At 32.2% G+C, this 120,565-nt stretch overlaps 12 protein-coding genes and 1 pseudogene across 28 annotated transcripts; 7 read left to right on the top strand and 6 right to left on the bottom strand.

Moving 5' to 3' along the window:
- Positions 1-330: 330 nt before the first annotated feature.
- LOC123890635 (uncharacterized WD repeat-containing protein C2A9.03-like) lies at positions 331-4,831 on the bottom strand. The gene is made up of 9 exons (XM_045940275.1): positions 4,579-4,831; positions 4,191-4,358; positions 3,591-3,677; positions 3,309-3,443; positions 2,893-3,003; positions 2,123-2,214; positions 1,945-2,050; positions 1,383-1,469; positions 331-947 (listed from the first exon to the last, which is right to left on the bottom strand). The coding sequence occupies exons 1-9, from the start codon at positions 4,705-4,707 to the stop codon at positions 534-536; spliced, it is 1,329 nt and encodes a 442-aa protein (XP_045796231.1). The 5' UTR covers positions 4,708-4,831; the 3' UTR covers positions 331-533.
- A 2,754-nt stretch (positions 4,832-7,585) lies between these two features.
- On the bottom strand, positions 7,586-18,531 carry LOC123889902 (fanconi-associated nuclease 1 homolog). 3 transcript variants are annotated; one of them, XM_045939413.1, is made up of 14 exons: positions 18,267-18,530; positions 17,777-18,183; positions 17,568-17,672; positions 16,805-17,060; positions 16,653-16,715; positions 15,790-15,864; positions 15,537-15,658; positions 12,688-12,755; positions 12,510-12,597; positions 12,278-12,418; positions 11,987-12,207; positions 9,768-10,041; positions 9,455-9,682; positions 7,586-8,930 (listed from the first exon to the last, which is right to left on the bottom strand). In XM_045939413.1, exons 1-14 carry the CDS (start codon positions 18,487-18,489, stop codon positions 8,481-8,483), a joined length of 2,721 nt encoding a protein of 906 aa, XP_045795369.1. In that variant the 5' UTR covers positions 18,490-18,530; the 3' UTR covers positions 7,586-8,480. The 3 variants fall into 3 exon arrangements, with proteins under 3 accessions (XP_045795369.1, XP_045795370.1, XP_045795371.1); XM_045939414.1 differs by having other exon boundaries at positions 7,586-8,915; XM_045939415.1 differs by lacking the exon at positions 7,586-8,930 and having other exon boundaries at positions 9,526-9,682; positions 9,793-10,041; positions 18,267-18,531.
- Positions 18,532-21,147: 2,616 nt separating this feature from the next.
- Positions 21,148-30,209, bottom strand: LOC123889230. 2 transcript variants are annotated; one of them, XM_045938468.1, is made up of 14 exons: positions 29,952-30,209; positions 29,667-29,740; positions 27,455-27,532; positions 26,474-26,549; positions 26,204-26,265; positions 25,460-25,558; positions 23,390-23,479; positions 23,236-23,310; positions 23,112-23,144; positions 22,764-22,844; positions 22,565-22,621; positions 22,264-22,326; positions 22,106-22,174; positions 21,148-21,704 (listed from the first exon to the last, which is right to left on the bottom strand). In XM_045938468.1, exons 1-14 carry the CDS (start codon positions 29,992-29,994, stop codon positions 21,507-21,509), a joined length of 1,098 nt encoding a protein of 365 aa, XP_045794424.1. In that variant the 5' UTR covers positions 29,995-30,209; the 3' UTR covers positions 21,148-21,506. The 2 variants fall into 2 exon arrangements, with proteins under 2 accessions (XP_045794424.1, XP_045794425.1); XM_045938469.1 differs by having other exon boundaries at positions 22,152-22,174.
- Positions 30,210-35,435: 5,226 nt separating this feature from the next.
- Positions 35,436-45,153, top strand: LOC123888815 (sphingosine-1-phosphate lyase). The gene is made up of 15 exons (XM_045938004.1): positions 35,436-35,874; positions 36,055-36,100; positions 37,034-37,185; positions 37,319-37,378; positions 39,458-39,682; positions 39,764-39,905; positions 40,075-40,125; positions 40,231-40,322; positions 40,779-40,905; positions 42,646-42,661; positions 43,192-43,299; positions 43,377-43,431; positions 43,527-43,673; positions 43,782-43,860; positions 44,688-45,153. The coding sequence occupies exons 1-15, from the start codon at positions 35,672-35,674 to the stop codon at positions 44,808-44,810; spliced, it is 1,626 nt and encodes a 541-aa protein (XP_045793960.1). The 5' UTR covers positions 35,436-35,671; the 3' UTR covers positions 44,811-45,153.
- A 4,323-nt stretch (positions 45,154-49,476) lies between these two features.
- On the top strand, positions 49,477-53,731 carry LOC123889710 (protein LAZY 1-like). Its single transcript, XM_045939172.1, has 5 exons — positions 49,477-49,525; positions 49,629-49,698; positions 50,623-51,458; positions 52,276-52,465; positions 53,552-53,731. Exons 1-5 carry the CDS (start codon positions 49,520-49,522, stop codon positions 53,569-53,571), a joined length of 1,122 nt encoding a protein of 373 aa, XP_045795128.1. The 5' UTR covers positions 49,477-49,519; the 3' UTR covers positions 53,572-53,731.
- Positions 53,732-56,797: 3,066 nt separating this feature from the next.
- LOC123893299 lies at positions 56,798-59,617 on the top strand. The gene is made up of 4 exons (XM_045943237.1): positions 56,798-57,681; positions 57,921-58,161; positions 58,897-59,014; positions 59,102-59,617. Exons 1-4 carry the CDS (start codon positions 56,804-56,806, stop codon positions 59,191-59,193), a joined length of 1,329 nt encoding a protein of 442 aa, XP_045799193.1. The 5' UTR covers positions 56,798-56,803; the 3' UTR covers positions 59,194-59,617.
- Positions 59,618-60,853: 1,236 nt separating this feature from the next.
- On the top strand, positions 60,854-62,936 carry LOC123893298 (60S acidic ribosomal protein P0-like). Its single transcript, XM_045943236.1, has 2 exons — positions 60,854-61,003; positions 62,043-62,936. The coding sequence occupies exon 2, from the start codon at positions 62,061-62,063 to the stop codon at positions 62,625-62,627; it is 567 nt and encodes a 188-aa protein (XP_045799192.1). The 5' UTR covers positions 60,854-61,003; positions 62,043-62,060; the 3' UTR covers positions 62,628-62,936.
- A 2,447-nt stretch (positions 62,937-65,383) lies between these two features.
- Positions 65,384-71,606, top strand: LOC123893296 (glucose-6-phosphate 1-dehydrogenase, chloroplastic). Its single transcript, XM_045943235.1, has 10 exons — positions 65,384-65,870; positions 66,986-67,218; positions 67,324-67,418; positions 67,530-67,644; positions 68,791-68,999; positions 69,521-69,670; positions 69,756-69,876; positions 70,069-70,298; positions 70,570-70,770; positions 70,973-71,606. The coding sequence occupies exons 1-10, from the start codon at positions 65,708-65,710 to the stop codon at positions 71,226-71,228; spliced, it is 1,773 nt and encodes a 590-aa protein (XP_045799191.1). The 5' UTR covers positions 65,384-65,707; the 3' UTR covers positions 71,229-71,606.
- A 12,772-nt stretch (positions 71,607-84,378) lies between these two features.
- On the top strand, positions 84,379-87,668 carry LOC123890248 (ACT domain-containing protein ACR4-like). Its single transcript, XM_045939812.1, has 7 exons — positions 84,379-84,715; positions 84,809-84,854; positions 84,954-85,068; positions 85,187-85,254; positions 85,870-86,472; positions 86,750-86,854; positions 87,079-87,668. Exons 1-7 carry the CDS (start codon positions 84,642-84,644, stop codon positions 87,421-87,423), a joined length of 1,356 nt encoding a protein of 451 aa, XP_045795768.1. The 5' UTR covers positions 84,379-84,641; the 3' UTR covers positions 87,424-87,668.
- Positions 87,669-89,319: 1,651 nt separating this feature from the next.
- LOC123890229 lies at positions 89,320-94,241 on the bottom strand. Of its 14 annotated transcripts, none has more exons than XR_006802785.1 (9): positions 93,931-94,236; positions 93,475-93,565; positions 92,320-92,346; positions 92,026-92,243; positions 91,590-91,856; positions 91,409-91,499; positions 90,507-90,976; positions 90,177-90,358; positions 89,320-89,906 (listed from the first exon to the last, which is right to left on the bottom strand). XR_006802785.1 is itself a non-coding variant. In XM_045939793.1 (5 exons), the coding sequence occupies exons 2-4, from the start codon at positions 93,545-93,547 to the stop codon at positions 90,207-90,209; spliced, it is 315 nt and encodes a 104-aa protein (XP_045795749.1). In that variant the 5' UTR covers positions 93,548-93,565; positions 93,931-94,225; the 3' UTR covers positions 89,320-89,906; positions 90,177-90,206. The 14 variants fall into 14 exon arrangements, 2 of the variants coding, with proteins under 2 accessions (XP_045795749.1, XP_045795748.1); XR_006802786.1 differs by having other exon boundaries at positions 91,594-91,856; XR_006802793.1 differs by having other exon boundaries at positions 90,181-90,976; positions 93,931-94,241.
- Positions 94,242-95,360: 1,119 nt separating this feature from the next.
- Positions 95,361-99,165, top strand: LOC123892433. The gene is made up of 10 exons (XM_045942215.1): positions 95,361-95,593; positions 95,724-95,792; positions 96,298-96,377; positions 96,895-96,994; positions 97,230-97,283; positions 97,489-97,566; positions 97,820-97,917; positions 97,987-98,044; positions 98,453-98,574; positions 98,668-99,165. The coding sequence occupies exons 1-10, from the start codon at positions 95,408-95,410 to the stop codon at positions 98,837-98,839; spliced, it is 1,017 nt and encodes a 338-aa protein (XP_045798171.1). The 5' UTR covers positions 95,361-95,407; the 3' UTR covers positions 98,840-99,165.
- A 53-nt stretch (positions 99,166-99,218) lies between these two features.
- On the bottom strand, positions 99,219-102,360 carry LOC123892432 (annotated as a pseudogene).
- A 1,085-nt stretch (positions 102,361-103,445) lies between these two features.
- LOC123891536 (BAG family molecular chaperone regulator 6-like) lies at positions 103,446-104,776 on the bottom strand. Its single transcript, XM_045941418.1, has one exon. It carries the CDS (start codon positions 104,655-104,657, stop codon positions 103,575-103,577), a length of 1,083 nt encoding a protein of 360 aa, XP_045797374.1. The 5' UTR covers positions 104,658-104,776; the 3' UTR covers positions 103,446-103,574.
- Positions 104,777-120,565: the final 15,789 nt, after the last annotated feature.

The raw sequence follows: 120,565 nt of genomic DNA, 5'->3' as shown, positions 1-120,565 counted from the left end.
AGATCCGGTGTCTACGCATTGTTCGTATTTCTTTTTAAATTAAAACTAAAGTTGTTAAAAATAAATGAAGGGCTGTGATTCATATCCCACTGTTGATATTTAAATATCATTTAAATAATATAGGAATAGTTTGTGAATATATTCTAGCTTATTCTAAGTAGTTAAATACAAAGGAAGGAGTTCAACATAAATAATCCTATCACCCCATTTATCTTCCAAAGAAATATTCAAAGAAAAACAATAAGTATACACCAACAGCATAAAAAATACATTTATTTATTCAATCATAGTTCTCTGTTTTTCTATAATATAAAACATTTAAAGAAATAATAAAACATCAAAACCAATAAATATCCATTTTTTTCTGGTGACATTTACATCAAAAGTTTAGAAATACAAGATGTGGTCTAATTTATGACCTACACAAAAAATACTACAAAAAGCAAAGGGTCAAGTAAATGTAAGTATCTATAATCCCACATTGCTCTAAAAGTACCATCAATCCAAAAGTAAGGGGGTGCAAAAATCAAAGATCAAAAGTATGAATCTAGATATTGATATGAGTGCTTCCTATTATATTGTAGTAAGCTAGCATAAGTCCTGTCCCATATTCCAATATACATACATTCATCATCAGGACTTACAGAAACTCCTGAAATTTCACCGAAGAAATCGACCTCTTGACTCTTTTCGTAATTTGTCTTTGTATTATAAACATGGACAAAATCTGCTGGTTCAGCAACGACCATAAACTGACCATCCGAAGAAAACCGAATTGATCGGCTTGCTCCAAGGTTGTTCTTGAGAATGGCGATTGGAGATGACACGTTTCTAGCGTCCCATACTCTACATGTCTTGTCTTGGTTCCCGGTTGCAAACGTGTTTCCGCCAGGATGCCATGCAGATGCAAATGAGTAATCTTGGTGACCACTCAGAGTGGCGACCGTCTACAATACCAAAACAAATCTCAAGCAAATGAGTGCCATGTAGAATGTTTTTTAGCCTATTTGGATTTGCTTATTTGAACTTATCTACTGACATAAACAATTGTGAGAATCTTTTAGAGAGTTTACAAAAACAGCTTACGGGCATGTCCATAAGTTGTTTTAAGCTTGTTTTCATAAGCTCTCTAGGGTAACTTATGAAAACATCTTATAACTTATATGAAAACAGTTGGACTTTATTTTATCTTTTGTTATAGAAATAGAACATACATAAGCACTTATGCTGTAAACACTTAATTAAGTTGTTTATCCAAGCAGGGTCTCTATCTCTCACAACTCGTGTGCATTCACTTAATTAAGTTCTATGAAACCTTTTCTTACTTCACGTTCTCTCCTAAAGACACTGACCAATAAACGTATGAGAGAGGAACCATGTACCTTCCCATTTAGAGGATCCACTAGCAGTCCATCTAAGTTATCTCCCACAACAGTCATTAGTTTACGGTCGGGACTGATCGACGTGTGCTGCATCAAGAGAATATACTTTAGAATCAAGGAACTATTTTTAAACATTCAAGCAAAATATCCGATCAAAACGGTATTTTATTGGATTCAACTACCAGTAAGAAACATTTAGGAAAAATAATTGAAGTTCATGGAAACTGTAAATGCAAATGACCGTGCCAGCATGAATTAAGAAAATTAGTTTATGAAAATCCAATAGTATGTAAAATATGAAAGATAACAGAAACTAATGAAATTCAATCCCATTCGGTTTTTAATTGATTCGCTATATTTCTTTCTAATCAAGATTCTTCTGGTATTGTTTTGATTTTCATGTTAATCTTATTTCCGTTTCTTCATTCATTCCCTTAAAAGAAAAGGTTTTCTCTAGATAAGACAGTTGAGAAATTCGAAGCTCCTTCAAGGTCGAGTCATTTTGTTTGTTCAGAAATACTAAATAATTAACACCAACATGTTGCGCTAAAAAAGTACTTACATTCACCGGCCAAGGGAATTGTAGGTGACTCAAAAGCTGAAACTTTTCTATGTCATATTCTCTAACACCAGAATCGTTATTTGCAGCTATAAAATGAGTCGCACCACTGCAAAAGTTTCCATGTCAGACATCATTCCAAGAACTGAGACAAATAAAGCCATTAATAAAAGAAAAATACCTCAGGCTTTCATAAATTTCAATTGAATTTGTTATAGCATTATCATCATGTGTGGTCCGCGTACAAAAGCTAACTCCCTTCTTATCCAAACGCTGCATTCAATATTAGATATTATAAGCAGCATTCAATAGTATTCTGCACGAAGATTTTCTCCTAACATTCAATGCTACCTCACGAAAATCAAACCTCGGCAATCTATAACAGAAATTCAACATGAAATAAAAATCTCAACATAAAATGTGCCTCATTTTAGTACTGGTGGAGGTAATATAGAAGTCGAGATCCCACAAAGCAGTCTTCATAAGGCTTAGGTAATCCACAGTCCACACCTCTCGAGTTTGGGATGGAGTTAGACCTGAAGCCGAAATTCTTAGATGGCACGAAAGGTTATTGTAGATCTGACGGGTGGAATAAAATAATTTTTTTATTAGAAAAAAGTGCAACGACTGTTCCTCCCTTCGTCTGTTGCCTACATCTGTGTAACAGCATACTCACTTCCTCCGTTGCCGAATAAAAAAAATATTTGGACTGTTAAATTTTAATTTGATGGTTATGATTGTTTATTCTCATTTCTCACGATAATCAAGTGTTCTCGTCAGAACCGGTCCCATAAAGATATATGCCCATTGCTCGCACACCCCATAAGCAGATATGGAATAGACAAACAGCAATCTTTCACGAATAAATAAAATAATCTCATCATTTGATCAAGTATCAGAAGACCAAAGAAACACGCACGTCCTAATACACAAATCATGTGGACTACTTACCTTACAAGTGAGCTCTCCTTGGAAGCCACCAGCAACAAGAAAATTATCATTGACAGCCAATGTGCTAATCTGCGTCTGTGAAAATCCTTCCAACAGATTTCCTGCACATCTCTGTAAAATCAAGCAAAGATAAGTCTTCATATGATTCCGACAAAGAAATTCTAGACTTCTAAATAAGTCTTGCATCATCAAGGTCGTCAATCGCAGAAAATAATGTTTTGTTCAAATTCTGCTGTGCTATAGCACAATAGCCGCTATTTGACAACACTTTGTATTCAATTGTGTATCGCAGAACAATATCGATTTGTTAAAATTCAGCTACACTAGTGCTATAGCTGCTATTTAACAACATTGGCATCAATTCAGCATGCAAAATCAAATAGGTTCTACTCCTCTAAGAGACTCGACTGCATTACCTCAGTAGGAGCTACATGCCCAGCAAAATTTATTATCTCGGACAAGTTTCCACTTAATGACGACCAATGCATAATTGAGTAGTTCGAGACAAGGTATACGTCATGTTTTGAAGTAGCCCATACTAAGTTCCTCAACTGCATCCCCAAAAAAAAACACGTCATCAGGACTGAAAGTTAAGTAAAGAACCATGCAAACCTATTTTCTAAGATCGTAAACTATTTGAAAAAGAAAAATAACTGTCGTCTCTAATAATAGTATCAGAGAACAAAAAATCAACAAACCTGAAAATGAAGGATGGTAGGCTTAACCATCCTTGTATTATAGAAGAATTCGTAGTATTTGTCACCCTTGTCAACTTGTTTGCAATCCTGAAACACCAAACAAAAAATCATTAACTTTTGAGTATCAAAATATTTGTCAAACAATTTCTGATGCTACTTAATTCCCTACCTCCAACAACCTAACCAATGTTAGGTCAATTACAAATCGCAGAAAATAGCATCTTGCTCACACTACAACACTATAGTGCCGCAATAGAAGCCACTACTCATCTCAAATATAAGTAAAATTTGGTCAAATAAAGTTGATGTATTTGGACCAAAGCTCTTGTGACCAAATTTAGCTTATATTTGAGACCTGAGGGAGTATTTGGCAACACGCCAACATTTTACACGAAATAGCATATCGGAGAACAATAACGGTTTCCTAAAATTCTGCTACACCAACAGCACTATAGCACCACAAGAGGGTCAAATCAACAACACTTTGAACTAAATAACATATCATGAAACAATAACCGATTCATTCGATTATCCTATGCTTTATCACTACTTTACCTCAAACAAGGCAAAAAGGAAAAAAAGACAAAACAAAAAGAAAACCTTGTTGAAAGTCTCTCCAGTTGTTAGAATGTTCTCAAAATTCCTATATTGTTCAAGCCTTGTTAATCTGTAACTTTCTCTTGTGATATTCAACATCTCCCATGGAATACCTTGAATGTCCTTACCCTTCCTTGCTTGGGCAGCTGATGTATCAGTTACCTTAGTAAGCTGTTCCAATAAAAAATCATTAAACAAATCAAAAAACACAAACAATTTACCCTAACTTCAATGAATTACATAAATAAAACAACCTCAAAAAAACATCATCAGACAAAACAAAACAAAAAACAGACAATTTTTCCTATGTTCAATTAATTAAATACATAAATAAAACAAATTGAATAAAAATTAACAGAAATTAATCAAGTAAGAGAAAAGGAAAAAGAACCATCTCATAATCATCAAGAGCAGCATCTTCATCAACAGCAACATCAAAATCCTCTTCTTGTTCATCTAATTCTTCAAAGAATTCATCTTCGTCCATATGATCAAATGGGTCAGAGTGAAGATAGGACATGAGGGTTTGTGTGAATGAATTGAAAGCTCAATTTCGAAACTTGTGTTGATTTTGAGTGTGGTTTTTGGAACAAACAGCAAAGGTAAAGAAAACAACAAAACAACTCACACTCTCTTCTCCACCGGCATAATCATAATAAATTAAATTAAATTAATTTTTTATTATTATATTTTAGGAAAGTAAATAAAGATAAACTCAACTAACAATATCGATATTATTAGGTAAAATATCTTCACCCGAGTTTTAATTTGGTTTGTGTATGATTCTTACATATGTATTGAAATTTTACATCATTAAAGCACTAGGTTTGATATGGTGAGAAGTTTGAGTAGTACGCTATAGGTCATCAGTTCAATTTCAGCTCATTGTAAACCAATTTTTTTTAAAGCATCTGTATATATAAATTAAATTCATTAAAAAAAATTTGAAACAAAATTCATTAAATATTTATAATTTTTTTTGGTCAAATTTATAAATATATTTTAACATTTATCAAAAAAATGTAAAGATATTTTAAAAAGATTTAATTTAAATTCATCAACAGTGGAAAAAAAAATTACACAATCACGTAGAGGTATAAAAAAATTAATCTATAAAAGGGACATCATAGTATTTTTTTTATTTTGAAAGAAGGCCATCATAGTATATTTTAATTGGAATAATGCATAAAAAGTTTTACACTTGTATAGAAATTAATCTCCAATATTCACGTGGGTATAACTGTAGAGACTAATTTCTTGAGTTTTGTAAAATTTAAATAAGTGATAAATTCTCCTTAAAAATTTTAACATTGTTACATGTCTGATATTGAACTCGGATATGGGTTAAGTTATAAAAGACACATGTCGCGTCTTATCATCTAATTATTCTTGAATTCAATAGATGAAATACTAATAAATAGACTATTTAAAAAAATTAATTAATCTCGAATAAATAAATGGCAACTAATTTGTGCTTTAGAAAATATAATATTTATTATTTAAGATCCTCTAAGGCCCACAAAATAATATCACAACGTGTAGTTATTATCCCATCTTGTTTTGTTTTTAATAAAATAATCTCATATCATTCCTTTGGCTCAATCAAACTTTGTCTAGATTACCGAAGTAACGTTGGTTTGACTACAACTAAACATACTCAAATACACTATTTTATCTCGCATTCGGGTCGATAAATATGGACAAAAATAGTGTATTTCTCGTGAGTTTAGTTTAGTTGGTTGGGACATTTACACTATGTGTTTCATTCGTATCATGATGTTTAAAAAATTTGAGAACGTAAGTCAGCCTATAAGTCATTAGAAATTTTTTATATCTAAACTTCATATTAAAAACTAAAAAAAAATTACATTGGAAGAAAAAATTGTATCTTAATTCGTTATTTCGTTATTAATTGAAAGAAGTATTAGTATTTGCATAAAAAGAAAAATAAATAAATGGTATTTGGACTATTGGTCCAAGTACAAATAAAAACTAAGTTTGTATATTTAGAGTGAATCCGGCATAAGATTTTCCTGTTGAATGCTCAAATATTCTAGCATTTGTAATTAGTTTTTGGTGTTGTTGTTAACTTAATGGAAAGATCGAAATTCGCTAACATTTGCTCAACATTTGGATTGGTACCTGCCTTGTGGTCTTAAATCCTAAATCAAGTTGAGAATATTCATAGCTCGCTTACTATGTTTCACAAGATTAGCGATATAATTTGTATAATAGTTAACTGAACTAAATTGTCCGTTGAAACTCTAAAAATGAACATGGATGGTGTTTATTCTTTTTCCAATGGTTCTTTGACATGTGGAGGTATCCTCTCATTTATTTAAACATTTTTCTCAATTTGTATAATTATTATTTATTTTTTTTGCGCAAGTCATTTAAATTCTCATGATATCCCCATATAAGAAACATATAACATGAAATGGGAATGTACTGTCAAAAAAATAAAATGAAATGGGAATGTAAAAGAATTAATGAAAGGGATTATGGTGGCACGTGAGATGTAGTGCCCAAAGAAAGATGATGATGATGATGATAATCTCATCTCGTGTAGGGTTGAGTACTATCTCGATGTTTACGACATCTACATGCATTCTTGTTTTTGCCATCATATCACCTTCCATTGAAGACCACTACCCAACCCAAAACATTATGTCAATATCCCCACTAACAAGTGATCAAATTAAAAAATAAAAAAAATAATATCGTCAAAAAATAAATAAAAAATAATAATAAGACAACACATAAACTTATCTTCTATAAGATGCATCATGCACTTCAACTCTTATTCTTAAGAGTAACGATTTCAGTGGTGTACTTTTTTTTATCGGTGAGATATGTTTTGATTCTTTTTATTTCTTTGAAGAGCAAAATTATATGTATAATATAAGAGGGAAAAAGAATAAGAGGTACTCTACTCACACAAATAGGAGAAGTACAGAGCAACTTTGAGGGAAGCCAGCTCCTCATCTGACTTTGTTTGAAGGTCGGTGTCGAGGAATGGCATGGTCTCCGGGAGAAAGAAAACCAAAGGAGCGAACGAATGTACTACACCAACCAAACCCAAAAACAATCGGAACAAAGGCATTTTCAATGTTCACTCTAATTCTATAGTATTTTCAGATTTGTTAAACCTTTTACAAAACATGCAATTCTTAAGGGAAAATATTTTCCTTTTTTTTTTGGTACAAAATATTTTCCCATTTTTAAGTACAGACATTGAGGGACCATTTTCAAGTTCTTGAGGGAAAATCATGTCATTTTTAAGTACAGACATGCCACATTCAACGGTTCAAAGTTTCCAATCAGTTAACAGCAAAAAGAAAAAACAAATTAATAAGCTTTAAATCTAACCTACTTCCATTTTAAAATTGAACAAGACATTGAGGTATGTTTGCTTACAGTAACATAACATATTAAAAATTGGATTAAACTAGCAACATCTCCAGGTCATTGTTTAATAAGTTTATCCAGTTTAACACGACCAGAGGTTGAATCTAACAGAAAAGACGAATCTCCCACAAAATGGCAAACCAAGGTTCAAATACTAATAGAGAATATTCACATTTAGTGTCTAACACCCTATAAATAGAATTATCTCCGGTGGAGAGAACCTATGAGAAACAACAACCCACAATTTACATGACAGCCCAACTCACTTAATAAACCAAAGCCTTGATTGTAATTTTGGAGACTTGTTGTGAAATGACTGAATGAGGCAAAAAAGTAAAAATAAAGAATAAGACTTTTAGCATGAAGATTTGCTTCAGAATCTGCCAATTCATGCATAACAGGAGAATGGAATCCAAAGCAAATATCCCAGAACCCCTGCATTTACTTCAATATGTGGGAGTAATATATTTTGATTTGAGTCTCCTAAGGTGGTAGTCTAGTGGTACATGTTGGAACACTGAAGGAGTATTAAGAACGAGGTCCAGAACTCAATCCCTGCTCCTAACAACCTCCCCTTCTCCGGCCCCTTACAAATTAATCGCCAACATTTACCTATTCAATGTATAAACATTGATCTGAGCTTCAGTACTTTGTCGGTTCATTGACTTCCTCATATTCCTTTGGCGGATCTTAATTTCTATCCAGAACAGTTCACATTTGGACCAGAGCACTAAGCACTTCCTATTCTCTCCAAGAATAATGCTTGTAAATTGATAGTGAAATTTTGCAAAGTGAACGCTACTCATGATGAAATATTTCTGGGAGCTGTAATCTTCGATGTGCTTCTAGTGTAATTTTAAGCAGCATGTAATGATTTGTGTTGATCTACAAAGGTTTCACTTTACAAACCTCGACTATGAATCCACAATCCATAAGCATCAGTAGCCATGCTCTCTGCTGTTCCGAGAGTCGATCCCTGGGACCTTTCACTTCAACAAGCTTAGCTTCACCACTATATTCTCCGCAGAAACGCCATAGCAGCAAATCAGGCATTCCACTAGACCAACTCCGATAGTCTTCACAAAGAAGCTTGCAGAAAGATGCCAAACAAGATCCCCCAACACAAGTAACAGCAGCACGAAGCTCATCTAAAGAATGGCGGTCCCAGTTAACTCCTCTACAAGATGTCCCATTATGTGTTTCCCATGACTTAATAAGAAACTCCTCAGCCATGCCGTCACAAATTTGCTGCAGATGGGATTCTATGGTACTCTTTCTTGCCGTAAAAAAGCTATTGGTACCCAAATCCAAAGGAGCATTCTGTAAATTCAAAGGCTGATAATAAGTGTTCATAATCAAATACTCCCTCCGGTCCTAATTATAAGAGAAGATTCACTTTTTAGATACATTAAAAGTTTAATGTATCTAGTCAAGATACATCAAACTTTGAATGTATCTAAAAAGTGAATTTTTCCTTATAATTAGGACTAGAGGGAGTAGAAACTAAACGTTGGTAAATATATGTTGGAATTAAGATTAGTATTGAGAGTTGTAGAAATTCGATTCATAGTCATGTATCTTAGAGAATATCTTACACGCACTTAGGAAGTACCGAAGTAGCAATGTTATTAATTGCCTTTTAAATGTAAATTGTAAAATGTGTAGTATAAATAGAATTTCAGCTTAGTTGAAATCATGCAAGCACATTCAAAAAATATTCTGCCTTCCTATTTTTCTAAGAAATTGAGAAGTATTTATTCCAATACTATAACAAATCATACAGGAAATATGAAAATGCAGCAAGAAGTTGAGACTTGAAAAAACATTGGAAGGTTAATTACTCATTAAATAAAATGTACCTGAAATCTAGTATAGAAGACATTAGGCACATCAGCATATATTGCATCCCACATAAGAAGCCCAAAAATAGTTAACCATATGCCGCTCTCTGTATGAACACCTTGCCATCCCTCCTCGGCATAATAATGCAAAGCAAGCTCTTCCACTCCACATTGCATCCCTTCTTCATTGTAAAACCTGTTTTTGGCTCCCAATTCAGAATTCAAAGGTCTCCCTTGAACACAAACCTGAAACAAGACCTGCTGTGAGAAGGCCATAATGTAAAAGGAAATCTACAATGACAATTCACTAGAACCGTAAGGAAGCAATTACCTCAGGGATCTTACGCAGTACAGACCTAGAAAAGCTAGGAACTTTCCACCGTCTTGGTGGTTTTCCTAAGCGAAGAACCCGTCTTTGCAATGCCATTTTTGAACCAGCTCGTACCCATGGATCCATTAATCCATTTTCAGCCACTTGAAGGCTCTCATCAATGTAACCCAGATGCTCCAGGTCAACTGATAATCTCAGTGTCCAATATCCTCTTTTTACATCACAAGTGTAAACATTTTGCAGCCACTTAAGTAAGTCAACTGCATCACTGTACCTGAGAAACAGAAGTTGCTTATCTTCATCATCTCTAGTGCACAACAAAAAAAAAAATGCAATGATAGCACCATGTCTAGTAAGCAGAGATATATGGTCCTTTTATCTCTACTTAATGGAAACCAAGGGCACTATGAACCCAAATGATGCACTGCTGCATCAGCATATCATATGAATGAAATAGCCCAACTAATAATTCTAAAAACTGAACCATATGCAATGGTATTCGACATCCATTAGAAGAAGTATAAGAGGATGCTTGTTTAACATCAAGTTATCAAGTTGGACAAAATCCTTTGGGCAGTACTGTAGTATTATGTGAAGCTATTGCCTTGCATTGATAAACATTGACAAATAAATAAACTAATGAGTTCAAAGGATGAAAGGTAGAAACGGTACTTGTATCACTGAGGTAGTCATTTGTTGTGCAGAACTGAACTCAATAATCCAATGACCATGGATGGCAATAGGCAAGGAATGCTTTTATTTAGCTAGGAAAGGGTGACTATGACAGCCAATGAGTGGTAGATACGCCGAGTTTTATGACAAGTGTGGTGGTAGAAGATGATGTGCCCTAAGAGGCCTAAAACCGGGCACATCTACTACTCACTTGCTGTCATAGCAACAGTCTGAACAATACGCTTGACCTTCGGTAATAAAGGGCAACAGCCAATACTGAATACTCCCTCTAGTCCTTATTATAAGAAAAAAATTGTTTTTTAGGTTCATTGAATGATGGATGTATCTAGTTTATATCATAGATCAAATACATCAATCATTCAATGAACCTAAAAAGTAAACTTTTTCTTATAATAAAGACTAGAGGTAATAATAGTGAATGCTTCCAGCTGGGATTGTGGTGAATGGTAATGACTGACTTGTTATGAGAGACCAGTTAGAATAGTTCTGTTTTTGATAAATCGACCTGACTAGTCTCAACTCATTTATAACATACAACAGAACAAGTATGTCAGCCGTCAGTGACTTAGCCACTATCACAGGTTCACAATAGTTTAATTATAACTATTTTTTTAAAATATAGTGATTTTTATATTTGAATTTCTTAGAATTGAGTATTGGGCCTAACTCATCCTTACAAAACCGGCTTGTAAGGTGAGGATTGCCTCTAGTATAGAAACACTTAGTCAGGCCATATCGCAACCGATGTGGGACTTCTTAACACCCCCGCTCGCGCCAAGCGCTATGGGCTTGAGGCGCTGATATGAATGGTGGAGGGCCCGATCAGAAACCTGATTGCAGGCGGCCCGACGAAGTGGCCCGGCGAATCGTGGATAGGCTCTAATACCATCTTAGAATTGAGTATTGGGCCTAACTCATCCTTACAAAACCGGCTTGTAAGGTGAGGATTGCCTCTAGTGTATAAACACTTAGTCAGGCCATATCGCAACCGATGTGGGACTTCTTAACAGAATTGAACAAAAATCACATCCGCATTGCATAAAATCTATAAAAAAAAATCACAATGTTAAAAGTACCTTTTTCTTTAAAAGCTTTAAACATTTATCAACATGTCCTTAATCTCTTCATTCTAAATTATTGGATTTCAACTAGCAGTATATGTGAAGCAACAAATGTATAGGAGATAAATATCGCTGCCATATCACAGCTAAATAAGAACATTATAGTGCTGGTATGGTCATTTGTGAAAGAACCAAAGGAGCTATAAACCTGATAAAACATGTCCATCTCTTTTCTCAATTGTACTTCCGAGGTCAATCCGTATCAAGTGAACGGCCGAGAAATAATGCATGATATATGTTTCGATTGTAATTTTGTTTCCCCTTCAATTTCGAGTTATCTTTTACTAAATATGGGCTTTAATTATACCATATTACACATGGTCCAAATCTTTCTGCTACAACTTTTTAAGACTTTATTCTTACAAATGTGAAAGAGTTTGTATATTAAACCACAAACCTCCATACCTGCGCTCTTGCTCAAGAAAGGAAATCCCTAATGTGATCACTTTGGAGTATACCCATGGTGCTGTAAATAAGTGATGGAATGTAGATACTGATTCAGAAGTCGAGTACTGGAGGGGCAACACAGTGGATACACGGGATTTAGCAATTTGTATGCACCTCAATACTACATCAGTTTTGTTTGCATCAAGAGCTTCATCAATAATTTGTGCCACTTCAATGGCCTGAAAAACAGAAGTTATACATCGAAGAAGAAACAGAAGGCCACAAGTATCTCAGAAATTAGACATCTACCTCTTCGTATGCAAGAAGATTTGTGCGATTTGAGAATATTGGTTCCAATATTGTGCAGATATAAGTTGGATATTTGATTTTTCCTATATCAACTAATAGAAAGGACGATAGATCCTGCTCTCCATTTAAGAAGAAAAGTCTCTATAAAAGAAAAATCATTTAGATCAGAACTAAATATATTACCCAACTTCACTTAATTCTGCAAACATTAGAAGCTAAACAAGTCATTCACCTCGATACGCCAGATAAGAGATTCAGCTTTTGAAGAAATCTTGATACATAAACCAGTTCTATCCAAAATCATAGTTGATAGGTGTGTCCTGCATACAGCAGCAAGAACCAAGTGTCAAATAAAACATTAATTGACTCCTTAAATTGTAAAACTAAAAACACAACTAAAATTTTGATACCATAGTCCGGCATTTGTAGAAAGAATAGATGAAATGAGATCTTGCTTCTTCATCCCGTGACCACAACTCTAAAACAAAAAAAAAAAACAAAAAAATAGAATAATGATAAATTTTATAGCTGCCTCATAAATAAGAGAATTGACAGGGAAAAAAGAGAGGAAATAACATGTACAAAATGAATAACATCTGACTTATGACTACTCTATTAGTATTTATATAGAGAAACACAGTATTATGTTCAATTGTTTGACCCGTATCTGTCCACATAGTATGTCTCTCACTATGTAGTCATCAGAAGCCATTCATCAATGTAGGAGCATTAACTATGGATACAACCAAATTTAGAAGGACCCCTCCGAAATGCTCCCCTCTTGTAATATGACAGACCTACATGCTCAGACTACAGTCCTATACAATGATATAATAAAAGTAAGGGTAAATAGTGTCATACCCCCCTGCAAAATAGGCGAGTTTTGCGTTACCCCGTGCAAAATATTTTTTTGAGATTACCCCCCTGCAATGTCAAGATTCCTTGCGTTACCCCCCTGGCTCAACAAGTGGGCATATGACATGGAAGAATCTTGACGTGGCATGACACGTGAAAATTAATTTATTTTTTATTTATTTTTAATTGCCAACTCATTAATTAATGTGGGTTTTTAATTAAAAAAATGAAAAAAAACTTAAAAGTTGTTATATTTTTATGAACTTACTTAAAAGAAAGTTTTTTTTTTTTTTTTACTAAAAGTTGTTATTATATATATATATAAAAAATTCTTATATATATATATATATATATAATAACTAATAATAGAGTAACAAAAAAAAAACGAAGATGAAAAAAAAAACTAATAATAATAATAGTAACCAAAAAACTAATAATAATAATAATAATAATAATAATAATAGAGTAACCAAAAAAAAAAAAAAACTGCAATCACATAGTAACGCAAGAACAATCGCTTTGCCCTAACCCCAAATTGAAATTGAAAACGAAGAAAAATCGCTGCATATGAACGGAACGAAAAAAAAAAGTTTCTTTAAATAAAAAAATTTCTTTAAAAAATAAATTCTTTAAAAAAAGTTTTTTTTTTAAAAAAAAAAGTTTCTTTAAAAAAAAAAGATTTCTTTAAAAAAAAAGTTACCGTAAAAAAAAAGTTCCTTTAAAAAAGTTTTTTTCATTTTTTTTAATTAAAAAATAAATAATTACTGAGTTGGCAATTAAAAATAAATAAAAAATAAATTAATTTCCACGTGTCATGCCACGTCAAGATTCGTCCATGTCATATGCCCACTTGTTGAGCCAGGGGGGTAACGCAAGGAATCTTGACATTGCAGGGGGGTAATCTCAAAAAAATATTTTGCAGGGGGGTAACGCAAAACTCGCCTATTTTGCAGGGGGGTATGACACTATTTACCCTAAAAGTAATAATCAAAATAAAAAGATGAACAAATGTATTAGGAAAGGCATGTAATATCTGAAATATTGACACAATTTGCAAAAGTAGAGCAAGGACGAAAAAGAAGTAAGGAAACATGAACAGCATAGATCAAGTTGAGATTTGGATAGACCTATATGAAAGTTCCTTCTCCTTTCAGTGTTTATTAGAAAACCTATTCAGAAGAGAAAGTATTTAAGTATAAGCTTAAGGACAATACAAATTAAAATGGCAGGGGGGAAGAAAATAGGATAATTAGCTTAAATGCATACAATGTTCTACCATTATACTGTACCAAATCCAAAAAAAAAAACACGTGTTAGACGAATAAAAGTATAAAACAACTCATGAGCCACCATCTACTGGTGTACGCTTTTAGAAGAGTTACTATTTGCCATGGTAAAAAAGCCTTAATAAAAAGGCCATAAAGATTTGAACCCTTGGTTCCTTGACATTCTTCCAAATAAGTTGAACTTTAACACACACCACAGTAGAAATGAGCCTGCACAGTCCATGCTTCAAGGCCAAAGGCTCATCTATGACGTTGTGTGTTAGTCTGTTATTTTAGATATAAAACAATCAAGTGCATTCACCTAAGAGGCTCTTCTGAGAGTTAGTCTTTGACATTGACACCATACTAATTAGTAGTTAAGAACATCTAACATAGTGTCGAGCTCCTCATTTATTTAAAACCTTAAAAGACTGGCTACAAATTTGTTATATTCCAAAGTAGCCAAGCACACACAATGTTATTCAAATGTAGTATAAAAATTAATATTCCACAACATCTTGCAATGCAAGCTTTACTACTTATAAGTCAAATACAAACTACAATTAGATTATTCATCATAGGCACACCGACACAAATCAAATCATCCATCCAAAATGGAAAACATATATATTGAAATATTTCTTTAAAAAAAAAAAGCAAGCAAGCAAGCAATAACCTGATTTTTTTCTTAGGAAAAAAAATTGTAACACAATTGTAAGGCACTGATCATCTGCTAACTTCATTCATTTTTCAACTTCAGTATAGATGAAGAATATAAAAAGGTAGTGACAATGAGGGTGGTGAATTTTTGCATGCTGCTATTTCCTTTTTGGATGTAAGCAGCTGGGCAAAGGTGCCTTGCCTCTCTGAAGGAGCTAGGTTTGGGATTAAAAGCAGAAAGCTCTTGCAATCTTTCTTTATCATAAATAATGCCATAACTGCCATATTTTTCCTCAGTCAACAGTGTATCAAAATAAGGGATATTAATAATAGCCAGATTATGAACTCGCAAAGCATGCAACTCATACACAAAGTAAGATCAAGTGCATACTACAGGAGAATTTTTTCATTCACATAACCAATGAAATCCATTCACAACAAAGATTGACATGAGAATAAATTCTGATCTAAATTCGAACCTTTTTAAGCAAGAAAGACCAAATCTCACGCAACTCAGAGACAGTGAGCACATCCAATATATCATTCATGTCACTCTCACAAAGTTGATTTCCATTTTCAACAGAGCATATGTATTCTTTCTCTGCAATACAATCATCCCAAAAGTTACAGATCATAGAAGTGGCAATAAGAAGTTTTACCAGTAGGAGAAAACCAATTATATTTGCGGGGGAAGATAAAAATAAACCTTACTATTTATTTATGTTAAATTACCAGCAAGTTCCAAGACAGCTTTTTGAGTATCCAATATTTCAGGATACGATATACTAGACATGCGAAACCAAGGTCCTTCACAAGAGCACAATACAAAAAAGTATGTCAACACCAAAATACAAAGCAATTTAAAAAAGATTATTAATGACATCAAGAAACCAAAAAGATATTATATCATAACTCTCGGTGCACTATGGTTTCTACCTGGATATAAAGTTCTTAAACCCACTACTTATGGCTTGGTATCAGCATTTTCATCTCTTGGACCACAATCTCTCCAAGAACTTCATTTCATTTCTATAGAAAAGCTCAGCAATATTGATATTACTAATTGATATGTTGCTAATTTCCGGAAATCATAAAGCATAATATTCTTAATTTCTTATTTTACGCTATCCACAAGACCACAACAACTCTAATTCACATTATCAATGGCGCACAAAGTTTTACAGTAGTGTAGTGTCGTTGTGTAAGATGTCTTTTGGTGATTCGGCATAAAGCAGAGGCTAGTTCTATGATGCACAAGTGAGATAAATCTTGCACCATGCAAAAGTTAATTTCCACCATTGAATCAATAAATCCCATCATCAGATCAAATGATATATCAATGGACTTATAGATCCAAATTTAAAATAAAAAATAAATAAATAAAATAAATAAATAAATAAATAAATAAAAAAAAACACTTGTGCATGGAGCAAGACTATTGTACTTGTGCACATTAGACAAAGCCCAAAGCAGAATGCTTGTAGTTTTTATATGTTAGCATATTTAAGAAGTCTCTGACCAAACTCAACGCTATTCTATTGATGGAGTTCATTTACTTCAAATAAAAAATGACAAGTTTCAAATATTCAAATAACCTTTTCTAGTGTACAGCCGAACAAAGAGCCTCTGACTGTCATTTGAGAGTGAAGTGAATGACTCTGTTAATGGATGAGACATTGTTTAAATTATCTGATAAAAAAAAAGTTGAAAGAAATAAAAGTGACAACTGTTATGTTAAAATGAGTACCCATATAGGTTTTTTCATCTTCTGTTAGAAGGTGACAGTTATTTCTTAACACCTCTTGTAGCATAATACAAAAATTTAGCTGGTACTTTACGGATGAAGGATTCTTGATAGCAGATTCAACAGCATGCTGAGCATTCTTCCATAAGCTTTTAAAAGTCTCATCTTCATACTTGATTTCACCATCTGGTGTTCTGTGGCACATAATCTGAATTGGAACAGCATCAAGAGATTGTTTCGGAATAGAAGTGACATGTCCCTGGGACAAATCCAAAGAACAAAATAATGAGGACTTGAATCAAGTAGCTTAATGCCTTAATCCATATTTTCTAGAGTAATAGTAGGGATCAAGTAATTTATTCAGTAATCAGTATAAATCACTAGCAAAACCTTTTCCTATTGAAACCTGATAGTTGAATCTTTAATTTTCTTCAAAACCTGTCAAACCTAAAACACTTCCTTTAAAGTACCCACAAATCTAACCCTAAAAGGTAAAACTTTTCCTGTTGCCTGCAAATCTCCTGTACTCTCGTATGAACCAAATGAAACTTCGATCAACAATTATCAATGCTTAATTTATTTACCAATTAAATTTTCTAAACTGCATCAATCACACAATGCACAACGTAAATCCCAAGTGCTTTCTATATCAATAATAACCCATTCTATTCAATACAAGTAACAATGACAAAGCAAAGGAGTATTGCTAAACAAATGGTACACAAATACAGAGAACAAATCACACTCAGGACAAACATTATAATACCTGAAATACAACGCCATAGTTGTCAATTAAAGGAGATAGATACTGAGCCAGCTCACGAGGGAGATAACCTAGAAATTTAGAACACCCAGAATCTGCAGAAACAACCTGAAACAACCAAGAGGGGCAATTAATTTCTTAAAGTTCCACATACAAAATTTTTAAATAACTTCTAGTAACATTTTTCGCAAGTAACACTAAAAAACAAAAACCTTGATGGCATTTGGATCCTTAACATTCTGTGAGTCTCTCAAAAGAGAAACTGCGTCTCCAACACACACTTCCTCTTTATCACCATATCTCCGACCCACAATCAAAGTCTCAAGCTTTACTCCAAAAATACCACATTTATCATCAATAACATCATGGTGATTAATATCAATATGGTTGGAATTGGAATCAGAGGCCAAGGACGAAGATTCAGTTGCAACAATTGCAGAATCATTTTCAGCGAACTGAAAATTTTCTTCATGTTCAGTGAACTGAAAATTTTCTTGACGCGTGGAATCCAAGGAGTGTGAAGGCGCGTGGGTGAAGTTTAACTGAAGTAGGGTTCGTTGTGTGAGTTTTCGTTTTGTTCCACTACTACTACTACGTTTAGGTTCAGCAAGACACAAATCTGAAAACAGAAATTGAAATTAAATTGAAATTGAAATGAAATTGAAGTGAAACTTTAAATGAAAATTGAAGAGAAATGGTTACCGAGATGAGAGTTGATGCGGTGGTTATCGGAGGGAAGAGTAAGGGAACAAACAGGGCAGATAACGACGTCGTTTTGGGGGTTGTGAACGGCTGTAGTAGGTTCGGGTTGATGGATAGGGTTAGGGTTAGGAATGGGATCGGAGAGAATAGAATGACGATTGGGAAGAAAACGACGACGTTTTCCGATCAATCGAATCAAACTTTCTCTGCCGCTTAGTACCATTGTGGAATGCACAACAAATGAAACCCTTCATTTTCCCGCCACCTTCCCCCTTTATATACAAAAAAAATATATAAATTTAATTTTTATTTTTTTAATTAAAAATTGAAACAAGGAACAGAACTACATTTATAGATTTTCATAGGTCAATAGGGAGATTGCATATAATATATAATATGCATCGAGTTTGAACTTTGGTGTTTTTATTTATTCATTTTAAAATGTGAAATTTTAGCCATATAACTATTTGATCAAAAATTTGTTATTTAATTATATAATATAAATTATTATGTATTTTTTGTACGCAGTTATAGAAACTAAATTTCTGAACTAAATAAAAAAAATACATAAGTTTTGCCAAAACAATACACCAATATATTTGACTATAAGAATAATTTGTTAGGTGTGGAGGCAGTGACGGATCCATAACTTTTCAATAGTGGGGGCAATATTTATATATAAATTTATAATTTTTCTTAAATTTATTAGAAGATATGTTGAACTCATAAGCTCTTTATCACTTCAATCCTTATAATATTCCTTCCACAAGTCATCAAACCATCTTATACTTCAATATAATTTATTAAAATTAAAAGCATAATATATCAATTTTAACGTAAAAAATAAGAAAGCTCAAAAAGTTTATTAACTAGAACTTCTATAATTTTTCACTAATTAAAATAACAAATAAATAAATTCAACGTGGGTAAAAAATATTATGCATGTTTTTATTTAAAAAGGATATGAAACTAAGAGAAAAGAACAAACTAGGATAACCAAGTTATTGGGCTCAAGTGGTTAATGAGTTTCACTAAGCCAATATCAAGCATTGGTATTGGCTTGAGACTAGAGGTGGGAATAGACTAGGCCGAGCTAGGCTTTGCCAAGCCTGAGCCTGACCTGTCAAAAAATCGAAGGTCTGAGCCTGGCCTGTGGCCTATCATAGGCTTAAATTCTAGGCCTGAGCCTGGCCTTTTGAAAGTCTGATGTGGCCTGTTAGCCTGTTTAAAAGCCTATTTCATATGAACATATTTAAATAAATAATTATATTTATTTTGAAATATACTTATGAACTAATAAAATAATGTTCCATTTGATATTTTAGAGATTTTGACTATATATGTCATCATATTTCAATTCTAGTTTATAATAATACATTTATATATGTTAAAAACTAATGTAGATTAATAAACTTAAATTACTTAAAAAGTTAATAGATTTATAATTTAATCAAAGTATAAATTTTAATATATAAATAATAATCGTAATAAAAATATTATTCATGTTAACTTAAATAGGCCGGCCTAGTAGGCCTCAAAGGCTTTTTTAATGGCCTGCGGCCTGGCCTTTTTAGCTAATAGGCTTATAAAAAAGCATTGGCCTGCTATATTTAAAGAAATAGGCTGGCCTAGCCTGGCCTGAGCCTATGTAGGCTAGGCCTTAAGGCCATGTAGGCCGGCCTGGCCTGTTCCCACCTCTACTTGAGACCCGAGAGTGTGCTCCTCTTCAGGTCTGAGGTTCGATTTTCTCTAGGGCCAATTTGGGTGGGCTAATTTAGCTTCTTAAAAAAAATGAGTTTCACCAAAAACAACGGATTTCGGAAGAACCCGGATTCGATTTCTGGATGGAACAATTTATTGGTCAGACTTTACTTATCTCGCGGCCGAACTCTACACTACTAGGACCTCTTTCCCCTAAGAACCAGGGTTATAAACCAAAAACAAGAACAAACTAGGATACCATGAGAGTGATATGGTGGGGGCACCTTCCTTCAAAGAAAGAAAAATGAGATTATATGTATCACACTGTATTTATGGTTATATTGAGCAAGATAAAATTGAAGTGGGGGCTCATGCCCACACAATGGGCAACGTAGGTCCGTCCATGTGTGGAGGCATAACGAGAGAGGATCCTCTCAATTAACTTTAGGATAAATTTTGTTTTGAGTCATTGATTTGTGAGGAAAGATAAATGAAAAAGAGGAAAAAGATGAATTAAAAGATAGAGATCGAAAAAATTTAGAAAATTGAGGAAAATAAAATGGAGAGAATTCATATCGGAGGGATGACTATCACAATTGCTAACCTCAAGATACAAATATGAAAATTTGGTGATTTGCTCGTAGGTGTGTGGTCATTGGTCAACTTGAAAATTATGGTTTTAACCTAAGATACAAATGGAAACTTTTTTACAAAATAGAACTTAATAAGATCCAATAAAAACTAATCATTTTTTCCATATCATATTACAGAGAAGGGTAAAATACATAATTGTTATTGAATCAATATAAAGCTCGATGCATATGCTATTTTCTCAAATAAATAATTATTTGGTGGAGAATTTCAACACAACCATACTCACTATAAAACTTCTTGTTTGTTTCAAATTTACCACAAACATTCTTGAAAAAATGAGGTTAGAAATATAACATTCTCATATTTGGTACAAATTTATAAAGATTGTTTTCAGTTATTATTTATTTCCACGAATAAAATTTACACACAACTTCTCAGCTTCTTATTCCCATATTCCTCTTGTTTTTCCTATTTTTATTTTATATAATTTAAAACTAAATATATTTTTTAAAAAAGTTTGCTAGGAATATTAAGAATTTAGCCAAACACATTTGTGAGAAAGCTAATACCCCTCAATCCAATAATATCAACGCCAAAACATCAAACATGTAAAATTCTTAACAAGTTTTTGTGTTTCATTCTAAAAATAATAATATGGAGACTAAAGTGTTCAAACAATTAAACTATTCTTGCCTTCCCAATATTTAAATATCGGAGAAACTCTTATTTTAGTAATAACCTAAGAAAACCGAGAAACACAGCATCTCTGCAAAATTCACTGCTCAGTCGTTTCTCTAATAAGACTGGCTTTGGCATAGTTGTAACGAATGGTGCATACAATCTCTTAACAGACACCGCTTATCGGTGACACCATCCGCCCAAAAATATCCAATCATCTATAATTTAATGGAAACCAACGAAAAAAAAATAGGTCTGGTACTGTTATCAACTACTTGGACGAGTTTCTTGTATTATCGCATTGGTCGCACTACGAGTTCTCAGCAACGGCGCATACATGCTTGACAAATTCATCCCAAAAAAGCCACCAGAACTAGATCCATTGTTCACGTTTCCTGTAGTAGGAGTTCTCGTTGAATTCACACGACTAAAGGAAGAAGTTCTCTCAAACACTGGACTAATCTCCTAAAAAGACAGAAGGCAATTTATTAATTGATTGTTAAAAATATATGACTAAAAGATGATAGGCCCTGATATATTAAACAAGGCAGTATAGTCAACAAAACCAAAATTGAGATTGGAACTGGAAAGAAAATTTAAACCAAATGTAAATGGTTTTTTCTTGAAAAATGGACAATAATAAAAATATAATTGGGTTTGGAATTTTGTGAAGAGAATATTTCATTCCAACAATGATAAATATAAACAACCTTGTCAACCAAAAATAGATAATCTATCAAGGAATAGACCATTTTCTAGCCGTCAAATAACACATCTAGAGGAGATAGCAAGTCATAAAATACTATTCTCTTTAAAGACCACTTCAGTAAATTAGCTGAATAAATTAAATCAGAAATATTGTAAACCTGAACAGATTCAACAGTGTTTGAAGGAGACGGTGGATCAGCTGACCTAGTTGGAGGCACAGATTCAGCCTGATAAAGAGAACGAATGGTAGAAGTTAGGAACTAATAATCGGAGCATGATGGAAAGGATGCAGCAAAAGCTTTCAATTGAAAGTTACCCTTGATATTGGTGTAATAGAAGGCTGCTCAAGATATAGCCTGGAAGGACCTGACTGCACAGCCTATATAATTAAGATATAACATAAGAATAAGTTCCAAAAATGGAGAGAAATGAAGTATAAAGTCAAACTTATGGAATGTGTAATAAATATTTGGCTTATAATCAACTACAAAATCTTAATATACTGTTAAACTTAAAAAATTCCTATTAATTTACAATAAACAATACTATAATGTCTAATGAGGAATAAAGTTTTCTAAAAGGGCACAATAATATGCATGCAAAAGGAAAAAGCTTACCTTGGAAGATGGTGAAACTGGTGGTAGCTCCTCAATGGCTGGCATGGATGAAGGTCCCTATATAATTTAAAAATATATTAATAATAAAATAGAAAACAAATAGAAAGAACATCATAAAAAAGAAAAGATCTGGTATTCGAATTATAAAGCCAAGCCAGACCAAACAAAAATCCATTTGTATCATTCTGAGGAGTTGTACCTGAATATTCTGAGGAGGCGTGCCTGTCTCCAAAATCTCGATAAATCGACGCACTCCCCCCACCTTATTATTTGTGTCATTCTGAGCAGAGAGAAAAAGTAAATTATTGGTATAATTTATAAACTACTCCCTCCGGTCCTAAATATAAGAGAACATCCACTTTTTAGATACATTGAGAATTCAATGTATCTAGCCTATAATATATAGACTAAATACATTAGATTCTCAATGAATCTAAAAAGTAGACATTCTCTTATATTTAGGACCGGAGTGAGTATATTACACCCCTCAAATAACAAAAATGATTATAATTAAATAATGTAAGGATTAAAATTTGATTGAATATACCTGTTTCTCTTCTATTTCATTGATTTTATCTTGCTGAAAAAGCAAAGCAGTAAGCAGTCAAGCTAAAGTTGGATATCCAGCAAATTTTTCAAAGAAATAACTCGAATTCTTGCAAATGACTTACAAGTAGTTCAATTATAGGCCGAAAACCTTTGAGATCTACATCTATTAATTTTGTTTTGCTTTGTATTGCATCGATCTGTAACAGAAGTTATTTTATTGTTGAACAACAAAGAAGCCAAAAAAAAAAAAAAACCAATCCTAACATTTTTACTCACATCTGCTTGGGTGTTTACTGCATCGACTGCAATAGCATCTATGATTTTTTCTGCACCAGTTACTTTTGCAGACAACTTCGTCTTGGCTTCCTGAAATCCTCACAGATAAGTAAATCGTAATTCCTTAAGCAGCAGCTTTGTTCTCAAAGTCTTGAAAAAGTAAAAAATAAAAGTAAACTGAACAGAATGCAGAGATAAAAAGCTCTGTGACAGCTCTTGTCAATTGTATATCATGATCTAAATGAAAATGTGAGTTAAGCACTACAATTTTCATGTAAATGAGATAAGATTATACAGAAGCTTGAAAGATAAATCAAGATGGATGGTCAATTGAATGTATTCATAAAAAAGCTAATCAATTAAGTTAACTGGTTTTTCTTCCTGTATTTCAAATTAGAGTTCAATTGAATAGACTATTACAAACTTTGCTCAAAAAAGAATTCATATTGTCATTGATAAAAGTCCCATTATGACAAATTCATCTTGTGTGCCAATGCAAGATAAACGTATCTTCTCAAAGAAGGCAGGCATGTGCCAATGCAGATTTCCAATGTTTCAGGAGAACCATTGTCGATTCATTTTTCTCATCAATCTTTTTGTAATTCATGACTTCACAATGTAAAATGAAGAAAAAAAGAAATCGACCTACTCAACTTTTTATATTGAAAGTGATTGGTTTTCCTATTCCAACAAGACTATTATTCCGTACCATTATGGACCAAATAGCGGCACGAGCAGCCAACTCCAAAACCAGGATATTCTAATATTACTTTTTATTTATGAAATGATTAATTACTATATGAATACTAAATATGAATACTAAATGTTATATTAAATTATTTATTTCAAGCAATTTATATTGTTATATATAACATAGAAATTACTTAACTTTCTATTTCATTTATTAGATTCGTTACAGTATTTTATAAACCAAATAATATACATATTTCTAGTTTTTTTAATAATAATAATTATTATTATTATTTTATTCATATACATATAAACTTGTTTAATTTTTTTCCATCACATTAGAGATTAGAAACAAAAGAAAGAGAGCAAATGATTAAAACGATAAACTTGTCAGCCTTTTCCACAAGTAGGTAGAAAAGTAGAATTCAGATTCTGGGAATCCCGCATTCACAAAGTCAGACTAATGAGAGCCGTCCGATTCATCCAACTGTTCACAACCGTTCTACTTCAGTTCCCAGTTATGCTTATAATGGTGTTGCCACACTTTGTGAAAACCCACATTCAAATACAAGATTTGGAGCCAGAACACAGCTTCTGTTTTGTGGCTTTCGTCCATTTTGCTTTTGTCTATTTCCTCTTAAGCCTATCTTCATATGTTTAGTATGTAAACTTTTACTTTTTGAGTGTATGTTTAGTATGTATAATACAACAACCACCGGGCCTTATCCCACTAAGAGGGATTGGCTACATGGATCAAATGATCCCATAAGGTTCTATCATATACCATATTTCTATCCACCTCATTAGTCTCTAGATCTTTCTTCATAGTTAGCAGCATGGTGGTGGCTATGTTTTGTGTGTCATGTGGGTAAAAGGAAAGTGTACATTGACCTCATTAACAAGAGGAAATTTGGGTTGAGGAAGATAGATAAGATAAAGAGATGTTGCTAGGATTGCAGGGGCAAAGGAGTTTGACAAACAACGGGGGAGAATGGTGCTGTAAGGATTTTCTTTTATGTTTTTTAATTTCATTGGATTATTTCAAAAGGGTTTGTCTAACATGTGCAATATTGCACATGTTAAAGCAACCAAAAATAGTAACTTACTATTTTGAACTTCTTAACCATTTGCACATGATAGATATTAATATTTTAGTATTTGAAATGGGTTTATGACTTGGCCCAAACATGAACTCTTATTGGATGCAAGTGGAAAGCTACTTTATGCAGACAATGTAAAACCCATCAAACTCCTTGATATATCTATTATCTATATATCCTAGCTAATAAAAAGCTATCATTTAAGGGCATCAAGAAGACAAAATGTGACCTTTATTACAATCTATGAAAAACAAATTATACAACAACAAAATAAAATTACCTCAATTGATCCATAAACCTTCCCTAGCTGATTACCTATGTCTGTACAAGCATCATTTAAACTACGCCTTGTTGCAAACCTCAGATCTGGAAACCATCCCTGTAAATATACAAAGGCAATTAAACTAAATCATCTTCATAGAGAGAGGGGACAAGCATTCAAGAATTTATTATCAGAATAGATAATAGAGGTAACATGCACTATTATGCCAATAATTTTATTGATTTTCCAACATAGTTCAAAGAGTTGTTTTTTTAGTCTATAAGGTTTTTCCACAAAGAAATTCCTTGATTGGTGCCAACTAAATAGCATCCGATTTCAAGCAATAAAAAAATTATTATGCTCCAAATAACATTGGAAATACTGGCAGCAACATGAGTTGAGCTTAAAATAAATTGAATTGGACAATTTTTTTTTTGAAGAAGCTAAATTAGGAATTGGACAATTAGTAAAGGCTAAACTTGGAAAAGAATGGTCAATGTAGTTTGGCTAGTTATATTGAATATTAGACAAATTTGTCCAATCAGATAGAAAACACAAGGCGAACAGCCACATATCCCATTTGAACAAATCTTAAACATTCAAATACAACATTGATCATGTGATATATAGCACATAGCGGAATTAAAAGCACCAACATTTGAAATCAAAATCAAATTTTGGCCACACAAACTTCCTACAAGGATGCATGGCTACAGCATACTGTAACTCAAATCAACAATTCATAGAAGAGAAAGGCACTACCTTCCACCAAAGGCATCCACATCCTACCCCAATAATGACCACTGTTACATATTTTCTTCCGTCTGTACATTGTCAAAGCATGTCAGAAAATGGGAAAAAGATGAGACAGAAAATTTTGTTAGCTTAGACAAAAATATGGACACAATCATGTAAACAACAATTGAAGCCAATGATTGCAACGTCAGTAAAGCAACATGTTAGCAGTGATTGAATTCCTGAAGAATAATAGAAGGGCCCTATAATGTGAGAAGGGGAGTAGATAAGCATAACCTGTTCCACTTCCATTTAAAATAGTGATTCCGCCATCTCTAACCAAATCTTTTATTTCATCCCGGAGGTTATTAACCTGTAGATCGCAAGTTATATGCAGCACTTTCAATTAGCCTATATTACAACTTGTATCGACTAATAGTAACCAAATAAAACTTTAAACTTTCAGCATCAACTATGAATATGGTCATGCTTTTATTCCATTCATTGAAAGTGAGAAAAAAGATGCAGCAAATATCTGGAGAACTATAGATCATAACAAACATTCCTCATCTGCCCATATGTATCAAGTTTAAGATGCTATAACATACTTTAAGTATAATAAAGGAAGAAGAGTATGGCTCACAATTATAATATTTCCATTTCCATTATGCCCAAGTAAATTTACAACCCCTCTAACTCTTAAGGTAAGATTAATAGTTTTTCCATCTCATGCATTTAGCATTCTATATCAGGGAGTCATGTTCCCAAAGCAGCAGTCAGGGCATAGGCTCTAACTTCAAATAATTTATCTAAACAGAAATAAGATTCCACCACATTCCTGCTACCCAGTCCCAACTTCTTCAATAACAAGTGCTAGAGTATAGTATAACATCTTATAAGATCAAATTCCTGGTGTCAATTCAACTGGTAATAAATCATACCACACTAGCAGCTTACAGTCCTAAAGGATGCAAGCTGATAGTAGCATGTCTGCTACCAAAAAAACAAACAAGACGTGTATCTGCTTTTCAGAACAACATTCACACTGTGATCCTTTCCTAAGAGTAAAATGGTCATTAGTGTCACTTTAATTAATTAAAATATTACCCTTCCCCCAAAAAAATTAATGTATACAATGTCAACAATATATAGGCATATGCTCCAAACACAAGTCACATTTAAAATTTTCTTAATGATGTAGGACAGTTTGCGCAAGACTCGACTTAACAATACTAAGAATTTTTCATAATTAAAATCAAACCTAAACATCATACAGACCTGAGCAAGCAAATTATCATTATGTGGCTTTGGAACAGTTGAAGTAGAATCATTGCTTTGAAGTTGCTTAAAAACAACCTGGCCAAAGAAAGAGTCCAAAATCAGTCAGAGCCTGCAACATTAATTATCAACAATATATTACTGCCCTCCATACTCACCATATGGAGCAAATTCGGATCTAACAACAAATAAATAATGACAATGCTCAAAATACTGTCAAACTTTAGGTTTTTGACACGTGGCATAAATTGAAGGGATGTTTTTTAACTTCTCAATAACATGCAACAACCAACAGTGAAAGCTGGAATCAGATGCCTCGGGCATGAATCAGACGACATTGTTGGGTTCTATCAAAGATTCAAAACAACATAGTCTTAGAAAACTATTTATAACAGTGTCTTTTTCAATTTGAAATAGTTTCTCTCAAAATAATATTTTAATAAGATTTCATCTAGTTTTAATTAAAATATCTACCATAGGTTGCATTTGATCCATTTTTCTCAGTGACCAAACCCACCCTAGGCAAGGTCAAAAATCTTCTCTGGCCTCCCTAATAGATGCTACTCCAAATTTTTCCATAATACCTTTAGTTCATATTATTACACTATAACTCATCCACCTCCAATTTTTCATAATACCTTTAGTTCATATTATTACAATATAACTCATCCACCTCAGCACTCTAAACTTTCCTTTGATTTTGATAAAAACTTTACAGTCACAAATTATACCTAGAGGATTTATGCGTTTAGTCTACATAGTTTGAATCCTACTTGTGCCAACACCATCAATCTCCATATATCCAAACATTGTAAGCTCCACCTAAAAAAGCAACCTGGGGTTACAGAGCTCTTGCCATGGGATGTTCCATTAAATGGTTGGACATCCCATTGAGTCATTCGCCTCACTCCTACTAACCAAATACCTTGGAATGCACAGTATAAATGAGTAAATTTAAAGTTTGGGTTTGGCTTGTTTAAAAAATAGAGTATATTACACCCTCCTCCCCCGAGAGAAGCTTGGATTACACTCTCTCTAATGCTAAAATATACATTCCCCTCTTATGAGAAGTAAATATATAGAGTAAACCATACTCGTGTCTCCTAAGAAATGCTTCAATTACATTCTTCTCCCTTAAGAAATAAATATGCAGTACACTTTAATCCATTTTTTCTATTTTTGGTTATCATTAACATATAGTTTTAAAGGGGAGGGCCGGAGGGGAGCGTAATTTACTTAAAAAAATACAAAGTTTGAGCCTTTGACACTTGTTTATGGCTTGATTATTCTGGTCCATTTTATTAATTAACTATTTAGTAGTCGGCTATATACCAGAACTAGAATATGAAAGTAGAAATAAATATTATATTTGGTATTTAATACTTTTTTCGTGGTATATACTTATATGATATATCCCCTACCCACACTTCAGATTAGAACTTATGTTGTCCTTGTACCCGTGCTCTCACCGACACCTGTATACATTCAACATAGCTACTGACTGGACTTCTTCAGACTTGACTTCTATTATATTTTAATCAGCAACTTAATACACATTGTTTTCAACTAGATTCCTTCAGAATTTAACGTCTATTATTTTAATCAACATCTTAATCACACTGTAGATTTCTTTGAAGTTTCAAGTTCAATTATTTTAGTCAGCATCTTAATCACACTGCTTTGAACAGCAAAAAGAGAGTAACAGAATTCCATGTACGAAAAAACAGGACATATTCCTATGGCTACACCACATTGTCGAACCAAACCAAAGAGATAAAATTGCATGAAAAAAAAAGAAGAAAAACCACGTCTTTCATCTACCAATCTGCACCATCAGCATAATAAATTGACACACGCATCCTTACTATGTAGTGCACCCTTCACTGTGTAGCACTGACACTTCAAATTGAAGGTGTGTCCGATACCAGTATTGGTTCTAACACCAAATCAACACTACACATTCAATCACTTTAATTTTTTAAAATTATTACCGGCATCTACATCTATAAACAACAACACTTCTAAATTCTAATAATTGAAAGTGTGTTAGATACCAACACGACAATGACACAATTCATGTTCTCAAATTATCGCCAGTGTCAACATGTCAGAGCACCGTGTCTGCTTCATAGGTATCTACGTGTCAGTGTTGTGTTAGTGTTTGTGCTTCATATATCCTTCCTTCCCCCAAAAGTTTACAAAAAAAACTAACCTTGAAACCACTAGATACAATCCCAGAAAAATCCGGCAATCGACCTTCTTTAGCCATAACTGAACCAACAACACCTAAAAAAAAAAACATATTTTCAATAAATCATTACAATTTTCATATCATCAAAATATTCCAAAATATAATTCACAATAATCAATAACCTAGATTTCAATTTTTTTCTCTAATTCATACACCACCACAAACAATCAAAAAGAAAAACAACGATTAACATCGATTTCACGAAAAGGGAAGAAAAATCGAAGGGGAAGAAGAGTGTGTATGTACCTGCACCAAGGAGAATGGTGAGTCTCGCGAGTGAGAGAACCATGGTGTGTGACCAGTGAACCTCAGAAGCTAGAGGAACACTCTATATTGTAAAGGAATTTCCGTTAAAACGGTGGCGTTTTAGGGTTCGGCGATGATGGATTGTGTTTTTGCGGTAGTTAGTGTGAATTGATGAAGAAGATAACGACAATGAAGAAACCCTTAGAGGCTAGCTTCGCTAGTCAATTTTTCGTGTTTTACGCTGGTTAATTTGTTAATTAATTAAATTAAAAAAAAATAATAGTAGGATATTAATAGTATATTCTTGCTGAGTTTGTGAAAAATAAATGGCTCCGTAAAAAGTGGTTTTTTTATTTGATGAAAAAATAAATTATATGCATAAATTATACTTTTTTTTTTTTAAACACATAAATCTTTTATATTATAACCTTCTATACACAAGCAAACCCTAAACCCTAATTTGTTTTCACTGTTTTTCCTCTATTTTATCTTGCAATTTTTATTAAACAATAATACAATTTTGTCTTGACTAGGATTCAAACTCGCAACCCTTCAATGCAATGCAATATTTCCAACCACTATGGCAAGTATATCAATTGTAATTAAAATTATGTGCAATCATTAATAAGCACCATCAATTTTAAAAGTATATCGTATCTTTTATATTATAAGCTTGTATACACAAGCAAACCTTAAACCCTAATTTGTTTATATTTCCAATCACTATAGTAAGTATACCGATTGTAATTAAAATTATGTGTAATAATTAATAAGTACCATCAATTTTAAAAGTATGTCATATAAAAATTATTGTTGACTATATTATTCATCACGAAATATTTTTATGTATTTCGTGATAATGATGAAACTCAAAGCAATATCTTCTTAATTTTTTTTAGTGGATCTCGATGACACATCATTTATAAGCAACACACTTATTTTGCTTTAATAATGCAATGATCCTTAAAATGAGTTTTTAGAATGACCTACATGTCATACTTTAACGTGCTTAATATTTACACTGTTTAATTAAAATATTAATTGAATGATTTATTTCATACAAATTTTGAGTAGTATTTGTGTAGCAATTTTATGCCAAGAGATAGTGTACATGTACGTGTGTCATTTATATAAGGGATGAGTAATTAAGAATAATAAAGGACATGCAAGGTCCACATATATAAGGGATATCAAGCTCCAATGGTGAAAATAAATAAGAGATGTCACATAGATGCTAAGAGACGCACGAGGGCCTAGCATCGGAGGGGAGAAGTTATTATACATAAGTGTAATCCTTATGCATGGTACATAAGTCAATAATATCTATTAGATTGAGCATCCACATGTAATAATCCTAGCCAATCTCAACTCACACACTCACACCTAATCTCACACCCCCCAAATTTCTCACGTACCCCCCAAATTACTCGCGCACCCCCCAAATTTCTCGTGCACCCCCCCCCCCCCCCAAATTTCTCGTGCACCCCCAAATTTCTAGCGCACCCCCCAAAATTTTTCACGCACCCCCAGATGACTTGTGCGCCCAATTTTTTTTTAACCCCCCATATTTCAAGCCTAAATCATTTTGCTGTGGAAATGGTTTCAAAAATATACACTCCAAAACCATTAAGTGCATAAGATGGTTTTGAAGTACAACCTATAATTAGAATCATAATTGTTTTTTTTGGTACAATTATAATCATTATTTAAAACCAGTTAAATGGTTTCAGATAGTTATACACTAAAACCATTTGTATTGTAAAATGGTTTTATGTGTGTTTTTATGGTTCAAAAATTCTGGAAACCATTATGCTGGTTAAATGGTTTCAGATAGTTATACACTGAAACCATTTGTATTGTAAAATGGTTTTATGTGTGTTTTTATGGTTTTAAAAATTCTGGAAACCATTATGTTGGTTAAATGGTTTCAGATAGTTATACACTGAAACCATTTGTATTGTAAAATGGTTTTATGTGTGTTTATATGGTTTTAAAAATTCTGGAAACCATTATGTTGGTTAAATGGTTTCAAATCACAATTATTGTTTGTATTCTAATTATAGGGTTGTACTCTAAAACCATCTTATACACTTAATGGTTTTGGAGTGCATATCTCTGAAACCATTCCCACAACAAAATGGTTTAGGCTAGAAATGTGGAGGGGACCAAAAAAATAAAATTGGGGGGCAAAAGTCATATTGGGGGTGTGCGAGAAATTTTGGGGGTGCATGAGAAATATGGGGGTGCATGAGAAATTTGGGGGTGCACAAGTAATTTGGGGGGTGCATGAGAAATTTGGGGTGTGCTAGTAATTTGGGGGGTGCACAAGTAATTTGGGGGGTGCACTAAGTAACTTATGCATGGTGCATAAGGATAGCTTATGTATAATAACCAATCCCGCATCGGAGATGCCATAAAGGAATGTGTTGGCAAAGTGATAAAACTAAGATTAATCTATGAAAATAAAATATCGGTTTAAAAAGAGAAAAAGAAAAGAAAAAAAAAAGATAAAAGACGAATTTGTTACAAGTAAATAAAATAAACTACCTTTAGGATAAGTTTGCCTATTTTGTGGGTTATAAAAGAAAAAAAAAAGAAAAAAAAAAAAAAAAAAAATTGGCCGTGACGATAAGCCTTAAGCAACACTCATATTCTTGGTTAGGTGAGGCGGCATCTGTTCTTTGTTGTAACTTGTAAGGTGGGGAAAGTCCCTTTTCTTTATTTGGGTCTTCCTATTGGGGGTGATCCGAGGCGTTTAGGTTTTTGGGAACCAGTTTTGGATCATTTAAAGAATCGTTTATCGGGATGGAGGAGTTGTTTCCTTTCTTTTGGTGGTCGTCTAGTTCTACTTAAATCTGTTTTAACCTCTCTGTCTGTCTATGCTCTTTCCTTCTTTAAAGCTCCCTCAGGTACTATCTCTGCTATTGAATCTATTTTGATTAATTTCTTTTGGGGGGAAGTGAGGATTCTAGAAAAATATCTTGGATTAACTGGAAAACTATTTGCTTACGCAAGGAGTATGGGGTTTGGGGGTTAGGCAGTTGAGGGAGTTTAACATAGCCTTGTTAGGCAAGTGGTGTTGGAGGTTGCTAGTGGATAGGGAGGGCTTGTGGTTTCGTGTGTTGGCAGGTCGTTATGGGGTTGAGAGAGGCAGACTGTGTGAGGGTGGAGCGCGTGGGTCTACGTGGTGGAGGGAGTTGGCGCGTATTTGGGATGGAGGAGGTGAGGTCGGGGGAGGGTGGTTCAGAGAGCATGTTTCGAGAAAGGTGGGGGAAGGGTCTGATACTTTTTCTGGACTGATCCCTGGGTGGATGGGATCTCGTTGCGGGAGCGGTTTGAGCGGTTGTTTGACCTGGCAGAAAACAAATCGGCGTCTTGTGGCTGAGATGTTTATGCAGGGTTGGGAGGCTGGAGGGGAGGCGTGGGTGTGGCGGCGTCGGTTGTGGGCGTGGGAGGAGGAGTTGCTGGGAGAGTGTCAGTCTTTACTTTTTACCCTCTCTTTGCAGGATCATGTCCCATATAGGTGGCAGTGGCAGTCTGGCTTGGACGATGTTTATACTGTTCGTGGTGCATATCAGCTTTTGACGACACATGATGCGGTTACTTTGGATGCTGCGTCAGGCCTCATTTGGCACCGCCGGGTTCCATTGAAAGTTTCCATCTGTGCCTTGCGACTCTTGCGGGATAGGTTACCTACCAAAGCAAACCTGGTTACCCGAGGGATTTTGTCTGTGGCGGATCACCATTGTGTTTCTGGTTGCGGAGAGGTTGAGTCAGCTCGGCACTTGTTCCTTTCTTGCAGCACTTTTGGTGCCCTTTGGCCTCTTGTTAGTTCCTAGATTGGCTCTTCTCCGGTGACTGCTCAGACTCATTCAGATCATTTTGTCCAGTTTACAGATTCAGCAGGTAGTCTTCGAGCACGACGTTCTTTCTTGCAGCTCATATGACTTGCTGTTGTGTGGGTTGTGTGGACCGAAAGAAACCACAGATTATTCAGAGGTTCAGCAAATTCAGTGCATCACATGTTGGACAAGATCAAGACTTTTTCCTACAGGTGGTTGAAAGCGACAAGTAGTACTCTAGCTTTGAATTGCCATAGTTGGTGGTCTAGTCCTATGCTTTGTTTGAGCCTTGTTTAGTTTCTTTTGGTTCTTGTATCTTGACTCTTTGTGACCTTACTTTGTCTTTCCTAGCACGTCTTGTGCTGAGTAGATTAATTGTCTATTTTTATTTATATATATATATATATATATATATATATATATGTCTCATTTTGGCTTGTTTAAAAAAAAAAAAGTAAGCAGAGCTCATCCAGAGGATCAAGAACCATCAATACGCATAAAATTAGTGTAGCAAAAAATATTTCTCACACCTTTTATCCCAACAAGTATGGATCCTATGCATAAAACCAAACCAAAATTTCAAGCATGAAGGATATTTGAGTATCCAATATTCCCAATAAAACCTTCATCAGTGTATCTAGTATTTATTCCGTCCCAAAATACAAGACATAGTTGACAACTACACGTACGCCAATGCACAATTTTAATCACTAATAGTTTTAATTGTTTATTTGTAAAAATTATAAAAAGTTCATATTTGAAAATACTCATCAAAATAAATCAAACAATATCTCATATGCTAATGTTTACATTTATATGTTATTAAAAAAATGCTGCCAAATTAATTCAAAAAAAAAAAATACTGCCAAAACAAGATAGATGAATATTATTATCAAATGGATTTTCACATTCTAAAACTCTATCCGAGAGTTATCAATATTTATCAAATCTATTCCTGTCTAACGGAACCCTCGTGGCTCAAATGACAAAGACATTGTTGAGAAAAAGATGGCCATTTAGTCAAAGTAAATCTTATATATTGGAACGGATGAAGTATTCTAATACAGATAACCCCCTATATCATGGATAATACTTGAAAAATATTTAAAATTCAATGATGACATGTGTTTGTTGTTTATTTTAATAAAATGATGACATGCATCGTTGTTTACAAATCTAAGTTAACGATCATTTTCATATTTAACTGATGTCAATTATGTCATTATTTTAACAATAAAGACAAAAATAACCATAATTTTAAAGAATATTATTGACAATCGTTAAAACTTCTAATAATTATAAAAAAAATTCTAAACAGCGTCCCCTAAAGACAAATTAAGCATACTAATAAAGAATTTTGATTTTAAAAATTTGTGTATTCAATACTTTAACGATATAAAAACTTCTTTTTAAATTCTACCAAAAAAAAAAAACTTCTTTTAACAAACTTTATCATTAATTTTCTTTTATAATATCATGACCCATAATTTTAAACACCGATGCACCGCAAAGTACAAACAATTTGTGAAGGTGTTCCACCGTAACACTAAAAAAAATAAGCAAGTACTGTATATTTAGAAAGAGTCTGGTTTAGTTAGCCAATTAGCTCACGACTAAACAGTCTGCACATGAAAGAAGAAGCAGAAAGCAAAAACCACACGTGACTACGACACTCTACGAAACAACTTGTACGCAACGTGATTATCATTGTACGCAACGTTACAAACGTGATTATCATAATAATTCATAATCCATTAAACTAGTACTCTTCTTATAAATCGCTTATTTTCTTAATCAATCAACGTGTATTCATATTCATCTATCCATTCATTTTCTTCCTTTTTTCTTTCTTCTTCTCCATTGCTCTCTCCGCGCGCCATGGATTCTTCTGTGTTGACTTCTCACTTCAACAACTTCCGAACCGCCGCAAACTCTTTTCTTTCTCAATACGAACCTCTCACTCTGGTTCTAGTTCCTCTCTTCTCTCTCTTTCTCGCAAACGTGATTCGTTCGTTTTTCAGTGTTATTCATGATAAAGGACTTAAGGCTACTGTACTAGGGTTCTTCATGAGCTTCATCAAGTAATAGTCAAAATCATCACATGCATTATATAATTTATGATTAATTGATAATGAGAAATATTAGTTGTGATAATTAGTGATTACTCTTCTGTCAAAAAAAATTAGTGATTACTCTTAATTATGTGTTTTGTTAATGAAATTTAGTTTAATTTGAGATCTGTGTTTTTATTGGTTTTACAGATTGATTCCTGGTGTGAAGAGTTATATAGATGCTGAAAAACAGAAGGTTAGTAGCAGTGGAGTAGTAATTCTATTGAATCACGTGCTTTCTTTTTTTGGTTTACTTTAATCGAACTGTTATTGGAATCTATGAAGCACATACGGATACCGAATATGACTCAGGCATTGACGCGTCGGCACTAATAATAATTTGGGAAAATGACATAATTCAATGTAATCCTATCCTACATGTCGCTATGTTATAAGTGTCGGACACCGACGCGTGCCTGATACCGTGACACGCCTAGTCTGAGGAGTGTATGTGCTTCATAGATTGGAATTGAATTTGATTCTTGGAGATATAGTAATGCATATTACATGTTTGTTTATAGATATCAGATTAGTTGTTAGTTCAGTTATTTAAATATTATAATGTTGTATGCAAATTTTGGTTACAAGTGTTTGGCAACGAGGTAGTATTGAACTGGATGATTGTGGAGTTGGAGCTTTTGGAAGTGATGTGTAATTAATGGCAACGCATCTTTGTGTGATCCTATCCTACCTTTTAGACATTTCATCTTAGTGTGTGTCCATGTGGTTGATATTCATTGCACTTGTACTTTTAAAGTTGATGGGTTTTTTTTCATATGAAGCTTGCCAACAACTTTACCTTTATCATTTGGGTCAGTCTAGTGTTGTGGTAAGAAAATGAGGTATGGGAGTGAAATTTTTTGAGTATGATTTGTTGGTAATATTGTATTGAAGAAACCAGGTGGGTAATTGAGTTAAGATTTGTGGGGTTCATTTTGTGGCATTGTTTCTGTTACTTAAGTGGTAGATGAATACTTGGATTAGAAATGTCATTTGTTTTAACTGGGTTACATTATTAGTATTTGTTAATAACTGGGCATGCTTGTTGTTTTAAAAGTTTACTGTTTTCTTTAGGTCATAGATTGTGGATGGTGACTGATTTTGTTATTAATCTGGTCATTGAATACAGGTTGTGGATAAGTTACAGTCTGATGGTAAATCTAAAAGAGATGGTTGGAAGACAGAGTTGCCAAGCACAGGGTTGGGGACATCTGTCCTTGAGAAAATGAGTGAGGAGAAAAGAAAAGATGCAGTTTGGCAAGGCAAATGCTCTGGTACAGTGTATGTTAGTAATTTGTGCAACATTAAATGTTAAATTCTGTTCATTTGTGTTTGGGATGCTTTTACAGTATTTATTTGGGGGGGTCCATTTGGTAGGGCTGATGACCTTTTTCTTTTAAATTATTTCTTGCAGCTACATTGGAGGAAGTGAGTCTAGTGCACATTTTTCTGTCATAAATGAGGCCTGCTCAATGTTAGTAAGACCTGAAGATTTTTCAGTTGACTTTTATATTTCATTCAATGTGTTTTTTTTATATACCGACGAACAATTATGATAAGAACCCAAATTAAAGAGAAGAAGAAATTGTATTACTAATTGAAAAAAGTAACTACTAGTACTACAGAAGATGAACCCCTGTAATCCCATATTAAAAGCTCCTCAGAGAAGAGGGAATTCTCTCTCTGCCCAAACCATAAGATATCTAACTGAATAATACTCAATGATCCCTCCTCTTTGTTTTCTCTCCATTATACACTGCAAACTTCCCTGCTCAGCCCCTTTATTGGTCTTTGTCCCAACCCAATAATATCCTATGTTTCTAACAAATTATGTTATTTAGGTTTGTAATATGCACTTAGTTAAATTTTTGTTAGTCATTGGAAAGGAGAAAACAAAAATTTCTTCCTTTTCTCTTCCACGAGACAACAACTCAGGGAACACATTCCTTCTTCTCCATTAAACCTCCAACTTCACATGTATCCAAGCTCCTTCGCCCATCCCCAAAATCGGATTCTGAGCTGATTACCTCCCCACTCTGTCGAAAATCATCATCAAAGAGGAAGGGAGAGCTCGTTTCATCTCAAGATCCAAAGATCAAATCCATCTACAACACTCAAATGAAGAGATGAATTCCTTAGTTAGGCTCCGATTTTAATTAGAAAGAATTGAATTAGTGTATAGAAAAGGAATGCTCAGGCTTGTATGAACTAGGTATAAAGAAAACCCCAATTTTATTGTTGTAGGTGAATTAGTATAGTTGTTGAAACAAAAGTTAAGACTTAGTTGTTATTGGAGCTGAAATCTTATGTTACCCAAACTGATTGTTGTTATTAGTATAGTTGTTGGAATTTTGATATTGGAACTTTGATGTGGATGATGATGAAATTAGCATTATGTTCTCAAGTGAAGTTTGTTGTTGTGATAACAGGTAGTGAAACTGTGCTAAGTAGTTTAGAATGCAACTCTGTAGTTTTGGACTGAGCTGTTAGTAGAAAGAATCGTAAATTTCAGGTTTGAACTATAGCCAAGAATGCAACGCGTTCAGCCCAGGTGTGATGTGGCTGCCTCAGGCACGTTGTGCGTGGGGCAGAGTAGGTCCCGGTTCTGAATCTTCAGTATTCAGTCATTTTGGAGAGTTTTAAGTTAGTTTAGTGAGAGTTAAATACAAGTAATTCATAGGAATTTCCCTTAATTTGATCAATGTTATGAGAAGTGCTTTATGCAAACAATTGCTAAATTTTACTGAATGTATTTATTACAATTGGGCAAGGTAAGTTAAAGTAAATATGTGAGGTAAGAGCCAGGTAAAAGTGGGTAAGTGGGACGCTGCTTGCGACTATATGCCAATTTATTTTTGTTAGTTTAGTGATTTTGAAACCGAGTATAATTTCATTATACCTCTACTTCAGAGTACCTACCCAAGCTTGTTTGCTTTTGGAGCTGGAGTCATTCCAATGTTAAGCAGAATTATTAGATTATGCATTTTGCCTTTACACTAATCTGGTTTCTGACATAGTCTGCCTGCCCTGAGCGTTAGAGGAACTAGAAAGTGTTTTCCTTGTTGTTTGAACTTGTAAATGTTCAATGCACCTGTGGTTATGACTTCCAATTAGAAATGAAGTTGACATCTTGTTGCTACTGAGATGGTGTTCGGAACATGAATAGACCAAAACTAGACAATCGGTTCTATCATGTACTCTTTGAGTTCACCTTTTAACTGGAACCAAAAGATACCAGTTTTTTTTACCTTCTCTTCCATATTGTTCTACTTTCAATATGCACCAATGGTAGAATAAAACTCATGTTTTGTTCCGCCTTCAGCTAACTTGTTTATAAAATGAGTCTTGACTGTTTCTAGATTGTTAATATTCATAATCTGGATTAGTTATAATGTTTGTGTCTTTTGGAACTGTATCAAAATTAGGCTTTGACATCAAACTCGTTAATGATGTTGAGGCATTCAAATAACTGACAGTGTAAAGAATTTGACATCCTAAGGTCATTCCATGCTTAGGCATTTGCATCCATCAATTAATATTAACAAAATTTCAGGTTTGCACATACCAATCCCTTGCATTTGGATGTATTCCAGAGTGTTGTACGCTTTGAGGCAGAAGTGGTTGCAATGACAGCGGCTCTTCTTGGAAGTAAAGAAAAGACATCTGGAGGACAAATTTGTGGCAATATGACATCAGGTGGGACTGAAAGTATATTATTAGCCGTTAAATCATCTCGCGACTACATGAAATCCAAGAAAGGAATTACAAGACCCGAAATGTATGGTACTAATAATTCAGTATTATATTGTTGGTACTATTATCTTTTTGATATATTTTAAAACTAATTTTTCGATTATAGGATAATCCCTGAGTCTGGTCACTCAGCATATGACAAAGCTGCACATTATTTTAACATAAAACTATGGCGTGTTCCGGTTAACAAAAATTTTCAAGCCGATGTGAAAGCAATTCGACGTCATATTAACAAAAATACCGTTTTGGTATGAAGTTACCCAATCATGCTATTTTATTATATTATATTTTTTTCATTTAATAGAATATATTTAAAAAGATTCAAAGTTCATGGTATTGGATTTTATAAGGTATGCAAACTCCTAATAACTTAAATTCTTACTATCAAGTGAAATTGACTATCATGTGATTATGCAGATTGTTGGATCTTCTCCTGGGTTTCCTCATGGGATAATAGACCCCATCGAAGTATGTTTTTTCAATTTTTTTCTGTCTACTGTTCGAAAAGTTGTATGAATTCAACTGACTTGCTGAACTACCATAATATAGATAATTTGGCAATTTCTCCTGTAGGAACTTGGTCAACTAGCATCAAGCTTTGGCATTTGTTTTCATGTGGACCTTTGCCTTGGTGGCTTTGTATTACCTTTTGCTCGTGAGCTTGGGTGGGTATAGCTGGCATAACTTATTTTATATTAGTGAACTATTCTTTGAAACTGTAGTCAATTTTGTTATACTTCTGCCTTTGATTTTTTCCCTGTCATTATTTTAGGTTACATCCTTTCATACTAAAATTTGACCTGTGGAGCTAATTCTATTAATCTGTTAGGATTTTTCTTCTCCATCTGATAACATATTCTAACTTAGTTCTCAATTATCTGAACATCTTTCCAAGCATTACAGAAGCTACAACTATTTCACAAATACATGGTTTTTAAAATAAAAATCTATCTGTGTAGATCTTATTCTTCGTTTGGGATTATGATTATGCATAATTATGTTTTGATGGATGATATTTCTTTAACCGAGGCACTGTCACATTGTACATGATACATAGCTCTTAACCTTTCATTAAATGCCATTACCCGTTTAAACAATTCATGTTTATGTTTTTTTACTAGGTACCACATTCCACCTTATGATTTTTCTGTTAAAGGGGTTACTTCAATATCAGCAGATGTGCATAAATATGGGTTAGCTCCCAAAGGAACAAGTGTAGTTCTATATAGGAACCATGAAATCAGAAAGGTAAATCATTAGTTTGCCCAAAAAGTCTTCAATTAATATCTGAAACCCACATTTTGTTATATAACTTTTTTGAGCTACATTTTTTAACATCTAACCGAATATGATGCCTTTTAATCTTCAAAAAGTATGCTTCCTTTCTTTTATATCCACTTTTTCCCGTTTCCTTTGATTAATATGCATCAGCTCTGAAAATATCAATTGAAACTTCTTTTATTCCATTACCAAAATTTCGACTTTCTATTTCATAACTTGATGTCTTACGGAGAAAGTGATTTTTGACAGATATGTGCTTCATTCTTAGAATATGAATTTTCATTTCTCTAGGCTTTTCGACACATTGAGAGTAAGATAAATATCCTAGGCCACACAAACAAGTGGACATAGTTCAAGAGTTCTCTGTCGCTTATTCTTGCATTAGGACATCATCACTGGAGATAAGAACTTTTATTTTCTGATTATAATTATAGAAACAGGAGATAGAAGAGGAACTGAGGAATTATATGCTGTTGCAAGTGAATGGTTGCCAAATCGCAGTTTGAATTGTATAGTGTTAGGAAACCAAATAAGTAAATAAAATCATATTGGTAAGTCTCAGATATAATAGACTGAAAGTACACTGGAAAACTGTACCATTCAGCCTTGTATAATACTATAATTAACTACAATGACATATGATAAATAGCAAGATAAATAAATATATGATAAATAGTAAGATTATCATGAATCATAAATATATCGAATTGTAAAATTAGAAGATACTATGATGAATAGCTTGAAATATACCATATAAATGACATGATGTTTGAATGCAATAATATTAAACTGGGAATTGGAAGTAGTTAAAGCTTCTGGCATTTGATAGTTTCCCCAAATGTGTATACTGTATACCATGAAAAATTAGTTTAAAAAGAGTATTCCATCCTTATTTGTATTTTTAATGTGGGTTCATCATCCTCTACTTCGCTGCAGTTTTTTATGAATTGTCTAAATGTTTTGATAAAAGTCAAGTGATTAAAATTTTGTGGCTGTGCTGATTACATAGTCCTTTGGTGCATTTGGTTGGAGCAAGACTATAATGGTCTCGTATTTAAGTTTTTTTCTCTTGGCCTCCTCAACTTGTGGGATAAGAATATGCTTATAGCTTCTCTATGGGGTATTAATCTAGGCTGTTTTCTCCAATTGGTGCTATTTCTAATAAATGGAGAAACTAGATTTTTATTTTCTATTTTCATTCTTGGGTTAAATATGTTTTTTGGTTCCTATAAAATGGGGACCTTCTATGTTTAGTCCTTAATTTTTTTATTATATTTTGACTTCCTATAAATTTTTTCTCGCACATAGTTTTAGTCCATATTGAAACTAAATCTGTTAATTATCATTAAACTCTTAAATTTTTGAATGATTTTTAAATATTTTCATAATATCATATAAAGTTCATGAACTAAAATTTGGAATTTTTTAACATGAGATGAATTAAATACAATTTTTTTAAACAGTAAAAGTTCAAGATAAAAAAAATTGAGGACTAAAAAACTGAGTGCAAAATAATTTTCCAGGGACTAAAAACATAATAAAAATTAAGGACTAAACTTAGAATGTCATCATTTTGTCGGACCAAAAACACATTTAACCCTTCATTCTTCTTTTCATCTTGCCTTTTTCTGTTATTGGAAAATTGGTTGTTGACTTACTTGCAGCTGATTACTAATGTATTTTCTTTGTGGCTTCTGGACTCTACAGCATCAATTTGTTGCAGGTAGGACTACATTTTATTTCTGATAAATATATCTTGGATAATTTTCTATTGCACTTATATGTTAAGGTGGGACATATCATGTGAAGCATGAGAGTTGAGAGGATCTAATCTTGTTCATACATTCATAAATGGATAGTCAAGATTAGTTTAATTGAAATCTAGTAATGATAATTGCTTTACGGTTTGGTTGTATGATCAAGATTAATTCTTCTCTTGAGAGCGTGCCTAACTTGATATGTGCCATTGATGGGATTCACCATTTATTTTTTGATTTTTAATTAATTCTAATAGTATATAATAAGATACCCTGTTTTGATCGTAGTGCACTATGTATGTATCCTTTGATAATTCAATTAATCTCCAATCCTTTATGCAAATAGAATTACTAAAATGAAATAATACATCAATTAACTAGATAGATCGCTCCAATAGAACTTCATATAACCAATTAGTTCTAGGAGTGTATGTGTACTTGTCTGTTATTGTGATTAATTCTGGTGCCGTTTTCTGTGACCGCACATTTGACACAGTTACTGAGTGGTCCGGTGGGTTGTATGTATCTCCAACCATAGCTGGAAGCAGACCTGGAAGCCTTATTGCTGGTGCATGGGCAGCAATGATGTCTCTAGGGAAAGCAGGTACCTGTCCAGAACCTCTCCAATGCGGTTCTAATGTATGACGTAAAGGCTAATTAATGGTCCAATTCATTATACAGGTTACTTGGAAAATACTAAAGCAATTATGGACGGATCAAAAAGACTACAAAAAGGGTACAGATGCTGTGTCTCTTTCTGTAATATGTATCTATCTCTTGTGTTGTGCGTTGTATAGATTTTTTTTAATGTAATGGTTATGTTATATGCAGCATAGAGGAGATTCCTGAGTTATTTATCATTGGAAAACCCGATATGACAATCGTGGCTTTTGGATCAAATGTTCTTGATATATTTGAAGTCAATGATATCATGTCATCCAAAGGTTGGCATTTGAATGCATTGCAGAGACCCAACAGGTTAGACTGGGGAGTAGCACACTTTCTTATTTAGAACTCTGACCAATTCAGGACTATGGCTTACTTTTAATAAACTGAATTTCTTTTTGTTCCTTGTGCATGAATCAGCATCCATATCTGTGTGACACTACAACATGTACCAGTAATTGATGACTTTATAAAGGATTTAAAGGAATCTGTGAATACTGTAAGTTGTTTACTTAAATAGAATCCTAGTTATAATTGGTTTATTATTATAGGCAAATGTTACTGTTTGGGAATTTGGAAGGGAGGGGAGGATAGGGCTTTGGAGGGAGGAGTGGAGAGGAAAAGAGAGAGAAACCTTCCACTTTGAGATTTTTTCTAAATGATGAAGAAATGTTTATGATTAATATAGCTTAATTTTGACATTATTATAATAACATAAAAAGGATTTGATTTTTTTTATCATAACACTTTGTTGAGAGATATCGAGTGTAAGTTAAAACTGGTGCTGGATCACAGACGCGGAGAGTCTCCCACTTGAGGGGATATGAATATGTTGAGTTAAAGTTCCAGATTGGATGAAAAAGTTGAGGTTAAACATATATAAGTGAGATAACCCACAAACCTAATGCTTTAAAGTTTTGGGCGAAGATGTGATATCCAACTCACTTGTGTGATTGCTTTTAATCCAGTATGTCGATCCAAGTCCAACCTAGTGAGGCTCCCCTCATGGTCCAACACACAAATAAAACCCTGTTCATCATATTAGGACCCCTGTCTTCCTAAACTCCCAAATAAAACCTTGGTGATTACGTCAGTTATCAGGGCTCAAACCTAGTTTGTTTGTTTTGTTTTTGAAAACTGTGGATACTGCTTAAAACTGGTATCTCTTAGTTCACCAACCAAGTTATCTACTTGGGACTTAGTTATAATTGGGTTATTTGTTACGTGACAGTTGATGTTAGATTTCATGACTTGATACAAGCTACTAGTACTAGTATTCTTAATTTGATTTGTATCTTGTGTTTAACAATTTTTGATCAATTTCAGGTGAAAGAAAATCCAGGTCCAATAAGTGGAGGTCTAGCACCTATATATGGAGCCGCCGGGAAGATGCCAGATAGAGGAATGGTCCAGGAATTGCTGGTCGATTTCATGGATGGCACCTGCTAGTGACTTGTGAGTGGCTTTCATAAAACTGTGACGTGTTATTTTATTCTTCTGCCTATGGGAACATGTACTGTACTAGGCCCCTACCAAATAATAATGTACGATTTCACATGCATTCTTTTTTTTGATAGAACGGTTTCACGTGCATTCTTTCATATTCATAAGAGAAAGAATAATCCAAGAACTATAATTTATATTGAATACGTATATGAAAAATAAAGTCAGTTTGTATGTGTGGTCTGTGCTGTGTGTAGTCAGTGTGTATCAAAGAGGCCCTATCATATCTGGTCTTATATGTACTTTTTCAATTATTAAAAAATATATGAATGGTAGAGATTAATTGTCATTTTTTTTGCTTTTTATTTTACAAATCTTATTTTTGTATTATAATTTGATGGCTATTTGTAAGGTTAATATTGGCAATTTTTTATTAGAATCTGCTGCAGAATCATTTTGGCAGGAATTTTTTTTATTGCAGCTTTAAGAACAGTTTCTTTTTTAATATAAAATAAAGTATCATGTGTGCTTTCTTCATTGGGTCAATCATGCATGTCGCGATTTACGCTACCTCGATCGATCCCTTGAAACTATACCGAGCGAAAAATAGAGAATATGATTCGTACATCATGTAGTCTTTTTGAAGTTTCATTTTGGTGATCCGAACTCATTTCAGCCGATCAAAACTGAACACTTTTCTCGTATCACTGTAGCTGAGAAGAGTATTTAGTTGCCTCTTCAAAACACTGAGTGTAACCTTACGTTATCATGGATCCTAATCAAATTTGGTTTGGTTTGTCTCAATTATAGTTTTTCTTAAGCAAAATCAGAGTGCAAAGGTATTATATAGTGGAAATGTTATCCCAATGTTGGCACCACCTATAATTTGCAGCATCACAATAATTATAATTATAAATAAAAATAGATAAAGAGACTTGGTCAGTACCCAATGTTACAAATCAAATGACTGACAACATCCGTCTTATTAAAAATCTTAATATTAATAAAATCTCAAAGGATAAAACTCGATTAAGAAAAAAAGAGTGCATATTGAAATAACAAGTAAAGTGAAACCAATGTAAAAATACATTAGAAAAACAATATCAAAGATGAAAGACGGAATGAAGTTTCACCAAATCATACCACTGATCTGGAAACTATGATTAACCAATTTATATGCACAACTATTGTCTTCTCAAAAGATATGAGAGACTCGAAAGCGAAATATTTGAATAATATTGATATAATTAGACCAACAGTTCTACAACCTCTAAGGAACCAAGAGAGGTTACTAAAAACCCGAATATTTAAAGAGGAATCACATAGATTACTAAAAGTTTGAATAGTTAAAGACGAGTCACATTCAAACTAAAATTTTGTCGAATTTTTATGAGAAGCAAATTCAATAGCACACATAACACCCATAATCTCAACTTGAAAAACATCAGCAATTCCAAGAGCTCTAAAAAACCACCAAATAAATTTCAACTATGATCTCTAAAAATTTCACCACAAAATAAGAACTTAGGACAACCTCTAATTACTCTATCAATATTACATTTCACCTATGATGTTAAAGAACAATAAAACCAATTCACTTGAATTATTTTCCCAGTTGAAAGAAGGTGACATTTGACATCTCTGTCAAACTACTATAATTTCCCTTGGAAATAATTAGTAACCAGTCCTATTTGTGATAATCATGCCAATAATAACCATGCATGTTGGCAAAACGTGTCAAAGGCATGCATTACTATTTAGAACAGTTGAGATTGGGAATGTACTTTCACTAATTATCTTGATAATAGTATAAGTACTGGATTTGGAACATCTTATGTATGGCAACATTCCTAATTAACAAATGATGTTACTCATTGTGGACCCTGTTAGTGCCACAATATGTTAATGTTACTGTACCTAAATCAGCTTGGGCGACATGGTCCTATTGCATTTCCACTTTCCACTTTTCTAGATACACTTGCTTACGAATGAATCACTCAAGTCAAATTAAAACATTTTCAAAAAGGCAACAAATAATGAGATCAATTGTTGTGATACACTCCTACAGTGTAAAACTTTGGTTTAAATATGGTTTTAATTTATGCAACTATACCATTTTTTTAAGTTTCTGTAAAAGAAAATTTACATTAACTTACGAAAATAAGGATATTGTACTTATAGTTTTGTTGATGACTAACGACATATATAACATACCATAGTCCTTTTTAGATGAGGAAGGGGTAGCATTGCATGGCCTACAATTTGGAGAAGTTCATGAATATATCATGGTTACTATTTGAGAGAAAATTTATAGTAGAAATTGTTGTCAACTCAAGTACGTGTTGTGTTCCAACTTGTTTATCGAGTAGAAGTTGTTGCCAACTTGTTTACCAAAGCAAACTGGCACCTACTATGAAGTATCAACTATCCCTCGTGCAAAAAGAATGTGCTAAAATATGGATGACATTTTTTAAATTAATTAAATGGTTTTTGAAGATTATTACATCACCTGATACGAGTCTAACAAAATTGACTTTTAAGGAGCTGACCGCATCCGCTTATAAAGATATGTGTGACTTGTGATGTATGATGATAGACACGCGTGCAACGTCGATGCTAATTAACAATATCAGATTATTTGGGAATAATTTGAGATAAAGATTACAAGTGACAAACTCTAGTTTCTTGAAAGCCACTAGGATTGGTCTAGTGGTGAGGAGTTTGAGTGGTATGTTGTAGGTCCTGGGTTCAATCCCTAACTCATTGTAAACCAAAAAAACTCTAGTTTCTTGACTTTCTCAAATGCAAGATCGACCATGGTGGTGTGGTGGTGTTCAATCAAAGAGATGAGTGCAACATCATCCAAATATGGCTTTTGTTTCCTCTATTGATTTAGATTTAGTTAGGTAGTTTAATGGTTAGGATTTCATTTTTTAAAGGTGAACAAGCGGAATGTCTGAAGTTCAAACTCATACATATAAAATATGATAACCCTACCAACTAAGCTAAGCTCACAAGTACCTACCGCTATTGATTCAGATTTATAGACCTAAAGGGAAAGCAAACAATTTCTTCAATATCATACAAGACTTATTTCTTTCACTTATGTAGAATTTATTATAAACATATACACATATATGTAGCATGTTTTAAAGAATTTATTTTCTTTTTACTTTTTAGTTTCCACTTGCATCAAGGGCAAGTTGGATTGGATCTTGGATTTACGACCATTCCAACTTCCTCTATTTGAAAGAACAAACATACATGACAATAAAAACAACTATTTCACACAGTGTATGGATATTTATGAGTCTAAAATAATGGAAACTGCTTTTTTGACGCAAACCATGTTATGGACATGATACTATGCTATATATACCTGTCCCCGAATCTGCAATTTTAAATAAAATATTCATATTAGAGTTCATATTCGCGTGAATAACAACATTTGTATTAATGTCCATGCCTTATGAGTATTTAAGTACACAAACTCATATTTGTTATCTGCATTTCTGTTAAGAATATATTTTTCAATAATAAAATATCATATCGTTAAATTTCAATAATAAAAATATAATGTGTTGGGAACTCCGTGTGTGTGATTGAATTTTGCAGAGAGCTTTGATAGAGAGATTATTTCCTTATCATGAACAAGAAGAAACTCACACGTCTAATATACAGTACGTAATAGTTATTTTTGCCCCATAATTGGCATCCAACTAAATTCTTATTGGCCCCCACCAATGATGTGGGTTAACCCCTCAAAATCATAAGGAAAAATTGTTAATCACTATTCAAAGAAAGCACGAGAAACAACATGTTTTCTACCATACAAAATGTAGAACCTAGTTGGTTCGATTGGTGCTGTATTTGGTAAAGATGATTACTATTCGATCCTCGTAACTATGATTAAGAGATGATTGAACTATTTGATGCTAGAATTGACCCCCAAACCAATGAACTGAATATTGGTGATGAAAATAAAAATAAAAATGTAGAACCTGGATTTGCTACAATAACATCTACAAATAGTTTCTTGTTGTAGTCAATTTCGTCCGTTTTTTATAACAGCAAATATATTATTATTAATAATTATATCTTTATACAAGACGGACAGAAACCCATAAAAAAAAACTATAAAACAAAGGCATTTATAATCAGACATTTAAATTTATGATTAACCGTTGATTTAAAATTAAACAGTTTAAATTTATTACAATGTCTTGCCGTAACATCAAGAAATTCAATTTGCAAAATGTGACTTGCTTTTTATATAACAAAATGTGACCTTAAGTTGAGATAGATAATTATCAACATACTATATACCTAATAATTAATATGCACGATGAAATACAAACCATATATATTATCAAAAAAGAAAAGAAAAGAAAAGAATTACAAACCATATATAATTATTGGAGCAAGTGATCAATTTAAACAATATGATATCATCATAATAAAATTATACTTGTAAGCTTTACTTTATATTAATTACTCAACCCTAGCACATGATCTTATTAGAATGTTTATTAGGACCCTACTTGACTTAATGTTGAAATATAACAGCAAACAATATTTGTAAGTATCTCTATGTTTTTTTACATTTGTTCTTATTAATTTCATGTGAGTTCTTTATATTATATAAACTATCTCAATTTCATTCATTAGCCTTATCTTCTAAAGTTAGGCAATCAAAGCTTCTTGAATATCAAAAAATGAAGGTAAGATATATTTCATACAAATTCAAGCCATGAAGAACCAAAATCATTTATGTAACATTCTCTTATAAAGTTATAAGTTGGTTTATGCATTTCTTTGTTGCAGTTACTTGGTTGGATGCATAGGAAATTTCGTCAGAATAGTGATACAGAACCATTCAAAGATTCGGTCATTGGTAAGTCAGTCACATGCTTTTAGCAAGCTATATATACATTTTTTTATATGAAAAATAATAAAAGTGTTTGCTAAGTGGATTGTTCGGAGTACGGATCTCGAACTTTAATTTCTGCATATATAATATGATGTTTTTACTATCTGAATTAAGCTCATGACACTTCAATATCCACTTTCTATGAAGCAAGTTATGTACATATTTATGTATACATTGGCTACATACTTAAGTCTTAAATAATTGTTTTAACTAAACGTCCATAACATAAATATATAAGTTCTAATATAATTTTTTTTTTACCATGATATTGGTACGAAACTTTCATCGTTTTTAGCAATAACTAATCTTCGTTGGTGAATCTGTAAAGCACACAAGGTGTATTCTCCTCTCCCAATCGAAATTTACGGAAATAAGCTTCAATTTTTGTACGTGTCATAAATTATTTATATAAGTTCTTCTACATAGTATCAAAAGTACTTATTTAAAGGTATCCCCAAGAAGACTATGCAATTAATTACCTAACAACAACCAATGAATAAATTATGAACAAAATTTGATGTATTGGTCAAAATAAATTAACATAAAGAAGTACACACTAGATTAATTCAACACAACAACTTTTCAAAAATACACTCATGGTAGTATTACTCTCTTCCAAATAAGAGGATAGTACACTATATCACCATAGGCTACAACTCTTAAGGCTTTTGACTTCATACATAATTTTTACGTACATTTAAATTTATTGTGTAACTCACTTTAATTCGATTTTTATGATGGTATTACATGTTTGACCGAAGCCTCTAAAATCATGACAATATGTTCATTAGGACGCATCCTCCCACGGACAAATCACATGGGGCTACAAAAGACATTATTTTATCTTAAATTCATTCTTAACCAAAATCAATTTTTATTTCGTTTCAGGAAATTCTTGCAATTGTCTATCAGGCCAACCATCACTCGACGATGAACAAAAACCAAATCTTGGAATCAAATTCACCAAACAAACACAAAAAACTTCCAACAATTTCAGAAAATCATTTGCAGGTCTAGAATCAACAAGAGAAGAAGAATTCGACATAGAATCACAAGATGATTCTATGTTTGATCTCTTCCCTGGTTTCTTAGCAATTGGAACACTTGGATCAGACCAAACCATTTCATCAAATCCATCAACACCAACATTTCCAAACAATGTCTCAGTTGAAACCATTACTGAAAATGAAGATGAAGTAACTGAAAATGATTTAAAACTCATCAATGATGAGTTAGAGAAAGTTCTTGTAGCTGAAACAAAAGATGATGTTATAAGCTATGATTCATCAAGCAGAAATAGCCACGTCAGCACTGGTAGAAGTAGCCACGTCAGCATAATAACAATCAGTGGAAAAATAAATGAAGGAACAGAATCATATGCAAATAATGCTGTTTGTCCTTTACAAGGTTATTTGTTTGGAACAGCTTTTGAAATGTCTGAAACAAATGTTACAAGTGTTACTAAGAAAGAACATAGGACTTCACTTGGTGAATTGTTTCAGAGAAGTAAAATTGCTGATTCTCAAGAGAATAATTTTGGAGTGAAATTTGAAAAGGAATTTGATAAAAGAAGTGAAAGGGATGGTGAGAAATATTCTACTATGAATTTGATGAAGGAAAAGGTGAAAAAAAGAATGTTTCATTCTTGTTCTAAGAATTCTGGTTCTATGAATGGTGGTGGAAGTGTTGATTCTGCTTCAGCAGCTGAGACAAAACTCAATAAGGTGAATATAGTGATTTTTAAGGACCAATCTGCAAAATTTTAAAAATTATAAGCTAGTTTGCAAATTTTGAAACACATACTCGGCAAAAAAAAATTATAGGGCCACTTTAAAATTCATATTTTATACGGTAAGAGAATGAATTTTTAATATATTTTTTTGTTAAATATATTTTTCGTCCTTACAAAATCACGCTTTTTTAAGTTTAATTACTATTAAATTTTAGATTAAATTGCACTTTTTGTCCCATAACTTTAAAAAAATTGCAATTTTCACTCCCTAGTCCTGACCAAGTCAACGTACATGTGATAATTGACTCACAAATCACGTCAGCATCTCTTGCCACGAGGACAATGACTTGCATGACACATCAACATATGTGGCAAGTCATGCCGGTGTGACATGTGCGTCATTGTCCATGTGGCAAAACATGTTGATGTGACATGTGAGTGACTTGTCACATGTGTGTTGGCTTGGTCAAAATTAGTGGGGTTCATCCTTTTGTAAAATGGGCTAAAGTTAGGGGGTCAAAATCGCAAATTTGTGAAAGTTAGGAGACAAAAAAATGCTATTTTGAAAGTTAAGGGGTAAAAATAAAAAATTTGTGAAAGTTAAAGGATCAAAAGTGCACTTTAAATTTTAATTGTAATTTTAGTCGTCGATAATATTGAAGTTGTCCATATTTAATATTTTTCTTAATAAAAAATGGGTACTTTTTAGACTCTCAAAATTATAGTCCCTATAAAATGCAAATCTTGCAAAATGATAAAAAAAAAAAAGGGACCATAATTGCAATTAACTTAAATAATATTGTTTGTAGATTCTCCATATGTTCCGGAAAAAAGTCCATCCAGAAAATTCAACAATTGGACAGAAATCTGGTAAACATCGAAAGAATGAGAACAAGAAGAAAATAATGAATGATGGAGTTCACAACAAAGGCTACCTTGTTCATCCAGAACAAGATTCATCTTCTTACAGGGAGCATTGGATCAAAACAGATGCAGATTGTAAGTTTTCATTCATTTTTCATATATAGTAACATTGGATGTTCACATTGTTGGAAATTCAACTCTGAGTGGTAGAATTCTATAATATTAGTTGAAAATATTTTGGTTAAAAAATCATACTAAACAAACTATAATTTATAATTATTCGGGTGAATCCGAGTTCAATTTTCTTGTAAGAATAATTTTTGACAAAATTTCACATATCTCACGGTCGTTCAGTATATTTAAATCATAAAATAAAAAAAATAAAGAATTATACCAACAATAAATATTGTCACAAAAAGAAGAAGAGAATCACATGTGGTGTTACAAGTATAGTATACAAACTTTGAAAATGATGAATCCTAATTAATTTATTTTTTTCAAAGAAAAAAAAAGAGAGTGCCACTTTATAAGTTTTTGATGAATATTTTGACACAACTCACATACATGCCAAGTGAGATAGTCCTGTTGGGAATAGGCTTGTAAAGTGTGCTTAGAGTTAGTATTGTGTAGCTCGCTTGTGTAGCAAGCAGCAGTTATGCAGGCGCGCGCAAGGCTGGCCTGACCTGTTATTGGGCTTGACTTGGCTTGTCCAAGTAACTAGCCTAAACACTTGTATTGTAACTAAACCTATATAAGGCATTGCCAATAATGAATAAACTAGATATTCCACTTTGCAATTAACAAGTCCATGATCAGTTCTACTCACTTAGCATATCAAGTGGGTCATGCAACACTGTTCCATAAAACAATGACGTGTTGCATTATCCACTTGATTAACTACAGTGTCAGATTGTAGTGTATGATTTTAATCTATCTCTCATGTTTTCTTTTTGTCTCCCACTCATATACTCAAATCTATTAAAATACACTAAACGTCCTTATTGTAAAATGGAACAATAATCTAGTTAGTATTATTTTGACATGACTAATTAAATAGACCATAGCCAATTGATTTGGTTAGCTAATGATTTGATTAGGTTAGTTGCATAGCAAATTACTATTTCTTCTTGTATATACCACTTTGAGACTGGAGCCCATATTTGATTTTGATTACAAATATAATTTGTTTGTTTCTCACTTGGTTTTTTCCATGCATTGCAGATTTAGTTCTAGAGCTTTGAAAAGAAAAGAAGAAATTGGGTTGTTTTAAGTTGTTATCCTTTATTAATAATATGTAATGTCATGTTTGTACTTTTATATTGTGATCATATTATTGATCATCACTGTTTGTGACACATACCAAACTATATGATATAATATGAAGCTGTTTGGGTTGATAAATATGGAATAATTGAGGTTGTCATCTCCTATGTCTTCTCAAAGTGTGAGTGCCTAAGATTATGAAATGTATAGGTTTATCTAGTAATAGTTGTAATAATAGCAATAAATTAGATATTAAGTCATTAAAGTTGGTCTAGTGATCTAGTGAACGATTTGAATGATATACGTAAGATTCTGGTTCCAATTATATGCTCTATTGTAAAAAAAGAGAGTAATAAATTAGATTTTGAGTCGACAATATAAAAAATAATTGATTTAAAGGAGTACACACATGTATGATGTAGATGTTGGTGTAGCCATGTCTTCATCATGTGGTGCATTTTTTTTAGTACAAGAGTCACAAATACCACTTAAAAAGTTCATCAGTATAAAAGGGAGTTATGAGTTCGAACACGAGTAATTATGAAAAATACTTAACTCTCATTTTTATAAAAGATAAATCACTTTTTAAATTCATTAAATAATTGATGTATTTGGTCTATAATATAGACCAAATATGCATTAATTATTAAATGAATATAAAAAATGACTTATCTCTTGTTAAAAAAAAGAACAAAGGTAATAGTATCATTGTTAGATGGGCTAAGAAAATATAAAAAAAAATATAAACTAAACTGATCTAAAGGCTATTTAGTTCAAAAGATGGGGGATGGATGATTTTAATGGATGGAATATGGGAGATTTAAATGAGAAAAAAAGTGTATAAATTTATCGTAATATCAAATAAAATAATTTTAAAGTCGAAATGTTAATACATTTTCTCTTCTAAAGTAATAATCAATGCAAAAAATTTACTTATTAATCACAACGTCGTGCAAATAAAACATATAATGTGCAAAACATAAAGGAGAATTGAATAAATCTTGCATATTTAATCACTTCTCTGAATCCATATAAAATTAACTTTCATATTTTCTTCTATTTCGATTAATACGAAAGATAACATCTATACGAAACACAAATTTAGACATTAATATTAGACATGACACGTGTCTTACATTATAACATACATAATGTGAGGAGTGTTCATATTTGATAGCTTAAGAGAGGGTTCAAAAGTTGAGTAGCTTATTGTTGCTAAAAGATCTTTCAATCTATTAACAATGAAAATAGAATGTATAGATGCAAAAACCTGAAAATAGAAAATAGAGGAATGCTAGGATCAAATATAACTATGAATTACCAAAAATAGAGAAGGGTTCAAAAGTTAAATATATTATTGGAGAGATTGAAGTTTAACTTTTAAATATTTTTTATTTCTACACATTTTTTATGCAACTTACGCATTTTCGATTTTTCTTATTTCTTAAAAATATGGGAACTTAGCCTAACAATTATGTTGAGCAGAAAATGACATAATTGGACCATAAGAATTAAGAATCATAACAACCCAAATGTTTTTCTAACCACCCATAATTGTGTCACCATAGAGAAACAATATATACTATAAAACATGTTGATGTCGTTGCATATAACTTATAGTTAGAGGTCAAGATGTGAGTTGCTGGCAAAGGAGGTGGATCCACGATTATTCTTCTTTTCTTTTAGCCACTTAACTTATTTTAATTTACCCACCTTTTTATTATTATTATTGAAAATACAGTATCCTTCACTTGCAATTCAATATGTTAATTTCTCGAGTTTGTGAAACTCTGATATATGACAAACACTCCCTAATGAGTTTGATTTATAAAAAATAAATAAATAAGAGATTTAACATGATAACTTTTGTTATATTGTGGTTGATTTTAAAATTATTATTTAGACTAGATAAATTGAGGATCAATGTTATGAATAAAAATTAATTAATTTTTTGTATCGCAAGATAACTTGTTGTTCTTTGTACAAGTTATCTAAATTAACATTTTCTTCCACCACCAAATATCGTAGAAGATAAAATTTATTTAATACCTTAAAATATTTGTCATGTGTTGTTCTGTCATATATTATTTTGTGTGGTACTCATCTTTTGCAAATCAAAACCAACCGCTACATGCTCAAAATAAGGATCAATTTCAAGACTTTAATTAAATTAAAAGAGATTCACTCCAACTTATATAAACGGTCTTTTAAGTTAACTCACCTTATTTAGAGTTAGCTAGAACATTATTTATCTCTTATAAATTTTCTAAGTTTGGGATTGGTAAAAGAAATATCATATTCTTGTTAAAATTTCATATTTTTAATGTATTTTCACAACTAAACACTACTGTCATCTTTGTATTGTTGGACCACCATTCCAAAGCAGCATATACCCTTCGTATATTTTCTATACCCATTCACCAACCACGTTGGTTGGTAGTTAATATCAATTTTTATTTTGGTCCATGAAAATATATAAATCATTCTACAATTTCTCTCTTATTTTTGGACAAAAATATAAGATTTGTCTTATAAAAACATACTAGAATCTGTACATTAATTTAATACGAGTAATTTATATGAATATAGAAATGATATATTATAAGCCTCATGCTAAACAGTATTCCGAGTACACTTGTTAAGCATACAAAAAAAAAAGTTAAAGCTCAAAAGAAGATTTTTTATGTTTTTAATGTGTTAAATGCACAAGTTTCAAAACAAAACTTTCATATTAGTATGTTTAATTAGTGTCATAAGACACTGTTTAATATTTTTCATATTATAATCTACTAATAACATAAAAAAATAGTTAAATATTAAATATATCTAAATTTAATTTTGTATTATTGACTTTATTTTTAGCCTGTCAAAACAAAAAGTATTGACCTATTTTCTTAAAAACATTTTTTTAGAGGACTTTAACGAATTTGTCAAATATACTTAAAATATAATGTAGTAAAGTACTCCGTTGTAGAATTAGGTGGTAATTAAGGTGCATGCATGATTCATGTACATTAGTAGTAATTTTTTTTTATGGTACAATGTACATTAGTAATTTTTATACAATAAGAAAAATAATATACACAATTAATGTATAATCATTAAAGTTATAAAAAATAATAAATTTATGTCCTAAAAAAATAAAATAAAATATTGAATGTTTCTTAGTTGTAGTACGAAAAAACAGAACATTGTTGTGTGTGAAATGCAATGTCACAAATAATACCGTTAGACGTTAACGTTCGGATTTATTTATTTATCCACGTGTCTCATTCTCCCGCTCCGTCCATCTATCCGTTAACCCTACTCTCTCTCTCTCTCTCTCTGCAACTTCTTCTTCCTCCATTGAAACAAACCGAAAAATTCTTTCTTTCATTTCTAAATAAACAACAAAACAAGGAGAAAATAGTAAATACACAACATTCATTCATTTTCATTTTTCATTTTTCTCACACAATGGGAAAGTTACTATGTGATTCAACAACCGCCGCTGAACCATTTCAAGGTTCACCATCAGCAGCTCTTCCTTGGATTGATTCCAAATCTCCCACACAAATCGACTCCATCGGAACCACCGTAGATCTCGTCGTTCCGACTAATCTTTCCAACGGCGCATTCACCGCCGGCGGAGACGGATGGGAAGATGTTATTGGATTAGAAGAGCTTCAGAGACGTCATCTTCAGAGACTTCACGCTAAGGGTGTTCTATGGAAGCCACCGGAGATGGAAGATTCATCTTCGTCGGAATCAGATCTCAGATCTGTTGTTTTTCGACTTTCTCACGGCGGCGAGGTTTCTTCCGATGGAAACTGTCTTTTCACTGCGTCAAGAAAGGCGATGGCTGTTGAGGATATTGATGCACGGCAATTGAGGCGGAGGACGGTGGCGAGATTCTTGGTTGATTATGGATCTGTGAGTTTTGAAGAAGGTGAAGCGATTGATGATGCAATTCGGCATATGTATTCACCGGATCTGAGATTTGGTTGGGGGATTCATGTTGTTCAGGAGGTGAAGTTGTTGGCGAAGAAAGAGGATCGGTTTTCTCTTGATTCTGCCATTGATGAACTCGTTCACCTCGGCATGCAAAGGTATTGCATTTTTGCTTGCTTCTTGGATCTAATCTTGAATCGAATTGAATAGCTCATAGATTCATTGATCAATTTTGCATAATTTAGAGTTTGTTCATTTTCTAGGGTTTCAGAATTGTTGAGAAATTAGGTCTTGAATTTTAAATTGTTTGTTAGATCTGCATTTCATTGTAAAGAATGAGTATGAAATTTTGCGTTTTGTTTAAGATCTGTGTTTTTTTTTTTTTTTCTGATTGAAGAGAAATGGCGGCGGAGTCTATATACAAAGAAAGATGTATTCCTGTGAATGATGGTCAAACTTGGGCTAAATATATGTTGATCTCTGGTTCTCCTGATGATGAATATGATATCATCACTTTGCAATATACTGAGGAGGGTTTGTTATCTGTAGATGAGAATAGAGAGGGTCGTGCTGCGGCTTTCGGGGATGATATTGCAATTGAGTGTCTTGCTACGGAGTTCAAGCGAGAGATCTACGTGGTAAGAAATGCAGAAAGTTTCATTCTTTCATTTCATTTTGGTGCAAGTTACTGAATTATGCGAATGAAATCAGTTTGTTTTTAATCTTTTCATTACATAGCAGAAAAAAGTTCAGTTCAATTATATTCTTGAAATTAATTTGGAAGATTTATGGGATCAGGGAAGCCAGCTACTATATGAATCACTCCATGATAGCTTCTGATTGTTAAATTGATTGAATAGTGTGATGCAAGTTCTGACCTTCTGGTGCAGATATACTTGTATAATACATTAATCAAGTATAATACTGTGTGTTGGAATGATGAACATCTATCATGTGAATATCAATATTTGTGGCTGGCTAGCTGAATCTCATACTTCTCCTACGTGTTTGATTAAGATCTGAGATAGTTGCTTGTCGAGACTTTGTAATATATTTGTGGCTGGCTAGCTGAATCTCATACTTCTCCTACGTGTTTGATTAAGATCTGAGATAGTTGCTTGTCAAGACTTTGTAATGAGGAATTCTTGTGTGATGATCCAAGTTTATTGTTTTCTCATTCTGGATATGGGCATATGTTGCGAGTTTTTTACAGTTACATGTAACATGATGAATGTTTGATTATATGGTCCATAATCTTTAAAATATTGCATATTCAAAATTTGTCTCTGAGTGCTGTTTGATCTGTGTGTCCATATTTGTGAGTAATGGTCTCTTATCATGCTTACATCTGCGTTTTTTTCCATCATTTTAAGGTGCAAGCGCATGGTTCAGATGCCATGGTTGATGAAGAAAATTGTGTCTTTTTCCTTCCGCATCGTCCAAGGAGTGAAATTGCAGATCTTCCTTTCTTTCTTTTCATGAAAGGAACAGGTAACGGAGAAAAAAAAGACTTTTTTGCACCCTCTATTAAAGTTTGAAATGTTTGAGTGAACTGTCTAAGCAATTTTCCACATTCAGGTTGGTGCGGTGCTGGAGCTGACCACTATGAGCCCTTGATCGCTTATCCTTCTGCCGTTGTTTCCCAAGAAAAGGTTGCTGTGGTACTGTGAGTTTGAGGCTTCTCAGCCTGCAATTTTGTGGAGTAGAGATCGTGTAGAATTAGAGTTTCTTTGAGCCTATTTATGGCCACTCTAGAAATGTTTGGCCGCCAACAATCTGGTTCTCCCAAAGACTAGATTCCGTCCCAAAGAGAATCTTATTGTGTTGCATTTCTTTTGTTACTGACATTTAGAATCAATCATCTTTGACTCTCTTGACATTTGACAAGCAGGTTTTGCCTGCAGTTTGCGCGCTGCCTTTTAGAGAGTGTTGTAATAGATTTCACCGGCTTCTGTTTTGTTGTTCCTATTATTGAGTTGATTAGAGAGATTTTTTGTGCTGTTTAGGTAGTGTGTTGTTCAAATTCAAATTGAAGAGTTCTTGTACCTCAGTGAATTTCGTCACAGTAATGAAGTGGCTCATTTTCTTGGTCTATATGTTCATGTTTCATTGCTGCATTTCAAAACCCGATCTTATTCAGCTTCGTAACTGGTAAATGCAAGATGCCGATTCATTGTTGGTAAATCTTTATGCTGTTTCAGGAAGAAAGCTCTGAAATGCACTTGGCAAGAAACTCTATCAACAAGGTACCACTGTCTGATTTAAACCGGACAAGAATCACATCCAGTCATCGAAACTTACCTGGATTTTGTCAAAAAAAGCATCCAGTCATGTACACCAACACCACCACCACCACTACGTAGTAGATTCAATATTAGCAAACCATCAACATTCAACACTACATTCACCTCCGATCTCACTTTAACACTAGATTTCATTAACTCAATTGATACATAAGTATGCAATGGTAGCCTTTTATAGCTACACAATACTAAATGTTTAAGTAAATACCGGAAAATTATAAAACGAAATAACCCTTTTTTATTTAAACAAAAAAAAGTAATTTATGAATTCTGCAGGAGAAAATAAAATAAGATCAATAATAAAAGAAAAATAACTAACACTACTACTGACATTTTTAAAAATTGGTTTTCAACCTACATATTCAGGCATGTTTGTTACGAATTATAAATAAATGATTTTTCAATAATTTATAGATGATTTTTTAGTTTTTTTTTTTTTTTTACTAAAAACGACATTCATTCAAATCAATAGAATATATCGAATAATACATCGCTAAAACCTGAAAAGGATGAATATGTGAACAAACTCACATCACCGATGTTAATATCATACAACGGAGAAATGCCTACAAATGTGACAAAGTCTACAAATATGACGAAATTGAAATGCTCAGAATACATATGTCTCCAAGTCTGCAACATTGACGACGCCAAAATCATTGATTGAATATGCACCGAGTCAAATCTAATCTGTCAATCTAAACCGATGGCCAATACAACGTCGCATTATGACGACGATATGAAAAAAACTAATATATGTGAAAATCACTTATTTAAATTAAAAGAAAAAAAAAACAACTTAGAGGGGATGATTTTGAGTCAAAAATTGACCCCAAAACTAAGGTTTTTTAGAAAGAAAGAAAAGAAATAGATGATTTTTTCGATATTTTTAAAATAAAACATAATTTGTCAAAAAAAAAACATAATTTATTTTGTTTGCTTACAAAAAGAAAATATTTTTTTTAAAAAAAATTCTCAATATTTACGGTTCAAATTTTCTCATTGTGGACCGGTTTGGACCGGGTCGATGCACGAGCCCGACCCATTTATAATATAGATCTTCCAAAACCTCCCAAGTTCTGTTCTTTCGCCTTTATTCTCTTCGCTTTCTTCCATTTCGATTCACCTCATCTCCACGCTTCAACAAGCATCATCTCTCAAAACATTGCTCTAACCTGTAAGAAATATATTTCCTTTACGAATTTTTTTTTTTGTTAACAGTATCTTTAACCATGAATTAGAATTGATCCATATATTGTTGCTGTTATGAAGATTGATTTTTTGTGCATTTCAATTTTTTCAACTCAAGTAAGTTAATTTGAGCGTTGTTATATTTTTATTTCAATTGTTTGTGGGCACTATGTGTTTGACAAAATGTCACAGTGGTTTTTTGTTTATTCAAAATCTTAGTTCATGAAATTATCTTTTAATTATTGTTTTAGTAATAGTATTAGGGAATGTTTGGATTCGCTTATTTTTGAGTTTATGAAAAATAGGTTTTTATTGTTAATCCATAAGTTTTCACTAACGAAAATTATATCTTCATAAGTTGTTTTTCATAAACTACAAGCTTATAATAATACATGAAAACTTTTATTTGCTTAAGTTTTTTATATAAGCTCAAAAATAAGTCAATCTAGACGGGCCCATAGTTCTTTTGATACTGTGCTATTAGTTTTTGACAATCATACTGTGCTATTAGTTAAGTTACTCATCTATGCCATTCTAAGTTTTCTATCATTTTAATTAATTAGTAGTTGTCTATTTTAATTTTGTTCCTTCTTTTGGTTATGAGATATTATATTATAGTTTCAAGATTGAATGTGGGTTTTCTCAAGTGTTGGTATGATGTCTTAGAATTTTGGGTTTGGCCTAACTCAACTTCACAAAACCGGGTTGTAAGGTGGGAATTTCCCCCTGCTTATATACATATTTTTAGGCCATCTTTCATCCAATGTGGGACTCTTAACAATATTATTTTTTAAATGATTACTGCTGTTGTTTTCTTTTGTATGCATTATTAATGTAAATGACGTGGTTATTAGAAAATGGTTCATTAGTGAACTAGTAGTGATGTATGAGTAGATGTAATAACCATGATGTTTTATTCCTATCCAAGTGTATTAAGTACTGTGCTTTTTTATTCCTAACCAAACCATGATATTTTCAATTTGGATATTATTTTAATCCGTAACTAACTGGTTTGATCGGTTCAGAGGTTTGAATTGGGAACAATGGCTGGGAAGGTGGCGAAGGCAGCTTACGATGCGAAGATGGGGAAGCTTCTTCGAGAGTACACACAAGTTTTGGTTGTTTCGGCAGACAATGTTGGGTCGAACCAGCTTCAGGGTATAAGGAGGGCACTGCATGAAGATTCAGTGGTAGTGATGGGGAAGAACTCGTTGATGAAACGCTCTATTATCCAGGAAGCGGAGAAAACTGGAAACAACAATGCTTTCCTTAATCTTGTTCCTCTCCTTGTGGGGAATGTTGCGTTGATTTTTACAAAAGGTGACTTGAGGGATGTTAGCGAAAAGATTGCCAAGCTCAAAGTCGTTAATCCTATTCTCATGTGCCCTAAGTACAGGTCATATGACTCATACAAAACTTGTTCTTATATGCAATCCGGACAGTTGCCATTGGGACTCACATGTTGTAACCAACAATGTTCAGAAGCTTCCGAGCCTTTTCTTGTAAGCTCAAAATTCTCGCCTCCCCAGCATTGTTACTTGATGAGATCGAGACAGTTCTTGTTGACAAGTATATGGTCTCCTTTTCTCCTTTTGGCTGGTAATTTGTGATGCTGATAGAGGATTTTGATTTTGATCCCATGATTTTTAATTTCATTAAGGGATACCTTTCATGGGATTGATCTTTTCCCCTGGCTCTCTTTCCTGTCAAACATTTTATAGTTCAATTCTTCTTTTGTAGGAAATGATGGAGAATGGAAATGATGTTATTTAAGAATTCTATTATTAGGACTTCTAGTTTACTCAGAAATGGTATCCTATGTTTTAATAATGTTCTAATTTGATCTGTATGCTATGCCACTTGAAATCTGTTTATGATTTTGGTTTTGATAAAAGAAATTTTAAGTTACAATTTTTTAATGGTAATGCAACAGATGGAATGATGGGTACATAGGTAAGAGAGCTGATTTCAGTATTTAACCCTGAATTTAGTGCTTTGGAATATTTTATTGAGGCTAGGAACAATTTTAAGTATCTTGGAAATTAGTTTGATGATCTGTAACTGTGTTGTGTTTTTCTTTTACTAGATTTTAGAGTGTTTAATGGTTTAAACAATAAGGACTGTATACAGATAGATAATTAGTTACCAGTTGATGATAGTGCTTGAATTCAAAATTAGTATTTAAAATGTGAATCCATGTGATTCTTGATTGTGATTTGTAGAGTATTTAGGAGATGAAGAAAGTGACGAGTTGTATTTATGTTACCTGAAAATTTAGATGAGTATCATTTTAAATTCATAGAATCATAGTTTTCAAAGGTGAGTTTATTGAAATTTAAGGAGTACTATAGTTATTTTTAGAAGATTATATATGCGCTACATACACTTGATGGATGGAAGCAGATACTAAGGCTTAAAATCATGGCGGACTTGGAGTTTGTATTGCTAGACATCAAAACACTGACTTGCCGGGCAAGCTTATTTGGGATCTTTTGCATTTCAGGTACATTACAAGAGGGTTTCATGCTAGAAATAGGAGATTGGAATACAATTTTTAGTTCAAACCTTAGTTGATTAAGGAACCTATATGCAATATTATCACCTTTAATGATAACCATGATTTGAACTTGGTTGATTTTAGGAACCTATATGCAATATTATCACCTTCAATGATATCCATGACTTGAAGTATAGGATTAAAGACTTATATGATTGGTGCTTGGAACTTACAGCATTGTATAATGCTTTACCTATTGATCAACAGAATTTAATCACTAGCATAGATTTGTGTCTGTTTAATGATTAGGAAGACTCCTGGTTCTGGAAGTCTAGTTCATTAGGAACTTGCACTACTCAAGTTCCTTTGGCAAATAGGACACCTAGCTCTTTCCTTTGGAGGACACTTCACTTCATTGCTTATTTTCTTGCCCTAATGTTATGATTGTGTGGGAATTTTAGTGTTGACCTAATCTTAATTTCACAGTCTCTGGATTAAATCATCTGATGTCTTGGACAAATTTGGCTTCTGACTATTATGGCATACATTTTTGTTGAGAGTTTGGTTATAGGATAGATTGCTATTCAGTCAGATTCACTCAATATCTTTAAATTGGTCCAAAGTTTTGATATTTCTCTTCATTTCTATTCTATGGTGATGAAATTCACATTATCATGCAATTCTTGAATCAAACTTAAGGAATTTCAGCTTCTCCATTCTTTTCGTGAGGCTAACTAACTCTTGTGCTGACATGCTAATAAGTTTGGAACTCACTCTAACAACTTAAATGTGCTGCTATACGTGATGGAGGAGGTTGCAAATTGATTGCGTTTCGTGATGGTTTCTCTTCCGACCCTTCAAATTTCTCTTCTCAACAAGAATTGGATATAGGGGTCAGTCAACAAGGCCCAACCTAAAATCCTAAGGCTGTCTATGTTTCATTTACTCGCAAGATTTGACTTGAACTAACCTAAAATCCTAATTTTAATTTTGATGTTATAATTTTGTTTCATTTATCATTTGAAACAACCCAGTCTCCTTTTAAATAGCCATGTTTTAATTTATTTATTGTTTGTAGATGAAGTAACAAGTGCTACTCAAACTCACATATACAAATTCAGATGAACATAATCAATCTAGAATTATCGACATTGCCTATTTAGATAGGCCTTACGGAAGTAGAAACATCAGGTTTGTTTGAACATAGAGACAGGTAGTGTGTAAAGCATCTTCTTATTAAATTGCAGGGGTCATTCCACTCTCTATCTAATTGGTTAAGGCAAACCTTCTTTTTGTAAGAAAAAATGTTAGTAATTTTTTTTATATAATTGTAACTTGAGTATTCAAAAATCAATCTAAATAAACCATATTTAATCAGATCAAATCAAATTTATTTAAATAAGTCGTCCAAATCAAACCAACCGTATGTAATACAACTGATAGACATTGTGCCACTTATGAAATATTGCACTAGAAGAGTTAATCGTACGTCTCGATGAGTATTTTCCGTGCAAATGAAGAAGTTAGAAAATCAAGCTTCCACATTGACGTGATTTCGTGTACGTCTCGATAAATATGTGCCGCACAAATAGAAAAACTAGGAAAAATCAACCTTCCACATTAACACGGTTTTGTACCACGGCTTCGCAAAACACAACCTCATTCCAAATACATAATGATTTGGTCCGCAAATCGTCTCGTGAATACTATGCTACTTTGCTCATTTTGTATATGAAAGTATTCCGTAATATGTATAAAAAAAAAAAAAAAGATAAATTCTTTAGTAAACTTAAAATTTAGTCGGTACAAATACCACCTAACAAAATTATTTTGTCATATATAACCAACTAAACTCTGGAATACCAAAAAAACCTTATAAATTTGTGCAGTAGTTAAGATGCTACGTACACTTAAAAACAAAAATAAGATTTTTTGAAGCAAAAAGTGAAAGAAAATGAAACCCAATAAATAAAAAGAAGAATCAAATAGCGTATTGTCCTTCAACACTCAGACAAGACAACCAGAGAGCAGCCCTTCGGAGATCTCAAGGGTCTTGTTCTTCTTCGACCCTCGTTTTCTCCGAACACTTTCTCTTTCCCTTATTAACCCAACCCAACAACCTTTTACTCACTCTTTCTCTCTCACCACCAACCAAAACCCTCTTTCTTCATCAATCAATCAATCGCTGTTATCATGGCTACTCTTTATTCAACTAATTGTCGTTCATTTCCATCTTCTTCTATGTCTTCCAATCAATCTGTTGGTTTTGCTAATCGATTTTTTGTTAACAATGTTTCTTTTAAATCTCAAACCCATTTGTTACAACAGATTTCAGTTCATACCCAACAACAAGATGGTTAGTGTCTTTTGTTTTTCTAATTATGTTTTCTAATACCCTTTTGTTTATTTCGTATAAATTTTGAATCTTTTATGCTTTTGTAGTATATTTGTTGTGAATTTGATTTTGCTATTTCAAAGTGCGATGTTTAGTTTAGAGGGTGATAAATGAAATACTTCATTAGAAAAATCAGCTCTTGATATGTTATCATGCGTGTTACGGCCCTTTACATCTTGAATTTAGTTTAATTACTATCCACCTGTGAAGCACGGACACTAGTTTCGTAGCCAGGACCGGGGTTCAAAAAATAGGTGAAGTGAATCTGGTTTGGGTCCTTTGGGCCGGTGGTGCAATAAAATAAAATTCAAGGGGTTGGAAATGCAAAATATATAGAGGTATATGTGCATTTTTTAAGTTCAGGGTGTTCAATATACTCTAGCTCGGCTGTGGCCATTGACTGACACACAAAGTTGGACACCTGACACAACATTGACACTTACATGTCAACATCGGTAGTAATTTGAGAAAATGGTGTTATTGAATGCAATCAGATGTGTCTGTATCATGTTGGTGTTAAATTTGAAGTGTCGGTTGTATATAACTATGTACCAATATATAGAAAAGATTTATGCAACATTCGATCATATATATATCAACAACATGTAGATACTTGTTGGCCCCTGTTTATTTGCTCTGCTATTTTATGCCAGGAGTTTTATGTGTTGTAAGGTGTAATCCTTGCTCCATGGATTATGTGGTGTACTTATTGTAATCCTTTCTGTGCCTCATAGTAGTCCTTGTGCTATGCTTTTGCCTAATAAAATTTTTAGCCGTTAAAAAAAATTGTAGATATTTGTGCAGATATTTTGGGAAGTAATATTTTGACATGGCAGCATAGTAAATATGATTGGATGTTGGTTTAATTTCTTTTGTAATGTCAGGGAATAATTATTAAACTCGCATTTTGCCCTATCCATTTTATCATAATAATAATAATAATATGTTGACATGAAATTCGGTTGTACAGTGTGAAAGTTTTTGGTTTGTGTTAGAGAATTGAAGATTTATGTTTATGTCATGGTATTTTGTTGAAAATTCCCTAGTCTCAATATGGAGATGGCATGTGAATGCAGGTGCAATTGCATCCAGTGTAATCCCTGTTGAAAGCAACAATATTGGCAAGCGATTGAGTCCTGAATTGTTGTCGGTTACATCCTCCACAGAGTCTCAAGGTGAAGCTAGTTTTGAAAAGGATGCGAATGGGTGCACTGTTAGTATAACAGTTGTCGGAGCTTCTGGAGACCTTGCCAAGAAGAAGATATTTCCGGCACTCTTTGCACTTTACTATGAGGGTTGTCTACCTGAGGTTGGATGTTAATAGATAGTTGTGTCTTTTTTAATTGCATATTTTGGAAATTTTGGTTACGTATATGTGGTTGGGATATTGAACTATTTCTTTACTTTATGGTAGCACTTCACCATTTGTGGTTATGCTCGAAGTAAGATGACTGATGCCGAACTGAGAAATATGGTTAGCAAGACTCTCACCTGCAGAATTGATAAGAAGTAAATATATGTCCAACATGTTCTCTTTGGTTTTTACCTTACTTGCAATGCGTAATGTATGATCGAGCAGTTCCTTGACGATATTGTTTAATTTATGTTGTGGAATATCAGAGAAAACTGCAGTGAAAAGATGGATCAATTTCTTAAAAGATGTTTCTATCATTCTGGTCAATACGATTCTCCAGAAAACTTTGCAGCACTAGACAAGAAGCTGAAGGAACATGAGGTAATTGGATAAAACAATATCTTATACGATTTAATCAACAACTCAATGTGGTTCCAATGTCTGCATGAATTTCTATTTATAATAAGAGAGTAAGCTTCCTGGTAGCGAATAAACTTTCATCCATATTAGATGGTCTTTGCAGATTATCATTCCTGCTACATGAAGTGATTGTGCTCACTTGATCGATATATAAATCGAAAAAGTAGTCTAGTCAAGAATCTAATATTAAACAGAACGACAAATGTTGGTTCTATGAACTTTTATAGATTCACTTAAAGTCTTAAACAATTTTCTGACTGGATAGTGACCTCCCTGTAACATGAATTTCCTTGAGGCTTGAGCATTGTGCTGTTATTTCTACATTCATAATTGAAACTTCCAGGGTCCGGTTTGGATAAACAACTTAATTAAGCGCTTATAGCATAAGTTCTATCATATAAGTGCTTATGTTTATGCTATTTCTATAACAAAAGATAAAATAAAGCCAAATTGTTTTCATACAAGATATACACTGGTTTCATAGGCTATTCTGGAGAACATATGAAATATGCTTATAACAACTTATAAACATGTCATCAACTGTTTCCATCTACTACCAAAAGCACCAAATAAGGTTCTATGTTTGTATCATACGCATGTTGGACACTGACATGTGTCAAACCCCGGGACATGCATAATTGGCCATGTATCCGTGCTTCAGAGAGAGATATAAGGTTCTACTGTCACAGTATTTCCCTAATGTAAAAGAATAAAATTTCTCCATCGAAAGCTAAGGCTTCTAGATATTGAGAAATGAGAATAGATGAAGAGAATGAAGGAATAAAAGTTGGAGAATAAAGAAAACATGGAATGAATAATTAGAACATTATGTTCATGTTGCAATTTGAGGAAATTTATACTTTAAATATTTAATGATTGTATATCGTAATCACATGATTGTAGTCTTTCTTCCTCTGCTCCCCATTGTGCATGTTTTTCATATTGTAGGTAGTTTCTGTGTTTTTGCGTTGGTTAGCATCAATCTCAATATATGAAGGATGGATAGAAACATAATATTTTGTTTTTCATTGTGTCGTTTTATTAAAATATTTGAAGTTTTAATCTGATTTTAACAGATTTTGTGTGAACACAAAATTGCTTCTGTAGGATGGGAGAACTTCTAATCGCCTATTTTATCTTTCAATTCCTCCTAATATATTCATAGATGCTGTAAAATGTGCAAGCTTGTCAGCATCGTCTGGTAACGGTGGTTGGACTAGAGTCATTGTTGAAAAGCCTTTTGGTCGTGATTCAGAATCCTCAGCCGCTTTAACAAGATCGTTCAAGCAGTATCTAACCGAGGATCAAATTTTCAGGTTTTCTAACTAAACTATGACCCTGTTTGTATAAATTAAACGTTTAGGGGCTCATCATTTAAATGCTTATGTATAAAATAAAGTAAAACTATTTTTATATAAACTATACGCTATTTTTATATGCTATTGTGGAGAGATTATGAAAATAAGCTGCTGAAAACAACTTATAGACATGTCATAGATTGTTTCCATAAACTCTTCCAAACAGTTTCACAAGTACTTATGCTAGCAGATAAGCTTAATTAAGGGCCTGTTTGGATTAGCTTATTTTTTAAGCAAAACAGCTTATGCAAATAAATAATTTTTTATGTATTATTATAAGTTTGTCAAGGTAGTTTATGAAAAAATAGCTTATAAAAATACATTTTTTGTTAGTGAGAACTTATAAATTAACATAAATACATTTTTTATGCATAAATTGTTTTGCATAAGCTCAAAAATAAGTCGCTCCAACATTCCTTAATGATCTTCAAATTTTAAGGATTGCGAGTGCTTTATTTAAAATGGAAATTATTGTACAGGATTGATCACTATCTTGGAAAAGAGCTTGTGGAAAATCTTTCTGTTCTCCGATTCTCAAATCTCATTTTTGAACCATTATGGTCAAGACAATACATAAGAAATGTACAGCTGATATTCTCAGAAGATTTTGGCACTGAAGGACGTGGCGGGTAACCTTTCTTCCTTTACATCATTCACATTTCCTTACCTTAAAACGGTGATTCTCATATATTTTCATATTTGTACTCCATGTAGGTACTTTGACAATTATGGTATAATTAGAGATATTATGCAGAATCATCTACTTCAAATACTAGCCCTCTTTGCGATGGAAACACCTGTTAGTTTGGATGCGGAGGACATTAGAAATGAAAAGGTATCATATGGTTATATACTCTCTTTTTTTGTCGGCAACTATTAGTTATAAGTTATTAGTATGTTATGTTAGGAGTCAGAGTTTGAACCGCATGGACCTCCTTCTCATAGTCCTTTAGGTGTTCCCGCCCAAGTTCAATTGTTTTTAAAATTTGTGATTTTTAGTGACATTCAATTGCTTAATGGATGTCAGGTCAAGGTTCTTCGATCAATGAGACCGATTAAACTTGAGGATGTAGTTTTAGGCCAATATAAGAACCACACAAGAGGAGATGTTGTATATCCAGCCTACGTTGATGACAAAACTGTACCAAAGGACAGCTTAACCCCAACATTTGCTGCAGCTGCCCTCTTCATTGATAACGCAAGATGGGATGGGGTACCTTTTCTGATGAAGGCTGGGAAAGCATTACACAACAAAAGGTAAGTGAAGGGAATACGTTTTCCATAATATTGTCAATTGTAGATCGCGAAAAATAGCCGTTTATTGAAATTCTGCTATACTACAGTGCTATAGCGCTTATATAGCTACTATTTGACAACACTTAGCACAAGAATAATAGCGATTGTTCAAATTTCGCTACACTATAGTGCTGCTATAGGCTACAGCCGCTACTTGACAAAACGGGTGTTGCATATTTTGTGTTGTTGAACGCCACCTTCCTACTAAACTTCTATTTTGTTTTGTATTCAGAGCTGAGATACGGGTACAGTTCAGGCATGTGCCGGGAAATCTGTACAAACGGAATTTCGGGGCAGATCTTGATCAGGCTACAAATGAACTTGTCATAAGAGTTCAGCCTGATGAAGCTATTTATTTGAAAATCAACAACAAAGTACCAGGACTAGGAATGAAGTTGGACCGCAGTAATTTGAATCTTCACTATGCAGCAAGGTATTTTCTTCTTTCCGAAAACACGAACTTTATGCGACCCCTAAAATACATTACACATTAGTTTATTTAGCTGCTGGAAATCTTTCCACTCATTTATTTCTTGCTTCATTCACGAAATTTTGTTTATTTGTCCGTAATGAAACAGGCATTTAAAATATTTCTGTGACCATTTAGGCTAATAATATTGTAATGATTGTTTCAGATACTCAAAGGAGATACCAGATGCATACGAAAGGCTGCTTCTTGATGCAATTGAAGGAGAAAGAAGACTATTTATACGCAGCGATGAACTCGACGCTGCTTGGTCACTCTTTACGCCTGTGCTGAATGAGATAGAAGAGAAAAAGATAACTCCGGAGTACTATCCTTATGGTAGTCGTGGTCCTGTCTGCGCTCACTATCTTGCAGCCAGATACAACGTACGATGGGGAGACCTCGGATTAGATGTAGAACAATAATCGTTAACACTTTGTCGCATTTATGATCAGCCTCAGATGTTAGGTAACACATGTCGATTTGCGGCTTCTTGTTGGAGTGCAATTTTCTTTTTATAATGAATATTGGTATGGTAGGGATACATGAAACCATGTAAAGTAATAAAGCATTAAAATGAAGAATAGTGTAACGAAGCATTGAGATTTTTCATTTATTTATAGTTTTGGTTTGGTGGAGGGGATTCAAGGGATTGAGATGGTAAATGCTTCATGTAATATTCATTTGAATGTATTTTGATTGGAGTGAATCATAGATTTAGGCATTGAGTTTGTAGGTGTTGTACAATTTGGTTTTTAAAATTATGAAATTTCAGATCACAGTATCTAAAATTGTTTCAAAGAGACTATTCTGTTGTAGGATTTTCTATTTTTAATTTTTTGTTTTTTATAACAAGAGGGGTGAAGTCTAAAACTGGGAAGGAGTATCTTAAAAAAAAAAACACAAACACCGGATACAGCATAAGATCTCAATTATTGGCTGAGTTTATCTACCCATAATGGATAAATGCCAGGATTTATTCGTGAATGTAGGAATGAGCTATTTGTGCTCATCATTCTGAGTCACACCGCTCTGATAATCATACGTATTAGATAAGTTTGGATGGCCACATGTCTTCGACGGAGGAGCACGTGGTAAATGTGCATGTTTGACCTAAGCGGATTAGGTTGTGGTCTTCTGGGCCGTCCTCGAAGTCCTAGTAGATTGGGTCGTGCTCGGCGCTGGATCAGTCTTAGTCTGAGGCCTAGTCCAGAACATATGACACTATATTGTTTATTTTATTTTTTGATGTTTATATTGTTTATTTCTATCTCTTAGCCCCACACTTATTTCTATCTCTTATACTTCAGATTTTATACACTTTTATTTTTTTAACGGGTTTAGATTTTATACACTTCACACGTTTTAAAAATGCACAAAAATAGAAAAATATGATCATAAAATATTTTGATGTTCAAAATATTTTTTTAATTCCGTTGATTCTATTAGGTACAATTTAAATGCTGTGTTACATTATGATGATGACTATGAAGGACAATAATGAACATAATCATTGAAAAGGGTGTTGCATATACGATTGATATGATTCATGTTACAAATGGGACACACTAGTGAGTACATATGTCATTTAACAATTTCTCTGAGGCAAAATATCCATAAGTGTGGGGCTTCTACACTGTGTGACACTCTTCTATTTTTGGATGAGAGTTGAGAAAGAAAAAAAAAGAGAAGAGGGACAAAAAGGTAAAAAAATGATGTGTCACTATACTACATTTAGGTACCGTACTTGTCAGTACAATATCTGCCACATTAGTACAGTAGATACTGTGTACAATACAGAAGGTGAACAGGTAGAGTGGGACCCACTATTTATTAAAGTTTGATAACTCACTATTTTGACTGTGTAAATACATGTTTGGTTTCACTTCAAAATTTAATTTTACATAGGCAAATACTAAATAGTGCCCCCGGACACTCTTTAAGCCCTTAAATAGTAAGCTTTTTATAGAATTTTTATGGGAATGCGTAAAGTCAATGCATTGAAAATTGTAGTGTTTAACTTTTTGAATAAAAAATTTCTTTAAATAGAATGTTTAAAGAGTGCCCCGGGGACACTCGTTAGCAGGACCCTTTTACATATAGGAGTAGAATTTTAAATATGTTTTGTTTAACTATAGTCTTGAGCTCTTGGCCTACTTGTTTCTTCACAATTTTAAGTAATGAAATTTTTTCAACATGCATATTGTTATTTTTCGGTTTTTCGCAGCTCTCTTTAAAACGTTTCACGGTACTACTTAAATTTGTGCAAGGTAGACTATCAACCGTAAAGTCTTTAGGATAAAACAGCCAATTCAATATAATACCGTCATCTACTGCACTATAGTAAACAGACAGAAAAACACCTCCGATGGTTCAAGGAACCAGTCTAATATTGATATACGAATATCAATTCGAAATGGCAACAACTTTCTGAAACAACAAGAAATAATAATGTTTGATTTGAAGTAAGAAATTTTGTGCGAGAGAGAAGAAAGATGATTTCAAATTGCAGAAAATCAGAGCGTTAAAAAAATTGTGATAACTGAAAAGTATTTATAGAATAAGTAGGCAACTGAAGTGGGAGGAAAATCAGGCCAGCACATCAAAACGTGGCCTGTATTTTCAGGCACTCAGTTGTTGACTGAGTTCGATTAGTAACGGATATAATTTTCGTTCAGAACTTGGTCGCGTGCAAAAAAAAAATGTGCGAAATTGCAAACGGCACACATATAGAAAATAATTAATAATTATTATTTTGTGTTGTTGTATTAAAAAATTAATATATCACCAAGCCCAAGTCCAGCCCTATCCGAGCCGGTCAGACGGCAACGCACGCTTGTGATATTCTAGGTACGCCTTGGGGCTTACCTCAAGTAGTGACCCGTTTACAAAACTAGGTACCCCTTAGGGCGTACCCCAAGTAGTGACCTTCTAGTATATAAACACTACTAAAGTGAGTGTCCTAACCAATGTGAGACTCAATGTGAACTTTTTCAAATTCACTCACACTCTAGTTCAACACTTGTGTTTATTTCATACCAAGTTCTTGTACAAGTTGTTAACTTGTTCCAACACATATTTTTAGCCAACATCAACAATCATATAAGAATCCATCTCTGCTTCACAGAGAATTTGAACTCTGATATCATTTATTCAAAAGTACTAGAAAAAACATGTCAATATGTATTTTAAAATTGCAAACTGACTAGTACATATATTAATTGAATAAAAAGCACGGTGGTACATAATTCTAATATTAATAAACAAGTTCCGAAACTGATTTTTTTCTAATTAGAGACCATATCAAATGAGAAGGTTGTTTATTGTGAGAGAATAGAGGAATTATTACTAAATTTGACACTAAATTATTGACACTAAATTTGATTTGGATCCTCAGCGGCGACAACCTTCGTCACAATATCGAATTCACTATTCACTAGTCACACTCTAACCACTTCATTCTTCTTCTCCCTCCATTGTATATTCTGCTCGCATACACTTCAGTTTTATGATACATCATCATAAAATTGGTTATTCCTATTATTGAATGGTTAATTTTTGGAATGTTAACAAATCAATTTGATTTGTGATTAATCATCTTTCTCATTCTCCTAAAGGGATCCTCCTCTCTTCGTTCTCTTTGTAAAATATATGGTGGTAGCATACATCAGAACCAATTCAACTGTCGTTTAGTGATGACTAGCTTCTATCACAGAACTTGTAGAATATATAAAGTGGATTATTTCCTTCCAACCAAATTTTTCATATAAAAAAAGTTAGATATCTCTATTTGTCATTTGATAAAGTGACTTGTATATTTTGGGATTGACAATCTCATATAATATTTTATCTTATATTTTTTATAGAAAAATAAGAAAATTAAGTGTACATAACTATCATCTAATTGTTATCTTCTTCATTTCTTTCTTCTTATAATCACGTTGCTGATGGATGAAATAAAAGAAAGATTCTTTGGTGTACTCATTTTACACTACATACGATTTTATGGGGACCGAATCAAATTAAAACACCACTTTAGACGGAATTTTGCAGCCCCATCCTATTTATAAGCTTTTCATTTTAATATTATTATATATTAAAAAAGAGGGAAAATTGAGTAGGCCTATTAATTAGCTAAGAAACTTTTAAAATACCAAATTCACAAACAACCAAATTTATTGAAATAAAGGTGAGTTCCCAAAACTTAATTTAAGTGGTTGAATTGACACATCAAAAGGGAATTGAGACAAAATTTTGGAAGATCAAATCCTAAATACTACAATTATAATTGACTCACAACTACTAGTAATAATATTTTAAAGTTTTGAGGGTATAATTTAGTTGACAAGATTTTATAAGGACGTTTGATATATTTAGAATTTTTTTTATCTCCAATAACTAATCATTTCACTAATAATAATTATAGGATAATCACACACGAATAAAAAATAAACATGCAATAAGTTGTGCCGCTAATTCTTTTTGAATAACAAAATCAATTATCTTAAAAATAACATTCATAGCTCTAGGTGACACAACATTGTTATTCATGTAATCTTTTGAATTTTTTGCAGAAAACTCACAACCTCTGGTGTTAGAAAGCAAAAAGTGTCAAATGCAAATGATATAAAAACATGTTGATTGTCAAAACATGATTTTTCATGTTAGGCTACTTTACTTGAAGATACTTTGAAGACTGTCTGGCTCACAGTAAAATCTCAACTTCAATCCAACAAATAGTGAAACATCGGTCAAATATGATTTCCACATACCTATCCAAGTGGTGAAACTCTTTTAGAATGCAAATTGAAATAATTAACAATATCTCCATCTATTGAGATTTAATATGTTTGAGTTTAGCAGTTAGATTATTTGAAGAAAAAAAAAATCCTAAACATCAAGTTTGGACTAGTTGTAATTATTTTTAGTAATTATTTCTAGTTATTTTAAGCATTAATGAATTAGAATAGTACCATATTAGGTAACTATAGTTGTCTCCTTTGGGTCTAGGGATAACAAATGAATGTATGTGATAGAAATAGGATCATACCTAGGGGGACAAGAAAAGCATTATCCACACACACTCCCCCATCTCTTGTTGGATACTACTACAAGCTAGGGCTAGCACAAACACCTTAATGGCTACACATGACCACATGCCATATGAATCCAGTACTATGGTACCAACACATTATCAACCATATATATACAATTTGTCTTTTAGTCTCGTGCTTTATCTTGTACAGTAAAAATCAAATTTCATTACATTAGTATGCTCAACAGCTAAAACTTACATGCACAAAATTTCTACACTACAATGTTTGGTATGTACTATGCAGAATCCAGATATTTTTAGTTTTTTTAGGTAGTTTTCACAGTAAGTGTCCATCCCACAGTTTGACCGCTTAATTTGTTTTGAGAGTCAGTTTTGACATCAAATAGTTTCAACTCCCTCCTAATTGTAGTTGCGGGAATCGAACTATAGTCTTTCATACCAAGTTTAATAATGTCAATTATCACTGAACCAACTAACCAATGATATGATGATATTTTAAGTTTTAGTTTCATGATAAAATTGAACACAAATTAATATGTTTTAGTGGCCAAAAAATATTTAGAGGGAGGAGAAGTATCATATAATCATATTAAGTCTGACTTGTCTCTTTCTTCCTTTTTATCCACCGGTGAGAAGTAATTTTGAGTCATTGGCTCTAATTTTTAAATTTCTCACCTTTTATTTAAATAAATAATTTTGACATAAAAAGTCATATAACTATATATTTTATTGATAATTATTTAAAAAAATTATATGTAATAACCCGTTGTTCCAATTCAACCCAACTCACTCACCACCGGTTGGGTCGGGTCGAGTTTAAAATAAAAAATACGGATTTCACATCCAATCCAACCCACTTAACATTAATCGGGTTAGATAACGAATTTGACTAAAATCGTCCCATACCTTATCAATTTGAATATGACTATTTTTTATGTTAATTATAAAAATAATTTTTTTTATTATTGATGTTATTTACAATTCTAATATAGAATTTTTTTTTTGAAAATAATTAAATTGCGTGTTCTTTTTATTATGGGTCAATTTTCAATATTTGAACATGACCTCCAATTTGATTGGGCCGACCCCAAATGTCACCAACATGATATTGAGAGAGTTAACAACATAACTTTCATCTAGAAAAATAATCTAAGTTCGATTCTTATAGTCGCCTATTTGAGAGATAGCTCATCTCTGTCCAAAAACTTAGTTATCTCACTGCTGACTGATGATTAATTTCATACCGAGTTCAAAAATCATAATTACAGTGAGTTCAAAATAAAGTACTTACTAACAATAAATTGATTCTAGCAATAAGAAACTTTAACTCTTCTAAACAAGTGATTAGAGATTTGATCTTACTTTTTTGGGCATTAACTCTCTGATTTTCAGGGGGAAAAACCTTCGGTAATCCATTGTTCAAACTTGAATTCTCCCAAATAACTTGTCTTAAGAGAAGCTCATTAATCACTTAGTCTTATCGCCTATGTTGTGAATTCTTCTAAAATCACACCAATGAAAAACTTGGCGTGTAGAGCAAATTGATCAAGCAACCAAAATAAAAGCGGATAGAGATAATAGAAATAATTCAAACAAAAATAACCAAGCGAATGAGAAAGAGAAAACAAGAATAACACAATCGTTTGTTTCCCCAGTTCGGTCCAAATTGACCTACTGGGGGAGAGAGCATCAACTCTCTGTTCCACTAATCAAATAAAGTAACCTCACACAAAGAAATTCCCAACAAAGGGTTACAAGAATTAACCTTGAAACCTAACTATACCGTTTTTCCCAATATCTTCCCGTGGCCAAGAGATCCAATTTGATAGTGTTTATTATCAAGGTGAATCAAGGATGATTCGCCCAACCCCTTGAATTATACCAAGAGAAATTTCCTTTTGTTTCTCTCTAAAACCTTAGTCTTTGCGGTGGCAAATCCTAATCCTTTTTTCTTTTGATCTTAGTTTTCTATGAATAAAACAACTTATATTTATAGAAAAATATATGCCTAAATAATAAAAATAAACCAGCTTTAAAATAAAACAGAATTCAAGTCGGATATCTATCAAAAACTAATTTTTCCAAAAGACCATCAATATGCAAAATTTAGGTCCACGCGCTGCACCCCGCACAGGTGGCATAACCAAAACCAAGAAAATGCAAAACAATTGCGCCCTGTTCCAAATGTATTGTGCCCCGTGCCGGATGTATTGCGCCTCGCGCAAGTTACAACATGTGCCCAGAATTTTCTGACTTCCGTAACCGAGATTTTAAACATATATTTTTGGGTTGAATTCGGCTAATATCTATACTAGTATGATGGTAAAAATAAGAAATAATAAAGCCAAAAAGTAAAATAAAAGTACTGTACTATAGATGACGCAAGAGTGACACTCTTTAATACAAAATTTTGATGATGATATTATAGTTAATGGACGCACGCATTTAGCGTGGATGCCAACTCACTTCTTAAGGTTTGTAGATACCATAATACCATACCACTAATTCATTCATTCAGAATCTGTTTATAGAAAAACCAATACGTATGAATCCATTATGAATGTGAAATTGTCAACTCATTCTTTAATGATTTGTGAGAAAGTGACACTATAAAAAACACACACACACACACACACACACACACTAGAATATTCATATGTTTCTTTCATCCCAACTACACACGATATAAGGCTTAGTTTATCTTTACTTTTTTTTTTGTGAGACAATATTTTTATTTTAAGCAAGCAAAGTTAAGCACGCCACTAATTAGATGATGTATGAAATATTATATATATTATATACTCCTATGTTGGAGTGATAGGAGTCCTATGTACATTGACAGGATAAAAGTGATCAATCTAATACATAAGTTACAAATTTTTTATCTAATGATTATTTAGAGGACATTCTTTAAACACTTTAAATAATAAATTTTTATAAAAGAATTATGAAAATGTGTGAAGTTAATCATACAATAATATTTAATTTTTTGAATAAATAATTTATTTAAATGAAATATTTAAAGAGTACCTTAGAGACACTTGTTAGCATTTTCCTAATTTTTTTGTTGGATTCTTCATATGTGATTAAAGCCTAATAATTCGTATTTTTTTTAATTGAGAGTTGAGTCACAAAGGGGCTACCTATAAATTGGCTTAAAATACTCCGTTGGGTACCGATAAATGAGTGAAGATGCCAAAAAGAAAATGGCTACTAACTATTGAGTCAATGTCAATAAAATAAATTCGTCATGAATGTCGACTTTTAAAAAGCGTGACAATATTATGAACACTCTTTACTTATTAAACTAATCTTTTGAATTGGAATGAAGCATAATGAAAATTGTATATAATTATTTATGTTTTCTGTTGTAAACCTTAATTTTTTTTTTTTGTTATAATGTAAACCTTAAAATTTAACTTTATATTATCAAATAACATGAATCTCATGAATTAATACTCATTTTTATGTGGGACTGAAAATGAATATACTCTGTATTTGTGTTGGGGACAAGAGAAACAAGTAGACCTCATTCCACACATCTCTATAATTTAATGAATGAATGCATTGATTCAGAGTCGACACCAGTTATAATTTTTTTTTTAAAAAAATTAAATGTATTGCCCGCGCGCAACTGCAGAAACTAATTTCCTTTAGGTAATTGAAATTCATTTAGGGGTTGATCTTTCACAACAAATGTTTCTCCATATACACCAGACGGAGATCGAATCCAAAACTAAATGATTAAAAGACCCAAATATATATTACTTGTGCCACATTATGTTCGTACCAGTTATAATTCTTTAGTGGTTTCTATTGCCAACCCATAATTCACTAGCTGTATATATATATATATATATATATATATATATATATATATATATATATATATATATAAACATGCACTATGATGCCAACTCATTATATTCAAAAGACATGTCGCAAAACATTTGGATATTTTCACCTCCAACCGCTTAACATAATATTTTTTTTCCTTGTTTATAATTTACTTTCCAAAAATATTAAAGGTTAATTAAAACACTAGTGTGTGTTTAGTTTCTCACTTGTTATCACAGACTCACGTTTCTTATACTTTTCGATATTTCTTCCGTCTCAAAATATAAATAAAAGTATGTCAAAGAAACTTGATGTATTTGGTTAAAAATTTGGACCAAATACATCCACTTTTATTGACCAATTTTTGCTTATATTTTGGGACGGATGGAGTACCTTTTATTGTTAATTTTAAAAACGACAAATGAATTAACATAAGATAAAAACAAGCATGTTTTATTTTTTTATCTTAACTTATCGTAAATGAAAAATGTTTTATTTATAATAAAAAAAGCATGTTTTATTTTACTTTTGGGTATATAATGAGCTATTAAGAAAACCATATATACTCTTAGTCAAAAAACAAAAGCACATACTCTTTTTTTTATTATTATATTGTTTTTGAGCAATACACTATTTTATTCTAATGAGTTTTTCTTTTGGCTACAAAGGAGTTTTTTTAATTGATAATTACTGTTTTTATTGATAAATTTAATGACTTCCATAACACTGTTGTTTGTTTGACTCACTAGTCAAGATGTTTTTAAAAAATCGGAATTGCTTTCATTCAACCAATTACTTCCTAGTTTACATATTTGACCCAATTAATTACGGTTGAATAGTAGTATTCTTTTTGTTTATGTAATTTAAATATGTAAAATGCTAAACAGTGCATCCGGGACACTCTTTAAGCATCTTAAATAATAAATTTTTGTTAAATTTGAGAAATTCTTAGGTGAGTCATCACCTAAGCATTAATGATTAAACACAACCAATCACATAATTACAACTCATAATATATTAAATAATTACAAATAATTAATAGAGAAACAATTAAAATCAAATCTCTATAAATAAGGAAATAAAAAAAAGTTATAAAAAAACATGTGTTGTGCACTTTATTAATTTTTTTTCTTTCTAATTGTTCTTTTTTTTTTCTTCTAAGCTCTCTCTTTTTGTTTTTAATATCCATGTTTCAATTATTTTTACGTGAACACTTCGATGATTAATACATTGTCATGTTAAGTATAATGTCTTATCATATTTTGATACTATGACTTATATTTACATAATTTATATTTCAAAGAATTTTCCGTATGGAATAGCGGTGTCCAATAAATAATAATACAAATTCGGTACTAATAAAGAATATACCTTATTTTTATTCATTATTATTTTTGTACTTTTAAAAAATTTAGGGACTGTCCAAAACTCCAAACTAATGAATTTGTTGGATAAAAAAAGAGTGAATAATTGATAAACAAACTTAGTAAAATTAACGGTTGAATTATCTTATTAATATAGTGCCATAAAAAATATTTAATTTTAGTCAAAAATTTTTTTTAATTATTTTCAAGTAAGTAAAAAAATAAAAAGAAAGCTTAGTATGTAAAGAAGAAAAAAAAATGAGCGTGGAAATAAATTATAAAGTGCACATGTATGTTTTTTTTTTCCCTTATTTATAGAGATTTAGCTTTTGTTAATTTTTTTTTTGGTTATAGAGATTTGATTTTATTAATTACTACACTATTAATTATATGTAATTATTTAATGAGTTGTAATTATGTGATTGGTTGTGCCTAATCATTAATGCTTAGGTGATGACTCACCTAAGAATTTCTCGTTAATTTTTTATGAAAATGTGTGAAGTCAATGCATTGGAAATTGAAATGTTTCACTTTTTGGATAATTTATTTCTTTAAATAGAATGCTTAAAGAGTGTTCCGGGGCACTGTTTAGCAAAACCCTTTAAATATTATGTCACCTTGGAGTTTAATTTAGTTGGAAGAAATATCATATTCCCTCCGTCCCAAATTACAAGGGAAAAAAGCTCATTTTTTGTCCTAAATTATAAGAGAAAAAATCATTTTCAAAAATGTTTTTTCCCTTTTTCATAAGATTAAATGCAAATTGCATTTAATTTCTTCTCACTCATTTTCTCAATAAACAACAACCAATAAAAATTATTTTTACATCTTCCTATGCAATTTATTCGAAGGAAAACCCACAAAAATATACTTCGAATTCTCATGTCTTACTTTTTCTTAATAAGTGTGATTTTTTTATTTTCCCTTATAATTTGGAAGAGAGAGAGTATTTTATAGAGTCTTGTTAACGAGCGTCTTTGAGTCACTTTTTAAGCATTCTATTTAAATAAATTATTTATTCAAAATGTCAAGCATTCTAATTTTTAATGTGTTGACTTGACACATTTCTATAAATATTTTACAAAATCTTTGTTTTTAAAAAGCTAATTTAGCTCACTCACATGTCTCAAACCAATAGAACCAGACCAACCCAAGTGGGTTTATATTTCACAAAATCTTACTCCATCCGTACCAAATTATAAGTCACATTGAGAAAAAAAAAACTTATACCAAATTATAAGTCACTTTACTTTACCAATGAAACATTTAATGTTATTTTTCCTATTATACCCTTAACTATTTATTACTATTTCTTCTTTCAATTCTTCTATTTACTCTTTCTCTTTTCCATACAACATTAGTTATATTTTTTAACATGTGTCATTAGAGCACACATTAGCAAAGTCCATATTTTAAAAATTGAATTACACATTAAACCAACATGATCTTCATTGCATAATTCAATTTTTTTTTTTTTTACTTAACCATTCACTTTTAGTGAAAGAATCATAACTTAAAATTAAATTGGAAGGTAAAAAAATTTAATTAAAAATTATTTATACAAAAATTCAAAATCAGGCTAACACGCATAAAGTAACTATGTAAATTGCAGTCCCATAAATATAGCTCAAATGATAGTTATCAAAGACATTATTGGAGTGGTTGAGATTCGAACCCAGATTCCACACATCTACTTAAGATGAAAACTATGTAAATTGCATGAATGGGACAAAATCGCAAAAAATTACTCAAATAATCGCCCAATTTACAATGATAATTCATATTTCATGTTTTAATAAGTTGAACTGTCCGATTTGATTATTTTTCAAAGTATATTTATACATTGACTATAAATGAATAATATACATATGGACATCAAATCATAGTTCATTTATATTGAAATTTCCATCTCCAACAAAAAGCTTAACCTTATCCAAAATTATGCTTATAAAGAAAAAACCTTATCCAAAATTATTATGCAAATATTGTAAAAAATAATATTACAACATGTATTTTTAGTGAAATCTAATTATGTATTGTATGTTTAAAACTTTTATACTACTACAGTAACAAAAAACCGATAACGTTATCCCACTAAATGAAGTCGGTTATATGATTAAATGATAACGTTATACAGTAGTAAGTTTTATGTAAAATGTTAATAATTAAATAAATACATTGAATTCATCAAACAATAAATTGGTCTAAGTAGTAAAAATTATAAAAATTTGATATTTTGAAAATACTCTTCGAAATAAATCAAACAAGATCTTATATGATAATATTTACATTTATATATTTTTAGAAAAATACGGTCAAAACAAGACATATAAATAGTGCATTCAGTCAAAGTGGTTCTTATAAAATGAGACGGAGGTAGTAAATAAATACATTGAATTCATCAAACAATGAATTGATCTAAGTAGTAATGGTTTTTGTCTCCTTAAACATGTGGTTAGAGATTCGATTACTGATTCATGCGTATAGAGAAAATTCAGTTGGAAGGGAAGAATCCAGAAAAATAAAATACATTGAACTCAAGTAGTTAATGAGCTCTCATTATAACGAATCACTTGGTAAAACTCAAGCTTAATTTACGAATAATTTTTTATTAGACTTTATTTATCTTGCAGTCGAAATTAGATTATCAAAATTCGTGTAGGAACCATAAAGTTAATAAAAAAATGTTATATATAATTATTATTAACCTATAAAATAAACTTGTGTGTTTTACCAAAAAAAAAAATAATAATAAACTTGTGTGGAAAAAACTTTATAAAATAAATTATACAATAATTAAAATTCCGTCAAAAAAATAAAAAATAATATAATTAAAATGATTATATTAGTCCCCGTGAGCTTAGCTCAGTTGGTAGGGACATCGCACTATATGTGCAGGAGCCCGGGTTCGAACCCGAGACACTCCACTTATATTCAGCTTTAAGGTGAATTTTATAACCACTAAACTACTTGACAAAAAAAAAAAGATTATATTAACTTTTATTTTTTATATAGCTAAGTTATTAGACGGGAGTGATTAATAAACTCTTTTTAGGACGAATTATTCGAGAAATCCAAACTCACTCAATTAGTAATAAGAACAATTCTCAACGAATCTCTTCTCATTTCGCAATCAAACTTTAAATTATGATAGCTCTATTGTTTTGGCAGAGTGGTTTTAGCTCGCTCCCGATTGCAGTTTCAGAGAATCGAACAGTAGTCATCTCTACCAAATTAAGCGTCAATCATCATTGAACCAACTAATGACTCGTTTTATATGTGAAATATTTAATTATTATTATTATAATTGAATTGAATGAGAATGTTGTTATATTGTTGTGTTTGCTGCTGAGTGAGGGACTCTTGGTCCTGCTTAGGAGCCACCCTACCCTTCCCTCTCCCTCCTTATATCTCTCTCTCTCACCAATTCTATCACCCAACCAAATTCCAAAACCCCAAAATTACACAAATCCCAATTTCAAAGGAAACTGTAACATAACAACTCACACCCCCCCATAAAAAACACACACTCTGACTCTACCCTCTGTTCTTGTTCTGTTCTCTCTGTTTTGTTTTCAACCATGGACTTTTGGACTTCTTCTCTCCCTCTTGATGATGAATTTGAAAAGCTTGTAATTCGAATGAATCCTCCAAGGTTAATCCAAAACACATCTTCATTTTCATTTTCATGATTGTGTTTTTATTGTTATGAAACTGAGTTGAATTTCATGTTTTTTTGTTGTTACAGAGTTACTGTGGATAATACTTCAAGCAGAACAACCACTTTGATAAAGGTTTGAAATTTAAACCTTTTAAGGTTTTTATATTTGATTAATTTCAAAAGGGTCATTTTATTTTCTCAAATTTTGTTGATATTGATATGAATTGTGTAGGTTGATAGTGCAAATAAACGTGGTAGTTTGTTGGAAGTTGTTCAAGTTCTTACTGATATGAATCTCATTGTTAGAAGAGCTTATATTTCATCTGATGGTGGATGGTTTATGGATGGTTAGATGATTATTAATTCTTAATTTCTCATCAAATTATTAATCATCATTTTTTTGTTATTTGTTAAAAATGTTTATTTTTCTAATCATGTTTATTTTTTGTTGTTGATAATTTTCAGTTTTTCATGTTACTGATCAAAATGGGAAAAAGTGTCTTCAAGAAGATGTTGCTGATAGAATTCAACAGGTAATAGATCTGAATCATTAATCTGATGTTAGTTTTTTGTTTGACATTTGTTATGATTGTAATTTCGGAGTGGAATTAAGATTTTTTCCGTACTTTATCGACGTATAAAGTGTATCCAATCATGAGTCATCATTATGATAGTTTCCGTGCTTCTCGGTCCGCAACTGTGGCCGCATTAATGCGGTCTTCGAGATCTCCGCAATGGTATAGCAACTACCATTGCAGCCGCATCGATTGCATTTGTCTGTATTTTGCTATAATATAAAGGTTCACAGCACAAACGCGATCACAATTTAAAATCACGGTCGCAATTTATAATGCTAGTATAATGTCTTTGTGCTGCTCAATTTTTCAATTTTCACAATATATGGACTTTTTTTTTGAAAACTCGGTATCTGGCCTATGACTCGACTAATCTGCTATATGAACTTGAATATCTACTATTCGAACCTTTAGTCATTTTCCTTTGAATTGAATAACTTGTTTCTTGATCTGCATATACTTTATCTTTCAATAAATTTATGATTTTTGTTTATGTCATTCATTTCAGTCTATGGATGGAACCATCTGAATAATTATTTGTGCTAACAACACTCTTTGGTTTGCTTGTTCCAGTCGCTGGGACCAAGAGTCCGTAGTTTCCGATCAGTGAGAAGGTCGGTTGGAGTTCAAGCTGCATTAGAACATACAACAATCGAGTTAACAGGACGTGATAGACCAGGACTGCTTTCAGAAGTTTTTGCTATTCTTGCTGACCTCAAATGCAATGTGGTAGCGGCTGAAGTCTGGACACACAATTCAAGAATGGCGTCGGTCGTTTACATCACCGATGACGAAACAGGATTGCCGATCGACAATCCAGACCGTCTTGCCAAGATTAAGCATCTTCTGCTTTATGTGCTGAGAGGAGACATTGACAAGAAGAATGCCAACACCGCGGTTTCGTTTTGTTCGACTCATAAGGAAAGGAGGCTGCATCAGTTGATGTATGCTGATCGCGATTATGATATTTCTGATGGAGATTATTCTTGCTCAACAACTGACAGAAATAAGCTCAATGTAACTGTTGATGATTGCACTGATAAGGGATATACTGTTGTGAACTTGAGGTGTCCGGATCGACCGAAGTTACTATTCGATACTGTTTGCACACTAACTGACATGCAGTATGTTGTGTACCATGGAACTGTCATTGCTGAAGGACCAGAAGCATATCAGGTTTTTCCATCAACTCAAATCCGCTAATTCTAAATATAACAATAATTACGGAACAACTTTAACTTTATTTCTAAAACTCATATTTTTAGCTTTAATTTTAAAAAGTAGCTTTTACTACCAAATAAGCCGGAAAAAACGGAGTCTACTTCGACTGTATTTAATTTTATTTGGCTGTAAAGCCGATTCTTACGCTCCTTTCTATCAGCTTATTTGTGATTGCTATTGGAATGAATGCATCATTTAACTTATCATTGAATTTCATTAAATTGTTTTACAGGAATATTACATTAGGCATGTGGATGGATATCCTATCAGTTCTGAAGCAGAAAGGCAAAGAGTGATTCATTGCTTGGAGGCTGCTGTTCGGAGGCGAACTTCTGAGGTATTTCCTCCGTTCCAAGTTAATAATTGGTTTAGCTAAAGTAACAAAATTCTAAATTAAATGTCGCCTTTTCAATTTTGTCCTCATTAGTTATATATTGCGACACGTAGTTTTTATTTTATTGATACGAAGAGAGTACTGCACTTAACTACAATACAACTGAGTTTTTTTTCAATCTGTTTTTTATACTGACACTGCTAACTTGTATTTGATATTTGAAATAGGGAATAAAGCTTGAACTTAGTGGAGAAGACAGATTTGGCCTTTTGTCCGATGTAACTCGCATCTTTAGAGAAAACGGCCTTTCAGTCTGCCGCGCTGAGGTCACAACAAGAGGTTCCCAAGCCATGAATGTTTTCTATGTGACTGATGTGTCTGGAAATCCGGTTAAGAGTGAAACAATTGAGGCGGTTCGAAAAGAGATCGGGTTGACTATACTGCGTGTAAAAGACGAACCATGCTCGAAATCTCCGTCCAGGGAAAGTGGAAAATTCTCTTTACGTGATCTCGTTCGATCGAGGTCCGAGAGGTTTCTTTACAATTTAGGTTTAATGAAGTCTTCTTCTTGAAGTATTCATAATGCTTTGATTGTGAATAGTAGCATTTAGTTTCAAACTAGAATCAGTCTACTGCTTTGAAACCTCACTGCAGTGTTTTATGGTTTGATCTTTCTAGATTTGGTTTCATTTTCAGTTGGATTCACTCATTCAGATGTTAGATTGTAGAGTTTTATCTAGACATGTTTCACATGAAATATGAAACATGGGATTCTGAATGAAAAGAAAAATAATAATAATAATTGCAATTTTGCAAATGTTGGTAATTAGACTATATGTTCTAAGAAAAATCTTCGAATGGCAGAATTTTGAACGTCTTGTCGCGATCTTTTGTCTATATGGTTAAAATAACGTTATCTTCTTTCAAACTAGGGAATGGTTTGGTTCTTTTGTTCCAAGCCAACAAGAAAATTTTACATTCTTATGGTTCGCAGTTTACTGATAAGTTGTACTCTTCAAAATTTAAGCACGATTGATAGAAAAGTATTGCAGTCTCACATAATATTACGTGTCCTTTATTTGCGTTTTATCGTATATTTTTTCTTTTGAAATGGACTGTTGCTCTAACAGTTGGATCATCCAATCCATAATATTGGCTGTGAATGCTACAGTCACAATTACGGTTCTAAATTGCAGTTACAATGACGTTTCGAACCTTGATGTTGCAACAAAACTAGGGTTAAATATGGTCAACAAATTTGTTATTGCAGTTGTAATGTCATTGCAGAAATATCTAAAACTTTTATACTGCGACCACAATTGCGGTTGTAGACAATTTTTTTTTGAAAGACACATAATGTTAAAAACATGGCATGTTATTTTTGAAGTTCACTACAACAACAATTGACCTATGTTAAACAGTATAGGGACATTACATTAGGAAACAGCTGGAAAGAGAAGGGTAGTCATGTGGTACCCTGATCCTGATGTACCATTATCACGTGTCCATTGCCTTATGTAAGAACTCATGTAGAATCTTCAATACAGTTCTTGTTTGATTGTGATGTTACTTAAAGCTACCACACTTTGGTTCAGAGGAAGACTATACTTTTTTTTGGGGACAAATGTGTGTGGAAAACTGTGCAACTTCAACTAATTACAATCACTCATTTTAGTAGAAAAAGTTAATATATAATCCAAAGTGGCTGTGCCTGTACTTAGTGCATATAATTAGGGTTCGATCTCATACAATTGCAATTAAGAGAGGTAGGACGATTTCACGCCAAAATTAGTCCTTGAACCAAATTAAACAGTTTTGTGGGCTAAATACCGGTGATGAAAACAATTTTTTTTTTTTAAAGAAATCAAACCACATGCTAACTTAATGAAAGGGTCAAACAATTCGTTCAGGAGAACTCGGATTTGATTATTTATAGGAACAAGCTTTTATTAGATTTTTGGTATTTTTACTTTTTGTTAAGCTTATAAATTAATCAATGATTCGGTTAATTGCTTTCAATAGTTTGATTGTGATTTTTGTTTCTTTCAAGAGATTATTCCAAAAAAGAAAGGTTGTATACCTGTGCTTGATTGAATTTTCAATGCTATGTTTTAATTAAACAGTTAGATTCCACTCGTCCGTACCATATATCTTGGATTGTATGTTTCTTAACTAATCCAAAGTGTTAACACAAAGATTTTTGGATTTTTGAGAACTAAACTAGTGAAAAATATGTAAATAAAAGTGATGGAGGCCAAACATATCTAGAAAATTCAGTCTGATTACCAGTTACCACAATTGTGATTGTTGTTGGATATTCAATTATTCTTTAATTTTGAGATAAACTTGGATACTCTTGATTGAGAATTTAGTTTTGAATTTGAACTAAAATTAAGAATTTTACTTTTTTCATCTAGATTCAATTTGGCTACAAATATTCATATATAGAAATAAAAGCTTGTGGCTCGTATATAAAATATGTCCTTCTAGTTGTAAATATATTATATCAAAACAAAACAAATGTTTGATACTATTCAAGATACAAAATTGTAAACTCACCTAATTAATCAAAGAAATTATGTTCATTATGAAATTATTCTCAACAATAATATCATTAACATCAAAGTGCATGGAGCTTCACCTAGCTGTGGAGACCAAAATGAAGAAGATCCTTAACCCGCCCGTTCCGTTAGGGATGTCACTACATTCACCAACTTGTTCATGAAAGTCCATACCTTGTATTACCTTGATCTTGTTAACCGATAGGCAACCCTTGCTGTCCTTCACGGGATCGGGGCTGAACACTATATCAATATGGTTCCTCAAAGTAGGATTATCCTTAATCCAATCCACACTTGGTTAATAGCATATTTCTCAGCGTATTCTAACATAACAGATATTTCTCAGTGTATTCAAAATAGGCCAACATAAGCCATTAATATTCAAAATACACTTAAAATTAAGTTGGCAATATATGCCACTAATGTTCAAAATACATCAAAAGCAACTTGACAACTTAGGCCACTAATACATTATGTTCTTCCTTGCTGCATCCCTGCAATCAAAACAAAACAAAAAGAGTTCCAGAGAACACAGTTTGCATTAGCATAAGATATTATGATCTAACTAATTCAAATATCAAAACACAAAGGGCACAACAAGTTAAGCGTGTGGATACACAACTATGTGATTACAATGCCTGTCATCCAAGATGATTGCATTTGCAGGTGTATAATTCCAAAACACAACTTAGCAGCAAACAAATCAAAGCTATGTCGTTTCTTTTAATTAAATAAATAAAAGTTAGAAGAAGTGAAGAACATACCTACTTATCAAGGGATAGTTTCACGTCTTATCACATCTTGAGAAATGTTTCACGTCTTGTCACATTCTTTAGCTCAGATCCATCAGAAAAAAGTTCAATAGAATCTTTCAATTGATCAACGGACAAACGCCCAATCTCGCGAAGATAGGCGAGTTGCGCAGAAATTTTCTCTCCCGCCCGATCTGAAAATATCATTGCCAACATGTTACCTGATGATCCTGAAGATCTCATTTTCTTGATTGAAAGTAGTGAACTATTTAATGTTTCAGTGACAGTGCAGGTTTATGGCTTAAGAATACATTGAGGGACTACTGTAAGATGTACGACGACCTTGGAAGCCTCGGTTCACCGGAGTTGGTTCGGAACCTTCCCGGGAACCGACTTCGAGTCGGACTGGGGCTTCAGTGGGATGTTCCCCGGTATGCTGCAACCCTGCAACTTTGTGTCGGAACAAAGGTCTTGCTGTATCAGCTTGAAAGGGCGAAAGAAATTACTCCAGCATTGAGAGATTTCCTTGCTAACCCAGCGGTGGAGTTCGTCGGATTTCTGGATCCTGAAGTTGTGGTCGACAAACTCCGCCATTCACGACACAGCTTGCAGTTAACCTAAGGAAATATCTACCGTTCAAACTTTCTCGCATGACCTTAACCCAGATCGTCGAGTCTGAGTTAGGGATTAGAGGATATCCCTTGACATGTATCAGAGGATACCCTTGGTGCTATCAAGTATGTTTCGCAGCAATGTGTCCACATCGGTCTCCAAATTAACAGCCCCATCAAAATCATTTACCTCGAACTTGTCTACATATAAAATTAAAGTCAGTTAGTTTAAAAAGAATGAATTTTTTATAATGGAAATCATAACAAAATTGAAATTTTATTAACAACTAGTCACTAGGGTTTCTGGTTTAACATTTGCAAAGTTTAAAATAACGAATGGATTTCACTTTGAAATCATTACAACAAAAAAATTTCATGAGATTCTAAAATATGCAGGTACTAATTAATCAGAAGAAGCAACAAAATTCACACGCAATGGAGAACACAAAATTCAAAAATTAACACGCAACAAATTTGTTTATTCAAATAGAGTAGAGGTAACATAAAAATACTATCATTTGATTAATTCATTAAAACAGCAAATATTCTGAAATCTCTCCACTACTGCTATACAATCAATCATCCCTAACCATGTTTGATGCTATTCAAATACAAACATGTAAACTCACTCACCTTGATTAATCAAAGAAATTACAGTCGGTATGAAATCATCCTCAAAAGTAGCATCAGTAACATCAAACTCCATCGAGCTTCACCTAGCTAGCTGTGGAATATACATATAGAAGAGATTTAGCAGAGAGATTAACAGAACACAGATGAGTAAAATTAATTAATAAATGCAACAAATACATACATACATATATAGAGGATTATTGAAACACCTCTTTCTATGTTTATACTTATTTTTCTCAGTATACTATTCTGGAGACTTCACGTGCAGAGAGAAAGATGGATTTGTGGTCGAGCGATGTCGACAAATAGGTCCTCCTCCTGAAGATCCACCCGAAGACTGGCCCGAAGACTGGCCACTACCTAAACTATGAGTGTATGGTCCTGGACGTACGGTGGAAATTATCATTTTGTGGAACTTAAACAGATCTTCGATTTTCTTAGCTAGATTCTGGTAGAAAACAGGGGCATCATGTTAGTCACTCCATTCTAAAACTAAAAGCATTGGTTTTGGTCCAATTTGCTTTGTAGGGGTGTGCAATTTGTAATAATATAAATCGGCTTAGAGAAATTAATACGAGCTACTCTCAAACCCACATAATATCATGTAAATTAGATACCTCAGGGGGTTCCTCCGTAATTGTTTCAGTCTCTTCCGCAAAGATGCTTCATCTCTAGGTCTCTCCGTAGGAAAGTTTTGTTCGATGAGGCGGTTAACCTCAGATACAGCTTCATCCCAATATTTTGAGTCTTTGCTGCTTCTACCCTTCTCCTGGGCAGTTATGAAAATATCCAGCATTTTCTCGTCTAATAATAGTGGCCAGTGTTCATCAATTTTCTACAATGGAGTAAAATAATTAACAACAAGACTTCACTAATTAACAATTAAACATTAAATTAATATTTTAACCTACCTTTGTAGCCATTAAATTGATCTTCGGCTGAAAAAAACAAAAATTAATATTTGAATAAGATGAAGAAAAAGATGAAGAAAAAGATGAAGAACAGATTCAAGTAATATCAAGATGAAGAACCTTTTTCAAATTTTCAGAACAAGATGAAGAACAAGATGAAGAACCAGATTCGGATTTTATTTGATTTTTTCCTAATATTAGAATTGGTAATGAAAAAGTAGAGAGTGAAAGTGTTTTTCTCTTCATACGGAAGAGATTAGGTTGGATAGATGGGTAATTAATTAGGTTAAGTAGAAGGGGAATTAATTGAAAGCACAGATTGAAGGTGGAGGAAGAGATTGATGTGATTTGCAGAATTGAATGAAAATGTTTTTCTTCCATGCAAACAGAGTTCCCGATGATTGACCGCTTGGGAAAAGTGTTTCGCCGGTTTTTTGTTTTTGGTTACAAGTTTCGCCGGGTTTGATGCGGGTCGAAAACAACACAAAACTGCAAATTTAAAAATTTTCTATTTTAGTTTTTAAAAATTTAAAAAGAAAAATACTTATTTGAAAAATTCAAAATATAAGCAAAAAAATTCAAACTTAAAAAATGCAAACATATTTTATGGTCAGTGAATCACCGTATGATGTTACTACTTCCAAAAAATATTATAAATTCAAACATATTTTATGGTCATTGTATCACCGTATGGTCAGGCCGCCCATAATGGTGGGGCCCGACAATTTTAAACGTCCGTTTTTCTATTGATTCCGGAAAGAGCCACCGTTGGCCGTTAGCCTTAGTCGTTACTATACCTCTCGGCCTTCTCCCTCTTCTCTCTGGTTTTTGTGTGTGGTTCATCTGTTTCAGAGTAACATCCTCTGTTTCCTCTGTTTCAGTTTAGTGACTTCATTCTCTGTTCAATTATTCTCTAAATGGCTTCAACCAATGGCTCTGGTGTTCAAGAATTTCCGGCTAGCGCTGTGCTATGAACGCATTAAAGTTTCTAGATATATACAATTATTGTTTCTAAATTGGATTCAATTTGTTGTTAATTTTTTTCACTTTTTGATTTATTTACAAACTTATGAATTTATGGTTATTAAACTAGCTTAATCTTGTGATTTAACCATGTTTGATGCTATTCAAATACAAAGTTGTAAACTCACTCACCTTGATTAATCAAAGAAATTACAGTCGGTACGAAATCATCCTCAAAAGTAGCATCACTAACATCAAACTCCATCGAGCTTCACCTAGCTAGCTGTGGAATATACATATAGAAGAGATTTAGCAGAGAGATTAACAGAACACAGATGAGTAAAATTAATTAATAAATGCAACAAATACATACATACATACATATATAGAGGATTATTGAAACAATTTTTTGGCAGAAGCTGGAAAAAAATCTTAGGCCTGTATGAGTATGATTAAAGAGTATTGAAATAAAACAACAAAAATTGAAACCAACAAAGACATATGAAGGGGAAAAGAAAAAGTGAGATTTGAGAAGACCATAACAAAGATAAAAGTAAAGTAACAATAATAAAACAAAACATAGTAGTAGAAACTAGAAAGAAAGAAAGAACACTCTTACCAAAGAAAGAAATAACACAAAATCCTTACTTTTCCCTTTTTGTTTCCTCTCTTTCAAACACCTCTTCCGCGCTGGATCTGTGATGAAGGAGAAGGAAGCGCTGGTGATTGGCTGTTGTGATGGTGGTGGTGCCAACGGTTGTGGTTGTGGTTGTGAGGAAAGTGTGCTTTGATACTATTGAAAGCTTAGAATTGAATTGAATTGAAGAAGATGAAGATTTTAGACTTGTTTCTGTTTCAGAATCCTCTTTGCTCTGAATTTTGACTCTATCTATAAATACTAAAAAATTAGGGTTAAAGTGTTGTTTGAACTTTCAACTAAAGTAAAACGTGAAAACTGACAAGAAAGATAAACTAAAAATGTGATCTCATCTCATGTTATAACATTTTATTTTTATGAAAATGGAATCTAGGATTTCATGTATTTTACAAAACTTAGATGATATTTCATGAATTCTGTAATTTGATCTCAAACTGAATCTCAAAACAAAAGAAAAATTGATGATTAGTTGGTTAGTTCAGTGTCGATTGACGTTCTATAAGTTTTTATTTGGTTAGTGTCCGTTTGGTTCAACTGAGAGGAGAAATTTTAATGAAGGAGAGGGAAAGGGATGAGGGAGATAAAAGTCTTTTTTTTTTTGTCAAGTCTTTTTTTTTTGTCAAGTAATCTAATGGCAAGACTCACACATTTAAATATGGAGAAACGTAGAATCCGGGGTTCGAACCCCGACCACTCCAATAATATCCATAATAATTACCATTTGAGCTACACTTATGGGACGGAGATGAAAGTCATTTTAATTAAATATACGTTTGGTTTAAAAGAGGGAGGAGGTGATATATTTTAATTAAACATATGTTTGGTTCACAAATGGATGAAAGATATTTTAAAAATAATTTACTTTTTTATCCTTAAAATCTTATAACACTCCTATTTTAAAAACTAATATATCTTTATTACTGATGCATGAGAGCCGATTGTGCTTATCGAGGAAAATTACCGTAACATTCAATAAAATTATAGAGATTTTTCTAAGTTTGGTGGATTCTAGAAATCTGGTGGATTCCAAAGCTTTATCTGACAGATTTGTCGCTTGCAAACATATATTCTTGTTATAGGATTAACGTTTGTCGATCCTTCGCGCTTCCGACTACGTCAGTTGGTTATATCAAAAAAGTTTGAGGGCTCATTCCCAATATATTTCTACTAGTTTCAGTTTTACAGTTACTAATTCGACACATTATTTTTTCACGCACTATTTCTCTTTCGGACCACATACTATAATTTATTTGCTAAATGACCACTTTGTTTTTTATGGCTTTCAAATATATCACCTTACTAAGTCAAAAACCACAAAATTTAAAAGACTTATTTATTTTTAAAAAAAACTTAAAAAGTTATTACAAAATCAAAATTTAAAATATTCTCAATGTATTTGGACTATAAATTAAACTACTTTTTTATTTTAAGAAATTGGGTGGGTAATTTATGAACACATAACATGAAATGGCGCTAAGATTGAGTATGACTGTACTTTCTTCATTCTCTGTTGTATCTCCAAATCATTGTTTCAGATTCAGAACCTTTGCTACTACAAATCCAATTACAATGTCGCTCAGTGAAAACCCTTCAACTTCTTCAACCTCTAAAATCATTGATTCTCATCTACATGTCTGGGCTTCCCCTCAAGAGGTAACATAACAAACTTCACTTTATTATTATCTTTTATTTTTCTATCATTTTCTTTCATAGCTTTATTTCTTCATACACCAATTATTCACCTTTTTTTATTTATAATTATTTTGATTTTTTGAACACTAAGGCTAGTAAATTTCCTTATTCTCCTGGACAAGAACCCAATTTACCAGGACATGTTGATTTTCTACTCCAGGTTTGTATTTTAGTCCCTTTGCAATATCTATAGGGTCTGTTTGGATTAACTTATTATTTTTCAGCGTATGCAAAACATCTTATACAAATAAATAAGCTTTTATGTATTATTTATAAGTTTGTTAAGATATTTTATGAAACAAACTTATAAAGATACAATTTTTACTAGTTAGAACTTATGAGTTAACATAAAAGTTTATTTATTTGCATAAGTTACTTTTCATGAGCTCAAAAATAAGTTAATCCAAATGGGTCCATATTTTTTTATGATTTTGTAGACGATGAGTTTCAGTTAAGGTTGAATGATCAAGAGTATCCGAATTCAAACCTGACTGAAACAATTATTGGTCAAACTTTACTTATCTCTCAATCGAACGCTTTCCTCTATTATTGAATGTGATTTAGTTTCCTTTGATCCTAATTAATTGGTTGATGATACTTACATAGAAACTGATTCTGATTGGATTTGTGTTATGTATAATGGATACTGTACCTAATTTTTGCAGTGTATGGAGGAAGCAGGAGTAGATGGTGCACTCATTGTGCAACCGATTAATCATAAATTTGATCATAGTTATGTCACAAGGTATATATGTTCAATTTTTCTTTTAATTTTTTCCCGTTTGATGAAAGAATAATTCAATGATCAAGACCCTGTTTGGATAAATAGCTTAATTAGGTGCACATAGGAACTTATCATAGAAGTGCTTATGTATAGGTTATTTTTATAATAAAAGATAACATAAAGGCAAACTGTTTGAATCTATCTAATTAAAAAGTTCTTTTCATAAATCATAAGCATTCTTGGAGAGTTTATAGAAATAAGTTGAAAATACTTATAGACATGTCTGTCATATCATATAAATTGTTTCCACAAACTCTCCCAAGCAATCTCACGGATGCTTATGTCATATATAAACTCAAATTCATCAATCCAAATAGGCTCTCAGTGCTTTGTTGTTGTTCAAAAATACTGAAATGACGGTTAGTGACGATCGAATATCTAGTTTTAAAATGATATCTCAACATTTAACTTTTATTACATGCTAGAATTGCTCATATCAATTTATAATGTTTTATGCATGTTATTGTTCATTGGACAGTGTTTTGAAGAAATATCCGACCAAATTTATTGGTTGTTGTCTTGCTAATCCTGCTGATGATGGAGGCGGGCTTAAGCAGTTTGAACATCTTGTTCTTGAGGTATAACGGTTCATTCTTATCACATTCTATGTAGCATCCACACTTTAGAATGAAGGCATATCCAGTGTCAAACATGTGTCGGAGTCTGACACCAACGAGACCCTAACACATATGGTTACATTCAATCACTTTCATTATTTCAAATTAGTATCGATCTTTGAAAGTTCGTCTTAAATCACATAACACAGCTGAGTTCTTTAAAAAGCAACTGATGTCTTCTTTTTATATGTGTTAGGAAGGATACCGTGCTGTTAGATTCAACCCTTATTTGTGGCCATCCGGTGAAAAGGTAGGAAATTTATTTTCGCACATATATATCAGTCATTGCATGGTATAAGCTGAAGAAATAGTACCAATTATATTACTTTGATCAGTTAAGTAGTTAGTAATTATTACGGCCGACCAAAAGGGAAGGCAAAAGCATTCTATTTTTCTCTTATTGTTTATCGGATCAAATTGTTGACCTGTTTTATATTTAAATGATCTCATTGCAGATGACAAATGAAATAGGGAAGGCGATTTTCAAAAGGGCTGGTGAACTCAACGTACCAGTTGGCTTCATGTGTATGAAGGTATGTTTTCCCCCCTTGTATTCAAATGATGAAAACTTTTCCAAAGCTCCTTCTCCTCCCATTACTCTAATTTTGGCCTTGACTTTATTGTTAAACTTACTTTTACATGTGTATCAAAATATCAATATAATTCACTGAAGCTACTATTTGGAGAGTTTGTGAGATGTGTGGTAGTACCGTGATTGTGCAATTTCCCAAATATATGCAAAATCAGTTCATTCCAAATCATATTTAATGGGTTGAATAATTTCAGGGGCTTGATCTACATATTTCTGAAATTGAGCAATTATGCACAGAGTTTCCATCAACAGTTGTATTGCTTGATCATTTGGCCTTCTGCAAACCACCATTGTAAGCTATATTCTCTTCATGGTTTGAAGGCCCTGAGAATGTTACACTTACATGCACTCTACATTGCAGAAATGATGCGGAAAGTCTTGTATTTTCCAAGCTTTTAAATCTATCTAGATTCCCACAAGTAAGTCAAGCATCCCTATATAATTTTGTTTATTGCATTTTGCTGAATATGTAGGACGGAGTCACTGTCCTTTTTAAATGTATCGAAATCATAAAAACATTGAATGTGCCTTTTGCCGGTCAGTTTGGCTTTCAAATGTATCTTCAGTTAGTTAGTTTGGTAATTGCATGTGTCTTTAGTTTGTCAGTTTGGTCCATGAAATTACTGATAGAAGACACATATGTTTTTGAAGTTTCAAAACATAACACACACATTACATCACACATTAGGGACCAAAATGATAGTTTACTAAATTCTTCAATGTAACTTTGTGACATGCCTTATCATTGTAATTATAGTTTTTGTTTTTAACTGAAATAGTGAAGCCTCTAGCATTAGGAATACTAAATTTTGAATTTATGATGACAGGTATATGTAAAATTTAGTGCACTCTTCAGAGTATCAAGGACAAAATTTCCTTATCTGGATTTGTCTCCTCATTTGTCCGAAGTTGTCTCTAGCTTTGGTGCTAACCATGTAATATGGGGCAGGTAACTTCCGTACAGCAAAAAATAGGAAAAATGGTATAAGAATTTTGTTCATAAAACAATCATGTTAAGCTTTATTCAACCTGGTTGTTGCAGTGATTTTCCATTTGTTGTTCCTGAATGTGGATACAAAGGAGCTAAAGAAGCAGTGCATCTTATTACTAATCAGATTCCTCTTCCTTCATCTGATTTGGAGTGGATCATGGGCAAGACTGCTGCACAACTGTTCCATAGCCAATTGAGTTCTGCTAAACAAGATTTTCTTTGAGAGTGAGAATTATGCCTCAAGGTTGAGCCTTACAAACATTTTTTGCTTATGTTTGATTTGACTTTTCTGTTCTCAATCTTGCATATGGTACTGCTTTCACAAACACGCTGCGAAAGCAAACTTAGGCTTAGATGTTACGTATTATTGTATGTCAAATTCAACATAAACAAATTGCGTCACATAACATCTGTTTATGATGTTATATGCTTGCTATCTAGTGTAATTTTAATTGGATTTGATTCACATTCTTTGCATATGATTATTGTAAAAGATGTTATACTTTAAGGAAAAGATATTAAAAGATATATAATACTACATTCCTCAAACAGGGAAATATAACTTTATTACAAACACCTGTAACAATTAACACCACATGAAACTAATTTATTCTTCTGTGATTGGCACCAGCTCTATTGTTTGTCCTTTTCAATCTTATGCTAAATATGCTTTCAACAAGCCTTGAAAGCCATTGAGGTTTCCCATTGAAGAACACATTATATCCCAAGAGCATCCCAAATACCGATCCACATCCATATCCTATTACTACTGTTTTCCAGCCAAATCCCGATTCCTCGTCATCGTTAGATGTTGAATATGGTGACCGATCTTCATCATTTTTGCATGATTTAGACAATGGGAATCCACATAACATTGTATTTCCTTCATAGGAATCATTTCCAAATGTATTAAACTGTTGGCCGTTAGGTATGATTCCCTCAAGATGGTTTTGTGAAAAGTTCAAAAAGGAGAGAAAATTCAGCTTTGTGAGAGCCATAGGAATCTCACCCCTCAATTTGTTCCTTGAGAGGTCCAACCACTCCAAATTTCTCAAATAACTCAAAGATTGTGGAATATTACCTGTGATTCCATTGTTTGAAAGGTTAAGACCTTTGAGAGAATTTAATTCTCCAATGACTTGTGGAATTTCTCCTTCAAACATGTTATTTGATAAATCAATAGTTGTGAAAGTAGTCAATATCCTCGTTAGCTCTATAGAAAAACCTTTAATTGTGACTACCACAGAATCATTATAGTAATTGGCCACACCCATGTATTGCAAACCAGTTTTATTATCAATCACATTCATCATTCCTCGAAAGTTCTTGAAGCACGATGTTGGCAATGGGCCGCTAAAATTGTTACCAGAGACATCGTAAATTCTCAACTTAGGAAATGGATGCTTCGTACTAGAACAGGTGATTGAACCATGAAGTTCATTTGATCGTAAACTGAGTACCTGTAACTCTTGTAGGGTTTCTAGCCAATTGGGAAATGTATCATCTATGTTGTTGTCTCCAAGGTCCAAAACTTCGAGTTTTGTGCAGCGAGCCAAAGACTGTGGCATAGTTCCTTCCAATCGGTTTCCATTCAACTTTATGGTCTGAAATGAATTTTCTTTGGAAAAGTTTCTAGGAATGCTTCCATAGAGGTTGTTCATTTGCATATCAAAGACAGAAAGAGAAGGAAATGTTCCCAAGCATTGTGGAATCGCGCCTGTTAAATTATTGTGAGCCAAATTGAGCACATTCAAGGAACTTGCATTGCACAATGACATAGCAATGTCTCCTGTGAAGTTGTTGTTTGAGAGTAAAAATAATTGAATTCCATAGGGTGGAATTGGAAGAACTCCTTGCAACTTGTTGTAACTGAGATCAATATGTTGAATATCCTTCCATGTGCGCAAGAGCTTCTCATGAAACCAGCTAGGAACTTTCCCTTGAATTTTGTTATTCGAGAGATCTAATTCTTGCAGATTTTGAATTCGTGCTAAGAATTTAGGAAACTTATTAATATTACAAGAAGATAGATATAACACCCCAAGGTTCTGTAAGATGTGGTCGGCACTATCAATGTTGAGAGATAGAAAACTATTGTGAGAAAGATCAAGGAATGATAGTTCCTTAAGATTTGAAAATTGGTGAAAGTTTACAACACCACTTAAGTTGGTTGATGATAAACTTAAGTCAGAAAGATTTTGAAATTTATATATTGAATTTGGAAAATCACCTTGTATGTTGTTATTAGAGAGAGAAAGATATCTCAAAGAATAAGTTGAGAATTCACCAATAGAACCTGTTAATTGGTTGTCACTGAGACCCAACTCAGACACTAAAGGCAAGGAATAACACCAATGAGGAATTGTTCCATTTAACATGTTATTAGACAAAGCTAGAAGATTTAATTTTGAATGTTTAGTGATTTCAGTTGGAATGGGACCTACTAATTTATTAAGTGACAAATCAAGATGAGATAGTTGAGTTAGATTAAACAATGATGATGGAACTAGGCCACTTAGATTGTTATCAGAAAATGTTAAATATTCTAATTTGGTTAATTTTTCAAAAACATTTGGGACTTTACCACTAAAGTTATTAACTTGAAGATCAAGGTAAGTGAGGTGTGTAAGTTTGGAAAGTGATGATGGGATCTCACCTTTAAGATTGTTGCCAGCAAGATTCAAGGATGTGAGTTGAGTGAGGTTTCCAAAAGATAGAGGAAGCAACCCATCAAAATAGCACTCTGTAAGAGTTAATTGAGTAAGAGATTTCAACTTCCCTATCGAATAAGGAATTTCACCTGAGAAAGCAGTGTAAGAGAGGTCCAAGTACCTCAAAGGAGTGCTCGAGTTGAACTTTGGAAGTTGACCACTAAGGTTTTGATTAGATGACAATTCTAGTTCATGTAGATTAGGTGAAGAGATGATGTCACTTGGAAAATTTCCTTGCAACCCAGTTTGTGCTAGACTAAGAGAAACTAAAGAGGATGACAAATTCATTAGTTGTGACAACGAGCTTCCATCGATTAATGACATGTCTACGCCATCCAAATGAAGTTGTCTTAAATTGGTTGCGTTAAGAATGAGACGCTTCCATGTGAATAGATCGAGTCTCATCGAACCACTAAGATCAAGTGAAATTAATTTCGACAAGTGAGAGATTGTGGAGGGTATTTTACCACTGAATCTGGTGGATGATAAATTGAGATGTGTGAGACTCACTAGATCACCAATTCTATAATAGATAGGAGATTCCAAAAAATCATTAAAAGCCAGATTGAGTCGTCAAAGTTGCTTGAGCTGGAAAATAGTACTATTAGGAGATAATTTACCTTCGAGACCATTGCAACTAAGATCCAAACCGACCACGTGACCTGATACAGTGTTGCACGTGACACCATCCCACTCGCAACAATCTGTGCCATTATTCCAAGATTCTATCTTCATAGAAGGATTGGAGTAACAAGGAGACCACCACTCATATGAAGTGTTGACAGCAAATGAGTTCTTGAATTGTAGCAAGGCATAGTTGTCATGATGGTTGCATAATGAGCAAATATTTGCAGGAAATTGAGTAAGAAGCAATAAGAACAAGGGGAGAAAAAAGCACACCATTATATTTGGAAATTAGCAGGCTCTATGAACTTAAACTCTTCTTTAGGATTATTATTTTGTATGTAACTATAGTATTGATTAGCTTCTATTTATCGGTTGGCTTATTACATGGAGGGTTTGAAACGTTTCTTGATAGGGGTTGGTCAAGGATTAAAATACAATGACACATAGCATTGACACCAAAGGCTTGAATTGTTGACAAATTAAGATTTTTGGTAATTTTCCATGAAGTGTTTACTTTTCTTCCAGCCATCATTTCTGACTAAAATAATATACTCCCTCCGGTCTTAAATATAAGCAAAAGTCAAAATGTATTTGACTTAGATTTAGACTAAATACATTTGGACTTTTGCTTATATTTAAGATCGGAGGAAGTAATATACACTACTTAATATTTATATTGATTATAAAAGTGCAAGACCATGACTTTTTTTATAAATGTTGCAGGGGTTGTAGCAATACAATGATATTAAAAGACATACTACTATAATACTACATTCCTGTTGGAAATTGTATGAAAAGATTGGTTGAAACTTGGTAAGAAATAAACAAAAGTTATAAGACTTTGAATTAATGTGTGAATTTGAGAAGTTGTAGAAGTCTCACATTGAAGGGACTACACATTTTTTGCCTCACTTGAATCAAAGGTTAATTTTCCAATTTTAATTTGCTTACTGCCTTACATATTCAATGTTAATGATAGCGCCTTATTGCTTTGTTGGACTCCAGTCCCTTCTACTTTATGCACATAAGTTGGTTTAAAGTCATGACTACTCAAAGTAACATGGTAAGAATAAGAAGCCTTGGAAATGATATGCACAGAATCACACAATGCAATTAATGAAGGCTAAACCACCCTTGTTATCTTTCTGTTGCATAAAAATAGTAGTATAGTCACATTCACTTAATCTATTTGAATCTTTGATTGAATTTGTGGCCTACTCAAGGAAACATGTTGTGGAAAGATGAGTTGATCAAGAAGTATTTCAAAGCAAGCATCAGTGGCAGTTATAGCAGCAAAGAAAACTTGATTGTTGAGATTCAGTGTTGTAGCAAGTAAACAAACTATGAATAACTCAAATTATCTATGTTTCCAAGCCACTTCATTGAAGTTGATTACATTCATTTCTGTGTTTTACTTATCTATTTCCTTTCCAATCAGATTTTCTGTTAAGAGAAATTCATAACTAAAGAAAAAGAAATTCATTTCCAAAATTCAAAAGGCCATTGGCAAAAAAGTTCAATGAAGTTAGTTACATTGATAACAATAAAAACCTACTTGAGAAACAACAAAATAGATTACAAAAGAGAAGCCAAAATTACAAATCAAATCAAAACTCATCATCATATATAACCATTATAGTATCTATGTTTGGCATCAACATTCCTCCTCTTATTCTTCTTCCTCAACTTATCACAAATAAATGCTTTCTCAAGTTGCTCCACCCTTTGTGTGAGAGATGTAAGAAGTGATGTTTGCTTCTCATTTCTCTCAAACAATTGTGCCATCATATCCATCATTTTCTCATTGTCCTCCATCATCCTTTTCAACATTTTCCTATTCCCATCAACTTCCTCACATTCAATTCCAATTTTACCCTCCTCTTTCACCATTACACTATCCACCTCAATTCCCTCCTCCACTAAACTTGTTCCCACACTCTCTTCTACCTCCATCTTCTCCTCATCCTCATCTTCCTTTTCCTCTATCAAACAATTCTCTTCTTTTACATATTTACCCTCACCACCATCCACATCCTTCTCCTCATTCACCAAAGAATCCATTTTTTCATCACCCTCAATTTCCTCATCACACCCCCCATCTTCCTTCTCTGTACAATTCACCTCATTCACCAAAGCTTCAATTTTTTTACCACCCTCATTCTCCTTTTCACACCCCACTTCTTCCTTCTCCAAACATATCTCTTCAACCCCATCACACTTACCCTCACCATTTTCATCTTCAACCTCAGTTGTCATCATTTGAATTTGATCAACAAATTCTTGAAGAACAATAGCCCTTTTGATAAGCAACTTTCTCAAGTCCCTAAGAGCATAACAACAATGAAAAACTACAGAATCCAACCTAAGAAGCAAATTCATGATAGTTTCACCAATCCTTATCTTCTCCTTTTGCTCCTTCTTCATCATCTTCACCGTTTCTTCATTATTCACCTTTTTCTCAATCTCCTCCAATTCCACCTTAATCTTCAACATCTTTTTCAAACTCTTCCTCACAAGAAACCCTCTTGCAACCTTCTGAATCTTCGTCGCTGAATCGGTTCTGTTTCTCTCTGACTCAACAAAACGAACTGGAATTGAAACCACCTTCGACGGTTTCTTGTTGTAACGAGGATAATTACATTGGTTTCCGTACAAGGAAAATGGTGTTGCTGGTGTTCTCTTGTTGTTGTTGAACTGCATCATGATGTTGTTGTGTCAATAATAATGTGAATAATAATGCTTCTGATTTTTGAAAGAATTAAGGTAGTTGTGTTAATAATGTTAGTGACTTTTGAGAGAATTAATGTTGCTGTTGTTGTTGTGTTATTGAATTGAAAGACTGACGGAGCAGATTTTTATAATGAATATTGTCGGTTTCGGAATATTCGAGAAGTTTCAAGAAAAGTGAAGAATGAGATTAACTGTTTTTGCTTACGTGGCATGGGTCCCTCTCTGTTTCTCGGTGGTTCTAGAACCAACGACGAGATAGGTGCGCATGTATTCAATAATTCAATAATTCAACACTCTCAGTTGCAGTAACATATTAATTTTGTTTTTTTATTTTTTATTTTGGTCAAGTAGTCTAATGGCCAGAAAACTCACCTTGAATGTAAATAAGTGGAGTGTCCCGAGTTCAAACCCGGGCTTCTGCACATATAGTACGATGTTCCTGTTAACTGAACTAAACTCACGAGGCTCATTGATACATATCTATGTAAGTTATAAAAAAATAATAACAAGAAGATTCAATGTACTGTGTTCATAATTTCAATTAGGGTACTTTTAAAATAAGATCGAATTAAATTTAAAGGCATCACGTGATAAAAAATACTCCCTATGTTTTAAATTACATGTCGTTTTTTTTTAAAAAATTGTTTCAAATTATTTGTCGTTTTGATAATTTAAGATTATATTTTTTTTATTATACCCTCGTGTAAATTCCAAATATTTAGGAGTAGTTGTTGAAACCGTAAAATATTTAATATATATTTGAAAAAGTAATTTTTTTTTTAAAGTTTTGTTTTGGTACATAACATTTTTTTGGTACATAATATATTAAATTTATTGGAAAGAGAAAATGTGTGTAAAAACAAATATTGGTGAATTAAAATAAGGGTATAATAGGAAGATAAGATGCAAAAATACACTTTCTTAATTTCTTGTTTTTATTCTAAAACGACAAGCAATTTGAAACGGAGGGAGTAACATCATAAATATGTTTCGGCACCACAAGATTATCACAATCTATTATTTGTAACACCCTAATAAATATACTCAAATAAATAGATTGATGAGAAATATTTTGAGGAACTACGCCCGAAAGTTAAGGAAACAATATCGGATCGATAAGATCATAATGAAGAACAAATATAGCGCATTGCTAAAAAACAAGTACAATAATTTAACAAACTCATGACTTACAAAGTCTAATGTCAACCCTTTTTTTAAAAGCAAAAAACGCAAACGTATTGAGAGATAATTATGACATCTCAATTAGTTCTCACCCCATAATTATCATCTATCAAACGCAATTACTCTAAAAATCTATTGATAAAGGAAAGAAAAAAAAGTACAAAATTGGAAGTACTAGACCAATACTCAAAACAACACACAATTTGTATAAAAATATCATACTCATTAAAAACCTTATCCAAAAAACTTAATCGAATATAATATTGACAAAAAGAAAAAGATCGTACAATTTTTACAAGATAATATTCCAATAATAATCAACATAATTGATTCAAACCTATCAAACTCTAATAATAAGTGAAAGAACATCGAATGAGCTTATGAAAATCATACATAGAATCTTCGTTTTGACTAAAACGAGCGGTGTTTCGAATTTGCTCAAGTTTGATTTGCTCCAGTTTGAGTCGAGCAACATCTCTTTCACGTTGTATCTTTATTTGTTGGAGTTGATCAATTTCTCCTTCACTTTCACGTTGTATCTTTATTTGTTTGAGTTGATCAACTTCTCCTCCACTTTCACGTTGTCTCTTCATTTGTTTCCAATTTGATAAAGTCTTTTTCACTTCAGGATCTTCGATAAAAGTACTAGCTAATTTTTTGTTGTGAGTTTGCTCTAATAGAGTACTTTCATGATTATTAACTCTTTCTTCTTCCGATTTTGTAATCTTTTGGGCAATTACACTAAAAGAAACCACTTTTTTCTTGTTGACACATTTTCCTTTTAGGGAAAATTGTTTGGCCTTGAATGTGCCTCGGAGCTCTTTTGATCGTAGTAATTCCATTGTTGACTTTTTTGTTAGTTGAGACTTGACACTTTAATATTTCTACTGATAACTGACTTGTATATATGATTTTTTCTAGTTAGGTTATATTTCCTCACTTATATATACCAATCTTTTTTGTATGCAAAGTTTTATAGATATCTTAGATATTAGATCTATTTTCTTTGCGTGGATCGATTGATCAATCAATTTATACCGTCGATTAATATGTATAAAATTTAAATGGATGGTTTGGATATTAGTAATATATTTGATATCTTTTTTTATAACCGTCTCTCTGTTTAGATTCTTTATAATGATTTTGTAGATATTAGTAATATATTGATATCTTTTTTTCACTATATCTTTTTTTTACTATATCTTTTTTTCTTAACAGAAATTACTATATCTTTTTTTTCACTATATCATTTTTTTACTATATCTCTTTTTCACTATATCTTTTTTTACTATATCTTTGGGTGGTTACACTTAATTTTTTTTTGACAGAAATTACTATATTTTTTTTTTACAGAAATTACTAAATCTTTTTTTTTACTATATATTTTTTTTGACAGAAATTACTATATCTTTGGATGGTTATACTTTTTTTTTTTTGAAGGAATGTATACTAAGTATCCTCCCTCTATATATACTCTATTAGGAAAATGTTAGAAGTGAAGTTAAAAAAAAATAGAGATTGAGCAACGCACCACGACAAGAAATTGCAACACTCTTATTGTATGGGCACCCACCCATAATTCGTTTTTCCTTGGGATATAATGTTGGAGAAACTTTACAACCAAAGAGGTAGACTAGGATGCAAGTTCAAGCCATTTTCACCACCATTAATAGATACCAACATATACTAAGAAACATGACTCTCTTAAAGTGTTGAAAGTGCCCAATCTGATTTAACTGAAAGCATCTAGCAGTACTATTTTCAATGTTCTCAAATAAGCATCTTTACAAGAACTTAATGTTGATTTTAAAAGTGATGCATCATACTGAAGTGCCACATAATGAGGATATTAATCAACATATAGTAGTTTTTTTTTCTTTCTTTTTTTTGGTACAAACAAACATATAGTAGTTCTATTAATCGCCAAGAACATGTTGGAATGGTAAGAGGTTTACCATTGAAAATGTGATATGAGAATTGCAGGGTATTCATACCAGTTTTCAAAGAAGCAAACATAGAAAGGATCATAAGGCTCATGAATCCATTCACCCCCAATTACTTTTTATAAGTTGAAAAAACTTATTTAAGACAAAAGATAGAAAAGTTAGTGATAAAACCCTTCTTCCCCTTTCCTCATTTTTCATCATCACAAACACAAAAAACAGAGCAAAAAACAGAGTTTCATAAAACAGAGTTTGATAAAACAGAGTATTTTCTCCTACCCTTTTGCTAACTTTGTTCAATTCCACTGAAGTTTTTAAATTTCGAATACCCTTTAGATTAATTTGTTGAATTCCACTATCACAATGTTAATTTTCATCATCAGAAACACAAAAAACAGAGCAAAAAAACAGAGTTTCAAAAAACAAGTACATTAATTTAACAAACTCATGACTTACAAGTCTAAAAGTCAACCCTTTTTTAAAATGCAAAAAGTGCAAACGTATTGATCGATAATTATGACATCTCAATTAGTTGTCACCCCATAATTAGCATCTATCAAACGCAAGTACTCTAAAAATCTATTGATAAAGGAAAGGAAAAAAAGTACAAAATTGGAAGTACTAGACATATACTCAAAACAACACACAATTTGTATAAAAATATTTTTCTCATTAAAATCCTTATCTAAAAAACTTAATGGGATAAAATATTGACAAAGAGAAAAAGATCGTACAATTTATAGCTTTTACAAGATAATATTCCAACATCAATCAACATAATTGATACAAACCTATCAAAATCTAATAATAAGTGAAAGAACATCGAATGAGCTTATGAAAATCATACATAGAATCTTCGTTTTCACTAAAACGAGTGGTCTTTCGAATTTGCTCAAGTTTGACTTGCTCAAGTTTGAGTCGAGCAATATCTCTTTCACGTTGTATCTTTATTTGTTCGAGTTGATCAATTTCTCCTTCACTTTCACGTTGTATCTTTATTTGTTTGAGTTGATCAACTTCTCCTCCACTTTCACGTTGTCTCTTCATTTGTTTCCAATTTGATATAGTCTTTTTCACTTCAGGATCTTCAATAAAAGTAGTAGCTAATTTTTTGTTGTGAGTTTGCTCTAATAGAGTACTTTCATGATCACTAACTCTTTCTTCTTCTGATTTTGTAATCTTTTGGGCAATTACACTAAAAGAAACCACTTTTTTCTTCTTAACACATTTTCCTATTAGGGAAAATCGTTTGGCCTTGAATGCACCTCGGTGCTCTTTTGATCGTAGTGATTCCATTGTAGACTTTTTGTTAGTTGACACTTATAATATTTCTACTGACAACTCTGACTTGTATATATGATTTTTTTTCTAGCTAGGTTATATTTCCTCACTTATATATACACTGATCTTTCTTGTATGCAAAGTTTTATGGATATCTTAATTAGATCTATTTGATCAATCAATTAGTACCGTTGATTAATAACTTTAAAATTTAAATGGATGGTTTGGATATTAGTAATATATTTCATATTTTTTTTTTATAGTTTTACTGCTCTCTATCTAGTCTAGATTCTTTATAATGATATCTTTTTTACACTATATCTTTTTTTTACTATATCTTTTTTTTCTCAACAGAAATTACTATATCTTTTTTACACTATATCTTTTTTTCTTAACAGAAATTACTATATCTTTGGGCGGTTATACTTGTTTTTTTTACAGAAATGACTATATATTTTTTTTTGTTGACAGAAATTACTAAGGGCTCGTTTGGTGCGCATGATAGCATAGTGATAAGATAGGATATAAAATAGGATAAGGATAGGATAGGATAACAGCAGGATAACAGTTATACTCAGTTATCATATCCTGTGTTTGGTGCACACAAGATAACAAACATGATAACTATTATCTTTTGTTTTTAATACATACTTGCTCATAATAATATGATAAGATATATAACATATTTAAATGACGAAATTACTCTTGTAAAACAATTGTTATTTTTTTAAAATTATTTTGTAATACTTTGAATTTTATAAATAAAAAATATAAATAAGTAATCAAATAACTTTATATAATTTAAAATAAAAATCATGAGAAAATAATCAAGTTTAATTTTTTATATGAATCATGATCAAATAAATAACTCAATAATATATACATGTTAGATAAGCCAAATAAATATATGATATATCTCATACGTAAATAATAAAACTACTATTGCAAAAGAATTATATTTAATTTTTTATAAAATTTAAATTAATATCCCTATTTGTCAATTTTTTAATAATCATTTTACTTTAAAATATTGTAATTTTAGTAAAATTTTGTTTTTTAGAAAATATAAATTACAAAATTACCCCTGTGAGAAAATCACATATATTTAAAAATTAATTATTTTATTATTTATATTTTATTTATTTTATTTTATGTATTTTAAAATATATTTTATAAAACAAATTAATAATTTTTTTTTCTTATCCTATCCTGCCGGTAACCCAGCTCAAATTCAGGATAAGAATTATAACTAGAGAGACATGATAGGATAAGCTTCAGGATTAACTTATCATATCCTGCTGTATCACCGTTATCATATCCTGTCTCTTATCCTGTGCACCAAACGGGCCCTAAGAGTCATTTAATCAAACATGTAACGGGCGCTATAGAATCAAACATGAAACCAAAAATAAAATTGGGTAATTATGGATTGAAGCATACCTTAGTAGAATTGAGTGCGAAGCTCCAAATTTGTAGATGCATAGGCTCTGGATGGTGATTAACGAAGAGTCGCGTCGCTTGAAGTGCAACCAATTGGGCTTCAACCCAATCCATACGCGAGATTGCAAATGCAACCAACTGTGGCGTATTTCTTCATCTTCCATGAATTTCTTCAATTTCTTTATGTTGATGCTTTGAATCGCTTCCTCCAACTCGTTCATACCCGCGCAATGAAAGCACCAAAATTTATTCTCTAGTTACCGAGATGGATGGATTTAATCGATCAACGAACAAATTTAGGAGAAGATGAGGGTGATAGTTTCTAGCTTTGTATGGATGAAGATGATGATGGTGTTGTTTCTAGGTTTTCTATGGATGAAGAAGGTTAGGGAAGAAGATGAGTCCAAAGAGGGGGGAAAAATTAAATTCCCAATTCTAATTCTATAACTGACATTTTTAATTTTTTTTTTTTTTTGAATAAAGCATTACTATCTTATTTCCAAAAAAGCAATAAGTACAACCGATCCAAAGGATCCAGGTGAGTTTCTATCAAACTAGCCCACTATTACAAGATCAAAATCTACTATGCTACTCTAGGCACAAGGTAGTAACGTTAACATGGATATTAAGTTTCCTGCGCAAAGTGCATCTCATGACTATGCTATATATTATAATGTCTTTCAAACAAGGGTCTATGCACTTTTGAGAAAATATCATTTCATTCCTTGCTCTCCATATAGCATATATAGTTTCAGCTGCAGCTATCTTTAAGATGTGTCTTCTCCATCCTTTCTTCTTTGTTTCTTGAATCAACCAAGTCTTTTCAACACTCCATTTTGCAGGGGATCTATGAAAGCCGACCCAGGACAGGATTTCTCTCCATATAAGTTGTGTCGTATTGCATTCGAAGAAAATATGCTCCAAAGATTCTACATGATTACAAAAGCTACACACACCATCAGTCATTACTCCGATGCGGGCTAATCTGTCCTTGGTGGGAAGGCGGCCCATAAGTGTTAACCAAAGAATAAATGTAGCACGTGGTCTAGCATAGTTGTTGAAGAATATTCTTTTCCATTCCACCTGTTCTTTTTCGCCTCGCAGATTTTTATACATGGTAGAGGTTTTGTATTTGCCTTTTTGGATTGATTCCTCCCAGTATTGGGTTTGCGCAACAACGTCCCTACAATTCACGATTCTTTTCAAAATCCAGGAGCAACTTTGAGGAGCTTGCCATGTCATAATGTTTTGTCCTTTGAGATAATAGGCATTAATCCATTTTACCCAAAGTTTGTCAGCCTTGCTTTGCAAGTTCCATAACAACTTACCAATGGTAGCTTGGTTCCATTCAATCAGTGATATAACATTTAAACCACCTGCTATCTTGGGTTCGCAAATCCTTTCCCAAGCCACAGGAGCTTTTCTACTAATCTCATCTTTTCCACTCCAAAGAAAACTTCTACAAATTGTTTCAATTTGCTTGATGACTTTTTTAGGGAGGGGAAAAACCTGCATCCAGTAAGTTGTGACAGCAAATAAAACACTTCTAATCAATTGATATCTTCCTGCATAGCTCAAAAGTTTAGCAGTCCAGTGTCGAATTTTAGCCACTATCTTATCAATAAGAGGTCTGCATTGATGTACAGTTAGCTTTCGACTCGATAAAGGAACGCCTAAGTATTTAAAAGGCAATGTACCAGCAGCAAAGCATGTAGAAGTAATAATCTTCTTCTGTTCCGGAATTGGTACTCCTCCAAAATAAAGTTTACATTTTGAGGGGTTGACCTTCAAACCAGTCGAATCTGAGAATTTTTGAAATTCCCCCATTAGAAGCTTGACTGATGTCTCATCTCCTCTTGTGAACATAATCAGGTCATCTGCAAAACAAATGTTAGTTATTTCTAATTTCTCACACTTTGGGTGAAAATTGAAATCTGGTTTTTTATGAAGATTCTTCAAACATCTGTGCAAATACTCCATAATAAGAACAAACAACAAGGGTGATATGGGATCCCCCTGTCTTAGACCCCTTTTAGCTTTTAGGATCTCACTTTGTTGACCATTGATTGCATATTTGTAAGAAACTGTGCCGACACATATCATGATCCACTTAATGAATTTTCCAGGAAAATTCATTTCTCTCATGATGGTTTCCAAAGCAGTCCATTCCACCGTATCATACGCTTTCTGTAAGTCCATTTGTATAGCACATCTAGGAGAAATATGTTTTCGATTGTATCCTCTTAATAATTCATGTGCAATGATGATGTTATCATGGATGACCTTACCAGGTACAAAAGCTGATTGACTTTCATCCACCACTGTAGTGATCACCTTGCTTAAACGTGTAGTTAATATTTTTGAGATAATTTTGTACATTGTAGTACAACATGCAATTGGCCTCATATCTTTCATTGTTTTTGCATCAGAGGATTTTGGAATAAGTGTGACCAGGGCACAGTTGACTGCAGCATATAATCTATCATAGTCAAAAAATTAACATTTTTAATTTAACATATTGTTTTGATAATTTTTTATTAAATAATAATTATTGAATAAAATAAATTAATAATGATATGGTTATTAACTTTGTCGGATTTGGATTCTCTAAAGTCATAGTTTCCTAAATTTCCTACATTTAGGCAAAACTCTAGGGTATTTTGTTCTATACAACATACATAAATGCACCTATTTTCTTTCTCTTAGTTCATTTTTACTTGAATGTAGGTAAATTTTGGGAAAACAAATTTAGAGAATCCAAATCCAACTTTGTCATTGGTGACAAGTACACATCAGCAAAATTGAAGTGGGGATCAAAATTCAAGAAAAACTAAAATTGGGGGATCAAAAACTTGGGTTTTAAAATAGGGGGACCAAAACTTCATTTTTTTTTCAAAATAGGAAGACTAAAATTGCATTTAAGCTTGATTATTTTTTACCTCCGGGTTGTGTTGGTTTAGCTCCGAGTGTTTGTTTTCTATCTGCATTAGACTATCTCCAATGGTGTAATACCTGTTAGGTACTCATGGTACTTATTAGGTACTGTCATTAGTGCACAACACATTTTAGTACCAAATAGGTACCACTTATAAATGAGTAATGTGTACACGCGGAACCCACTTAAATACAGGACCTAAAATTGAATTTCTCCATTGTTGATGCTATCATTGCCTTTGATTGTTTTTACCTCCTTAACATGCCTTTTATTTTGAATGGCTTTAATAAAGTTCATCTTTCTATCTTAATTTAGCCTCTTCCAATGTCTTTGAGTTTTTGATATGATTTATAAGCTTTTGAAGTTGACATTAGTTTTGCCGGTAGCAACCGCAAGCGTGAAACATGTATTTTCAGCTATGAATTTTGTGAAGAGTTAACTATGTAACAAAATTAGTGATCAGTGGTTAAACGATTGTCTTGGAACTTTTATAAAAAGAGATGTTTTGGGAACAATTGACAATGATATTATTTTTGCCCATTTTCAAGAAATTGATATTAGACGATTTTCATTGTAAATATATTACACTTAACAATATTATAAATTATTTTTAGTATAGTTTAGTTCATTGTTTCTTTACGATTTTGACCACACCAAAATTTTATGTCTGGATCCGTCCCTATACATATTGAACCTTCTTGTACAAAAAAAATCCAGAAAGCAATGTTTTGAAGAATCTTCTTGGAAAAATCTAGAAAGAATGTCCTTATGTGAATAAAAACACTAACCTTCAAGGACCTAAAACTATGTGGGCACCAAAACAACTTACTAAATTCAAATGCAGGAATGTCTTCTGTCTGTCAAGAAAAAATCATAGTACTTGGACAGTGGCTACTCAAGACATATGATTGGAGATAGACAAAGTTCTCTCATTTGAAAAGAAGGAAGGTGGATCAGTCACATTTGGAAATAATGAAAAAGCTAGCATCAAAGGTAAATATAATATTGTTAAGGTTAATTCTACCAAAATAGAAAATCTTTTACTAGTAAAAGGAAGGTTGAATTGCTCATAGGCCTTCATTGTGATGATGTGGCATGTTTTAGAGAGCTTCTCATATCTATTTAAAATTTGTCCCACAATTTATTTTGTGTGTCCATTCATCCTCCAAAGTAATTATTTATATGTTACAATAATAATGGCTCCCAATAATAATGAAAGAAAGAAAAGAAAAAAAAGACAAATTAAATTACAAACAGAACAATGAATAGATATATGCTCTTTCATATTTTACACTACCAAACATAAAATATAAATCATGCATGCGTAAATATGATTTGCAATTTGCAAAATTTTATTTTAAATAAATAAACCAAATAAAAAAATTACTCCTCAAAAAAATTTCATGCTTGACAAAATAAATTTTAAGAAAAAAAACACTTTAGTTATATTGTTTATTAATTAATTACTATTGTGCTATTATTTTAAAAAAAAATTAACTTTGTCACACCAACTTTTAAACTACCAAATTACAAAAGAACAATTAAAAGAATGAGTATTTTGGTCCAATTGAAAAGGTGCACCTTGCTAACTTAAACCTAACTAGGGTCTAAGTTAGAAAACCCCTTAAATATATATGTCATTATACTTATCTTAATTATTATTTTTCATTTGTAATAATATATTTTAAGTATGTTCTAATCAAACCTGCATGCATTCATTTGTAATTTCTTTGGTAGTTAAAATAAACTTCACCAAGTGAAAGTTTGACGTAAAATTTTAAAAAAAGTCAATATATCAGCACAAGAATTTTATTTTCATAAAATATAAGAAAACATAAATTGGATGGAAGATAATAAGTTGTTTTGCTATTTTATACATAATTTCATGGAATATAAGCAAAAGATGAAAAAGACAAAACTACCATATATATATATATATATATATATATATATATATATATATATATATATATATAAATTACATTCTATAAGTTGAGTTTGGTTTTTTCTTTCTCATAAACAATAATTTTAGCAAGAATGACTGCTGCTATAATTCTTATTGAAAAGAATAAAAAATACACCAAAATAAAAAACAAAACAACTTGTGAGTGCACTAATGAGACCCATAAAAAAATTAAATTAAAATTACACAATTAAGATACAATATAATACATCTTTTCACACTTATAAATAATATAAGAGATCATTTTACGGAATATTATAAGAGATCATTAAAAACTATATTAATTGTCTTTAAAATATATTTTTGAGCAAAAATATATATAAAAACAAAAAATCAATTATATAAACCAATACAAAATTTCATATAAACCCTCTTATTTTTAATATAAATTAATATTAAACATACTATTTCACTATATTTTAAAATATTATCAATCATTTATGAAAATATTTTAAATGTGTATTTTAATCGAGCCCATTATTAAATTTTGGGTTGATATATTTTCCTGAAAATCGAGACTAATAAAATCGGGATAAAATTTCACCAAGTGAATAATTGATAAGAAACTTCAAGAAAACGAGAGGGAGGTAAGTAGATAAGTTATTTGGCATATTAAATTGGAGAAAAGGGAGTAAGTAGTAACGTTGCTATTTGATAGGTAATTTTCAGAACACGAGATCACGTGATAAAAAATGTCAAAACCACCATACTTCTTAGTTCAACATTACTCATGAGCAATATTTTCACCAAGTACAAGTATGTATGACATCTAACTCTTATTGAAAATAAATAAATAAGGGATATATTAAAAATTAAAAAACAAATTGATTTGTGACTAAAATTGTAACTCATATAATGAAAAATAAGATTTTATACAATAACACAATTAAAATAAACTATGATACATCATTTCAATAAAAATTATTTTAATTCTGAACAACTTTTTTTGTTTTTACACATATATAATATTAAATATAACCATATCGTAAAAAGTATTTAACAATGTATTTTAATCAAATGTGTGATTATACTTATCACAATTATTATTTTTAATTTATAAAAATATTTTAATTATGTATTTTAATCGAACCCGTGCAACGCACGGGTTTACCCCTAGTAACTTTAAAACTATATGAGGTTGATCTTGAAGTTATCTTTAAAACTGCCACATGTGAAGTCAAACAATCCTCATCTGACAAAATCATGTTTCTTTTATACCCCTTGAATTTCTTTTATACCCCGTGTTTCTCTTTCGACCCCGTATTTCTTTTATACCTCTTGAATTTTCAATTTTGTCCTTGCAAAAAAATTTGGTTTTTAGAAACCGATTTTTTTTTTTTGCCTTGAAAAAAATTAGGTTTCCATAAATCGAATTTTACTCTGAATTTGCACTAGAAAAATTTGGTTTATGCGAACCGATTTTTTCTGCAAGGGTAAAATTGAAATATTGGGGGTATAAAAAAATCACGGGGGTCGAAAAAGAAAACATCTTACTTTTATTTAGAGGTGGCAAAATTGTCCGTTAATCTGTTATCTATCCAATCCATTCATTAATATATTCAATGGATAGCCACTTTTTATTGTGAATAATTGATTATTATTAATTTTAAATTCAATGGATAGCCACTTTTTAAAAATAGAAAATAAAAGAAACAAATGAACAAACAATTAAAAAAAAAATTGTAAATTGTAAATAATTTTTAGAGATGGTTCATTACCAATTTTTTTAATCCAATTAATCATTACTTAGTGTTTATTTATTATTGTTAATAGATTTGATTAAAAAAATTATAGTACATTAAATCACTATAATAAATATAAAACATAAATAAAAAATAGTGTAAAAAAAAAAAGAAAAAGTACTGTAAAAAAACTGAAAAAAATTCTTTAAAAAAAGGAATTTTTTTTTTTAAAAAAAATCTAGTTTTTAAATTAATATAGTAAAACCACCGTCCATTGCGCTATACCAGTGTGGCCGAAGCTCCTCCGAAAACCACCGTTCACCGTCGCTGCACTATCATATTGGTGACCGGAGAATATTTCTCTATACTGGTAAAAAGTGTTTTTTTCAAAGTTGTCAAAAGTCATACAAGTGAAATGTATATATAGTGCTAAAGTGCACACAACTAATGATATGGTGTTAAGGTAATAAGTGTTTAGGCACACACATAAACTAAACTTAATTCCTAATTAAAAGTTTGATTATTACATTCCAAAATTAAAAATAAGTCTTAAGATAATTCTATAATCAAAAGAGCAGTATGATAAGTCATTAGGTTTGATTTAATGGTGAGAGACTTGGATAGTTATTGGATATAAATTTGGTACTTATCAATGAAATAACGTAAACAGTAGTATAGTATGCATGAAGTTCTGAGTTCGATTCTCTACTCCGTTGTAAAAGAAAAAGAGCAATATGATATGGACCAATCTTGTTGTCTTAAAGCTAAAAATAAAAATATTAATAATTTGTTGCTCTAATTGTGTCTTTAGCTTCCTAGCCTTGTCTCTAGTCAAATGCCCTTTCACTTCAAGCTCTTGAAGCTCATTAGCCTTCATGTAGGGTTACTAAATCTCTGTTAGGTATGTCTCAAACGCTTTTTTATTGTTGCTGGTTTTCCCTTTTCATATTTTTTTGCAACTTGGTTTCGTGCCCGTACACGGGTTTATTGGATTGTGCTCGTGATGAGTGATAATTTGTTAGGTTTGATTAAGATTTATTTCACCTAACGATGTATTTCCGTTTAAATTATAACCGTATCATATCTCTGTATCTCTTCATTTGTATTTAATATATTTCCTCTTTTGCTTAAAAAAATTGAAATGTCACTATTTTATCTTAGATTAAGCAAGAAAATAGTTGAAAGAGGAAAGAAAACATGTGTGATTTCCAATGTACACTCCTACGTAATGTTTTTTATGTAAGAAAGGACAACAAAAAGTATCCAAAAAATGAAGAAGAAAGAAAGGACAACACAAAACCAAAAAGTGTTACGAACGTCAGTATGTATGGTTCCGCCGCCTAAATCAGGAAAGTTGCCACGCCTTGGCTTTGCCTTCACTGCCCTTCAACACTAACTGCAACTTTGTCACTATTTAGGTCAACATTAGATAATGAAACCGGTGTTCTTAAAATGGTGGTTAATGAAACAAAAATAAAACATTTATGTATAAAATGTTATTTTAAAAAAACCAAGATATCGAATGCACTCATTTCAATATTTTTTAGTTCTTTAACTAATATTATTAAATGCCTCAAAGACATTACATTAGTTAGCATTATTCATATAATTTTGATGTTTTTAAAAAAAGTCATAACCGACCCTCGAATTTGATTAGATGATCAGTAAATCGAATACGAGCAGTGAATTTTTTTTCTAAAAAATCAACTCTTTTAACATATGTTGATAACTACTAGTCTATTAGTAGAATATAAGATTAATTTATGGTTGAATTGAGAGTTAAAGAGGTGAGGGATAAGTAAATTGATTAGCAGATCCTCATGTTCAATATAATATTTTCAATATTGACATTTTAAAACCAATCGTTAGTTGGTTTATTGGTGATTGACACTGAACTTATTCATCTCCGCAACTGCGATTAGAAAATGATTAAAACTACTTGATGTCAGAACTGACCTCCAAACCAGATTAAACTGGTGGTGAAAGAAAAAACAAAATATATATGTATTGACATTTTAAAAAACAGAACACTCATGAAAATTAATTTCATCTAAATTCCAAATCTAAAACAAAAGAAACTATTGTGAGATTTCATTTCCTTTGAGATTTTCATGTGCTACTAAATGTTTGTTGAGTCACATTTTCTGTCAGATAACCGATTATCCCAAAAACTTAAGCTGTTAGGATATGGTCACATTAATGGTTTTATATTATTTCTAACACGCCCTCTCACGCAAGAGCCCATTTGGGCTTGAAGCGTGGATAATGAATAGGCCCACCTACCATATGCTTAAATTTCACTACCGATTATCCCAAAAACTTAAACTGTTAAGATATAGTCACATTAATGATTTTATATTATTTCTAACACTTTTCATACTACCAAACCAACAAACTCTGCAAACAGAATGCATGCTGCCTGCCTGTTTCATTTACACTGTCATTAGCCATATAGCCGTAGCAAAGTAGATACCATGTCTTCAAAATATATTTCCCTTTTTTTTATTCTTAGCATTTTTATTACGGATATAATAAGATAATCTTGATTGGTAAGATAAGAGATGTGCTCAATTCAGAAAAATGCTAACATATGTTCTAAAGATGTTAATAAGAAATTAAATGCGAAACTATTTATCTTATAAATACGTGTATGTAATTTCTAATTTTTTTTTAGTTTAATTTATATGCACTGTTACACCGTCGGTGCATATCAATTAAATCCATTTTTTTTTTCTTTTTAACAGAATGTAATTTCTAAATTAAAAGTTTTAAAATTAATTTTTTTAACACAATTTTTTTTAAAAAAAAATCCATAATATATAGTATATTCTTAGGACACATGCTACTATCATATAACAAAAATTAATAATTTCAAGGTGTAAACATTTACTTTAGCAGCAAATAACAATAATTGTACCTATAAGGACTAAAGTAAATATATTTTATGTACTATTAGTACTTTTTTGTGAATGATGATGATAGTGATTAAACGAAGTTGGAATGAAGGAAGCATGCATGTTTCATGTTTGAATCTGAAGATGCTGAAGTAATTCACATTTTTTTGGAGATAATGCGCAAAGAAAAAACATAGAATATACGTACATTATTAACCAAAAAGATGCTGAATATATATATGCATGTCAGAAACAAAAAAGGATGTTAGGTTGGTCGACAACAAGGGCACATCTCTCTTCTTGCATCCTTTGCTTCTTCTATTTCATGTGTCTAAATTCTAATGCAGAATTCTTTCTTCTTTTCACAACTTTTGAAAAAAAATTATACAGTATTTTTATAAATTGAATTGGTTTGATGAAAGTAAACATACTCCTCAATAGTTCCTTTAAACCCCCTCGGGTTCGTGTTCTAAAAAAAAAATTCACATTTTAGATTTTTGAATAATTTTTTATTTTTCCTTCTTTATAACATTCTCCATATTTATATATATTATATAGATT

The sequence above is a fragment of the Trifolium pratense genome, linkage group LG6 (assembly GCF_020283565.1).
Source record: "Trifolium pratense cultivar HEN17-A07 linkage group LG6, ARS_RC_1.1, whole genome shotgun sequence".
In the NCBI taxonomy this organism is placed as follows: domain Eukaryota; kingdom Viridiplantae; phylum Streptophyta; class Magnoliopsida; order Fabales; family Fabaceae; genus Trifolium; species Trifolium pratense.
This window is presented reverse-complemented; position numbering and strand designations above follow the sequence as displayed.

Coding starts and splice junctions, on each gene's coding strand:
- LOC123890635 (XM_045940275.1), bottom strand. CDS start 4,707: ATGTCCTATCTTCACTCTGACCCATTTGATCATATGGACGAAGATGAA. Junction 4,359..4,578: donor CTCTTGATGATTATGAGATG/GTTCTTTTTCCT, acceptor TTATTGGAACAG/CTTACTAAGGTAACTGATAC. Junction 3,004..3,308: donor GGCATGTAGCTCCTACTGAG/GTAATGCAGTCG, acceptor TTGATTTTACAG/AGATGTGCAGGAAATCTGTT.
- LOC123889902 (XM_045939413.1), bottom strand. CDS start 18,489: ATGGTACTAAGCGGCAGAGAAAGTTTGATTCGATTGATCGGAAAACGT. Junction 9,683..9,767: donor TACTGCGTAAGATCCCTGAG/GTAATTGCTTCC, acceptor GTCTTGTTTCAG/GTTTGTGTTCAAGGGAGACC. Junction 8,931..9,454: donor TCTTCTATACTAGATTTCAG/GTACATTTTATT, acceptor ACTTATTATCAG/CCTTTGAATTTACAGAATGC.
- LOC123889230 (XM_045938468.1), bottom strand. CDS start 29,994: ATGGTTCTCTCACTCGCGAGACTCACCATTCTCCTTGGTGCAG. Junction 23,145..23,235: donor GGCCTATAATTGAACTACTT/GTAAGTCATTTG, acceptor TTGCTTTTTCAG/CAAGATAAAATCAATGAAAT. Junction 22,622..22,763: donor CGCCTCCTCAGAATATTCAG/GTACAACTCCTC, acceptor TAAATTATATAG/GGACCTTCATCCATGCCAGC.
- LOC123888815 (XM_045938004.1), top strand. CDS start 35,672: ATGGATTCTTCTGTGTTGACTTCTCACTTCAACAACTTCCGAACCGCC. Junction 37,186..37,318: donor GGCAAATGCTCTGGTACAGT/GTATGTTAGTAA, acceptor TATTTCTTGCAG/CTACATTGGAGGAAGTGAGT. Junction 43,861..44,687: donor TAAAGGAATCTGTGAATACT/GTAAGTTGTTTA, acceptor GATCAATTTCAG/GTGAAAGAAAATCCAGGTCC.
- LOC123889710 (XM_045939172.1), top strand. Junction 51,459..52,275: donor CTGAGACAAAACTCAATAAG/GTGAATATAGTG, acceptor TATTGTTTGTAG/ATTCTCCATATGTTCCGGAA. Junction 52,466..53,551: donor GATCAAAACAGATGCAGATT/GTAAGTTTTCAT, acceptor CATGCATTGCAG/ATTTAGTTCTAGAGCTTTGA.
- LOC123893299 (XM_045943237.1), top strand. CDS start 56,804: ATGTCACAAATAATACCGTTAGACGTTAACGTTCGGATTTATTTATTT. Junction 58,162..58,896: donor TCAAGCGAGAGATCTACGTG/GTAAGAAATGCA, acceptor CATCATTTTAAG/GTGCAAGCGCATGGTTCAGA. Junction 59,015..59,101: donor TCTTTTCATGAAAGGAACAG/GTAACGGAGAAA, acceptor TTCCACATTCAG/GTTGGTGCGGTGCTGGAGCT.
- LOC123893298 (XM_045943236.1), top strand. CDS start 62,061: ATGGCTGGGAAGGTGGCGAAGGCAGCTTACGATGCGAAGATGGGGAAG.
- LOC123893296 (XM_045943235.1), top strand. CDS start 65,708: ATGGCTACTCTTTATTCAACTAATTGTCGTTCATTTCCATCTTCTTCT. Junction 67,219..67,323: donor ATGAGGGTTGTCTACCTGAG/GTTGGATGTTAA, acceptor ACTTTATGGTAG/CACTTCACCATTTGTGGTTA. Junction 70,299..70,569: donor AAAGCATTACACAACAAAAG/GTAAGTGAAGGG, acceptor TTTTGTATTCAG/AGCTGAGATACGGGTACAGT.
- LOC123890248 (XM_045939812.1), top strand. CDS start 84,642: ATGGACTTTTGGACTTCTTCTCTCCCTCTTGATGATGAATTTGAAAAG. Junction 84,716..84,808: donor ATTCGAATGAATCCTCCAAG/GTTAATCCAAAA, acceptor TTGTTGTTACAG/AGTTACTGTGGATAATACTT. Junction 86,473..86,749: donor AAGGACCAGAAGCATATCAG/GTTTTTCCATCA, acceptor ATTGTTTTACAG/GAATATTACATTAGGCATGT.
- LOC123890229 (XM_045939793.1), bottom strand. CDS start 93,547: ATGGAGTTTGATGTTAGTGATGCTACTTTTGAGGATGATTTCGTACCG. Junction 90,977..93,474: donor AATTTCTTTGATTAATCAAG/GTGAGTGAGTTT, acceptor TTTTATATGTAG/ACAAGTTCGAGGTAAATGAT. Junction 90,359..90,886: donor CATACTTGATAGCACCAAGG/GTATCCTCTGAT, acceptor TGATATTTTCAG/ATCGGGCGGGAGAGAAAATT.
- LOC123892433 (XM_045942215.1), top strand. CDS start 95,408: ATGGCGCTAAGATTGAGTATGACTGTACTTTCTTCATTCTCTGTTGTA. Junction 97,284..97,488: donor TGTGGCCATCCGGTGAAAAG/GTAGGAAATTTA, acceptor ATCTCATTGCAG/ATGACAAATGAAATAGGGAA. Junction 97,567..97,819: donor TTGGCTTCATGTGTATGAAG/GTATGTTTTCCC, acceptor GAATAATTTCAG/GGGCTTGATCTACATATTTC.
- LOC123891536 (XM_045941418.1), bottom strand. CDS start 104,657: ATGATGCAGTTCAACAACAACAAGAGAACACCAGCAACACCATTTTCC.